This window comes from Primulina eburnea, chromosome 17, assembly GCF_022965805.1.
Source record: "Primulina eburnea isolate SZY01 chromosome 17, ASM2296580v1, whole genome shotgun sequence".
In the NCBI taxonomy this organism is placed as follows: Eukaryota; Viridiplantae; Streptophyta; class Magnoliopsida; order Lamiales; family Gesneriaceae; genus Primulina; species Primulina eburnea.
The window spans coordinates 1,650,571-1,791,930 of NC_133117.1; the positions used below are offsets into that span (position 1 = coordinate 1,650,571).

The window sequence follows — 141,360 nt, forward strand, 5'->3', positions numbered from 1 at the left end:
ACATTATGGATTATTACGCAACCAACCCTGGGCCAGTGGATCCCTCCGTTTTGTATGACCAAGATAAGCATGTCTCTGCCGCAGTTTGGGAGGGACAGGTGCTCATTATATCATAGTTTCTCTTCTCATCTTGCTCATACTCGTAACAATTTGCAACTTATAATATATTAATTTGATTTAACAGGAGCGAGGTGCACTTAGATGTCATGAACATACTTCAAAGCTTGGCCATTGGTCGCTAACTGAGAGACAAATTGAGTTGGTGAAGAAGACTGGTTTTGGCTATTTGAGATTGATTCCAGCTATTAGTCTTGATAATCCACTCATATCTGCACTAGTTGAGAGATGGAGGAAAGAAACCAACACTTTCCATATGACTGTTGGGGAAATGACTATAACACTGGAAGATGTTGCCTACTTGCTTGGCCTTCCAATTGACGGTGAACCTGTGATAGGTGTGACTTATACCTCATGTGATTCAGTGTGTGTGAAGTACCTTGGTAAAATACCCGATTCTGGTAACATGAGTGGTGGGATGGTGAAACTTAACTGGTTAAAAGAGACCTTCTGTGAATGTCCCGAAGATGCCTCCATCGAAGATATAGAGTATTATACGCGTGCTTACCTTCTTTACCTCGTTGGTAGTACAATTTTTTCCACTACAACTGGTAACAAAGTCCCTGTTATGTACCTCCCATTATTTGAAAATTTTGATGAAGCGGGGAAATTTGCATGGGGCGCGGCGGCACTTTCATTCTTGTATAGATCACTTGGAAATGCCTCCCTTAGATCCCAAAGCACTATTAGTGGTTGTTTGACGCTACTGCAGGTGTTTACCTTTTCTCATTCTTGTGTTTCCTTTTGTGTCAGTCTTTCTGTGTCCCTTTTACCACAGAAGTATGATTTTTCTTTTTTATACTTTTATTTTTGTAGTGCTGGAGTTACTATCACCTGAATGTCGGTCGACCTAAGCTTCATCATGACCCAATCCATGAATGCTTTCCTTTTGTTCTCAGATGGAAGGGGAAACATAGTGGGCCAACCTCAAATCGTGATGTTGCCTTTTACCGTAAAGCTTTAGATTCATTAAAGCCTTCAGATGTGAGTTTGATACTTGCTTGAAAGAAACTCTATATTTTGTTGTTTTTAGTGAAGTGGTTCTACTCTAATGTAGGTTGACTGGTGCCCTTATGCTAATATCAGCCACACTGTTATACCAAAGAACATTTTAAATCAACTCATCCTTGGACGTTCAAAGACGATGTTGATATGTTTTGACAAGGCAGAAAGGCACCTTCCAGATCGTTGCCTAGGACAGTTTGGCATGCGTCAAACAATCCCCGAACCAGTGCCACGATGGGAAAGGAAGACCCGTGGTGTCGATGGTGGCGTTGATCTCTCTGGAAAAATGGAATCGGAGCTTAGTGAGTGGGCAAATCGCTGCTTCCATATTGTAGAGGCTGAGGAAGATCTAGATGAGGGTGAATACATGATCTGGTACTTAAAAATCACACGCAGGGTGGTTGGAAGGTCTACGCCCATGTCATCTGAGTTTCACAGAATGGTAAGTGTTTATATTACGCTCTAGCCAATTGCCTCTACTGTCATGTTTGGCCCAGCAATTGAACAATGACACTTGTCTCATCATAAAGGCTCAAGTGTTTTAATTGAATCTTTTTTACCGGCTATAGGTTTTGATACAGTAGCAAACACTCAATCCTACAACCTGAAATATTAAAAATGTCTTGGATTTTTTCTATAATTTGAATGATTAAAAAATGTCTTGCTCCAAATCAATTGATCATATGTTTGATTCTTTTTATCGTTACTTTTTTGCCCGTCATTTCTTGAGCGATGAACAAATTTTCTGACTGCTCAGAATGTTGCTTTGAGAGAAATCGCTATTGTAGTCGACACCCTCTCAACACATGGGATGGATGATCAGCATATAGAATCGGTTTCAAGAATAAGGTTTCTTGTGCATGAATGTCTAAGGGATAATGCTGCAAGCTCAATTCAGTCTGTAGCCACCTCAGAGAATGATGTAGGGAAAATGGGTAGAGGAAAGGAAAGAGTTCGAAGAAGGGGTGTGAGTAAGCGCCCAAAGAAAGGTGACCCTGAGGAATATTTCGAAATCAGCGTAAATACTCGACACCCTTCCTATTATTCAGATATGGATGCCGACCAAGTACTAGCATATAATGTGAACGAGATCGATTCTCAACATCCCGAATTCCCATCTTATTCTGGTGATAATAGAGAACGGGAACACCATGCAACTGCAGATGCAATCGACGATGCTATCCTTGACGTTAAGCTTCAATCCGTTGAAACTAATGAGGATCTTTCCCATCAAAATGGTAATTCCGTGTTACAGCTTTGAGTGTTGACCGAGAATCATATTTTTTGGATAAAATTACCATGCATCGAGTTTTTTGAGTTGCTGGTATGATTATTCCTTTTTCCCAAATGCAGGCTGTTCAGAGTTCATCATGCCAGTGACCGGTGACTGTTCTTCCTGACTCACTTTACGAAATGGTTGGAGATGTAAATGTATATATATAGTCGGATGTACTCGAGACATGCGGATGATTCTCTTTACTAAAAATTTTGAGTTATTCAAGATTTAGGTTGTTTTTCAGAGATCTGACACTCTTTTCTGTTAGCAATTCAGGGAAATGAGCGTTCACCCTCCAAGATCAAGTGGAATATTGACGTTTATTCAAATGCTTGGTTTTATTTAATACATGCATGCACGTGTGTGTATTCAGAAACACGTGTTACAAATTGTGCTCAAAAAATGAAAGGATGCAAGTATCTTCTTACATCCCTAAAAAGAAGGGAACAAAACCCCAAAAATATTTTTACAAAAAAAATATAGAGAGGATCATTGGAAGGAGATGAATCTGCACGAACATAAAATAACACTACTGCTAGCTCATTAACAAATCAAATCCAATTACTATATTAAAATATTTTTATAAAATTGTTTTTTATAAAGAATTTTTTTTAAAAAAAAGAGAGCGAAAATATTCAACATTTGTGTACTAAATAATGGACTCGTTGATATATAAACACACGAACCCGAATCGTTGTGGTCATTTAAGGAAGTCGGTGAACTAGAGCCACAAGAACTATAGGAGATAAACAGGGATCAATACTAAGAAGCTTGGGGCACGTGAAGTTTCAATATTGATGCTTTTAAAGGTTTAATGTTGGATGAATAAATTAATGATTACACTTGCAAGAAACTAAGGTATCAGAGAATCTTTGATTGAAATTGACATACCGTGACAATACTGGAAACAAACTCAATCAGAAATATTTTCAAGTATAAAGACTTTTAAGCCTAGGCCATAGAGATTCAGGGCATCCTACCGGATATTAAGGACCGTTCATGAGATTGTGTGAATCTCACAACAAAAATTTAGCAAAGGGCTGATTTCTAATGTCTTCAAGTTGCCTCTTACCATTGAGTGATTGATTATATGAAACCTAGAGCAATCCAGCATTGACGAATGCTTTTCTTGGCATACCCCACTAAGGAAATGATAAATATGGAAAGAAATGTCGAACTAAAACTTCACCAGAGACGACTGAGTACCTGTTTTCTAAAATTGTGGAAAACGATGAAATATAACAACCAACAGACGCAGGAAGACAAGTATCCCAACCGGCATAGTGACCCTCAACTTTCCTCGAAGTTCTATTTAAACTTAAGAGCATAAATGAGCAACAGAAAATCAGCAAAATTGATGCTCAAATTAACATGTAGACACACTCAGCAGAAGAAAGAACAGCAAAACATGGTGATGTGGGGGGTACTTTAAAGCATGTGAAGATGTTACAACATGCCAAATAACCAACTGCCAGTAGACAAAGGGTGCTTCATCAGAAATAATCAGGCATCATGCATTGTTATGCAGTTTTCTTAAAGCCCGCCATCAAATCTCAACGCCAAAAGGAGGAAACTCTTGCTCGTTTAATTTGAAAAGCAATCACAGCGGGATCAAAGTATCAAAAATATAGCCTTGTCTATGACATCTAAACATTCCAAGCCATCATCACACATTCAAGAAAATGTAATTGTAATCAACAATCAGTTATTTATAATTCATATCATCAACAAGTAAAAAACTCTACAACATTATAACATATAATACCTACAGTAAGTTGGCTGGATCGAACCGGTTCATCTACAGATTGTTTTCCTCACCTCCTTGAAATCAACCAACATGAAAAGGCCCGACATCACCGGTCCGTAATGAGCCTGCGATTTCATCAGCAACAGTCAAGCAAGAAACCACCCAACCACTCAATGCAAGCCATATCATCCTTGCCAACCAAAGTGTCACTCTCCATGGAACTGCCATGACTTCAAAAATCAAAACTTCCCCACTTACTCCAAACCCTTGACTCCAATCCTATAATCAAAGAATCAGGCTCTAAAAAATCTTCCGATTCCACAGAAATCCACCACTCAATCGACACTCAAAACACGTCAAATGACAGCGGTTCCACTTGTTCTCGAGAAGTCAAAACAAGGCTTTATCGAAAATTATTGAACAAATTCAAGACAACAGCTTTACACTAATTTTAGCAATATAAATTACCCGCAACAGCAATTCTCTAAATCTGGCGATAGCCCATTTCAAGATTTGGTCTATCCGGCTCAAAACCTCTCCCCCCTGATTAAACGAAGCATAGTAGCAAACGTAAGCTTTGACCCGTTCGAAGAAAAAACAAACAGGTCCGAGAACACACGGGCTCGACGTCTCAACAAAATCTTCTGGTTTAAAATTGAGAAGTTCCAGATTATCAGGTGGCTTCACCAAGAAACGGACATCGTATGAGTCGTCGTTGGGGCCAGATTATTCTCGACACATCGACTTTCTTCATTATTTAATAATTTTAATCTTTTACTAAATGATCGAAAAATCAATCAATAATTATTTTCTAAATGTTCACTAACTCTTTCAAAAACCGAATAAGACTTAAACAAGTATGAGTAGGTCACTACGATTCCGAAATCTTTATATGTGACATCAGTCAACCTTATCGATATTCACAATAAAAAGTAATATTATTAACATAAAAAATAATATTTTTTCATGGATTACCTAAATAAGAGATATATCTAACAAAATATGATCGTGAGATCGTCACACACAAATATTTGTAAGATATTTTTATAATATTGTTTTTTAAATTTTTTAAATTTGTTTTCAGAATAAATATATTTATTATTACAAAATTAAGAAGATATTTCATTATAATTTTATTTTCTCATTTTTTTTAGTTATTTGTGATTTATTATCCGTTCGACCCATATATATTTATTTTAAAAACATCAAAAAAAATATCTCAGTTATTTTTTAAAAAAATTATACTGGAAAGAACGAATTTTTTTAAAAAAAATTCTAATACATATTTTACTAATTTTTTTTTTCTAAACACGTACTTTAAATTTTTTCACTTATAATACATTAAAAAAAAATATTTATCCAAACATAACACACAATTAACAAAAATCAATTAATCGATATATCTGTTTTTGTTGTACAAAGATTGGCCCACAAAAGTACACAATAATTTTACTTTATTTTTCGTAAGTCTCAAACTCGATACCTTATGTCCTTATCCTCTGTAGGAATAGGACAGAGGGTGTGTGCCACTATTGAGTAGACCAAGAAACACGTAGCACAATATCCGTCGAAAGAATCAAATATCAATTTATAAAATATAGTTATTTCATTTCTATTTATAATTTTCTCCCAAACATGCTGAATTAATTATTATTTTTTATTACAAACTTGTATACTTTCGATCTCGAGCACAATTTTTATGAAAATTTGCGTAAAATTGATTTTATTGAAGTCGAAAATAATAATGCTGAATAGACACGAGAAAATTTACTTGAAAATGTAAGGTTTTAGAATAGCCAAGTTTTATTTTGTTATGGTAGGATCAGTGTGGCTCATGATTTGTTCAATCAATTGCTTTGTAATTGAGACATTAAATAAGACAAAAAAAACTTGTGTAAAACGATCATTATGGGTCGTATTTTGTTAAACAGATATCTTATTTGGATCATGCATAAAAAAATATTATTTTTTATTGTGAATTGGTAGAGTTGACTCGTTGCACAGATAAAGATTCGTGAGACCGTCTCACAAGATACCTACTCACTAAACAAATAGCTGACATAATAAAGAGAAGGGCTGCAAAAAAATTATGAAAAGAGTTTCACATATTCTGCTGTGATTTCTCCTTCCCCTAAAACCCTTAACTTACCTGTTTTAGCTCGAAATTAGGGAACCAAGGTCCTGGCACTGTTTACATATATAGGTATAGTCGAATCCCTTCGCATACCGGCTCACGAAATATTCTCAAAACAAAGAGTATCTCGTCCACCCTTTTTGCCATAAAGCCAAAATATATTACATATTATGTGTTCTTACATTCCATAACAAAATTAATGAACAAACACCAGCATGTATTCAAGAATCTTTGCCTGCCACAAATTTTTACAATCTTGTGATTGTGATTCTTATACATCAAATCTTACAATTACAAACTAGATACCATTAACCAATACTGTGTCGTTACCTACGAACACCACACCAATAAATCAACTTTTCACTTCGTTGTCGCAGCTGATTAAATGTTAGCTTATAGCAGAACATGTACAAGGGTATGCAGATACAGCAGAAAATTTGTGTGACTCGTAGTTCCTTCCCTAGGTTGAAAACATGGAGTCTCTTTAATTCACGAATTCTATTTACGAAAAGCTCAATCCTGTCAAGTGATTCTCCCTGCAACAAGACCATGGGTGGAAAAAAAAGGTGTTTGTACCCTAAAGAAGAGAAGCTATACAAGTACTCGATGGGGGAGGGATGAGGCTATGACTCGAAAAACTAATTGAGTAAAGGTCTAACCACGTATCAATTAAACAGCTCGTTCATTCACTGCCAAAATCATCATAACTTAATGCCTCTGATATGGTCTCCAGCTTCTTAATCAACATAACAAAAATGTTGGCTATATTCTTCTTTTTCCCATCAGAAACGTCTGATCTGGTGGGGGAAAGGATCGCCTTGCTGGTCTTCCCTAAAACGAGGCTCCAGTAAGTTTGCATCAGTTCCAAGGAATGGCGATCTAGAATAACTCTCAAGTATATCTGAAGAAATTTGATAAAACTTGTGTCATAATATATCAAATTCCTAAAAAATTGAAGTGCCGCTGTCAAAATACACACGGTTACCATTCATCGATGTTTAGCAGACCGAGTTCTTTAATTTCATAAAATTCATAGAGTCGCGTACACGCGCACACACACACGCACATACACGGAGGAAGAAGAGCTAACCAGTACAATGAGAAAAATCAGCGGCCAAGTCTGAGAAGCTGAAGTTCTGAGCTATCTGTCCCAAGAAACTAAACGCGTTCATTTCTGGGTCCAACATATTCTCGTTCAACATAGGTGAACTGGACTCAGCACCAACAAAAGAAGGAACGGATCCTTCACCAATTGTCGCACCATGGTCAAGAAGATTGCTGTCAGCACCAAATATGCATGAAAAATTATCGGCATAGCCAGGTTCCAATTTAATCATTCCTCCATTCATTCCTTGCATCATTACAGTATCTGAGTTCTGAGCCAACAGTGAATTTGCTAGCACATCAATCCCTCCAGAATGACTCATCGTATCCACAGCAACTTGCATGCAAGGTTGCAGGGTCATCGCACCATTAATGTAAAGATTAGGTATCACTCCCATAGCTTGGTGCATGCTTTCAGGCTTTATAGAAAATCCCGTAGGCTGTGGGGCCTGGTAAGCTACATCGATGTGTATTGGCACCATGTAACAAACAAATTTTTGTCTCAAGTCAGTATAGTTGTATAATTGCAGACACAATTCAACAATTGGTGAAAATAATCTCTCTAATGCCTCATTACACATTAGATGGTAGGAAAAGTATAAGATAGCTTTATAAGAAAAAACAATGGATTCTTTAAATAATTTTAGTTAGTCATTTTTGCACGACAAAAACGTAGGCAAAACAGTTGTAAGCAGAGCTAATTGTGTGTAATCTGACTGAGCAAAGTTTTATTTTACCAGATGTAAGTGAACTAACCAAATCAATTCAGTTCAGTTAGATTGATAAATCAATCATGATTTTTCATAAGTTTGGTAAATCGGTTTTTGTTAATTTTTTGCTCTGAGATAAAAGACAAACAAACCAAACTTAGAAGGGGGTTATTATACATTTCGATTGGATTCATTCCGTTCTTTTGGCAATTTTTCAATTACATGAATTCGATCCGATCAGGGCCGGGTGACATTATCAAAGTTTTTCTTCTACAACAATAAAACCCATACATAAAGTACCATTATTTAAAAAGAAAAGGACACTACCATGATTTGATACAGGAAAAAAGAAAAAGAAAAAGCAAGCTTACATGGTTGAATATGACATCCATTTGTAAGAGGAATCGAAGGAGGCCCCATTGTACGTGATTGGTGCATTAGATCAACCTGTCTCGCAAGCAACTGATTGAACTGTAATATCTGGTCCTTCACCATCAATCTCAGATTATATGCCTTGAAAAATTCTTGATTTTCAGATTCAAGTTTTTGCCACACTGCAAGGTGGCCCAAATTTACTTTAGAACCACGATGGAACCCCTATGCTTATGAGTGTGACATACTGTTATGCAAAGGAAAACTCAATGTTATTTCGTAAATTTCAAACCAAATTCAACGAGATTTTGACCCTCTCACCAACATCTTTCAAGGAGATGCACAAACCACCACCACCACCCCCTCCCCTCCCAACAACCCCAGACATCTTTATTAATACAAAATACCCATATATCGAATAGAATATAATTGAAGAGTTTCTGTGTAACACGGTCACGGCTTCACGCCATGTCTTCAAAATGAATGGTTATATACATATAAACAAACAAGCAGAAATAACCAACCAGGGGAACAAAATTACCAAGTTCAGTGAATTCGGGCTCGATTTTTGCCCGGTGTAACAGGGTACTCGCAATTTCAGCCCGACTCATGTAAAGCTGAAGACACCTTTCTATGAGATTTTGAACCTGGCAAGACAAAGCATTAGATCAGGAAAATCAATGACAAAGACGTGCAAAAAAGAGGAAACTAAAGAAATGTCGTAACAAATGAATCACAATCAGAATTTCAAGAGAGAGAAATGACAATCTCATAAAATATTCACCTATACAGCTATATCCATAAAAATGGCACCCTTTTCCTTCAAAAGGATTCTTATCATAGCTCGTTATTTGCAGTTGTTGTTCACATTAATGCTAATGTTTTTAAATTAAAGCCGAGAACAAATATGCAGGGAAAAGGATTCTTATCATAGCTCGTTATTTGCAGTTGTTGTTCACATTAATGCCAATGTTTTAAATTAAAGCAAGAACAAATATGCACGGAGGACATGTCTAACCAACCATTCCATGATAAAGTAGGCTATTTACCATAGTACGAAATATAACAAGAAATACAATTAAATTACACATTAGTATAGAAACTTACAAGCTGTATGTTATGCAGCAAGACTCTTCTTATGTCTTCGTTAGACATTTTGCAAGTTCAAGAACAAGAGAATTAAATAGTACGTCAATATACCGTTCCACAACAGCTAAGCTACAAAACACCTTCCAACTTTCTTAGCATTCAAGGATGCATTTCATAAAGCCTGATTCATAGTTCATCAACACAAGATATTAGCATATTCACAAATAGTTCAACAAAACATAAAACTTAAAGAACTAGGGAAAGTACAAGGATTAATAGATTGTTGTTTGCGTGAAGAGGAAATAATTATTAACACATCTGATTAGCATCACACTGGATTTTGCTAACTTTAGAGTTTAGCCTAGCAATTAGCATGTTCTAAAAACTTTTATGGGTGCATAACAATGCTTAATCTTTCTCCATTTCCTTATTTTTTACTAATCATAAAGCCTAAAGATTCTTTGTCAAGCTCAACTTTTGAAGTAAATTTACAGTCTACTTGAAACTTTTATTATTACCCCTTCTCTCAGATCAGAGTTCTTGAAAGCACTAAGGTTCCCACAAAGCATGCTGTATCAACCTCTATGCTTCGCCTTCTGATCCTTTCATCACTTTTTCTTGTACATAGAACCTTTCTTTTTCTATGAACACATACTATTTCACACATAAACTTTGTTTTCTTCCATAAGTTACTCTCTTGTTAAACTCATTTTCCTTCAAGAACCACTGACATTTAACATAGTTTTGAACACCTGAAGCTTTCAGACAATTTCTCTCTCAAACAATCAATACTTACCACATATTAATTCACACATTTTCACATAACCTATATAACTACCAAGCAACAAGTAGCGCCACATCATAGTATCACTATACCCTCTTCCGGATAAGGGTCCGCCCTCTAAAATTCAAGTAACCGGGAGACACACACACACACACACAAAATTGAAAAGTAATACCATGAAAACCATATCCTAAAGCTTTAACCAAGTTAATAAAAGCCCTTCAAATTCTGCGACGACAATCCACTAAAGAGAATAAATCCAGAAAAACTAAAGGCTGAAAACAAAAAAGATCGCAGCTTTAGAACATAACAATTGCACACGAAGTGAGCAAAAACATAAAATTACAGTCTCAAACTACAAGGAAAACACTAACACATCTGAATTATTTAACCATTTTTACCTGAAATTTGTGGGGATTCTTCCCTTCTCGCCACAGCGCTTTGGCTGGGAAGAAAAAGTGATGTGCAATTGGGTACCGCTCAAAAGGGTCGTGATTCTGTGTGTTAACAATACTTTCGAAAACATTCGTCGTTACCAAATAAAAGTACAACTCGGATGCGACATAGTACAACACATTTGTGCACTTGAATATATTGACATTAAAAAAATTCCTCTGCGTTATCCATTAAGGAAAAGTACAAAATGTCAGATCCAATTTCTGTTTTCCAATCGAGGGTACTACTTTTAATTGCAAACATACAACCTAATTATGCAACGCGGAGTTTTTAAATAATTTTCCAGAGAAGTGGGCCCCATTGCCACCGCCGCAGGTTAAAAGCTTGCCACTGCATGAAAACCCGTACGTCTGTGGTTAGTCAAAAGTCAACACGTTTATGTAATTATACCATTATTATTTGGTAAAATTATTTTGGCCACGTAAGGACGCAGCTTCTTTTTTTTTCAATATCAAAAACGAAGTTTAGATGTCACGGATCCTAATATATGAGATGAGTCAATTCTATCCATATTCACAATAAAAAGTAATACTCTTAGCATAATAAATAATATTTTTTCATGAATGACCCAAATAAAAGATATGTCTCACAAATACGACCCGTGAGACCGTCTCACACAAATTTTTTCCTTTCTTTCATTATATGTTAAAAAAAGTTATTTTAGTAGGGATTTTTTTAATCTAAATTTATAGTTGATGATATAACTTCAAATCTTTTAAATTGTACAGCAGCTCAAGCATCACGTTTGAATTATTCTACTTAGCATGGATAATTATTGAATCCAACAATCTATCTCTCAATAATTGCATTCTTTGAAATGGAAATTGAACTAATAACCTTTTCTCTTATACTAATTGTAAGAGCGATTATTTTGCTACTTTAAAAAAAGTTTTAATTTGAATTAAATGTGTAACTCAAATCTTTTAAATCATACATGAGCTCAAATACCTATTTCTCCAGTTGCTAGTTAGTGGTGTCTATAAGGCTAGGGGGGACGTTTTTCCCGAAGGGAGAGCCCCAAACGCAACGTTTTGTAGCCTTGCCCACCAACTTATAATTAAATAAATTAATGCTAATATTCCTATTTATATTAGTTTAATATCTAAAAACATATATTATATTATATAATACAGATATACATATATATATATATATATATATATATATATATATATATATATATATATATATATATATCCCATTTTCAGAGTTTATTTATTTCATAGAGGTCTCCCATAAATCATAATCTTATATTATACAAATTATCATGGCGATCCCACTTGTATTCCAAGCCAATGCAATGAGCTCAAGGCTCCTTTTAGTTGCAATAGCCGTTGTCTTTGTGGCCACCCTCTTCGTGTATTTCGATAAAGTTAAGGTTTCGAGTACACGATCACGGGAGAACCAAAGGTTGTTGCTGGGGAAGACATTTGACCGGAAGAGGATGTTGGGCGGTGCCGTGTGGCCGGAGAGCGTTGGAGATGGGCGCCACGATGGGTTATCCGGTGCGAAAATCGTCTTGTGGTTGGTGGCCGGTTGATTCCGATGAAGCCTCGTCGGAGACGTGGGCGATTGTTGTATATTTTGTATGTTCAATCATTTCTAAATATTTGCTTTTCTTTGATATGTAATTTCAGAAGTTCTGAAATATAAATGGTTTGAATTTTCTATAATATTAATTTAATAAGTTAATTGAAATAGCAACGGTTTTTATTATTTTATATCAATTTTGTAAAATGGCTTTTTCAGATAGGTAACAATAAAAAAATATTGTGAAATTTGCGCTTTTTATGATGTATTTTGAATTTTTGCGATTTTAATCTTTTATATTTTTTAGATTTGGTCATATCTATTTTTTTTTTTGACAATTTTAATATTTTTCTGATGGATACAACCTTAACGTATGTCCATGTCTCATAAAAAAAAGACTAAAACTGTCAGCAATCGTAATACACATGACTAAATCTGAAATTCAGTAATATATATGACAGTAATCGCAAAAAAGCAAACATACAGAATCTTATATACAATTTTCTCAAAAAATTATTCGTAGATGCATTTATCAAAGGACAACAACGAATGGGTGTTCGTATTCAAATGAAGATATATTAAATTTGATGTATAAATTGTTAAAAATTATTGTAAAATTTGGCACTCTTAAATTTAAATAATAATTAAAAAAGAAAAAAAAATATTTAACATAAATTTATATATATTGTAACTGATTTGGCTGATTAATGGAATCCTACATAGATTAGTGATCCCTTCCATGATAAAGAAGTTTTATAACGAGCTGAAGAATTTAATGTTGCTTTAAGGACGAGAGAAATTACGCTTCTTTTTCACAAGAGTCGTGAGATTAATTAGGTCCGGTGCCAACTATTTTAAAATTTTAGTTGTTAACGATATCTACATAAGTCGATTTATAGTTCATCTGATGTTAAGATTCCGGATTTAAAATGAAGTTTCGTATTCGAGATTCGATAGTAATAAATCATCAATATAATTGTTTTTATAAAAAATAGAAACATTCATTGAATAATCATTTCAATTAAGAGTATAATTAATCAAATTCAATAGGGTCAAATAGTGTTCTTGATTTTGAGTAAACAATTATGAAATTAAGAGGAGTAAACCGTAAACAAACCGAATGAAGCGGTTCAAGAAGCATGCTGAAATTAGGGGTCGGCATAGTTTGATTAAAATCAAAATAACCGATCGGACCGAAAAAAATCGGTTTAAATGGTTCGGTTTTTTCGGTCGGTTAAGGTTTCAAAATTAAAGAAATTCAGTTTTTCAGCTCGGTTTACGGTTTTGATCCCAGAAAACCGGAATAACCGAACCGATCATATTATATTTAACATAGGATTTTTCGTATAATGACTAATAAATGACCTTAGTCATGTGAGAAGTCCAATATTGACAATTGAAAGTTCAAATTATTATTGAAGCTCATATTATTAAATGTATTGAGATTTGAAATGCAAAATCTATGTGCATTTTGGAGTCTGAGAATTGGAATTTAATGACTGTGTATTTTTTATTGAAGAGTTATTGTTTGAAATTATATTTCAAATTGTAATTGAAGCTTAGATTGTTAAGTAAGAAGTGTATTGTAATCATATATGTTCTACTAATATAATATCTTTGTTTTTTTTATATATGTTGCATCCATCAAGCGTCAAGTGATGTACAATTTTATTTTTTAACAAAATATTATATAACCGTTTATCACCGACCATATCATCGAACTGTATTACAAAAAAATCGGACCGGACCGTAATAAAATGGTTGGTTTTGGACCAGATATATTCAAAACCGAAAACCGAAAAACCAAACCATTATGGAGAAAAACCAGACCGAACCGACCGATGCCCACCCCTAACTGCAACGAAGTTACGATCGAGCTGTGTCGAGTGCACACGTGTACCGGTTCAACGGTTCCATTTTGCCTTCAAATTGGGCTTTAATTGCAGCCCAATTATTTAGTGAGCCTAAATGTAAGAAAGCCCAATGGTTACTGAGCAGGGTTAATGTTCTCTGTAGGCAAAAACTTGTGTGAGACGGTCTCACGGGTCGTATTTGTGAGACGGATCTCTTATTTGGGTCACCCATGAAAAAGTATTACTTTTTATGCTAATAGTATTACTTTTTATTGTGAATATGGGTAGGGTTGACCCGTCTCACAGATTATGATCCGCGAGACGGTCTCACATGAGACTCACTCTGTAACCCATCATTTGGGATATTATCGAAACAAATAGGAAAAATAGTCTTCGAATGTACATGTTTCAAAGTTCTCATTCTCTAAAAACTCATCAAAACTAGATCTTAATATAGTAATTTTGATTTTTTATGATTTGGTCATATTCTTCCGGAGTGCGAACGTGTCACCGTACACATCAACAATGTCTGATATTATTACATCGACAACATTTAACAACATGACATAAATTTTCGAGGTTAACTCATCCCAGACGTATCTACTATGTTCTAAAACAAAGTATTCAACCACTCGGATAATCTTTTCTAAGCTTTTATATCGAGATCTAACAAAATTTTAATTTGTAATGGCTTAATAATTAGAAATTCCAACAAAACGATTTCTTTCATTTCCCCCAATTGAATGCTTAGAACTACATAAAATATTCATTCACATTCAGTATGAACAAAAAGCAAACCAAGCTGAAGAAAACTTGAATGTTCCAGATTCTAATTACCATCTCTTGCATCATCAGTTATTATTATAAGCGACAATGTCCTAATTGAAAATACTTGAAAAGTTGACAACTATCGATCAATTATTCGAATTCGTTGACAAAACAATCAAATTTCCAACATATTCTGTTATCTATGCGCAAAATGTGAAATAAAAACTTTTTCTTTAACTTATAAGTAATTTTTTTTATAGCAGATCTCTTGTGAGACGGTCTCACGAATTTTTATCAGTGAGACGGGTCAACCCTATCGATATTCACGATAAAAAGTAATACTCATAACATAAAAAGTAATATTTTTTCATTGATGACACAAATAAGAGATCGGTCTCACAAGTACGACCTATGAGATTGTCTCACACAAATTTTTGTTTTTTAAAAAATAAATAATCCCATTTTTTTATATAATATGTGGAGTCCGTGTTTTTCCAGTAGACCCGACATGTGAGAGTAATACACTGATGCCAGGTAGCAAAAATATTTCCCAAAAACAAACAGGAGTATGTGAAAATATTTTAGGAAAACAAATTTTTGTATTTATCTTATTTGGAAATAAATGAAATTAAATTGGATAAAATTGTTTCAAACATTTCTTAAAATATCAGGTTTTAGGTTAAAATATATTATTGTCAAAGAGTATTTTTTTTACATTTTTGGAAATAAGAATAACTAAAAAGGTACTATCATATTGGAAAATGTGAAAATGGGAGAATACTTTTCTTCATGAAAAAACGGTAAGAAAAATAATAACGATTTCACGTGTTACAAATATTTGTCTTTTTGCGATTTTGATTCTCTATGTTACTGAGTTTCAATAATGTTACTTATGCTATCTTTGTAATTTTTATAATTTTAATCATTTTTTTAACGTGACACATATACGGATTCTACGTGACATCGTTGTGTACAGTATCACATCAATATTTTCCAATAAAAATGATTAAAATTTGTGGAACTAAGATTGAAATTAGACCAAAATCACATAGAAACTAACATATATAACCAAAATTACATTTATCTCAATTTTGTAAAAATAAAAATATAAAAAATAGCAACAATTAAATATGACAAAAACTTGTGTGAGACAGTTTCACGGGTCGTATTTTGTGAGGCAGATATCTTAAGGTTGAATCGTCTTACAGTAAAGATCGTGAGACCGTCTGTCTCACAAAGACCTACTCATCGAATATATATTCCCTCATCCGAAAATACTAAAAAAAACAATTAATCGTTTACGTGCGATGAAATCAGAAGTAATATTGTGACATATTGTTTAATTTATAGAAAAGAAAGCATGCTTGTGTTTCCACGTGCATTCTCGAGCAGATTTCTGAAAACCTAACTGCGGCTCGTGCAGGACATGCACATATCCTTCAACCTTTCAAATTAATTAACATCGCCATTAAGCATTTCGTGTGCCCTTCATCGGATTTCATTGGAAAATTAAAATAATATTACCGCCATTTTTAATTATGGAAATATTTCAAAAAAAATGACTGATCGATCGGTGAAGTGACTCGTTAATTAATGAGGGATTTCTATATTACTTATGTGTTAATCAAGATTAAGTCCCTTATTTATTTCTCCATGACAAATTAATAGGTGTAATAATATTTTTTTTTTAGGAACATAACATTTGGATTGATAGATAGATTTGAAATTTATGGATTTCGATTATATTTTTATTGTCAATTATAAAACGAAAGATGAAATCTTAAATTCATAATTTATATAGTTAGATATTAGTTAGAAAAAGTATAATGAATTCCAATTGCCTTCGTTATGGAGTGAATTTGAAATTCATCATAATTAATATGAAATAATATATAAACATTGAAGAATGAATTTGAAGTTTATGGTTTTGTTTTTTTAAAACTAAAACAATCGTTTGAATATATTCGAAATTCATATATTCGAACACAATCTTATGTAATATTAGATGCTTACTAGTAGCTAGCTAGGACCTAGTTTATATGGAAAGAGATTCTTAGTTCACAAGTAGTTTCCCATTGTAACGCGTATTTATTTTATTCGGTCCGATCAATTTATTCTTATTTTTAATTTGGTAAAAGAAAGTGACTTAAAAGGACAAAATGATGAATGGGTCTTATGTGAGACCGTTTCACGGATCATAATATGTGAGATGGATCAATCATACTCATATTCACAATAAAAGTAATACTCTTAGCATAAAAAGTAATACTTTTTCATTGGTGACTCAAATAAGAGACTCGTCTCACTAATACGACTCGTGAGATCCTCTCACATAAGTTTTTGCCTAAAATGATCTTCACATATGCTTGTCAAATAAAATTAAAAAAATATCATATTTTGACCTAATCCAAATTCAAACCCAGTTATTTTTACACAAAACAACACCTTACCGCTATATAATTGTCATGTTTGATTGAATATTTATGTAATTAAATACATAAATATTTTATCTAAGTCGAGTTTTTCACATTTAAATTGAGTTTACATAAAGTGAAGTTTGGGGTGTAGTTTTATGCTTGGGTCGAGTTTGGGGTGGAGTTTTTATTTTGATTAATTTATGTTTTTATTTTATGAGCAAAATAGTAAAATTAGGACGACTTTCTTTATTCGATTTAGAACGTCACACACTCCCTGTTCTCTCATTCACCCTATTTTATTCTCCTAATTATTTAATTCTTTTCCACATTTTCGGTACCTGGATTCTAAAAATCGAAGCATCTGGAAATCTATTGATTAATTTGAAATAACACATAATAAGTAATTATATAAGACCTTTTCAACATCCATAATAAGAAAAATATATCGATGATGTTAATATTGAAATTTGAACTTAATTCAACCTCAAAAGTTATCTCAAGTGATAAGATTAATTGTACAAGTTCACATATATAATTTTCTATGATTTAATTCAAGTGATGTGAGACATTTAACTAACTCTCTCACGTCCAGCAATGAAAATTTCGAGCATGAATCATACAAGATATTAATGGGTGACTCGTTATTGCAGTCCAACATCACGGTGAGTTTGGGCTATGAAACCATGTTCAAATTAAGACTTAAACCTAACTCAACACCAAAAACTAGCTCAAGATATGGTAATTGTCAAAGTCCATATATATTACTCTCGGTGACTTAATCCAATCGATGTGTGACATTTAACAGCAGAAAACATGAAATTTCAACAAATTTTTCAGATCAAACATGCATAACGTTGAATAATTTGAAATAAATGTATTTCAACAACATCGATCCATCTAAATACAACCTAAACTTAACCAGAGTTGAAGGAAATAGTTTATTAATTTACTAATACAGGAATAGTGATGTTTATTTTAGGTAGCCAATAGTATCGAGAGAAACCCAAAAAAAAGTATAAGATGCCATTTCCAATTTCTAACATATTTTAAAACGTTATTTGTAAACTACGGGCCAACTATTTTTAACTGGTTTCCCAATATGTAGCCACAAACTACTATATAAATAGACCTTGTGTCAACTACACGATATAATTCAAACTTCTCGTGAAAGATTTAAGTCACTAAAATGCTTGCCTTATCACCTCCGATTTCAAATTTTGGATGGTTTTGGGAAGATCCCAACACTTTTGAAAACCAAGAAAACTTGTGCATACAAAGACCAGATCAAATTTCGAGCTCTATTAATGCCGATCGTCTCCATTCCCCTTCTTCCAAGAATACTGTACATCCTAAGAACAACGATTTCTCACGTTTTCGTGACGGATTTATGGAAAAGGGAGACGCGGATGATGCGGACAAGAAGCTCAACCATAACGCATGCGAACGAGATCGTCGTAAAAAGATTAATTCTTTGTATTCTACTCTTAGATCGTTGCTTCCAGGCGAGGATCAACCAGTGAGTTTTTCCCCCTTTCTTTCCATTTCATGAGAATTCAAACTGTAATCTTTGTGATTTGATAATCTATTTTATCAAACTTCAGTTTTAGTGTATTATATTTGATTTCTTTACAATTTTGGTTAATTTTCTACGTGATGATGACATATGTAATGTTATATCATTTGTCAGCGGAAAATAAACAAAAAAATTGCAAAAATTTGAAAGACATGAAACAAAACAGGCCGAGGAGAGTGATGTGATTCAAAGAGAGAATTAAAGTTAATCTAATTAAAATTTTGAGCTGGTAAATAATTTTATAAGCTTTGAATACCATTTGTGGTTAATTATTTCGATATATGGTTTCTGTAGAAAAAATTAAGCATTCCTGCCACAGTTTCGGGAGTGTTGAAATACATTCCTGAGCTACAAAAACAATTGCAAAGACTCAGCGAGAAGAAGGAACAACTTCTGTCAAAGATTTCAATGAAACGAGATTCACTCAATATCGATTTTAGCACTAATGAGCGGAGAAAAGCGGTGCACACGGACGTGTTGTCGTCTCCATCTTCGTCGTCGGCAGTGTCCGCAAAAAGATTAAACGACGGAGAAATAGTTTTCCAGTTCTCGACGGCGAAAGGCGAAAAGGGTTCGTTGTCTAGAGCTATGTTGAATTTGGAGGAAGAAGGGTTTCTTGTGTTGAATGCATCTTGTTTCGAGTCTTCTGAAGGCAGAGTTTTCAACAACATGCATCTTCAGGTACCCCATGCACGTCGTAAATATTTAACAAAAAATAAGGGAAAATTTACCTTGTAAGAAATTCTTACAGTCGATTATCGATTTATTTTCTAAATTTGTCTCACTTTTCCTTTTCTAACAGGGGCGAGGAGGAAGCCTGGGAGCCGGCGAAGAACGATATTTGATCCAAAAAATGAGGTCGTTTAATGAGAAAATGGGAGGAGAAGAGAAATTAGTCAAGAGTTGACTAACATTAATGTTGGAGATATATAATAATGTTTTAAAATCATAAATTAAACCTATATTAATATGATACTTTTTAAATTTACTTGTCACGTATTGAATTTTAATAATTCAATTTGGACTTCAATATATATATATATATATATATATATAGGGATAAATTAATTTATCGACTTGAATTCGTCATGATATTCCAAGAATTTAGTGGTGATAAATTTAATTGGGACTTCAATATAATAGCTCATCTCACGAGACCAATTACTCACAAGTCAGAACTCAGACGTGTTCCATACATTTAAGTAAAAATAATACTTTTGAAATTTCAGGTAACTCAGAATTACTGATATTATGTAATAAATATATTTTAATTTCAAATATCATTATGATAATAATATATATAAAATATCGATATAATTTGACATACCAAAAAAATATAGGGATATGTCTTGTTGTCAAACTAACTTATTCAATATTGCATTCGATATTGATTAGGTGAAACTGTTATTAATAAAAATAAATAAATAATTATATTTAAAAAAATCATGAGTAAGTTTTTTGTGAGACGGTCTCACGAATCTTAATATGTAAGACGAGTCAACCCTACCGATATTCACAATAAAAAGTGATATTCTTACCATAAAAATTAATATTTTTTCATATATGACCCAAATAAAAGATTTGTCTCACAAAATACGACCCGTGACACCGTCTCACACAATTTTTTGCAAAAAAGCATATATTAGTTCGTGGATCAAATGGTAAAGAATGAATTAAAATATTTCAGAAATACACTTTTTGTAATTTATAATTAGATGAAAAATATTTGATTACTAACTATCAAAATTTTAAAAAATAAATACATTTTTTTTGCAAAAAGTAAAAACTCTCTTCATTTATTGTATAAATAAATTTTGATTAAAATTTTTAAAACAAGATAAAAATATTATACTAAAGATAATTTTGGGTGGAAAAATATCTTGTTTTTATTTTCATTAGACTTGTATGCGTCTATATATATATATATATATATATATATATATATATATATATATATATATTAGATTTTTTATTTTATATAATTTTTTTAATTTCACAAAAGTGAGAGTTTGTCAATAACATAGATTAGATTAGATTTTCATTTTACCTACCCACGTACGTACATCGCGTGTAGCAGTGTCTAATTGAACTTTCTTTGACCCATGAACACGAAATGTCCGAAATACCCTCACATCAGCTTTGTATTAGAGTGAGTCTCATGTGAGACCGTCTCACGGATCATAATCTGTGAGATAGGTCAACCCTACCCATATTCACAATAAAAAGTAATACTCTTAGCATAAAAAGTGATACTTTTTCATGAGTGACCCATATAAAAGATCCGTCTCACAAATAATATCCGTGAGATCGTCTCATACAAGTTTTTGCCTTTGCGTTGTATTAATGCCAAAATAAATAAAGTCGCGTCCGATTCATTATTCTACTACGTACAATTACACCTTCCACTCCTTCCCCATATATATATACGTACGTACCCGTTCCCTCTTCCTGAATTCCCACCCCCACCGCTGCGCCGCCGCCGTCCCCCGGGCCTCTACGAACCGATCATTTTTAAAATCAAAAGAATTCTCTGTATGTATTAATGTATGAAGACGAGGATGCGTAAAGTTGAAGAAAAGCTATCAATCCAGGTGAAAAGCACCGCCGGAACCTATCAACGTCGGGCTCCATTGATGAAGAGTTTTGTGTTCGTATACTTCAGAGCTAGAGGGACTGTTTTAATGGTGTTTCTCACAATGTCGCTCCTGTTCCTGCCGCTCGTTCTTCCTCCCCTTCCGCCGCCGCCGCTGTTGTTCCTCGTAATCCCGGTAGCCATCATGGCGGTGCTCGTATTCTTGGCCGTCACGCCGCCACAGCGCCCCAATGCTGCTTCCCTCTCTGTATGATTTCCGATGAATGACCACAGGTTCGTACGCAGAGTAAATTATACATAAAATTATTAAATGAAAAGCCAGTAAATTATTATTTTTGGTTACGAAATTTATTTTATTACAATAAATTGTTATTAATATTAACGATCGGAGTAATCAAGGAAAGTGTCTTATTATGTAAGCTACATTAATTGTTTTTTTTTAAATTTTTAAATGACATTATTACAAATTAATTAAATAAGTGTCTTATTGAATAATACAGAGTTAATGCATTTAAGACATCAATGTCCGTACAATTTTTCAAATGTGCATTGTATTTAGCATTTTAATTATATTCATTGTTCCAACTTTTCATTTATTTTCATTAAAGGATTAATTACAATATTGTTGGTTCAAATGACATTTAGATATATAGTCTTAAGTGTTTCATTAATTACATTAATATTTCTACCAGACTTATGTGATAATTTATGTCTAAGATTTACAGTATTTTGATATGACACATTTTACTTTAGTATAATTATATATTTTTGCAATTTATTATAAATAAAATATACTCTCTGTGTGTGTATATGTATAAATTTACGTTTGTGTAAATTCGCTGCGATTTTTTTATTATATAATCGCATCCCATATTTTTTCTATGTTGTTACACAAAAATTATTATGTGAAGAACTTACATATGAGAGATATATTTTATTTGAGTTGATGAAGAAATATTATTTTTTATATCAAAAATATTACTTTTTATAATAAATATAGACAAAATTGATTCGTCCCACGAATAAAGATACGTGATGAGGAGAGTAAGAGCTCAATTCCGAAGAAGGTCGGAGGGTATAAAACCAGAACCAAGTGTTTGAAATTTCGTATCTTGACCCAATTCTCCCGACAAAACGTAGGAATTAGTGCGTGCAGGAAAATGGACTTTTCTTTCTCCATTGACCTATCTTAAGCCCTGGTTTTATGACGTTGAGTTCGTTCTATTCTCTTAGCTCAGGCTCCTATCAAGCTTCGCTTCGCGCATGATAGCGGCATTCACAAGATATCTATTATATTATTATTATTATTATTAGATAAAACTTGAATGAATACACAATTAATATTCTTCATTATAAATAACTATAATTTGACCCAATCAAAATCTCAATGCATTTTCATATTTGTACAATCCTTTTGGTAGGGGTTAAAACCTATTTAGCACACGTCTATTTATTTAATAAATTGTTTTACTTGCTTATTTTTTAAAAAGAAAAATGTGTAATAGAATTTTGATACTTTTAAAAAGTCAGATCGGCATTTACACAATTTTTTAAACAAAATCTCACACATATAAATTATAATAAAGAAAAACATTTCATTATTTGGCAATATTGCTAAATAATAAATAATAAAATAAAAATATATATATATAAAATATATAGCCTAGCCGCTACCTTTCAACGGCGGTTTGCCGGCCGAATTCAAGAAATTTTGAAGGCGGCTGGGATGTGAATTAGCAGAATGTAACTTTGTTGACGTTGGCCTATAGGTCCAAGCAATTTTCCTTTCCTTCCTTTCGACGTTTTACCGAGCAGAAAGAGATGCGTGAGAAAATTATGCTACGTGAGATGTAATGTTCATGAGACGATCTCATGTATTTATATAATGAGTTGGATTGACTTGATTCCTACAAAATTATAGATATTTGACATAAAAAATAATATTTTTCATATATCATATCAAGTTAGATCTTTTGTCTCACAAAATTGTTTTGTGAAATGACTTCACAATAGTTTTTGCGCATATTTATTTATGTGGTAGTAATTTTGAGTTTTGAAAACTTAATTTGGAAAATACTAAAAATCATATTGATACATGCATGAACTCTTTATAAAAAAGTCAAAGTTGATATGTCCAACTAAAAAAATCAAATTTATCCTTAATTCAATTTATTGTTATTACAATCAATTTGATAAACAATTTTATTTTCAAGATACTTTAATTGATTTTTTTAAAAAAAATACTATAGATATTTAAACAAATTATATTATAATAAATAAATATTATACACTTTGTATTAAAATATTATAATCACTAATTAACATAAATATATCTCAATAGATAAATTATATATTTTATTATAATAAATAAATATTATACACTTTGTATTAAAATATTATAATTACTAATTAACATAAATATATCTCAATAGATAAATTATATTATTTATTATAATAATTTATACTGACAATATTTACGACTATATAATAAAATGTTATTACATTTCTCTATCAATATTGTCGTGATAAGCGGTCCCAAAGAAGGGGCTAGACCGGCTTCAATCCAGTCTGACGTATGTCCTTGTAGGTACAGTTTAGTACATAGGATACGATAAGTAAGAGATATACAGTATAAGGATAAATCAAAGATAAATATAATGATAATATAATATGTTAAATATTTGGTATGATTTTAACAAGAGTAATTAAATTTATATATTGACATGTAATGACAAATTAACCATATCACAAAAACTTATATTCCATTGTTGTCAAGATCTTGTAATTGCATATCTCAATTCTTAAATTTCCAAAATATGACAAAAGATATATATGGTCCTAAAGAATAATTTTCGTTTTTTTTGTCTTATTTTGGAAATTATTTAAACAATTTCTTTTCTTTTTCAAGGTGATCATCGGTCAAATTTGATTTTTGTCTTTTTCTTTATTTTTTTATAATCTTTTTCATATGCATTTAAATAAATGGGGGTAATTAAGTAATTTGTAGTATATTTTATCATTAAATTAAAACTATCACACATCTTACTAAGGATGTTTTATCATTCTAAAAATGTATTTATCAAGGGCCCATTATATTATCATGTGCTTTTTAAAAACGTACCAAATGTGGGATAAGGCTGATTATTTATCAATCTCACCCTTATCCCGTGTACCAAACAGTGCAGTAGGGTCTAATCCCATAATCATATATTTGATTTATAATGTTCTTTATATTTTAGCCCAAGTCCACTGAATTTTGTAAAGTCAATCCAATTCTCATATAATTTTTTTTCCCAAGGGAAGAACAAGATTTACCCAAAAAAATATGTTGTTTTATGTTTCTTTTAATTAATTATTATAACGTGTGTGCAATATTTTCTTAAATACTTTATTTATTCAATTTTTGTAATGAGATTAAATTATGAAAATGTTTTCATTTTGATTGTGTTTATTGTCATCAAAACCTCAAATATATATATTATCATCCATACCTATAACCTATGTATGGGTGGACGTTTGGTTTCGGGTACTCGATCCGACCAGGTCGAGTAAACGAGATTTAGTTTGGGTCACAATTGGAATGAGAGGAAGCATCTTCTTGCTTGCTTTGGAAGGTCAATAGTTTGGCTGTATTTTTTGGTTTGGCTGTACTTTTTGGTTCGAGAAGTCGAAAAATTATGGCTGTAATTTGGGTACCCGCATGTGTGATATCCGAATTACCAGATTTTTTCATGTAATTCAGATAGTCAAAAAAGTCTACTCGATTGATCGGGTACCCGATCCGATAAATCCGAAGTCGACCCGACACCCACCCCTAACTGTGTGATTCGATATCAATTTAATTAAATCTATATTTTTTATCTTATCACTTATGTATGTGTTCCGTCTGTTATTATGAAAATATTTGTTAATTAAATAAACACCGATCATAAAATATATATTTCTGTAAATAATTTTTTACTAAATCTTTATTAACTATAATAATAAAATAAATTCATATAGGAGTGAGTGATAGCAGTAGTAAAGCAAATGACCTTTCGACAAAACTTATATTTACATTGTTGGTTTTATAAAGATTTATAATTTTTTTAATATATAAAGATTTGTAATTATACAGTAATGTTGGATAATATTTAAGTATATCTATTTAATAAAGACCATGTATATTTGAGACGATTTAATAGATTTATATTTGTGACATGGATCAATCCGACAAACATTTACGGAGATAGTTAATATTTTTTTCGTTGGTAGGATAGCGTCGATGGTCGGTGACCGAAGATTTTGGTTAGGAAATAAATCTAGAAATCGAATTAGATAAGTTATAGTAAAGAGATGATTAGTCCAAGTATCGTTCACACATAGACTAATATTCAATTACTATATTTTTTTATCATTTAATTTAAGTTAAACAAAATAAATAAAAGGAGTATTATGAATTATTAATCTAAACTATTAAATAAAACAACTCCAATTAAAAATGACGGATTCAAATATCGAAGATGGATTCAACTTTAAATAAAAAACTAAGACATACAACGGTGCCGAACTCTACTATGTTTGTTAAAATTCAATTAATTATTTAATTCTTGACAATCACGGTGAAATTCCTCAATTTATTTATTAAATGATTCATCGATTTAATAAATCTATTTAAATCTAACAGTAAAATTATTTATAATGGAATTTAATCATATTTAAATGCATTAAATCTTTGTGAAATTTCAGTTTTAACCAAAAACATGCACTGAAGCAAAGTATTATTTATATTCAGTTTAACCTTGCATTGATTGATATATTTGTTGCTATATTTAACCAATTCTCTTCCGATTCGTGATTAATCAACAAACATGTAAATAAGTGATCAGACTATTAACAAGAAATATTAAACCAACATCAATCAATAATTAAAATCAAGAACAATAATATATTAAAAATAAACCAAATATCAAACAAATTATTGTTTGACCCTATTGTTGTTTTAGACTAAAAAAATTTATTCCATAAAATTAAAACAAAGCAAAAACATATTGTTTGAATTCATAAGAATAAAATATAAGAATTTCCCTTTTGAAGTTGTCTTCTTCCTTTCTCTCAAACTCTAATAGCTTCATTCTTCCTCCAAGTTTCTCTCTTCCTCTCTGCTGTTGTACGTTCTGTCCTTCTTCTTTTTCTCTATTCGATTATTGTACATAAAGTTATGATTCATGAGCTCACGTCTTGTCAATTCACAATTAGTTCATATAAGTATGACTTAAAGTTACATAGATAATGTCTCAAAAATTCGATACATAGCTAGTTTGTGCCAAAATCCTATAGCTACAACTACAACACATCTCAATCAATTATAGGTGTAATGCAATCTATTAATTGATAAAAACCAACCCCCCACGCTTTAAAGATCGACAATATCATCGACATCATGCTATGATAAAATAAAACAAGAAAATAAAAAATAGCAAAAACACTTCTCTGATTCTGTCGTAATTTTGAATAACCATTGAGATGATACTGCTAGAAATACTCAATTGATAATCATTTATCTTGACAGCTCCTTGAGGTGCAAATGAAATCATTGCAGAGAATTCAACACCTAAATTTATTGTCTATAGCTTGACTATGGAGAATCAATCATCAAAGAGCAGCTTCCGCCCATAGTAAGTATCATACAATATTGCATATGTGTCTTGATTATGCGTGTCCTCAAGCTTGGCATGATATTGAAATTGTAAGCATGTCGCTTCAACAACACTCAACATAAATTACTTATTAGGGAAAGAACATGAAGCTCGTAGATGATATAATATTCTAGAGTTTGCGTTGATGAAACTAAAGGATCAGCTGGTGGGATATATGTTAAGATCATATATGAATTCAAATCCTTCGCTTTGTGTTCATCTACGGTCTCACAGATCAATTTCGTGGGACGGATCTCTTATTTGAGTCATCCATGAAAAAGTATTACTTTTTATGCTAAGAAGTATTACTTTTTAGTGTGAATATCGATAAGGTTGACCCGTCTCACAGATAAAGATCCGTGAGACCATCTCACAAGAGAACTACTCTTGGGGCATAAATTATTCTCTTAATTATTCCAATTATTTTTTTAAAAAATCTGTATTAAAATTTCGGAGCCTACACTATTTGGCCAACTTTTAAGGATACTAATTACCTAGTACTATGCGGTATATAATTTAATATTTCACAATTTTTAATATAAAATACAGTTTTTATCTCTAAATGTAAATATTATTAGTCACATATCTATTTGGTATTAAAAAAAAATATGATTTCAGTCGACATATTTTCTTCCTTAATTTCCCTCCGGTGGTAGTTTCGGTTTTATTGTATTTGGAATTTATAATAAATGAGATAAATAAAATTTAAATATCTGAGAACTTAGTGAGCTAGTGAAGTTGGCATACATATTTATACCAATCAAATAGAAATATAACCGTGTAAGTTTCTATATGATATGACTGACATGCAGTAAAAATGACGTATCGTGATGCTATAATGTATCGAACATAATGCATTGATTATTCAGGATTCTAAAATGAATATCGTGAGCCAAAGAGGTGGTTCTTACCAACATTCAGCATAACACTTTTTCTCCACATATCCAAATAAAATTCGTACAATCGATCATTTACGATGGATATATAAACACCGTCGCTACATTAAGCGACGGTTTTTTTGAAGAACACCGTCGCTATATGAAGCGACAAGTTTTAAAAAAGCTGTCGCTATATTAATCGGCGGTTTTTTAAAAAAACCGCCATTTAAGAAGCGACGTTTTGTAACCACAAAATTCATTAAAAAAACTACTACGCAAAAATTAAAATTATATAGTAAATTTTCGGCAAAAAAAATTTAAAACCTGATTTGCGCGAAGATATGCAGCTCCACGTAACGCTGGAACATCGCACCGACGAGCAAATCTACGAAATAAATACAAAAAATTGTTAGTACAAAATAAAAAAATCGAAACTTCGAAAAAATTGATAGAGATTAACTACTACTAGAGATAGATGAAAAATGGTTCAAGAAACACCGTCGCTATATTGCGACGGTTTTTCATAAACCGTCGCTACTATTGCGACTGTTTGATAAACCCGTCGTTATTTTGTGCGACGGTCTTGTATTCCACCGTCGCTAATATAATAGCGACGGTTCAAAATGCATTGTCGCTTAATTTGATAAGCGACGGTTTTATTATCAACCTTTGCTATATAGCAACGATTCCACCAAAATCGTGTGTATTAAAAACGAGATCGGCGACGGTTTATACAACCCGTCGCTATACTAGCGACGGTTAAGCTATAACGGTCGCCGATTGAGATCGGTGACGGTATTTTCAGAAACCGTCGCAAATCAGATCGGCGACATTCTTTTCTTAAACCGTCGCTACTATAGCGACGGAGTTAGTTGAACCGTTGCTATATAGCGACGGGTTTTAATAAAACCGTCGCTTGATTCTAATATATACCTACCTTCGCGGACATTTTCTTAAACGATTTTTCATCTATCTCTGGTAGTAGTTAATCTCTATCAATTTTTTCGAAGTTTCGATTTTTTTATTTTGTACTAACAATTTTTCGTATTTATTTCGTAGATTTGCTCGTCTGTGCGATCTTCCAGCGTTACGTGGAGCTGCATATCTTCGCGCAAATCAGGTTTTAAATTTTTTTTGTACCGAAAATTTACTACATAATTTTAATTTTTGCGTAGTAGTTTTTTTAATGAATTTTATGGGTACAAACCGTCGCTTCTTAAACGGCGGTTTTTTAAAAAAACCGCCAATTACTTTTTTAAAACTGTCGCTTCATATAGCGACTTTGTTCTCCAAAAAAACCGTCGCTTAATGTAGCGACGTTTATATATACATCGTAAATGATCGATTGTACGAATTTTATTTGGATATGTGGAGAAAAGTGTTATATGAATGTTGGTAAGAACCACCTCTTTAGCTCACGATATTCATTTTAGAATCCGGAATAATCAATGCATTATGTTCGATACATTATAGCATCACGATACGCCATTTTTACTGCATGCATTCATATCATATGGAAACTTACATGGTTATATTTCTATTTGATTGTTATAAATATGTAAGCCAACTTCACTAGCTCATTAAGTTCTCAGATATTTAAATTTTATTTTATCTCATTTATTATAAATTCCAAATACAATAAAACTGAAACTACCACCGGAGGGAAATTAAGGAAGAAAATATGTCGACTGAAATCGTATTTTGTTTAATACCAAATATATATGTGACTAATAATATTTACATTTAGAGATAAAAACTGTATTTTGTATTAAAAAATGTGGAATATTAAATTATATATCGCATAGTACTAGGTAATTAGTATCCTTAAAAATTGGCCAAATTGTGTAGGCCCCAAAATTTTAATACAGATTTTTTTAAAAAATAATTGGAATAATTAAGAGAATAATTTATGCCTCAAGAGTAGGTCTCTTGTGAGACGGTCTCACAGATCTTTATTTGTGAGACGGGTCAACCCTTATCGATATTCACACTAAAAAGTAATACTCTTAGCTTAAAAAGTAATACTTTTTCATGGATGACTCAAATAAGAGATCCGTCCCACGAAATTAATCTGTGAGACCGTCTCACATAAATTTTTGTGTATAAATTATTTTTATCGTGTGTATTTTTTCCACCTAATTGGAAGTATAAGTTTCTAATATTCAAGTTACTCAACGAATAAATTTTAAAAATATATTTATTAATAAAAAATAAATATATTAAAAGGAAGAGACCATTCTTGTAGGTTGTAGCCCTTGCAATTCAGCGTGAAATACCTTTTTCTCCCAAAAAAGGCGGACAAGCAAGGGAAAAATCCTGCAAGGTCGATCATTCTACGGCTACATAAGGTGAGAGTAGTATTTTATTGGATTTCCTTGTGTAAATTGAGTTATGTTCAAGAAATCTACTTGCTATGAGGATATAGTAGAAAATTTACATTCTAAAAGAGATGCTGAAACATTTGTCGTTGTGATTACGATTTCATAATTTGGATTTAAGGGTTTTGTGTATTCCCTCATCCAGTTCAAGAGGCGAGGAGCGATGAGTTTTGTCCAGCTTTTGTTGGGATTCATGTAAACTGTGAGTAAAATAGAATTTGCTTGTTGGATTGATGGAAAAAAATGGCACTTATTTAGAGTTATATGCTAATTGTTAGGAATTCTCGATCTTTGGTGATCTGATTTGTGTATGACGTCTATCACAACCCATTTTAACCATGGAATAATAGGAAAATAACAAGATAACACTTACATGTTAGTGAATAAAGTTTCTTACTGGAAGAAAAAAGGTTTTGGATTTTGTTCGAAATATTGTGTTCATAACTATGGTTGAAGCAATGGATACTGTGGGGTCAGAAGGATGTGGTGATGTCAAATTGGATGTCGTGTCTTACAGATACTTGTGGAGTGTGGACATGCAATTGTAGTCTGTATATATGTTTTGTGCTTTTGTTTGAAACCTTTGTTTTGGCTTATGATGTTTAAGTGGGTTCTTAATGTTCATTAATGGATGTATAAAGAATTCTGCTGAGTGGACTTGGGATTACAAATGTATGTTAGTTTTATGCTGCAGAGATGCTTTTAAACTTGGAAAATTTCATGTCTTTTGAACCCAATTTACTCGACAAATCTAACATTTTCCATTATATACATGAGATTGGAATCTTAGGGTTGCTGCATTTGTTTGTTGAGTTTTATGCTATTACACCGTTGTTTTTAGTAATAATCGTTTACCTTTTTTCAGATTAAATGGAGCTGGGGTCATTCCAAGATAATTCACAAGCGACTTTTTCGTTGACTGATGAGGATCATACTCTAGCCAATACTCTGAGATTTAGTCTAAATCAAGAGTGAGTTCTACATATAATTGGGTCTATACACCGAAACTATAGTTACCCAAACATCAGATGTTAGCAAGAGCATAGGTGATATCATACTTTCCAGCAAAAATCATAGTACCCAATCCCTGTTGTTAATAACTGTTTTGTTCCGATTGTGTTTCTTCCAACTGTTGGTTCAATCGTCTTGCATGATTTTTCTCATTATAATCATATCTGTAAAAGTAGATGTTAAATGGTATAATGATATCTTGCAGCCCCAGAGTTTCATTTTGTGGTTACAGCATTCCACACCCTTCTGATGCTCGTGTAAACATTAGAGTTCAAACAACCGGTAATGTTACTGAACCATTTATTTGTAAGAAGAAACTGTCGATATCAATACAACAACTTTGAAAATTGCCTTAGCGCACCCCAACGTTTCACACTTGGTGTCCCTTCAAAGGTTAAATATTACTCGATTTCTACTTAAAAGCTGATCTTTGTGTTCTGGTTGTAGGTGATTCGGCGCGAGAGGTACTCAAAGATTCTTGCCAGGATCTGATGCTAATGTGCGGACATGTTAGAAGCACCTTTGATCAGGCTATTACGGAGTTCAAGAATAACAAAGATCTTAAATCCATGAAAATCGAGCAGTAATCTATCTATTTATACCTTATTTCTCATAGATGTAGTATCAATTTATCAACTTTGATTTCCAATATTCTGATTCTATGAATTTGAACTTGAGTGTGAACTCCCTATATTTCGAAAATGAGACTTATGCTATCCTCTTACTCCCTCCAACCATGTCTATACATCGATAATCGATAGCAGCCACCGAAATTTTATAATTGGCTTACAAGAACAGAGATTAAAGGTTTATTAAAGAATCAAGCCACCCAAGATTATCATAAACCTTCTACAACACTTACTAAAGCCCTTATGTTACATGGACTGATATTCACCATATTTTCCGCTCAATGGACTAAAAGTTTGCTACATATTATATGATATGGTAATTGGTGAAACTGTAGCCAATCCGATAAAGAATGCAGCATTGGATACGAAGTTTGAGTAGAACCGTCACAGCTGAAATGAATGATACATATTTCATATTTGTGTTATCGACTTTATATAAATTTATGTGAAAATGATTTTTTTTCCCTTCAAATTTTTGTTTTGATTAATTAAGTTTTCATATATATTAGTGTACATGTCCACGCACACGCGTGCATGTATCATATATTTTTTTAATTAATTTGATTTATATTTAAACAAAAGTAATAACGTAGTTATAAAAATTAATGACTAATGATACTCTCGTTTGAATTGATTATATATACAAAAAATTAATGACTGATGATACTCACGATACGTCATTTTTATTGCATGTCTGTCATATCATATGGAAACTTTTAAATTTTATTTTATCTCATTTATTATAAATTCCAAATACAATAAAACCGAAACTACCACCGGAGGGAAATTAAGGAAGAAAATATGTCGACTGAAATCGTATTTTGTTTAATACCAAATAGATATGTGACTAATAATATTTACATTTAGAGATAAAAACTGTATTTTGTATTAAAAAATGTGAAATATTAAATTATATACCGCATAGTACTAGGTAATCAGTATCCTTAAAAGTTGGTCAAATAGTGTAGGCCCCGAAATGTTGAAAACTCTTGACCACAGCTGTGTAGAGGACTAACATCCTATCATGTGGGCGTGAACACTCTCATACATCGAGGCCAACAAGAAGAGAATAAGAGTTGGTCTTGTCGGGACCATGTTGTTAGAGTAGGTGCTCAGCGAGCCAACTTGTGGCTTGAGCTTTATTGACTATTATATAAAAATAATATTTATTTTAATAATAATTTCACTGATCTATTTTTGACAGCTGTCAGTTTTGTGAACTCATTCACCAAAACTGACAGTTCCAATATCCTAACAAAATTAGCAGTTAAGTTAATTTCTACATCCTTCAGTACATGGATTAACATATAAACTCTTTTTTAGCAACTTTTTTGATCTCCATCAAACTATAGTCGCCAAATTCAACTCTTTGAACTTGATTATATCAACGAGAACACATAACCCAATACTTGTGTGACCCTCAATGGTTCATGGATACAGCTAGCCGTGGGTTCACAACTTCGTGCAATTCAGAATAACATTTATTCTTATTCGAGCCTATTCTAATTAGCCTCATTTTTTTTATCAACGCTCGTTGATAAAAAAAATGTCAAATCTCATGTCTGATTGCACCCATCAGACCATGGTAAGAGCGTTTAGTAGCATCGGCCCATGATCTCTAGGTATTAGAGATAATGCCTGCAAGAACCTTAAGTTATAAGTAATATACTGTACGGTCTTTTCAACTCATATATCATGATCAAATATGCTGCCATTGATATATCGAAAGCTGCATTTGAATTCGATAATGATATGATGTATCTTTGAGTAATAATAGTGACATTGTATGTACAACTAGGAAAACACATTTTCATAAAACACATTTCTTGCTCTTGCCAGAGACTCCTTGCACTATTAAATCATCAGATTATATATGATATCTTCACTTGTAGCAAAAGGTGAATACCCGACTATAATGTATTATCCTACATATTTCAAAACTACACCCAACTTCGCCACCTGATGACCCTCAATGGAGTCGGTAAACAGAACAAAGTTCACACTAGTACACAGAGCCTTTACGTTATGTCACGCCCCGAGACCGGGGTTGGTCAACACCGACGTTATTCAACAATCACAAAATTGCTAAAAAAACAAGCCTCGTAGTACAGTAGAAACCAAAACCAGTTTATATCATAAATACCAAAAAAATGGAATCGTATTTACAATAATAACTCTGAAAATGATAAAAATATGCGGAAGCATTTATAACTTGAATCAAAAACTCACAAGAACATATTCTTAATTAAAATCCTTCTTGCGTCCACTATCAGCCTCAAAACTGGTGTCCGATTCTTCTTTTTTCTATTTCTTCTTCTGATTTATCTAGGGAGGGTAGAGTAAGGTGGGTGAGTATTTTGAGAAATACTCAGCAAGTGGGGGCCGTATCGAGCACAATATATCAACATGCATAAAATTTCTAAAATCACATGACTTGCATAACATCATTCATATCACATGCATAACATTTACCAAGCACTAAGATTCATCTATTTTCTATGGTTTATTGATATCAGTCCCTAATTTTTACTCCTCTAAGGGGACGAGGCCGTATAGCGGTTATATCCCACACCACGTAAGGGTACGTCATGGTTGGGATTCCCACCCATATACAGTTGAATCCTCATAGTGCCCAAAACCATATGACAACCTTCACAAGAACGGAGTAGGAGAAGAAGGTGTACTCGACCGTATTTTCATAAAAACGAAAAAACATGCATAACAAGATTTAATATTTAAAGTAAGCCCACTTACCTTAGACCTGGAAGAAAACATGAAGAATTCAAAAAATCATAGAAGAATCGTTCAAGTGACACTTCGAAAATGCAGCAGCACATCGTCTGGAAAATCAGCCGTCTTAAAAATTTCGTTGCGCATTATTGAATGAGCATGGTTCTAGCAAGAGTTGGAATTTTAAAGATTAGGCACAAATATTATTTGATTTAGTGAGCAGCCATCATGGAATAAGTCATATTGTGATTTGCATTTTTCAGTTTTTGGTGGTGAAACAGGTTTCAAATCTGATAACAAAATATCATCGGTGTAAATTTGGCCCAAGAAGGCAATCCTAGAATATAGCCCCTTCAAACTCACTGTGGCAAGTTCTTTTACAGACGAATAACATCTGTGGCTGCTGTGTTTCCTATGCCTTACGTAGTTCAAACCAGGTTAAAAAATATACACAAAGAACAAATAAAAATGAAACAATATATGCATAAACAATGAAAAGATTTCACAAGATGGGATCGATTATCTTTCACGTGTCTTCAGCAAAAACTTTAAAAATATAATCACGAAAACGTCTTGAGTACTGTCTCGGATCAACGGCTGATATTGAGTTGGGGTCGTATTGGATGGACTTGTAAGCGTGCTCAAGTTTCTTGGTAATATCGTAATCTTGAAGAATGTCTATGATTCCAAAGAACATTATTACATCATAGTATTCTCCAGTTGGTTCTCCTACCAGCTGAACTTCACCGTCGTTCCTTCTTTCAGTTCTTTCCACTCTTGCAGGCATGTTAATTCCTAATTTTATGCTAGCCCACCTGGGAGAAAAATGTTTCTTTTAAGGTACCGGTATTTGAAACTAATAATGTGGTAATGAAAATGGAAAGCGTTGTCAAAATTTGTTACCGTTCAGGGTCTAGAAGCAACTGATCTACATCTGCTCTAGATAAACATGGAACTGATTCGGTTTCCGAACCTCCGTTATCTGCATCAGAGGAGAAATTTTGATTTCTTGGTTCTGAAACGTTAGATATCGAGGTCAATTGTGAATAATCAGGAGGGAAAAGAATATCGCCATGGAAATATCATAGACAAGTTTAGTAATTACCGACAGGTGTTCTTGCACCAGGAGGAGTATGATCAGCATTTGATGCTTCTATGAAATGAAGACCAACTAGGAGGCTATAGTCCATAATTCTCTCCTGTTCAAGAAACTCGCAGTCCTTGTCAGCTTGCCTGCAAGTGAAAAAATTCTTGAATAAACTGAAAATTATAGGTCTTGCTGTGTTCTTTTATGCTAAAAGTTGTAGTTAATGGCCACATTTTCATAGACACTTGTTTACCTTATCTTCTTCCAAAATAAGAAGAGCAAAGAGAAGGGCTCGTCTCGACCTTTTCTAACAAAAGCTAGATGACAACACAGAATTGGAACTGAAATGGCTTAAATAGGGGTTCTACCTTCGAAGTTCTTGGAACCATGTCTTTTGGAGACGGAAGATGAAGTTGAGATCAAGATCCTTGAGTGTTGTAGTTGCATCAATTTCTGATTCTGGTTTATCAGTCAATCTCCCAAAAGTCGAGCCTTTCAAGTCATATCTTCTATGGATCATATATTCGGAACAGAAGAGATTTCCCATGATGATGAACCGTACCTAAACCATAAATCATGTTAGATCTTTCAAGATATATTAAAAAGCCTAACGTGATGTTTTAAATCTTACCTTCTTCTGTGCAGGTCCATTCAACTTGACACAGTGCAGGCCAAAATATTTTGTGACTAAGGTGTTCTCAAATGCTCGAACATGATTGTAATACGCATTTAACATTCTCAGAAGAACCTGAAACATATGATATATGCATAAATAAGAACACAGTTTTTGTGCTGGATTGGATCATACTCCAGGAAACCAAATAGAAGTCTCACTTTTACTTCAGCCTTTTTCATCGTCTTGATCATGTAGCGATCATCATTTGTTAAGTAAAAGAAGCTCCCGCTTTTTCCCGGAGAGGAAAGTTCTCGTAGTGCATCGTCCCCACATATTGATAACATGTAATCTGCTGCATCCACCTTGAACAACATCCTCAAAGTCCTGCATGAGTTTAACATACTATGTTTAGAATCCAAATTTGCTAATCTTAACTTTAAATTGTGTATTTACCTGAACACTTTTGGGCAATAATCCTTCCATCGAAACTCGCAGGACTGGTGTGGGGGAGTAATCTTGGAACCTTCCGAAGGAAACTTTGTCCAATATTTTTCCTTCGGGTCAAAAGCAGACGGCTTCAAATCCAACGATGGAGGTGGACCAGGTCTTCCAACCGAATGCCTGCACATCACCATTGATAAAGAGAATCATTGTATATTTCAAGAAGAAATGTCGAGAACAATGACTATAAGCCGAGGCAGGTCTAACCGGGGCAAGTTATTTTCTGAATCAGCCCCTGGATATTGTTAATTACCTAATTCCTAGCTGCAGATTAAGCATAAGCTCATAATTCCTATGCCCTTTACTTATTGTCTCCCCTTGTCTCTTCACCACTTTTGGTATCCGGAGTGGACTGCCTCGAGTACTCGTACCCTCAACTGGTAAACCTGAGAAGGTGTCATCACTGTCATGTCCCGCCATTGCACCCCTGTCAAGAACACCGGCACTGCAATGATGAGGTGAGGCTCCATCCGACAAACGCATCCTACCCATATCCTTATCTACACCTGCATCTATTCTACCATCCACAGACATCCTTCTTGGCCTAACACTCGATTCCGCACCCTTAGCAGACCTCCAAACTGCGAGCTTCTTTTGCGATGGCCATATAGGGACCTTTTCTGCAGGACAAACCGTGCAATCCTTCAAATCATTAATGAAAACTTCTTGAGGATCCCATTCAAGATTTCCCACCACCACTGATCCCGAGGGATAGTAAGTCCCATTCTGTTCTTTTGCATCCTTGCTCCAATATCCTGTATAAAAACTTCCGTCTGGCCATCTAAACGTCCCGTTTCCTTTCGGAAATCCATCCTCCCAGTTCCCTTCGTACAAATTCTCATTGGTCCAATAAATTGTCCCCTTCCCACCGATCTTCCCATTTTTCCATTCTCCAACATAATAAGTCCCACTCTTCCATTGATATTTACCATTTCCTTCTTGCGCACCACGGCTCCATTCGCCTTCATAACTGTCACCATTAGCATAATCCTTCAAGCCAAAACCATGCTTCAGATTCATCACCCACGAACCCCTGTACATTCCCCCATTGGCCCCCGTGTACGTCCCTTCTCCATCCATAAAACCACTCTTGAAATTTCCTTCGTATGACGCGCCAGATGGCCAACTAAACGTGCCTTTTCCCATTGATTTTCCTCTAAACCATTCTCCCACATACATACATCCATCCGTCCACCAGTATTTCCCATTTCCATGAGGGAAATCATCGGCCCAATAGCCATTGTAATAGTCGCCATTCGGTAGAAATCTTTCTGCATGATACACTTCTCCACTTGCATGCCCTTCTTCTTCATCCTCATTTTCTTCCTCAATATTATCTACTGCATAAGACGTGCCGAATATCGTGTTGGCACGTTTCTTGGCTGCAGCCTGAGTTTTACGCACTGTCGCCTCCCACGCCTTCATGGCTAGGCTAATAATCTCTCAAAATGACAGAATATACTCATTAATTTGAATAAAACAAAACCAAGATATAAGTTTTATTGAAATATAATCTTCATCCTAGTTGAAGAATCTGTCATGCATACAAGCTAAGGACAGAAAAACTAAGATTGGCAAACAACAAATCTTTCATTCTCTTTCATTACATCTCCTTTCTTTTTCCTCCCTTTGTGGAGAGAAAATGGAAACAATGAGGCAAATAATCTAAGCCAAACAAAAAAGAAAAAAGAAAAAAATATTATCGACCTTACATATATATATATATATATATATATATATATATATATATATATATATATATATATATATATATACACACACACACATATGTCCCCTTTTCTTGCTACATTTGCATCAGTTTTTTTATGTAATGGTGTTTATTATTATTATTATTTTAAAAAAAAGACCCTTTGATCGTTGTTTTATTTGGACATTTGTCAAAATACTTAACTGATCAAATTGACACAAAATCTCACTGTACTATGTTTAGATATCGATTGTTCTCCGACAGCCAATAACATAAAATATTTCCAGATTATCTTAAGAATAAAACTTGTTCATCATACGTTAACATCGCTTAAGACATGAGGGCTACCTTGCATTTGGCGAGTTAATGGAATTTTGGGTCCAAAAAATAGCAATATATATATATATATATATATATATATATATAAATGAGTTGGTGATCTCCGTAACATTTTTAAAATTATATATATATATATATATATATATATATATATATATATATATATATATATATATATATATATATATATATATATATAATTTTAAAAATGTTACGGAGATCACCAACTCATTTCTTTTCCTTATTTTTCTTAAAAGAAGTTTCTATTGCAAGATATCCCAATTTGTGCTCATATATATTTATAATTATTTCTTTCAATGCAAATCTGTAAAATATTATAATTTGTATGTACTGTTGTTATATTCAACTTTATAATATTGTAGGCAACATTCAACAATATCAGAACCTAGCATATGTTGTATTTCATGCGTGAAATTTAAATTTAATGTCATTTGGATATATTGTAAAAATACATGTAAAAGGATATCCTTAAAATAATTTATCCTTATTCCCAATTTTTTCAATCTAGTTTTGTGTGCTAATTATATCGATAAATTTTTAGATTATGTCTCAATTTCATCAAATAATTAATTATATACAATGTGATTTCATTCTCTGTCCTCAAATTGAACGATCAACATATTTAATCCTTAATTTCACCTAAAAATCAAACGCTATTATTATTTTCGTTTTAGTTTCGAATCATTTCATCTGGGACTTGGAATTTATTTTTGTCTTTATATTTTTATTATGTCCGTGATTCACGGCTTTCTTTTCTTTTCTTTTTTCTATCTTTTTTTCTTGTAATTCATTTAAAATTCTATGAACATGTTTAGTTATAAACTGAAAAAAAATATGATTATCTTGAAAGGTTCGTATAATGCCTGTTTCATCAACATAAGTCAAAGCATATATTTGCAAAGATAAAAACTTTATTCTAGTCAGTTTTTTATTAGCAAAAGATATTTAAATTTTCGTTTTAGTTTCGAATCATTGTACTTACTTGTATATACCCACCCGACCAAGAAATGCAAATATAATATAAAACTTTTGTTAAGTACTAGGGGAAAAATATAGTAATTTAGGATTGAAAAAAAGTAGTGCCTAATTACTTAACAAACTACTTATCATATTTCTTGAAATGGTCAAACAAAAACTATCTTACAAAAATTATGACGTTGAGTCGCCTACTAACTACTAGAAGATGGATGGGGTTGGGAATAGTCCTTTGTCGTCCAATGGTGCCAAACATATATATATATATATATATATATATATATATATATATATATATATATATATATATATATATATATATATATATATATATATATATATATATATGTTGAAAAATATATTTAAAATGTGTGTATTGAATATTTGAATGTTGAATATTTGAATGTTGAAAATAAGAGTTGTAAATATTGAAAATTAGTGTGTTGATGTAGGTAATGATGTATTTTATTTTTGGATTATTTGTAAAGATTTCCTATAAATAGATCTCTCATTTGTGAAGAAAATCACAATTGAGTAGAGAGAAAAAAAATTATAAAGTGTGTAATTTGGTAAATTTTGAGAGTTTGAGATTTTTACTTTTTACCATAAATTTTTACTTTTTCACAACACGTTATCAGCACGAAGCTCTAAAAGTCCTACATACTTTTCCAAGCTCCAAACAGAAGAAAAAGGTAACAAAAATAATTATATTTATTTTACTGTTATTTATTGTGTATTTATTTAATATACAATATAATGTTATTATTAGAAATAATAAAAATAAATTTTTCATAAACTTGTTATAAATCCTGGGAGGATGTTAAGACGACATCCCACACTCCCGGTAAGGGATATCTCGGAGAATATCCTCCTCGTACGTTTTCTTTATTTTTACAAATACTTGTACTTGTTGTTTATAACGTTACTTTGTATTGCAATATTTATTAACTAATAAAATGCATCGTAATTTTTTTTAGTACCACCATGTCAAATTTAACAAAGCTCGAATTTGTTGCGTTCGACATCACGGCAAAGAATTATATGCCATGAACTCTCGATGTAGAAATGCATCTTGAGTCATTGAGTCTAAGCGAGACTATTAAAGAAAATGGCATGTGTACATCACAAGAAAAGGCAAGAGCCATGATATTTTTGCGTCGACATCTCGACGAGGGATTAAAATGTGAATATCTGACTGAAAAAAATCCCATGGCTTTGTGGAAAGGATTGAAAGAAAGATTTGAACATATAAGGGAAGTTATACTTCCGACCGCCCGTGATGAATGGAATATGTTAAGATTCCAAGATTTTAAGAAAGTCAGTGATTATAATTCAGCGATGTATCGAATAATCTCGCAGCTAAAATTTTGTGGACATGAGGTCACAGAATCTGAGATGCTTGAAAAAACATTTTCCACGTTTCATGCATCAAATATTACTCTACAGCAACAATATAGAGTACGTGGATTTGCGAGATATTCTGAACTCATCGCCTGTCTTCTTGTGGCGGAAAAGAACAACGAGCTATTAATGAGAAATCATCAGTCCCGACCCACTGGATCAACAGCATTTCCAGAAGTAAATGATGTAAGTAAAAATGAATTTAAACCTCGAAACCAAAATCAAATTCAAAGACAAGATTTTGGTCGAGGTCGAGGTCGTGGACGTGGACGTGGACGTGGAATTGGCCATGGTCGTGGTCGAGGCCGTGGTTTTGAAAACAATAGAGATAGTTATTTTTATAACTCATCTCAAAAGAGCGTCCCAAACCATCCACAGAAAAGGCATCATGAGAATACAAGTGTTAATGAGAATCACTCAAAAAGATATGAAAGTTCTTGTTACAGATGTGGTACTCCAGGACATTGGTCCAACCTTTGTAAACTTTATAAAGAATCATTAAAGGGGAAAGAAAAGGAGACCAACTTCACTGAACGCAGTGAGCGTTTGAGTGATTCAACTCATTTTGATGCTGGTGATTTTATGAATGATTTCTCTGGAAATGATCAACATGTTGGTGGGATAGAAATGAACAATTTTGATGCTGCAGATTTTCTCAATGATTTTTCTGAAAATGAACAATATAATGGTAGAATATAAATGTATAATAATTTATTTTTCATGTATTCATAGAATAATGTTTTATTGTATAATTATGATATGTGTTATATTTAAATATATATTGCCAGTAATTTATTTCATTGCATATTTTTTTGAAGTTCAAATATGGAAAATTCTATGAGCAAAGCTGAAGTTTGCATACCCGATAGTGGTACAACGCACACTATCCTCCGAGATAAAAGATATTTCTTGGAACTAAAACCAACAAAATCAACGGTGAATACAATATCAGGTCCTGTAGACTTGATTAAAGGATGTGGTAAAGCACAATTTTTGTTACCTAATGGTACAAAATTTTTGATCAATGATGCTTTATATTCACCACAATAAAAAAAAAATTTGTTGAGTTTTAATGATATATATTCCCATGGGTATGATACTCAAACAATGAATGAAGTGAATGAGAAATATATGTGTCTTATCACATAAAAATCAGGAAAGAAATATGTGATTGAAAAACTACCAATGCTCCCTAGTGGATTGCATTATACACATATAAGTCTCATTGAATCAAACATGGTAGTTGATAATTCTTCGATATTAACCAATTGGCATGATCGATTGGGACATCCTGGTTCAACAATGATGCGAAAAATTATAGAAAATACACATGGTCATCCACTGAAAGACCAGAAGATCTTTCAGAATAATAAGTTTCAATGTAAAGCATGTTCTCTTGGAAAACTTATTATAAGACCATCACCAGTCAAAATCCAAACTGAATCACCAATGTTTCTTGAACGTATTCAGGGTGATATTTGTGGACCAATCCATCCACCATGTGGACCATTCAGATACTTTATGGTATTGATTGATGCCTCCAGCAGATGGTCATATGTATGTTTATTGTCAACTCGAAATGTTGCATTTGCAAGATTACTTGCTCAAATAATAAAATTGAGGAATCAGTTTCCCGATTATACAATCAAGAAAATTAGACTTGATAATGCTGGTGAATTTACTTCCCAGACTCTCAATGATTATTGTATGTCTATGGGAATCATTGTTGAGCATCCTGTTGCTCATGTACATACACAGAATGGATTGGCTGAATCATTGATTAAACGTCTGCAAATGATTGCTAGACCAATGATTATGAAAACAAAGCTCCCTATTTCTATATGGGGACATGCAATTTTACATGCTGCTTCATTAATTCGCATCTGACCAAGTGCATATCATAAATACTCCCCATTACAGCTTGCATTTGGTAAAGAACCAGACATTTCTCATCTGAAAATTTTTAGATGTATGGTGTATGTGCCTATTGCACCACCACAACGAAAGAAAATGAGACCTCAAAGAAAGGTTGGAATTTATATCGGTTATGATAGTCCATCAATCATTCAATATCTTGAACCTCAGACAGGCGACGTGTTCACAACACGTTTTGCTGATTGTCATTTTAATGAGGAAATCTTCCCAACGTTAGGGGGAGAACAGAAACATACCAAAAAAGAAATTACATGGTACGTATCATCATTGTTACATCTGGATCCAAGAACAAAACAATGTGAAAAAAATGTACAACAAAATGTACACTTGCAAAGAATAGTAAATCAAATACCAGATGCATTTGCAGACACAAAAGGGGTAACTAAATCATATATACATACTGCAAATGCCCCTGCTCAAATTGAAAAATTCCAAAGAAACAAATAGAAGATACTCATGATGTCATTAAACGCCTGAAGCGTGGAAGGCCAGTCGGTTCCAAGGATAAAAATCCTCGAAAAAGAAAATTCATAGAGAAACACGATGATCACAAAATAAATAATGATGTTTATGAAGAAACACATGATGATCACAAAATAGAGAATGGTGTTCCTGAAGAAACACATGATGATGAAAATGTTCTGTCAGAACCACAAACTGACGAGAATCATGAAATCTCTATCAATTACATTAATACTGGAAAAATATGGAACCGAAAATATATAGATGAAATTGATGATATATTTTCTTATAATGTGGCAATCGACATCATAAATGATAACGAAGATCATGAACCAAAATCTTTTGGTGAATGTAAAAATCGACAGGATTGGATAAAATGGAAAGATGTCATCCAGGTTGAATTAGATTCGCTAAATAAACGTAATGTTTTGGACCTATAGTCCTTACACCTGAAGGTGTAAAACCTGTTGGATACAAATGGGTTTTTATTCGAAAGCGAAATGAGAAAAATGAAATAGTAAGATATAAAGCTCGACTTGTTGCACAAGGTTTTTCTCAAAGGCCTGGAATTGATTATGAAGAAACGTATTCTCCTGTGATGTATGCAATTATGTTTCGGTATTTGATTAGCTTGGCGGTATCTGAAAATTTAGAAATGCGTCTTATGGATGTTGTTACAGCTTACTTATATGGATCACTTGATAGTAATATATATATGAAAATCCCTGAAGGATTTAAGATGCCTGAAGCACAAAGTTCAAAACCCAGGGAATGTTATTCTGTGAAATTACAAAGATCATTATATGGGTTAAAGCAATCAGGTCGAATGTGATATAATCGACTAAGTGATCACTTGATGAAAAAGGGATATGTAAATAATTTAATATGTCCTTGTGTTTTCATTAAGAAAACAACATCCGGATGCGTAATTATTGTTGTATATGTTGATGATTTAAACATCATTGGAACGAATAAGGAAATTCAAGAAGTTGTGTCATACTTGAAGGAAGAATTTGAAATGAAGGATTTTGGAAAAACCAAGTATTGTCTTGGTTTACAAATTGAACAAAAAGAATGTGGAATGTTTGTTCACCAGACAAATTATACAGAAAAGATCCTTAAACATTTTAATATGGATAAAGCAAATCCTTTAAGTACTCCAATGGTTGTTAGATCATTAAACATAGAAAAGGATCCATTCCGTCCATGTGAAGATGATGAAGATATTCTTGGTCCAGAAGTACCATATCTAAGTGACATTGGTGCCCTTATGTACCTTACAAATTGTACAAGGCCTGATATATCTTTTGCCGTTAATCTGTTGGCAAGATTTAGCACATATCCAACAAAGAGACACTGGAACGGAATTAAACATATATTCCGTTATCTACGAGGAACGACAGACTTGGGACTTTTGTATTCAAAATATGCTAGTCCAAGTATAATTGGTTATGCTGATGCTGGATACTTATCTGATCCACACAAGGCACGTTCCCAAACTGGATATGTATTTACTAGTGGAGGCACTGCAATATCTTGGCGTTCACAGAAACAAACGCTTGTAACAACTTCATAAAATCATGCCGAGATTATTGCACTACATGAAGCAAGTCGTGAATGTGTGTGGTTAAAATCAATGACCCAACATAACCAAATCTCATGCGGATTATCATTCGACGAGAAGCCTGTGATACTATATGAAGATAATGCTGCATGTGTTGCTCAAATGAAAGAGGGATACATAAAAAGCGACAGAACTAAACATATTCCTCCTAAGTTCTTCGCATTCACCAAGGAGCTAGATAAGAATAAATGTATTGATGTTCGTCACATTCAATCAAGTGAAAACTCATCAGATCTCTTCACAAAGGCACTACCTACGACAATATTCAGAAAGCACATATATAATATTGGGATGCGCAATCTACGAAATTTGTGAAGAATTGTCCATGCCAACATCAGGTGGAGTTTACGTGACTGCACTCTTTTTCCCTTACTATGGTTTTTATCCCAATGGGTTTTTCCTAGTAAGGTTTTTAACGAGGCAGTATAAAAACACGTAATGAAGACTATCATTATGATCATCATCACAAGGGGGAGTGTTGAAAAATATATTTAAAATGTGTGTATTGAATATTTGAATGTTGAATATTTGAATGTTGAAAATAAGAGTTGTAAATATTGAAAATTAGTGTGTGATGATGTAGGTAATGATGTATTTTATTTTTGGATTATTTGTAAAGATTTCCTATAAATAGATCTCTCATTTGTGAAGAAAATCACAATTGAGTAGAGAGAAAAATATTATAAAGTGTGTAGTTTGGTAAATTTTGAGAGTTTGAGATTTTTACTTTTTACCATAAATTTTTACTTTTTACAACAATATATATATATATATATATATATATATATATATATATATATATGTTCTCATAATAATATGTCCATGTAGTCATGGACGTCGTATCACAAGATGTTCACGTGAATAATATCTTATGACGTCTATGATTACGTCAACATATAAAATGTTTAATTAATAGACATTATAAACAATATGCAAGAAATTACAATCTGATTATTAAGTCAAAGAAATTCAACAATACACTTCCTTAGAATGAAAAAAATTTGTAATTTTTAATAAAGTAGAGAAAAAAAATTCAAATAGGACCAAATATATTTGGGTGAATATCTATTTTTAAAAATAATAAAATTTGAACCGAAATAAGGGATTGTTTTCATTTATTATTATTTATACCTACTAAAATAACATTTTTAAAAAAAGTAAATAACACTTTTACTCATCACATGGACCCAAAATATCACAAAGTTTACACATTTTATTTATTTCAAATTTACTAAAATAATTTGCATATTAATATAATTTTTCACGTTATGAATTTGTATACTTTGAACAAATATTTGATTATTGTTGTCATTTATTATAGTAATTCAATTATATATTTCTAATTCCACATATATAATATAACTTTAATCATTTTAATTATTAATTTTTTGTAATTTTTGTTAATAATTATAATTAATATAAACAATTTTTTTTTACAAGTTCAGGCGCCAAAAATCGTAATTTACAGAGAGAGGATCAAAGCAAGAAGCGATAGGTATCAAATTAAACATTTGATAGCGATGAATTTCATGTCATCTTTTTGCTGTCATCTTCTCAGCAAAATCTTGTGATTTCTTCCATAAATGCCAGCCACCCATACGACACAACGTGGGATTTAAGGCGCAAAATCGGCATAAATCTCTCTTCCTTTCTCGCTCCATCTCTCACACAAACTCTTTCTGGCGAGTGGCGTGCATGTATGTACACAGGCAACGGTGTTAAATAGTCCAGCGGCGTCGTCTTCTTGAGGTGAAATATACCTCCCGTGTATTCCTTTCGCATCATATTTTTGTGGCACCGACATGGATAGTCCCATGAATGTGTCTGCTTAAAGGGTTCTGCGAGCTGATCCATTCTGCGCAGGAGGCTTGACGGGGAATCTTGTGATGGCGGAGAACAAGGATTCATTGGAGCTATTTTTGGAACATGGTGAGTATGATGGCGATGAAGGTGGAGTGGAGGCGCTGGAGGAGGAGGAGGGAAGTATAGAGGAAGGCGGAGAAGAATGTGAAGATGAGGGGGTTCTTGATAATGAAGGCGGCGGAGTATCCCGCTATTCTTCCCTCTATTCTCAGCAATGGCCTCAGAGTTACAGGTGATGATGAATTTAAACAAATACTTGTTTGATTTATAAACTAATTTATGGACTTACTATTTTCTGTTGGCTTTTTTTTTATAGCGAAAGATATGATTTAGTGGTTTTCTACTCACACAAAACCTTGAATTTTATCCATCAATCACATTCTTGGATTCTAGGTTGGGAATGTATGCTTCTGAGAAAAGTTTGGCGGGTAACATAGAGTATCCAGGGACGAGTTGATGCATTTTACAACTGAAAGTTACGTTTTTCAGAAATTACCAGTAAAATTTGAAACACGGTCTATTGCATCCCCTTGCCTAGGCCCTGACTGGGATAGAATATGAAATGTCTAAATATGTGCAAAGGGAAGCTTTAGCAGACAACTTACTGTAAAGGAAAATTTCACCTGTTTTCAAAGAGACTTGAACTAACTTGGAAATTTAATTCGGTACTCGATAAGCTTAAGTCATTCTTTGGTGTTATTTAAATGTTCAATGTGATTCATTCAAAAATTCTTTTAATATCAAATTGAAACCATGAACGATAGTTCTTGGAGATTCTGTGACACCTGCTCTTTTTTTGAGATTTATTGCAATAAGATTGGCAGTCACACTAGTTTTTGACAACCACCATTGATATTCATATACGCTCATCAAATTACTTTTAAAAACCCCGATATTGTGTCACGCTCTTGCAGTCCTTTCCATATGATGTCTCATATGCCCTGCTTTCAGTTTCAGCTCTTCTCCCCGTTTTCAAATGAGATTCAAAACAGAAACCATAAGGAAAGATTAAAAAAACAGAAGAATCACATCAAAATGAACTACGAATTTACCAAAGAAAGAAACAAGAAAGTCGAATGTACAGAACAAGTATTTGTTCACTTGTGGCAGTAAGGTTGAATTTCATCCACGCAAGATAATTCATTACCTTATTTTTGTCGCTATGTATTTTTAGCCAGCTTTGGTTGTATTTCATGCTTGTAAGATGTGCCTTGACATGTTACTAATTACAATGAAGAGTAATCATACTGGAGATAAGATTGAAAGATTGGTTAGACGGATGCTTTATCCTTTAATTGTATTTTTTTGGTGTATTGAGGAACTTAGTTTCTTATTAATTTTTTTTTAAAATCGGAGCTAAGATGATCTACAAAAACCGCTATGCATGTTTTGGTCCAGCATATTATTGATAAAATTGATGTAGATTTTTGCATCATCAAATTCATTTTTGCAGCCATATCCATCAATTATATCTTTCTTGCTAATTTTATATTATCAACTCTTTTAAAGTTTCTCTGTTTGTCCCAAATGTTGGCATTCATCATTCATGTTTGCTGGAACTTATTGACTGATGACAACTACTGTCGTGCAACAATCAAACTGTTATTTTCAGTTTCAATCTTTTGGTTTGGTGGATCAAATGCTTGAAGCTCAAAAAGTTATTTTCTGTTTTAGAAGGGCCACTGAATCTTACAGCTCATTAGTTTTTTTCTTCAGAGAAACAACTGACATATATTCAATAGCTGCATCACCAAACTTTGGGACACTTCGGCGTATATCTGGTGCTGGTAATGCAAGCATGGACATCAACAGTCAAAATATCTGGGACTCAAACATAAAGGCGTCCCTGCTTAGTGATTATAAGGGTCAAACTGAGGATCTTGTCACTGACTTGAGAACCCAATCTTCATTGTCCAACAATGCTTCGTTGTACAAGCAACTGACAGGAGAATTCCCTTCAAGGCATGGATGTAGCTTAGTTCAGACCATCTTCAACTGTAAGCTACGGGATCTACAAATCTGTAAATTTCTTACATTTTTGGTGAACCGAGTACCAATGTACAACTCTGCAAATAACATTTCTGATATATTTTGATGACAGTCCCCTATATATTTTTTTAATACTTCCCCAGTTCTGCTCTATGAAATGGATTCTCAATTTGACTACGCAGGATTTTCAGATAGGATCGTGAGTGTTCAAACTTATGGTATGAGAGTAGGGGTGTCAATCAACTGACTTGAGTCAAATACTACTCAAATTGATGTATGAAAGTTCGAGTTCAATTACTTTTGCTAGCTCGCAGCTCGAAAATTAGACTTTACTGAGCCAAAGTTTTGCTCAAATTAAGTTCAAATTTTATGCTCGATTCATTATTTTCAAACTTGATTATCCAACTCTATTAAGTAATACTCAAATAAATTGACTTGTGAGTTCATCTAATATTAAATACATTTATAAAATGTTATGAATCTATTGAAATTAGTGAGTGGCTCTCTAGCTATAAAAAATTATTTAATCTAAATTTTTGTTTGAATTTGATAATTGAAATACTCCAATACTATTATTATTATTTGATTTTATCCTTTCCTGATATGACACAGGTATTAATGTAATGGCTGGAGTTGGACTTCTTTCTACACCTTATACGGTGAAAGAATCTGGCTGGGCCAGTCTGCTGGTGCTTGTTCTCTTTGCATTGATCTGTTGTTATACTGCTACTCTAATGAAATACTGCTTTGAAAGTACAGAAGGAATTATGACATTTCCTGATATGGGAGCTGCTGCATTCGGGAAATATGGACGCATTTTTGTATCTGTAAGTTGTTATTACTGTTAGTTTATATTGATGTTTGTTGCAAGTAGACTACCTATGATCAAACTCTCCTCTAAGGAGGGAAGGGCATGAATCAAAAGATTGAAAATGTCAAATTATCTGATTGATGTACTACTTTTGTTATTTTATCTACAGTGACGGTACTTTATCTTTGTTTTTGTGCAGATCATATTGTACGCGGAGCTATATGTAAGCCAAGTGCTTTACGCCACTGTTTTTGGATTTTGGTGATTTGAAAAACTTGACTTGATTCTAACACTTCCTGTGAGTGCAGACATCTTGTGTGGAATTTATTATCCTTGAAGGGGATAATCTCACGAGACTATTTCCTGGAACATCTATGAATTTACTGGGCTTGCAGGTGGATTCCATGCATTTGTTTGGGATTCTCGCTGTTCTTGTTATCTTACCAACTGTTTGGTTGAAAGATCTTCGTTTAATTTCTTATCTTTCAGGTATCTTTGAGAATTCTACTTCTGCTTCATACTCTTATAATATTTACCAATGCATGGAACTTTGAGTAATCTTAAATCCTGGCAGCTGGTGGCGTCATTGCAACAGTTCTGGTGGTTCTTTGTTTATTTCTTGTTGGGACAGTGGATGGAGTTGGATTTCATCAAAGCAGTAAAGTGGTGAGCTGGAGTGGCATGCCTTTTGCCATTGGTGTCTATGGTTATTGCTACTCCGGACACTCAGTGTTTCCAAATATTTACCAATCAATGGCTGATAAAACCAAATTCACTAAAGCGATAGTAGTATGGTACTGAACAACTGATATTTAAAACCTTTATCATGTAGTAGTCGACTTTATCTGTTCTAGATCTCACGACTGTTGCGTTTGGTCGCCGTACAGTTTCATTCTATGCGTTATCATCTATGGTGGTGCTGCTACCATGGGATTTCTTATGTTTGGTGAAGACACAAAGTCACAGATTACATTGAATTTACCACCAAATTCAGTTGGTACTAAAATCGCATTATGGACAACGGTGAGTCCTGACGGATGATGAACACTATGTTTGAGCTTGTTGAAGTGCTCTGTTGACTTTGCTGATTCACTTCTTGTTTGTTTTTGTGCAGGTTGTCAGTCCACTCACCAAATATCCTTTCAAAAAATATCTGCTAAAATAATATATTGTGATGCTATATTTTATATTTTTGTGGAAATAGCTATTAATTCCTTAGCTGTAAATAAGTATTCCCTGTTGATGAACCCTCTGGCCAGAAGTCTGGAGGAGTTGCTACCTGCTAGCTTGTCCAATAGTTATTTGTGTTTTGTTCTTCTACGGACAGCTCTTGTCATATCTTCCCTAATTGTCGCATTTCTTATTCCCTTTTTCGGTAGGTGACTGTCATGATATGCATTTCAATTTTACCTTCTACTTTGACATTTTATGTGTGTCTTGTTGCTTCGAATGGTATACCAACCGATGAATTTTATTTCTTGTTCTTCTTTTGCAGGTACTATGATGTCTTTAATCGGTTCTCTTTTTAGTGTTCTTATGGTGAACATGCTACTTCTATCAATTTTATGGATACTAAGCATTTTTTCCTTTATTTGCATGACGAACTTCATATGGAGTTTATAAATATAGAATTCCTAACACGAAGGCGTCATGTGTCTTTGATCCAGGCAATAATAATGCCAGCTTTATGCTTCTTGAAAATCCAGGGGAAGAAAGCCACAAAAACTCAGGTTGTCTCCCTTAATTCCAAGAATCTTAGATACTCCTCATATTGTGTATTCTTTTAGTAGTACATGTTAAGGGTGGTGAAATATTTTCTTTCATTCAGAGTTGGATATTTACCTGAATCTCATGGACCTTTTGTCCATTAATCATTCTTGTTTGCCCTGATTTTCTCTCTCAGGTTGTGCTTAGTGCTGGTATTGCGGCTTTGGGAATTTTCAGTGCGATTTTGGGAACTTACACTTCACTGTCCGAACTTGCAGAGCAGTACTCATAAATTTTTGGAAGGTTTCAAGTTTTTCAGCAAGTTTATTTGGCCTTCAACCTTGTGAAACGCCATATTTAAACCTGTAAGACACAACTATGTCTTATTCCAGAAGTTGTCCAATCTTGAAAGTGTGAAACCTGAATTCTGGGTTTCATTTGTTTTGTTGATTGGTAATACGGGTTTTCAGCTTAATTTACCAACTTTCTTCTTCAATCCACGTCAAATTTAAATAATAATTATTTATTTATGGGTTAATGTTATATCTTGTATCCAAATAATTTATCTTTAAAAAAGTATCTAGATGATTATATTACAAAATATTTTTGAATATTTTTTTATTAAAACATCGAATTTAAAAATAAAATAAAAAAATTCTTATGAGACTGTCTCATATTCAATTTAATGAGATAAATCACTGAATCATTTTATTCAAAAGTATTAATTTTTATGTCAAAAATTTTATGTTTTACCATAGATGTGGACCGAGACAGTCGTTTCATAAACGATCTACTTAAACCAAAAATAATTTTTGAAATTTTTTTAGATTTCAGTTTTATGAGAAATCAGACATCAATTCACACTTGTATTGTAAATTATAAAAATCAGATGATTATGAACATTGGTCCCTTAGAATCTAGACCTTGACATGACTGTTGCATGAAATTATGAAATTGAAATTCCCCAATTGGTTGGAATTAGGTTTTACTATTGCGATTAAAGATTAAATCGACCTTTGTTAACAATAATAATAAGATTAAATCGACCTTTGAAATTCAGGCCCAATTTTTCAGCTATAAAAAACCAGAAGGCTTGGCCTACTTGAAAATATTTCCGTCAAACCATCCCCGCCGGAGCCACCAATCATTGTATCTGTCCACCGCCGTTGCTTGCCATTTTTGCTGAAGGCATATAAATTCGTACTAGATTGCATTCTGAATGAATAAAAAAGCGATCTTGGCATTTCAGTTACGCAGAACGCGTCACCAATTCTCCCGCAACTTCTCTTCCAACTCAACTCCAGCTCTAGAACTATCAACCTGCATTGCATGGCTTCAATCATGTGCACAGAATCAAGAACTTTGGCAAGGAAGAAAAATTCATGCACACATGTTCTATCGTGGCCATCTTGATTCTGCTATTTCTTCTACTAGCCTTATAAATATGTACGCTAAATGTAGTTCCATTGATGATGCTTTATCTGTTTTTTATGAGTCTACTCATGTTCATAACGTATTCGTTTATAATTCTATTATAGCTGGATTAACCATCAATGACATGCCAACTGACGCTTTTGACTTGTACTGTAAGATGCGACTGTTAGGTGTAGCTCCTGATAAGTTTACTTTCCCCTGTGTAATTAAGGCGTGTCCAGATTTTTTGGGTTTGAGAAATATTCATGGGTTGTTGTTTAAACATGGGCTGAAGTTCGACTTGTTTATAGGGAGTGCACTGGTGCATAGTTATTTGAAATTTGGATTGATTAACGAGGCAACTGAAGTGTTTGATAGATTGCCTGAGAGAGATGATGTTGTGCTTTGGAATGCTATGATTAATGGGTACGTGCATATTGGGGAGTTCGGTAAGGCCTTGATGATTTTTAGGAGGATGGCAGACATTCGGGTCAAAACTAACAAATTCACTATTACTGGCGTACTATCAGCTCTCGCATTGGCTGGAGAAGTTGATAATGGGAAGGTAATTCACGCATTTGGAATAAAAATGGGGTATAATTTGGATACTGCCGTTTCAAACGCGTTGATTGATATGTATGGAAAATGCAGGCAGCTTGCAGATGCATGGAAGGTTTTTGACAGCTGCATTGAGAAGGATATGTATTCATGGAACTCCATTATAAGTGTTTATGAACAATGCGGCGATCATGATGGAGCTTTGAGGCTTTTGAAGGGTATGTTAAGCTCTAGGTTTCAGCCCGATTTAGTGACTGTCACTGCTGTGCTTCCTGCTTGCTCAAATTTAGCAGCACTAACACATGGTAGAGATATTCATGGCTATATGACAATACATGGATTGATCAAGGTGGGTAGTACATATATTGAAAATGCAGTTATGGATATGTATGCAAAATGTGGGAGTATGAGAGAGGCACACTTGGTTTTTGACAAGATAAAAGTTAAGGATGTGGCATCATGGAACATTATGGTAATGGGATATGGCATGCATGGGTATGGAAATGAGGCATTGGATCTGTTTTACCGCATGTGTGAGTTTGGGTTGGAGCCAGATGAGATATCATTCATCGGAGTATTAGCAGCCTGCAGCCATGCTGGATTTGTGGGTCAAGGTCAAGAACTTCTCGCAGAAATGCTGCCTCGATATGGTGTTGCTCCAGCTATTGAGCATTATGCATGTGTGATTGACATGCTTGGTCGAGCTGGACAGCTTGAGGGGGCCTTTAAGTTGTTGTCGAATATGCCAATCAAACCTAATCAAGTGGTGTGGAGGACATTCTTGGGCGCATGCCGCCTCTATGGAAATGCTAACTTGGCTGAGATTGCCACCCAACAGGTTCTTGAGCTTGACCCAGAGCATTGTGGAAATTACATTTTGATGTCAAATATTTATGGAGAGACCGGAAGATATGAAGAGGTGGCAATCTTGAGAAAAACGATGAAGCAACAGGATGTGAAGAAGTCACCGGGTTGCAGCTGGATTGAACTTGGAAGTGGCTTGCATGTGTTTTTTACTGGTGATAGAACCCATCCTGAAGGATCTGTTGTTTATGAAGGATTAGATTTACTAACAGCATGTAGTGAGCAATGCTGCGTGCTGGACGCCATGGAAAGTTGTATTTAGAAGTTGGCAAGTGACTGGTGGTATTGAAGATAATAATTCCAGAAATTGTCACGCCTAATTGTTAAGCCTGTTGGTTATTAACTTGGATGCAAGGAGCACGCACACCAAGGCGAGTGTCATTGATTGAATTCATTGAACTGGCAGATTATTTACAAGTTAATGTAGCATATTCTTAATTATCACCAAGGCTAATTCAGTGATGTCAGGTGGCTTTTGTGAATTGACGGTTCGGTTCATCTCACTCGTAAAGTGAGAGATTGAACAACAAAATGCATATTGCTGGACTGGGTGTCGCGGAGAATTTTCCCTATCCGACCCGCTCCCCTTCACCATTTTGTATAGGTTAGATATAGTATCCATTGCTGGTCTATTCATTCATTCGTACCAGGTTACTGTGTAAAGATATACATGGCTGGCTTATTTGTTCTTTTTTAGTTGGAAGTAACTTTTTACTGAAAGCGTTGGAAATGCTCCATGTGTTGGAAGCACAGACAGTTAGTTTAAAGTTTGTCTTACCTTATGACAGATATTTAATTACAGGTAACTTGTTGTGGGTTGCTTCGATGCTACATGCCCCCACATGGTTTAGATGGACAAGATTCACACACATATGTGATTTTAAAAAAATTAGTGGACCTCATGTATGTGTGGCTAAATTTGGGCCCTTGATCTTATCATGGGGTAGTGCCCCCACATGTAAAATAGAATCAACCCTTGTTGTGGCCTGTTTATGAAAAGATCCATGCATCAATACCCAGGCTTAAGAAGTTCCGAATGACAATTTTTGTTGGGGGAACAAAGGGTGCCGACCAAGACGTGAAACGACACACAAGATAAAAAATCCAGAACTTGGCAAGGTTTAGGCAAGCTTTACGTAACAACTACTTATTCCCATTGATGGAATCACTAAAATTGCTGACAAAAATCTTGAGCATGATTCGTCGACTGAATTTCTAACCCTCCGCTGCTACATTTTGCCTTGCCTTTTTGCTCTAGAATTTCTCCTCATTCCCTGCAAAATATGGGCATTCATATTTTGCAAAGAAATAATTCTTCGTGACAACATACTTAAGTCTTTTACATTCCTTGTCACCCTCTCAAGTTTTTGCTTCTTGTGTTGTCTCATTTTATTCAATTAACTGTCAGTGATGCTATTGTAGAGAAATATTATTTAAAAGTCATTCATATTTCATGTATTCCTTTTTTTTTCTTCTTCTGGAAACTCTACTTCAATGCTGATGGTGATTTTCATTTTTTTAGCACAATTGGCAATTATATGGGGTTGAAAGCATGCCTCATGGTATAATTTGGTGTGCCATATTTTTGCAGAGTGAAGGCATGAAAAGTGGTGTGTGAGTCAAATGCATGTAAAATCACTTCCAATGAATGTTTGAATTTGTACACATATGACTTTAGTGTCTCTATGCGATCCACCGTTGCACCAACTAACTATTTATATGCACATTTTTATTCAATCTACCCCTTCTCTTTAGAGGTCAAGATACCCACCAGAGTGGAAAAACTTCATAAAAATCCAAACATTGTTGAATCTGTAATTTTTTTTTAATGAAATTATTTTCATTAAATTAGGTAAAAAGAATAGTACAAGTACAATACAACTACGCTGAGTATCTTCAGACTAAGACAAAGGCAAAGTTCTAACCGTCACAATACACACTACACATCATCTATGACATATATCGCATTCGAAATACAAAGATAAATTAAAATCTTGATTTTCTTAATAGTAGCCATTAATTTTGTTTTTGTCTCTAATTTTTTGTGATAAAAAGGTAATTCTACAAGCTGGAATGACGTGGCTAACGGCTCGAATCATGAAAGCTTCTTCTCAATGGAAAGTACACAACTGTCCTTCGAAAGAATCGACACAGCCTGCCAAATCGGGGAAGGGTATAACCGTCATTCAACGCATGTGGAGGAAATAAAGAAAAGAATGCAATTTGAAAATAATATTTTATTATGTATATATAACCGACCTCCCAAATTCGAAGCACCAAAAATTGACCGAGGACTCCAAAATTTCCCAAAAAACATGCTCCGATTCATTCGCTGCGCTCTCCCCCATTAACTCACGTTAATTTTTCTCCCCTTTTTCCTAAAAATAGGTTTTCGGAAAGCAATGAGGAAATTTTGGGTTCTTTTTTTGGAGAAATTAGACTAGATATTGAGGAGTAATGCGGGGTTCCTAATGCCCATCGTGATTTTTTTTTTATTCCTTTTTATCAATAAAGGGCGGATTTTGATTGTTGTATATATACAGGCAGAGGGGTAGATTCGAACTTCGTTCACGTTAATCGTTTCTTTGTTGATTCTCATTATTATTCTTATTGAATAAATGTCTGAATTGGTGGCTCGAACTGGTCGGCATCAGCAGCGTTACGAGGATGGTTACCGCCTCATTGCTGGGTATTTTTCCTTTCGCTCACCGTTTCGTGTGTATATATACATGCATGCATACTTTGACGTGTGTTCGTTTGCATGTGAGTTTCGCTTCAATTTTTTTCAGCTAGGGATTGGTTTTGGACGTTTCCTGGAAATTTTATTGATTCGATTTCAAAATTGGGTTTTTGTTTGATTAAGGAAATGTGTTGCTTTTGGGTTTTATATTTCGTTCCTTTGATTCTCGAGGTATTATTTGCTGCTGGGTTTTGTTTAGTTAGGAGAAAATGTTGATTAGATTGTCAAGGTTTTAACTTCATGCATGTGTATTCAATCCCATAGATGGTGAAATGCATGTGATATAGAACCTAGGATTCTATCCTCTTGTTTTGGCTGGTATTTGTTGTTGTTAATGCTTTAATTTTCTTTTTGTTAATCGTTCTTATGTTCACTCTCTGGACCATGTTGAGATGACTATAATCCCGTTCCTTAATTTAGATTTGTTTTGATAATTTTGCAATCACAATACCTTTTTGGTGGTAGAGAACATGGGAAGTTAGAGAAAAAGGATTCAGAGTTTCATTTTCATACGTGTCACCCGGAAATCAGCTCATCTCAAGTTTCGATTGGTATAATTAATAGGCCATTACGCTAAATCAACAGAAAAAGTTAATTTCTTCTCAACCTTAGAAATCTGCTAGGGTGAAAGAAGCTCTGTATGCACTTTCTTCAATGTGTATCAGTGTATGACCATTTTAAATTTTGATTTTTGAGAACTTGGTTTCTCTCTCTGACAAGCAAGATGAATCATAAAAAGATTGTGAATGTCCATGTTACACGATTGAAGTGTGCTTACATGCAGAATCAACTGTTGCAAATTGCTGGCTACCATTTTGATTGATTATCTTTTGTGGATGAATCCTAAGTTTGTAATTATTCCCACCTATGCTTGTACTTTCAATCAATTTGATAAAGGTGGATGATATTTGCATCGATATTCATGTGCTAGTGTGTCTTGTTTTGTGCATGAATATACTTAGGTGAACCTCCTTTGATATTTCCTGCACTTTGTCTTACCTGTACTGATGTTGTGAATATATTAATAATGGATATGAAGGCAAAAGAAATTTCAGAAGTTTCCCTTAATCATAGATTAAGACAATTCACATCATCGTGCATTATTTCAGTTCTTATAAGTAGTCTGCCCTGGTAACTTTGTTCATATGAATAAACATGCAGTATAGTTTCTCGTTTCTGACTGGTACATTCTTTCTCAGGTGTATTCCATTCAAATGTATTAATGTGGAAAACAATGGAGGTGATTCATCTGAGATGATAGTTGAAGTACTAATGATCAATTCTACTAGTGGACCTGGTCTTCTATTTCCCAAGGTGTGAGTTGTGGGCAAGCACATCTAAATAGTTAGAAGTGATGAAGCATTTTCATTTATTGTTGTCTTTTTATGTTTATGACATTCTTTTGTTGCTGACAAGTTTATCCTGGTCACATTTTTTTTTATCCTTTATTGATAGTATTCTAGAAAATGCTTTAGACAAGAAGATTGCAGGGAAAACGGACTTTTTTTACTTGTAACTGGGTGTATATACTGAGGGACAGTGAAAGCATCTTATGGATTTTTTTTTGACGATCTAAATTTAAGTTTCTTGTTTTGACTTTGCTTTGTTTGTTAAGTTGATAGTTATGCGACCTTTCCTTGGTGCAAGCCTTGAGTGCCTATCTGTATGGCTTTGACTGGTCATCTAATGAAATATGAAGCTGGTTTTGTTTTCCTTGAGTTCAGCCCAAATACCATTTTCTCCTGTCATTGCAGTATATTTATGTTCAGAGATAACTATTCATTGAACGCAATCATATTGGTTTGATATTAAGGATTAATTCTTGAAATCAAAATGGTTAAAAAACTACTATCGTGATTGTTGTGAATATTATACTGAGAATATTTTTGCTTATACCGCACATTTGTTTGATCTTGCTTAGGTGAAAATTTTTTGTGTATCCATACCAAGTATTCTATGAGATTATGTGATTTATATGTTGAATTAAATGATAATAATTTGTCGCTGGTCGGGAAAATCATTTAAATTGTTTTAACTGAGAATTTGTTGAATACAATTTTTTTTAAATATGTCTACATCCAAAAACTGGAAACCTGTGAATCAATTTGATTAAGATATTCTTCTTTAATTTTAACGTGTGCCTCTTAACTATGTGACATTAAATGAATAATAAATATGATAGTGGCAATGCTACCATCATTGTGCTTCTTCTGTTTTTCTTTACAGGGTGGATGGGAGAATGATGAAACAGTTGAGGAGGCAGCAGTTAGGGAAGCCGTAGAGGAGGCGGGAGTTCGAGGGGATTTAATGGTAACATATAATGTCAAGTTCTTTTCCCTCTTATGTTTGTTTATCATTTATGTTTCTGATCTAAGGACCTAAGGTTATATATGTATGATTATTGATAAAATTCGGTTTCTGTTCTACTAAAGCAATGCCTCAGTTTTGCTTATAAGGTGACATGTTTGTACGACAATGAAGTAACCCCACTTATATTAACATGATCAACACTTTAATTTTTGAGTTCGAGAGCACCACCCCTGTAGTTTCTTTGTTGGTGGATTCAGGTGTTAGTGCATAAAAAGCAAGCCTAGCACATTCTCAGGGAAGTAAAACAATTTTCAAAATTAAAGCCAATTAGCGCCTATTGTACTTATTTTATTGTTTTTCCCATTATTTTTTAGGCATAAAAGTTCTACGGTGTTGATAGGATTTCCTGGCCTAATAAAGCCTCAAACTTTTCCTAACATTCTTTTTTCAAGTATTTTTTTCTAGACATGAAGTTCTGGAATTGCTGTTAACTGTTTGCGTGTTTTGGATCTTGATTGTCTTATGACAATTAGATGCCTTATGACAAACTTCTTATAGTACATCTAAATTAGTTCAACCCACTTCGGCAAAGCCCACACTTGAGCTTAGACACTGACATCTGCTGTTATTTAGGCCTCTAATAACCATGAAGAGCTCTATGATCATGATGTACTTTTTATTATTTTCTTGTCCCCTTGTTCTGCAATGTGAATATCATGATGTTTCTTTAAAAAATCAGAGCTTAAAACTATGCGTTGTTTTATTTCAGCATTATCTGGGATGCTACAGCTTCAAGAGCAAAACGCTGCAGGATGAATACAGTCCAGAAGGTTTGTGTAGAGCTTCCATGTATGCTTTGTATGTGGAGGAGGAACTCGAATCCTGGCCAGAAAAAAGCCAGAGAGAAAGAAGTTGGCTAACCATTCCTGAAGCCATTGCATGCTGCAGACATGCTTGGATGCGAGAGGCTGTTGAAGAAGGTTTCTTGAAGTGGTTTGCCGATGGCATGGTTAGAACATTGCCAGAAAAAAGTAAAAAAAGAAATTCCTAATTTGACGATTATTCGAGCATTGAAGCCTCTACAAACTGGAAGTGACGTGCAAATATCTATGTTATTTTAGGTGTTCAGAATGCTTTGATAAACTTTTTTTGGTCGATGAATTAGTTGAGAATAGGGAGGATTAAATTACAAATTTGCCATACTTTACGGCAATGTTTATTCAACAATTTTACTAATTGATTGATACCTGATTATGGCAAAACCTTTTGGTTTGCTGGTTCGTGCCGATTTTGGAAAGGATGTCTGGAGACTTGTTTTGTCATAGACACTTCAAAAAATTATTTGATACATTATCACGTAACACACGGTACCCTTTTTTTTGGGTACTTGTAATGACTTAGGTTTGAGACGCCATTTAAAAAAAAAAAATTAATAGAAGCTTAAATAAAAATACTTCTTTATTTTCCATTGATGTCTATATTTTTCGTTATTTGAATATTTATAAAGAGAAAATTGGATTTTTTATCTTAAATTTTTGTTGTTATTTTGATTATTTATGTTGTTTCGGTCGGTTTAAATTTTTTTGTGAAAATTATAACTGTTTTGTGATGTGGTGCTGACAAGAAACCAACGAGACATTGATGTGTAATAACACATCAGTACTTTCAACAAACTTCATGAGATATATCTAAATAAAGCTTTTTCTCTGAGGTTGATACGCAAAACAAAATTGAGGAAGTTGGCCTAGAAACACCCATAAACACCACAAATGTATTCAAAAAAATGCATTTCATTCCGAGCTAAACGGAGACAAGATGATGAAAATTAAGTTACCAGAACCCCCGGAGCATAGCAATACTTGTAAGTGATCTTTAGTGCCTATCAGTGGATGATCATTTATAAAGAAAGGTCAAATTTGACTCATCTCTGTCATTGGTACAAGTTCTTACACGCACACATATATATACAGATACCAAGAACTGAAATGAAAAACCTGGATACGATTCTATGAACTAATGAAAATGCTAGATGATCAGAGAAGCAAAAAGGGAGTCCTAAAACCTTCCATTTTCTATGGTTGAGTGAAAATTTCTTAAGGTGGTGAAAAGCTACAAATGAGCGCACACGATTCAATTTCATATTTTTACATGATGTACAGAAGGTGTGAGAAACTAATGCTCATTTTTAACACGTGCCTTCAATATTCCAGGAAGGGAAGGCGAGGCAGGAGGAATGGCCGGAATGTTTGATGTTGAAGGATGAGGGATTTGAGGTTGGTAATTGGGCACATGGGAACTCTCCCCTCCATCGCTTGGTTTTTCGCAAAATTTCATTGCTTTGAGAATGTAATAATCATCATGTAGCTCAAAAGGAGTGCTGCAAAGAAATGAAAGAATCTTGTGTTAGGAACATTGGAATCATTGTTTCCTTAAACATGTTGATTCAATTCAACGCATGTACAGTGTGGGGCCACATAAAATTTGAAATTAATGCAATCCAAGCTTGTAAAAAACCCAGAAGAAAAATGCACTTAAATGGCTTGGGGGTACAAAATATGTCATAAAAATATATGTGCATCATCACGTCTTTTGTAGTCGCTCAAAACATTCTTTAAAAGTCAATGTGTGGCATGCAACAGAAACTTTCCTTCAGTTAATCACATACTCAGGGCAAATGCCTTGAAAAATTCCTTACCTATTAAAATCAAAATGCACCAACTGCATATCTTCAGATATTTCCACCTCCACTGTGGCATGAGGACGAGTCTATAATTTTTAAAAAGCAAATATAAGAATGATATCCAAAAGTGCATTTTAGCTCTATTTCAAACGATCATGAAAACAAACTCGATGAAGAATAAAAACCATAAGCATGGTTATACACAAGATATCACTATTATAGTTTATCTTCATGTAAGTGCAACCTGGTCAAAAGCTTCTCCGAATGTAGTATGCCATTTTACAACGTCCTTTATCAGAAATACAAAAGAAAATAATGAGGCAAAATCAATTTTGATGATGTTCTTTCCATGCACTGTTTGAATTTTCACTTCGCCTTATGTGAATGAATGTCAAGGTTGTTGATGGAAAGTCCCCATAAATGCTAAACATCCAAGGGCACTTCAATCATGATTAATTGATGAGGAAAAAAACCTTAATACATATATTGAATTATCAATACTATTTAACACCAAGAGAAAAGCCAAGAAAGAGCCAATCATGAATGTACCAATTTATTTTGAGCAAGAGCCAAAGGGATAGAATCCGAGCTTGAGCTGAAATGTTGTTCATGAGCTTTCAAGCTCAAAAATAATTTTTATATTTAAATAATGATACAATAAAATTAATATTTTTACTTTTATGTATGTGGTATTAATGTTATTAACATATACAATTTTATATATAGAGCTCATGAAAGAGTTCACGAGCTTGAACGCGAGCCAACCTCATGATTTGAGATGTAAACATATTTATGAACAGATTTCATAAACCTGATTTGAGAATGTGAGTTGGCTCACGAGCCGAACAAATTTATTTTGAGCTCAAAGAGCTTGAACTCAACCTTTTTTGGTCGATAATTTCAGGAGCTCAGACATGCATGTATAACAAACATCACAAAATTAAAGTTTCTTTTTGAAAAAGCATGTGCCAATGTTGACAGAAATAACAATCAACTCTACCTGAACCAAAATAAAAGGCAATGCCACTCCACCACTTGGAGTGTTTCCTGAGCTATATAGTTCTTCATTCCGCCGTATCAGGTTTTGAAGGCCGACATACTGCAGCAAAGAATTGGAATGGAGAAATTGAAAGAAGTGATACTATGGAAAAAATGAAATTAAGTTACACATCAAGAAACCACATTCAAATGAACCACAGTGAAGTAGTCGGTTACATAAGAAAGAAATCTTAAATCAAATTCTAATGAACCTCAGTGAAGCAGTTAGTGTACACAAGAAAGAAATATTACTTGTTCCTCGAGCTCTTCCAAATATGCTGCTTTCTTTTCAATTCGATTTCTAAGTCCAAGACTTTCAGTCTGCAGTCAATTTATTCCGTTGGGATGAATTAGCTAGCAGGCTAATGTAAATAAAAATTATTTCGCACAGTAAGGGTGAATCCAGAAAAAAAATGGCCCATCCATGTGATGAAATGGAAAAGGCAAAGAACATAGTAAAAAGAAGGAATGGAAATCTAACCTTAAGTTCTTTGATGTCATTCAGACTAGTCCGCGGTAGACCCTTCCATTGAATTTCCTTTTTGTCTTTAGAAATTATATCCATTGCCATTAGCACATTTAAAGCATCATATACCCTTCGACGTATGTTTTTCTCATCATATTGTTGCTGCCATACGGTCAAAATTTAAAGCCTGGACAACAGGTTTTGCAGCAAAACATGATATAAAACTAAATTTCCAAAACAGTAACAAACCTGATCTGGAGATGTTACACAATTGCTAGGATCTGCAAATTCAGCGACAAGTTCATCAGCGACCTGAGGAGACATTATTTGTCAGATTCAGATAGAAAAGGATAGAGACGTCATTACAGTGATTGAAATGGTTCAAGTTGCAGGATTAAACCACCATACGGCACCACAAATTGGAAAATGCCAAATAAATACAGAAGTAGACAAATAGCACATGACTCCAGACCTCTTAACATTTCCTCTAATATCAAACCATCATGACAATTAGGATATCATGAGCAATACCCAAATTGAATAAACCAGAGGCAGGATAGAGAAATTTTGCGATTAACTTTAACAAAAAGGGAAACAGAGGGAATTTACGTAAGCCATCTGACCTCATTATATGTAGTTCTCCCTTTGCTTTCAACTTTCTCGCACACTATCCACAACGAAAACAAAGATTAACCATTACTCAACCCAAATAAAGAGTCATAATGAAATAAAATTTTGATAACTGATAAGCCACAATAATAGCCACCACTTGATTTGTGTTTTTAGTTAAACTATTATCTCTTACAGTTAAAACTATTCCCTACTATAATTTCCTTCTTGGAAGTTGGAACCACGAAGTGGTGATAATGACATAAATTTTTTAAGATTTCTTAAGAGTGAAACACAACAAAACCCAAACTTACTTATTAGTTATTTTACACACCCTTAAGTCTACATGACCATGTCAGATTTTGTACTACGTACAGCAGAATAGCATTCAATGCTTTGCGATAAGCATAAACGGAAAACTGTTACCAGTTTAACGATGCAAGATAATTCACAAGGCAATTAGAGCCCATATAACACATGAATGAATTGGTTGTTCCTTCGTAATCAATTTAAAGAAAGTAAGCATATATATTAGAATTGATATCCCATTGGTTCTCTAGTTCTACATCATACAAAGTATCAATTTGAATAAGGTAAGTAAATTAACCATTCTAATCCCATAAAAGAGACATGCAGTATCTTGTTATAATTCTGTATTTAAAAAGTTCTTTCCAGCTTTTCCATCTCAACAATGTAGCAGAGGACAAACCATTGCCTCCACATAGAAGGTTTGATCTCCTATGATAAGTAGGAGGGAAGGTAATCATTAGTCTATTAAGTTACGCAACCAACTAAACATAATATTACCCATTGTATACTTTATATTTTGGCTCTGGCTAAGACCTCATGGATAGCTTGTTACACTTTGTGGTTGCCTAGTTACCTCTTGTTCTCATGTCTGCAAACCGCACGGAATCATTTAGTTGGTAATGTAATTGCCGCACATGGCCCACAAAAAATCTGCCAAAAAGCTACGCACCACTGCTACCACATTTGTAAGTTATGTTTAGATTGCTCAACACTGCAACTTGATCTTTTATTGTCAGTGGTCTAAATGGCGGCCGAGGCGGTCGCCTAGGCAGATGGCGCCTTCAGGCGCACCACCTTTCTCCTAGGCGGTAATGTAGGTGGTCGAGGTGAGATGGGGCGGGTTAGGTGGGCGGGTAAAAGGTCCATAAAAATATAAAAAATCATAGTTACTAATATATTATAATCTATGTCTTCAAAACATGATCCCGATCCAATCACCCACAAGTCCTACCTCCTCCACCTCAAATCGCTGCTGCCGCCAGGCCAGCCCACTAGGTTATTACTTTTAGTTTCTAATAAACATAATTTAATTTATGCATATATTGCATGATCATATAAAATTAAATATAAAAAAATTCAATCATCTAAGCGGCCAAGGTGGTACGTGGTCACTGAACGCCCCGCCACCGCCATTTACAACATTGTTTATTATTTAACAGCCTTATACTTCACAATTCTGATTAGGTGCGATGAACAAATTTTGTAAGCATGGGTAGAATGGGTTTCTGGAAGGCTACATGTTTACTGTTCAGGACCAACTAGCTTAAGAAGTCCAAGAATAATCTACCGCACAAGCTAATGATGGACAAATATTTGTAGGCCATCAACATGGTAACTTCTAGAGAATGTCAAGATTATAGCTAAAAGGAATTGATTGACTAGTTATGGGTACATCCTTGAGGATTTGCATAATAGTATCAAGCACATTCTAAATTCTTTCTATTACAGCTGAACAGTAACTCGCTCACACAAATTAAGGCTTGTTGACCAAACCACATGAATTCCTTAACTTGCTTTTATTACCCATTTGTTAATTATTTTATAGAGTAGCCCTCTAACTCAAAAAATGTGAACCATACCTGATGCCAGCCTAACAGAAACCCGACTAAGAAAATGTGCAACTGCCAAATAACGTATGAATTCTGATCATTAGTTCATCAATACTTTATTAACCAAATATAGTCGTGCCCAACAATAACAGACACTTTGAAAACAAAATTATTTTGTGACCAAAGTCGCCATAATTCTGTGTCATTCCCATGTGTGAAGAACGAGAGGATAAATTACTATGCACAAATTAAAGCTTATAAATTTCACAAAGATGTGGTTTCATGTTAAATTCTGCATTGGCTTCCCAAATTTGACCCATTCTTTGTCTTGTTTATTTAGTCTTAAAAAGCAGAAGGTACTATGTTAGTTATATACACCATCTCTTGAATGCAATCTCGCCGGACAACTATCTACAAAGAATAAACTTAGAAATGTTCATTCAAACATGCTGCGTAGGTAACAATTTCAGAAAGAATGAAACAGAATAAGAACATATGACAAACAAAAACCTTTCATGCTAAACTGGCGAAGCCCTCGACCACCCTTATCGCCGCCAACAGCACGCTGACCTCTCTTCTTCTTACCTTTGCTGTTTAAAAAAAGTATGATACAATTACAGTTGCAAAGGGAAAGAAGATTCTCACTGTCAGAGACGGCATTCACATTTGTAAACATTCCAAAAGTTCTTCTAGCTGTGAGTAGTGATCAGCATGGTTACACACAATTAATTCAACTTTTTCTGTGTTAGTCATGTGAACTATAGCTCAATCATTGGCACAAATAATGTTAAAAAAAACCTTTTTGTTCAATTTTTTTATGCAGTGGTATGAAATATAGTGATCCCACTAGTTTCCTAAATCTAGGATAATATGGTGTATAAACCCACAACCTATATTGTCCTTTTCCTAAACTCCTCGGATGCACGTGGTTTACAATGTTCATTGCATATCAACAAGGTCTTCTTCTCACTGCAACAATTCTGCAATGTTTAAACTCTTTGACTTTTTTATTTGAAACTATAAATCCACAAAACTAATCAGCAAGGTTCAAGTGATTATAAATCGCATTATACTAGCTTTAAAGGCCTCTGGCCTGCAGCTCAATGAAGTGAAATGAAAGGCTCAACGTCTCACCCAGATGTCCCCTGAGATCCAGCATCGTCTCCTTGGATATCAAGATTGTTCAACCGAAGGCAAGTGCTCTCACTGACTGGAGTTGCCACCGCAGACTCGCTTCGGCTCGAGGGAGAACCCACACTTCCGCTTGTCGTCCTAGATTGACCAGAAACAGTGGTTCCCCATGACCGTGTAGCTCCTCCACCAGCACCTAAAGAAGCAGTTGATAGGTTCCTATTCCCATCGGCTGGATTACTATTGTTGCTGCTGGTGCCACGATTCACCATTTCCCCAGATAATAAGCATGCAGAGATTCAAACTACAACGACCAGAATGATGACTCGAAATTTATGAAAATTGCCAGTAAATCTAGTGAAAATCAAAATCCTAGGAATCCAAGAAGATCTTGGTTTCGAGAAGAATAATCCACAAAGTAGATTATACAACAGAACCAGCAAAAACCTAGGAAATTTCAGCAGCACCGCACAGCAAAGAATCCAGAAATATAAGAAGCCGCCACAAAAAATCCTGTGCTTGAGGATTTAATCCGAAAACCCACAACGAGAAAAACAAAATAAATCCAAAGACAAACCCAGGTCAGCACCACACCAGACGGTAAAATTCTTTTAAGGGGCGGTCGAATTTACCCATATAAAACATCAAGAGACTAGGGTTCACGTCCACTGTCTTACAACTGTCAATTGTAACTGCTACAACCCAACAAAAAGGGTCAGTTTTCAATATTAGCTCAGTCACGCCCCAAACTCCTCTTTCCCCACAGTAATTTTTCAACGTACAACCACAAATCAAAAGCACCGAGTCTAAAATTTGTGAAACTTTTGGTTAGGTTTATGAATCAAATAGCGAAGAAGAAGTACGAGTATCTTGATCTATCGAAGAAAGTGGAGGAAGCGTGCGTTCACAGGCTCGTATGTGAGGAAAATAATGAGGGAGGGAAATCATTTTTCCTTTAATTAAATAAAGATATTAATAATTAATAAAACAACAAACGAAAAAAGGATTATTACTAATTAATTAAAATATAAATTGTCGGGTTGAATATCGTTTAATTTCAAGGTTCTAAGAGAAAAATTGCAATAAACTTTGGGTTTTTTTTATTTGTTGTCTTTTAAATAATTTCAACATTTGTGAGATAAGGCGTATGTTTGTTTTTTTAGTTTTTTTCAGTATGTGTTATAAAATCCTTAAAATATCGACTTATCACACATATCATCTCGTTTTCACCTCGAAAATATTTAGACACTCTGTTTTTCCGATCCAAGTTGTTGGAATTTTTCCCGTCTCGATCGATATTGAGAGAAATATCAGGCGTATAATCTTCGTCCGATAAAATTTTTTGTCATACCCGCATTTTCAGTATATTATAATAATAATATCTTTATTACATAATCATCATATTTTCTTCCATGACTCATAATTTAAGATTTTCTGGTCATAAATCCTCATTTAGTACACACTTAATATCAATTGAAATTTAGAATTTCATATTTATGAAGAATTACCACTCCTAAATTGTAGACTCTAATGTCATTATTATGAGAGGGGAGTTATTCCTTAATTTCTTGATTTCTAAATAAAACCGAGTTTATTTCATCCTATTTATGTGGACATTGCCTCCGTGATAGGATGGATGACCAAGATTTGTCTATGTATATATAAGACCCACTTTTTTTTTTGAAATTGTATGTGTGACAAGATCTTACCCGTTGAAATGAAGTGAATGTAGTACCCACATAAATAGAATCTCATCTACCATAAAATCGAGCTAATTCAGTTATTTGTGATGTAATACAAACTTACTAAATTTTTGTTCCTAACTTACTCATGACTTGGATTAACCAAGACACTTTATTGGATTTGCTAGATATTTTAGTTTTTGCTTCTACTGATTCGTGGCTTATTGAATCGTGGGCCATTTAAAACTCGTTGATTTTTACCTTAAAAGTTTGGCATGCTTTATCTATATTCAATATGTGTATGGAGAGTCTCTATTAATTATTTTTATAAAAAAAAACTTGAGATATCATATCTCTATCCGACGGGATCCCGAACATTCAAGAGAAAAATAGATTCCCAAAATTTATAGGGACTGTGATTGGTTACGACGGTCACGGGGCGGATCCATACTCGATTCCAACCCGAATTGAGGAATATATGTTTTTTTTAAAACAAAAAATCATTTAAACTTTAGTAAGATAATATCATTTATCTTATTTTCTTGTGTTGTACAAATTATTTTTTGCAAAAAATATCAAACTCAATTTATAGATATGGAATTGATTAACTAATGTATAATAAGCCCATCGAATCAGTTTTCAAATACAATAAAATGTTAGGAGTGGGTTTCATGGATCATAATCTGTGATACGAGTCAACCCTACCCATATTCACAATAAAAAATAATACTCTTAGCATAAAAAGTAATACTTTTTCATGAGTGACCCAAATAAGAGATTCATGTCACAAATACGATCCGTGAGACCGTCTCACACAAGTTTTTGCCAAATGTTATATCAGCTCACTTGAATGATGAACTGAAAAAATCGATTTTATGGATAAATATTACATATTCATCACACAAGTTTTTGCATATAAATTACTTACATATTACTTTTCATTTTATGGATAAATAAGTTGATGAATAATTTTAATTAAAGAAACCAAAAAGACTTTTATGAAATTGTCCCATTTGTTAATTTTATTAGATGAATATCTGATTCGGTCCAATTTATGAAAAACATAATTTTTATATTAAATATATATATAAATTGAGTTTACTCGTCTCAAATATATGTATCCGTGGACCGTTCACAAAATATCTCATAAATAAAAAAAAATTATATTCATGATCACTTAGTTCACACACACATGTGAACGACAATGATGATAAAAAATTATTCAAAGTTATATTATGAACAAACTAAAAGAAGAAGATGATGTAATTATTATTGAGAATGTTCAATTTTATTCTAAATGTTCATGACCACATAATTATATATTTTTTAATAAAATTATTAATGAATTTTAATCGAAATAGATATAAATAGAGATTAAATGTTCATGTCCACATAATTATGAAATTTTTTATAAAATTATTAAGGAAATTTTGATCAAAATGAATTTAAATAGAGATTACGATATTATCTTTCGAAAAAAAAATTTAATGAAAAATGTGATATATTATTTTGAGGGATTCAATGATACTCGACCGGACTAGCACATGTAAAGTTACAAGATGAATATTCAAACTCTACCAAATTCAATATCATCGAATCTTAGGTCAATATGTAATTGTGGTGAAAGTAGAGATATTTACATTTGAGGGCTAAAAATCATGAAAATCATAAGACGATCGAAGAAAGCAGAATATGAAAAAAAAATTTAAAGTTTGATTCGACTCGAATTATATATATTCGAGCTCAAGTTAAAGTTCAGATTGTACATTCAAATATACTGCGAGTTACTCGAAAAATAAAAGCTCAAAATATTTTTATTTAATATATAATTGTAATATATTAAAAAAATATTAAACCTCAACAAAATAATTTGACTTGAATTTGCTTGAAAAATAATTCGAACATGTTCAAATACAATTCAAATTCGATAATTTTAAAAACAAATCAAATATTTTTTCAAAGCCGCTTAAAAAACTTTTGGCTCAATTAATTTAGATTGTATTTAGGAAGATGAATTTGAAATTCATATATTTCAATTATTGTTTTATTGTTAATAATAGAAATGTAAGAAATAAATTTAAAATATCTAATTTTACTTTATTTTTTTCATCTATAAACAAATATTTGAAATTGTAATTATTTTCGGGCATTGATGCCGAGGTTTACAAGTTTGCACCTTTATCTTCGCCCGCTCTTCTATACCTCAGAACCAAGCACCATCGTTCTCCCGATACGGCATTTTTAAGAAGGAAGGAAAAAGGGCGAAGGGTTTTACGTTAATGGCTCTGCTACTGAGGCCAACCTTATCTGCGAAACGCATGGCCTTACGTTTCTTGTGTTCTTCTTTCATTCACACTCTTAACTTCGATGGTAAATGTAGTATCACTGTTTCTTCGAACCTTGCACGACCCTCTGTACTTCATATCAGCAGGTGAATCAATTTCCATTTCTTGAATATCATGTTGGGGTGTATCGATTTTTTGAGCTAGTTTCTTTTGCGGGTTTCCCTGGAAAATATTGGAGAAACGAAATACGTGTTGGGTTGTGCAGCGTGTGTGTGTGCCTGTTCATTATTTTTAGGTGCTGTACATAAATTTTACTTGATGTATAAGTGTTTAAGCACCCACTTGCTTAAGGCAGCGCTTTCAAGCGAAAGATGCTTATAATCTTCAAGGACTATGGGAATATCAAGTTTAAGTTTTACTAATATTTATCCTTGGAAACTTATGGGACAACGTCAGAGTACCAGGGTTCTGTATTTTAGTAGTCAATTTTATGAAAGTTTCAGAAATTTAACAGGATTAGCGGCTTTCCATCTACGCTGTAAGTTGTCCTCGTTTTGGTTTTCGTGAACTGGAATTAGAAACTGAATCGTAACCTAGTTTCAAGTAATTGCGTGGGGGTATGCATTTTTATAGAACACCAATGGTGTAGCCATGTCGAAATGTGCGATTTCGAGCATTAGGGTGTGGAAAAGTTTTCTTTTAACTTTTTCTTGATTCTAGCTCATGCGTTATTGTTTGTTATCTTTGTTTACGGCCTTGTTTGTTTCAGGGTGAGTGATAATTTAAGAGGTGTTTCGAGTAAGCATTTGCCATGGAATATAGTGTCTCCCAGAGCATTAATGTCATCAAGTATCAGCACTGAGGCTTTTCTTGAGAGTAAAGTTTCAAAAGAATATGGGTCAGAGCAGATTCAGGTGAATTACATAGATGAATATGTTTCCTCGCTGCGCTTTTTTTTTACCTGAGCGTGTCTATACAGAATCAGTGCTTCTGATTAAACTTTTCTGTCAAGGTATTAGAAGGGTTAGACCCCGTGAGGAAACGGCCTGGCATGTACATTGGAAGCACCGGCTTCCGTGGGCTGCATCATTTGGTTTATTTCTCTCTTTTTTCGTGCAATATACATTCTTGTGATGTGCTAAGCGGATGATTGCCGGAATTATGTCAGTAATTTGTTGATCTTACTTCTTTGTAAGGTTTATGAAATCTTGGATAATGCCATTGATGAGGCTCAAGCAGGATTTGCTTCAAAGGTTGATGTTGTTCTATTGGCGGACAATTCCGTGAGCATCACTGATAATGGGCGTGGGGTGAGTTGCCATGCTATTTTTGGAAATTGTAACTTTGTTGGGCTGTGTGAACTTATCTTTACCTCCTTACTCTTGTGCATTACAGATTCCAACCGACTTGCATCCAGCCACAAGGAAATCTTCTTTGGAGACAGTCTTGACGGTATTATCTAATCTCTTGTAATATCAGTTCTGAGTATCAGTTTCAGGTTAACTAATAACAGCTGATAATAGGATAAAAGAGTATAGGGTTTGGGTTGTACTCTTGTCCAAGTTTCAGAATTTCTTAATATTACAAGATTTATTCTTGTTTCACATGTGGAGGTGAATGAATCATCTGGACTTGACAATGTCAGTTTCTATAGTTCTTCTGTAAGATATTTCTTTGTGTATTTTGTAATCAATGGTACCAGCGAAGGAAGCAGGTTTTCGGTTTCCCCCCAATACTCCCATGTTCACATTGATTTATGAAGCGGATAGGAATGAATGCTATATTGAGTTATTTATACATGCTATTGTTTCAGGGGTCATGTTTTGCACCTTGCATGTTTGTTGTTTCATTGTTGAATTTAAATTGATGACAATGCTTATTGAAAACAAAAACAATGGGATAAATCTTTGCCATAGCTTGCAATTCAGTCATGCTTAAAAATAATCACTACAGGTTTTGCATGCTGGAGGCAAGTTTGGTGGTACAAGTAGTGGTTACAACGTTTCCGGCGGATTGCATGGTGTAGGTCTATCAGTCGTTAATGCATTGTCAGAGGTATTCATCTCGGATTCATCAGATCTCAACATTGTGGACATTTTTCTTCAGGCATATAATGGATCTGGTTGTCCATGCTATTTGGAATCTTTTACTTCTTTTCCAGTAATCTTGAAGTCTTTCTGACAGTCAAATTAACCTGAATTGTGTTACGTAGGTGATTAGTCTCCAGTTATCTGCCTTTTATTTTTGCTAAATAAGTGCACCAACATAATAGAATGAATGAGTTGGTTGAACTTGTTTGATGAAAAGATATATGAGAGGAAAAGGTGAAAGGACTAAAATATCACTGAGAAAAAAATCTAAAGTAGGAATGATGAGAAAATATTTACGGCGACCCATGTCGTTTATTCTCAAAATTTGTGAAGGATGGAACTTGTTCGCATCATGTGCAATTTCTTGAAAATTAATTGTGATCTCTATGAAATGATTCTCTTTTATATTGCACTACGTATAGTCTCATTGCCTGTACTTATATCATCATAATAAGATAGATGTTGCAGTGGTGTCAATACTCACCAGTATTGTCACTCTTCCGCATTTCCCAGTTTGAGATACTTGGTTTGTCATCAGAAGATTGATTTTGTTTCATGTTGGTTTTTAGTGATATTTTTCTTAATTTAATGCCAGACTATAAATCGACTAATGTATTTAGATGCTATTCAGCTACCCGTGTGATTTTGGCCTACCATGTAATCTCTCCTAACATAATTTCTTGAAAATTAATTGTAGTGTAGGGTTAGCCATTATCAGTGGTAATTTTTTAGTGCTAATGTTTTTGTTCTTTTGTAAATCATCTGAAACCTTTAGAAATTAAATGTTCCTCTGTAAGCAAAACATAGATCATGTATAGCTCAGCTTCAATAATCTCAAGTCTTCCATGTATTGTGTTTTTCAATAAGTAAAATTAAAGCTTCCAGAAAAGGGGAAAGAACTGAAGCAGTGAAGCTAGTTCTAACATTTTTTACATATTGAATGTGATTCATGCCACGTCATTCATATTCAGTGAAAGGTAGAAAGCAATCAGCTCAAAGATGAAGTGACCTTTGAACTGTGTCAAACTTCCATCTATTCAAAAAATAATCTTATCTTTTCATCTATGAATAAGACTATGCCAGCGGATATTCTTCAGTGTTGGAGACACCTAATAGAGGTCAGAGGATGATATTGGCCTTGAGTTTAGCCTAATTCGGTTCTCCTTTTCTGGCATTTACCTATGACAGAAACTGGAAGTTACAGTCTGGCGCGATGGAAAGGAGTACAAGCAGAAATATTCTCATGGAAGGCCTTTGACAAAATTAATCTCGCGTGAACTCCCTGCTGATTCAAAGGACCTCCAAGGGACGCGCATCCATTTTTGGCCGGACAAAGAAGGTCATTTTTCTTTCTTTGAGTCATTTCGTTTGGTGTGACTGATAACTCGTTGTTTATAAATGTTTTCCATCAATTGCATTTCAAATCCTTGTATAATTGACCTTCAACTGGTGTATTTTTCTATTCAGTATTCACAACCACAATTGAATTCGACCACAACACAATATCTGGAAGAATCAGGGAGCTTGCTTTTCTTAATCCTGAGGTAGAACGCTAGCATTGGTTGGTGGTCGTGCTTAATTTCTGTCATTGTTATTGAAATTTACAATCACCTGTTTCCTATGTATCCTTGTAGCCTTTAGTTGTAGAGCCCTCATGTAGCTTTTTATGGTTACCTTCTGTAGGTTGAGTCTGTGCTGTGTATTTGTGTATTCATGCCAGTCTAGTCTAAAAATATGAAATGAAGAGGACTTAATTTGTTTTTGTTGTTTTGAGGAATATTTTTAACTATTTCCTTTTAAACATTCGTTATACTTGTGGTTGCCATGCTAAATCAAACCCTTTGATAACTTCCATTTACTGAGAACATGGTGATCTAGCACAGGTCAATAGATAGCTGATTCTTTTTTGAACTGAAGGTTAAAATAACACTCGAGAAGGAGGATGCAGACCTCGATAAGAGACTGTATAGTGAGTACAGCTATGCTGGAGGATTAACTGAGTATGTAAAGTGGCTTAATGCTGATAAGGTATGATCGGTGTTTGTATAGCTCTTGTTTTCAATGGCGGCGGCTTAGCAATAGTAAAGTCTCTGAATGATACTTCTGTGATAGGTGATACCTTTTTCCCTAGTTGTCTATCAGTGAAGCCTGCATTTTTTCACAAAGAGAGACAAGAAAAGTTGCTAAATTGTTGTCTCTTTCTCAATTAATATGCTCTTAGCGAACCATTGTGTTTATTTCTGTTTCCTCCATGAAGATAATCAAATTTATTCTTAAATTTTTAAACTATGTCTTGCTGAAACACATTGATGAAATTATTTTGTAATACATGACCTGTATACTTTTGTTTAAAAAGGTAGATTTCAGCTGTGTTGGGGTTAGAGATTTGGTTGTTTTTTCAACTTTGTGTTGTTTTCACTTGTGTACATATTTAGTAGATTGTGAGTTGTGACTAATCCGCTGCCAAATAAGCTTGTGAACCACTAATTTCGTCACGGAATTTAAATTTCATGGTTGGGAAGAAAACTTTAAGGATTCATTGAGATAGAATAAGTATATCGGTAATGACTTCTTCCTAGGCATCATGACAAACCAACACCCCTGGAAACTACTTTGACCACTGGAGGTCGTTAATTATATGTTTTCTGAGGATTGTTAAATGTTAAAAGTCATTTTACTTTATCAACCTCCTTGCCTCTATAATTCCGCCGAATTATTTATTTCTGCAAAATGACCTGATCTTCTTTTATTCAGAGACCTCTTCATGATGTTGTGGGATTCAAGAAAGAAGCAGATGGAATCTCAATCAACGTGGCTCTTCAATGGTATAAGATCTTAATATTTCGCTTCCTATTTTGTTGCCTCATCTTATCCTTTGTTGGATGCACACATGCTACCTTGATGCAATATATGTTAGATGGTATAGATACTATAATATAACGAGAGTAACGTGAGATGCTCGTATCTTCCTGAAGCAGAAAGTTGTTGGATATCTTGATTTACGCAGGTGTTCAGATTCGTATTCAGACACAGTGTTAGGATATGCTAACAGCATAAGGAACGTGGATGGTGGTACTCACATTGATGGTGTGAAAGCTTCATTGACTAGAACACTCAATAACCTAGGGAAGAAGTCAAAACTCATCAAGGTATCATTGAATGTTTTTTTAAAAATTCTTTTATACTCCTATGTTCTTAATATTTTTCTGGTGAGCTCTCACTTTCCAGGACAAAGAGATTAATCTAAGTGGTGAGCACGTAAGAGAGGGACTGACTTGTGTGATCTCCATCAAAGTTCCAAATCCCGAATTCGAAGGACAAACTAAGGTACAAGTTATGTAGTGTATATAATTGTTTAAATATTTTTCTGGGAAGAAGAACCCTAAAGATGTTCCGAGTTCCTTGTTAAATGCGATATGCTAACAATTTCTTTGGCAATATCTCTTTGATTTTAAAAGACGAGATTAGGAAACCCAGAAGTGAGGAGAGTTGTTGATTATTCAATTCAAGAATATCTTACTGAGTACTTGGAGTTACATCCCGATGTCCTTGATGCGATTCTCTCAAAGTCCCTCAATGCTCTCAAGGTACATTGGGCATCAATTGTGATGTTTAATGCATTTATAAAGCTCCAAAATTTTGATTTTTCTTGCTTGAGTGATCTTCATTTTGTTCGTATCTGTTCTTTAAATGCTTCATATGATTCCTGTACATTTTTTATTTTATAGGCAGCTCAAGCAGCAAAGAGGGCAAGGGAATTGGTGAGGCAAAAAAGTGTGTTGAAATCATCGTCCCTTCCTGGAAAGCTTGCTGATTGTTCAGCTACTGATCCTGAAGAATCTGGTTTGATTACTTCTTCTTGTTATAAACTAATTCTTAACTTTGAAAAACAGATCGAAGAAGAAATTCATCTCTACATTCTGAATAGCATGCAAACACTTAAAGGTTACCTGTGGCAATACATGTTATATATCCTTTCAGTCTCTCTTCTCCTTGTTCCTCCTCTTCTCTTTAGAATACCCCTAAAGGGCATTTCTGATATTTCTTACTAATTTTCCATCCGAATATAATGTGTCAACAAATCTACTAATGTGAATATTCATCCAGTTCCTTAAATTGTCAGAAATATTCATTGTGGAGGGAGATTCAGCTGGTGGGAGTGCTAAACAAGGTCGTGATCGACGGTTTCAGGTTAAAATTTTGGATGAAATTAGTGCGCACATTCTTTCTATCCACGATGTTGTTTGTATCCTGCAAAAATGAAGAACCTAGAAATCTATATTAAGAAGTTCCAAACATAGCAGGTTTTCAGTCCACTTATTTTCTTTATTATCGATGTTTGGAATATGGAACTGATAATTGTCTAGCAAAAAACTTCAAATTGTGCCAACAGTTTCCCAAAACTAATAAATTCTTACTGTGATATGAAGAACCTGCTATATGTCAACATGTTACAGGCTGTGCTTCCTTTAAGGGGTAAAATTTTGAACATTGAACGAAAGGATGAAGCTGCCATGTACAAAAGTGAAGAGATTCAAAATCTTATTCTTGCCCTGGGACTTGGAGTTAAGGTGTCATTCTTTCATTCTCACTGTTGTGGCCAAATAGTTCCACTGAATATCTTTTACCTTTTGCCTTTTGGTTTTTGCTCAAGTGGGTGTTTTTGTTTACAGGGCGAAGAATTCAAGAAGGATTCCCTCCGTTACCACAAGATCATAATTTTAACAGATGCTGATGTTGATGGTGCTCACATTAGAACACTGTTGTTGACTTTCTTCTTTAGATACCAGGTATACTAAGTGGAACTCAAACCTATGAATGAGCTATCATTTTTCTTGATTATAGTTCATCATCAGTCACAAAAAAATTGACTATTATTAGACACCCTTCCAAAAACTCCCAGCATATGAGAACATTTGTGTCAGACATATATCTGACCCAGTGGGTTAATTTCAAAACCCATATCCAATTTATTTGATTAAATTGGTCTTACGTTGTTATTTTTATTTCAATGTTTTTGTTGCCTTACTCATGAGCAAGCAACATCTACACATATATTTAGGTTATTCACTGGTGTCTGGTTTATATACAAGGGATGCGGAAATATACCACTTTTTTTGGGTCATTTCCTAAGTGCCCGAATGTTGTGAAAAATGGTTGCAAAATTTGATTACAAAAATGAGCAATGTTTTGGGTTACATGCGGATAGCTGCCCATGTGGTATGCTATTGCACTCCTGAGAATATGAAAATAATGAACTTAGTCTCGATTTTTATTAATTTTGTGGGAAGTTTTGGGACACATGCGGATAGCTGCCCCTGTGGTAATGCTAATGCACTCCAGAGAACGAGAAAATAATGAACTTGTTCTTGATTTTTATAAATTTTATGGGGAAGTTTAGTTTACATGCCGAGTTTAACTGCTTGCAGAGAGCTTTATTTGACGAGGGTTGCATTTATGTTGGTGTTCCTCCTCTGTTTAAGGTATCTTTCAAGACATTTTCTCGTTAACTATGTTACTAATGATGTCAGTCGAGCTGGCCAAGTTTCAATCTTACTGATATCAGTTGGATTTCAATCTTCTTTGTTGCATGACTTGTTCAGGTCGAGAGGGGCAAACATGCATACTACTGTTATGATGATGCAGAACTTAAAGAACTTCAGCGTTCTTTTCCGGCAAATGCATCATATAACATACAGCGGTTCAAAGGTAAAAACTTTCCTTTTGGAAATTTTGTGTCAGCAAATGAATTTGTGATGGATGAGTATGACTAGTAAAATGCAGGGTTGGGAGAGATGATGCCTTTACAGCTTTGGGAAACGACATTGGATCCTGAAACTCGGCTTCTGAAGCAATTAAGAGTAGAGGACGCAGCAGAAGCCAACATTGTCTTCTCTTCTCTCATGGGAGCCCGAGTAAGTAAACAGTAACTTCGTTTCTTTTTCTGGTGTCCATTTTCTTCTTGTTTCCTTTTCAACGGTGTTCGATTCATTGTGTATTTATATGTTGATGCTGCAATTCGTGCCGCAAACATATCTGAAGATCTAATAGAAACAGGAAAGCTTGTCGACTAGCCACGAGTTCAAAAATAAGTGCAGAATCCTTAAAATGTATGCTTATCATGACTTTGTGCCTTGTTTCAGGTGGATACCAGAAAGGAACTTATTCAGAAATCTGCAAGCATTTTCAATCTTGATCAACTCGACATATGAACCTGTTTTATGAAAGCTTTTTATACTTCCTATTCGGCACGACTAAGACAATTCATGGGGGTTTGTTGCCGCATATGAGCTTAAGAAGCCAGACCTTTCACGAGTAGATAAAATGGGTGCTATATACAGAAGGAGATCTATTAAAGAAGTTCGTTTTTGGAAACTAATGCTCGTATCGAGAAGGTTGGTGTCCTAAAAACATGTAACATGGTTGCTCTTACTCGGATGCAATCAAAATTGTACCTGGAATATTTTTAAGCGTTAGTGATATATTTCTTCTTTTTTCACTCCGACTCTGTTTTGGCCATGAGAATGGCGACTTCAAAATTTAACTTTTAGCATTACAAATAATATCGGTATCATCGTAACATTGGTCAACACTATCACTCAAGAATTTGTACGAGTTGCACTATGATTCTGTACGATCCTCCTCCAATTCTAGATTTGCACATGCCGCTTATGGGTTTGCATTCTGGCCAGGCATCGAGTCTCAAGCACCTCAAGTGGTATGCTACTGCACTCTTTTGAATCCAAAACTTCTATTAGAGAAGGCTTGTGCCTGTGTGTCTCACTGGTTTGGGAGCTGAAGACCAGTTGTCTGATGTTTGTTCACATGGAAGACCTGCTTGAATCACTTGAACTGCGAAAATGAACAAGAAAATTGCAACTATGCTTTACGATGAAAACAAGGAAGGTGACATCAAGTGCAAATATAACCACCTTAATATTGTATATTCTTTGAGTATGTCTCATGTGAGACCGTCTCACGGATCCCAATCTGTGAGACTGGTCAACCCTGCTCATATTCACAATAAAAAATAATATTTTTTCATGGATTACCAAATAAAAATCTGTCTCACACAAATTTTTGTCATATTCTTTTGACTCACATTTCCATACGTCCGTTCCCAAATAGATGTCAAGTTTGGATATCCACAGGAGTTGTGATGATATACACAAATTCGGACAGTTCTAGTTTTTTTTTTCCTCGTCTTTTTCTTTCTTCGAACATGTGTTTCATCTATGCATGTCGTTAAATTTTTGATATTATGTCCATATTTGAATCGTTATAGCCATTAATTCAAATACAACTGAAATAAATTTCAAATAAATTGATTTGGAATTTTATTTTGGTTATAAATATAAATTCAAACTGTTACTTAAGAATTTGATTTGACTTTTAAGAATAATATTATTTAATATTTTGAAAATTTTATTATTAATTATTTGTTAAATTACCTTGGTTATTAATCATATTTATGTAAATACTCCTATACAATTCACCTATACAGAAGAAGAATATTATTTTTATTAAATATTTTTTTAAGAAATGGAAAAAATAAAAATAAAGTTCACCATAAGAAAATGGTGAAAAAGTAACCAAATGATGGAAGATTTTAAGAGGAAGAACTAATTTAAAGTTATTATTAAATATAAAATAGTTTTAAAATAATTTTTTCAAACTATATTGATAGTAAAGTATGTGGGTATGACATATATTTCTGGAAAGGTGATACTTTATAAAATTTGAAAAAAGATTAAAAATTTATGAATACGTAATACAAATTTAATATTAAAAACTATTTATCTTATTCAAATTCCAAAATTTATACATATTTAATATTAAAAATTATTTTTCTTTTTCAAATTTCATGAAATCCTTACAATATTTTTCATTTCCAAATCCCATCAAGCATATGTCCAGTCAGAAATTCCATGTTTCCAAAATACTTAAAAATGATATTTATAGTTGCTGTCATTACGAGTTAAAAAGAAGCATTTTTCTAGTTCAACTTCGTCAGTAAATTTATCATGTTCCTATAATGTAACTCTATAATTGAATTGAATACAATCATTATCTTTAATCATGAGAAAAATACGAAGCGAAACAGCAGATAACTTCCAATCCAAAAATTAACTACCACAAAAAGTCTACAAGCCAGTACAGACCCAAGAATCACAACCGTAAAATATGCTTATTCCAGCAACGCGGATAGCGTCGACTTTTGAACTGTGCTAGCTCGGTCCAACTGCATGGCCAATGCTTTGTTCGGGAAAACATTATCGGCCTTCATCCTCTCGCGGAACCCATAAGCTGGAGCCTTGGCTTTTGTGTAAGCCTGAAGAAGTGAATAATATTGTGTGAGCCCTGGCACATACCCAGCCCGTTTCATCTTTAGGAAGAGCTTCTCAGCATTGTGTACGTCACCTTTCTTTGCATACCCATCCATGATCGCGAAATAGGAAGTAAAGAGGGGCCTGCCCCTCTTCTGACTAACAACCTTTTCTAGTATAGAGTCTGCTTTCTCAACTTCTCCAGCTCCAACATAAAGCTTCACGAGAGCATCCCAAGCGAGCGGCCCAATGGTGCAACCAGTTTCTCCCATTCGCTTCACGAGTTCCTTCCCCTTTGCCAGCATCTTATGATTTGCATACACCCTTAGGAGAGCAGAAAAATGCTGTGAGGTGGGTCTCTTGGTTTTTTCCAACATTTTATCAAAAGCTGCTTCAGCATTATCGATTTTCTTGAGCTGTCCCCAAGCTTCAATGGCTGCCACACACTGATCAAAATTTGGATTGGATTCACAAACTTTCCAGATTCTCCCAACTTCGTCCTCCCTTCCAAGGGAAGCATAAATTGGGAGCAACCATCGAGAAACCCATGGATTTTCCTTTATAGCGTCTCCTTCAATTTCTTTCAATATCGTCTCAGCCTTACCTTTTAACCCTGCAGTGACATAGTGTCGTGCAATGGATGCCAAAAGTTGAGTACTAGCTTTCACACCTTCAGCTTTCATGGTCTGAACAACTTGTTCCATTCCAGAAATATCTCTAGACTGCCCTTTCACATCGATCAAAACCTGGTAAGTAAAATGGGATGGCTTGATGTTTTCTTTCTCCATTAACAGTAGAACATCAGCGATTTTCTTCTTATCAGTTTTCTTGTATAGAAGTAGCAACTGATTGCAAGAAAAGCAGGTAATAGGTAATCCTAAACTCTTCATTTTATTGAATAAATCCTCAGTTTTCTTCGTATTCAGCAGATAAACAGAGTTCGCCAGCAGAGTACGATAGACTAATTCACCTCGATAAGAGTCAGGAATCTGCTCAATGTATGTCTCTGCCTTTTGAAGACCGCATACTTTGGCAATTAGATCAACGCGAGAAGCATAATTACTCTCAATGAAATCAATATGCTTAGACGACTCCAGCCATTCTGACAGCTGCAGTGTAGGACAGCAAAAATGAGTGTCATGCTGAATCTTCTCTATTCCAATGAATGCAAATGCATATATGCATCTTTCACGCTTAAGGGTGTAAATCAATCGATCTAATGTTTAAGGTTGTTGAGATCAAAACAAAGAACCTCAAACTTCAGTTCCAGTACACAAGCTTAGCTTGGGTTCACAAAGTCTTTAATAAACATATTTGCAAACTCAGACCACCCAGAAGTTGAGCTCGTGCATACTTTCATGAGCTTTACATATAAAATTAATGATAATTTTCTTTTGTGATGATACATAGAGGTTGAGCTCGAAAATCCTAAGCTCGAGAAGAGTCAGAGCCAGCTATGGTCACCTCATATCCCTACTACAAATGAAGGACCCTTCTTCCCTTTAATATGGAATAATCTACTGTACAACACTATTAGAATGGTGCCACCAAATAATTGTTGCTATTGTTAGATAACAAGATTGCATATAAAGATAAATGTAATGAGTATGATCAAAGTGTAATGAAATATTATAAAAACCACCTGCAAGGCCCTGACAAACAGTCGCCGTTTCCGAAGTTCAATCATGCATAACGAGACATCTGCTTGGGTCACTTTGTTTCCTTCTTTAACCCATTTATCCAAAATCTCGCTTATCGATGAGGGAGTGGATAGGATGACTCTAGTCATTGCTGAAGTAGCTCTCTTTTTGGTAGATTTTGTTTCTCCAACGACAGTCTCACTACGTAAAACCTCCAACTCCTTTTGCAGGTCATCTGCATCTACCTCTTCTGATAGTTCCAACTCAGAGGTTGGCCCATCACTGTTCTCATCACCAGATACAGTTTCTTGAACCAGAACATGAGGAGTTTCGAGATCAGAAAAACCATCTTCCAAGTCATCATCATCCTCTCTACTACACTTTGGACCAGTTTGAGAAGAAAAAGTACGCATTTCTGTATACGACTTAAAAGTAGAAGTGTTGTAGAATCTTACAGTAGATAGAAACCCATCTAATAACTTTTCTTGAGGTTCAGCAAAACCAGAATAACAATTTTCCAAATGTCGAGTTGAGTTTTGTGATGTCACGCAGCAAATTTGAGAGACTCCATAACTTAATCCTCGATTTCTGTAGCAAGAACATATATATCAATAAGATGACCTCGAAAACAATATAACCCATTTTTACCATGCAAAAACTAACATCACAAAAGTTTCCTTAACTGTAACAAACACATAGACAAAATATATTCCACTGTTCTTAAATATTCACAACCACAGTTTCCAGAAGTTCACTAAACATTAAATCCCATCTTTGGGGCCCAACAACGTTTTCTTTAAGAACAAAACAGAGAAGTGGTTCAGATAAAGATGGTTCTTCATTTATATCACTGATTACAGTTATCCAAAGAACAATCCCTAATTGTCTCATTGGCAAAGACACAAACCCTTTGGAATTTACAAATGAGTAAAGTAAATTAAAATTCTGATATGAGTAATAACAAAAGGGTTAAAAGATAATCAACAAGCAACATCTATTTCAGGTTATTCCAAGAATTCCTCATTTCAAAAAGAAACTCTCAATATAAATTCATTTTTCAATTCAATCGTCTCTGTAGATTAACCATAACACGAACACCGGATTAGCCAAAACCATAATCCAAAGACCACAGATCAGAACACAGAATATGACGAATATAATACTGGTGGAAAAACCCCTTTTTTTGTTCAACTGCATTAGCTTAAGAGTATAGAACTTTATCAGATCAATTTGACACCTAATTACTTATTAAGCACTCCACACATAGTTTCTCAGAAAATTGATGAAATACTTGCATTATGGCATGCCACAACATGTCGATAATCTCCTGAGTAAAGAAAGCTAAGAGTTCTTGATTTTTTCCCACAATCACCAAAAGTAAGCTTCTGATATAATTACTCAAAAAGCAGCGCTTCCACAGTCAATGACAAAGAAAAGCTGAAAGCACGCACATACGTATCGCGAAATGTGGGGCTAATGATAATCAATCTCCAGCACATCATCGCCAGTATAGACATAAAAGGAACCCAGAACATTTATCCCAAAAAATAATTTAAAAAGTCTATTCTCTCCGACTTCTTTCACTCACTGACTGAAACACAGATTGCTGCAATGCTTGCAGCTCAAACGCAAAAAACAATTCCCGCACATAACTAGCATAAAGTGCAAGCATGGCAAGAAACAAAAATAAACAAAAATAAGTAGGTAGTTATGACTTTTTCCTTCACTCAAGATTTCAAGTTCCCACGAACAATGAAAGCACAGTACTGTAAAAAAATTAAAAATTTCTGCAATCCCACGCAACAGTGGCGCAGATAAAGAACAATTACTTGAGACAAATAGAAGCTCTGCGGAGTGTCCACATGCCGATTGTCGAATTACTTGATCGATCTCTCAATGTCAGTTCTAGAAATATGAAAGAGTGAGAAAGAACTAGCTAAGTTGAAATGAAGTGCAAGGCCAGAACCCACCGATAAGCCCTAGCTAAAGCCTTCGGGGGGCCGTTTTCCGAAATTACTGGGTACCAATTTCTAATTTCTATTTTCTCCCTTGATATGTTAATAATGTCAAAGTGGTCCCTATAGTTTGTAATATTCTAAAATGACCTAATGAAAATGAAATCACGAAAACTAAGTCCATTATATTAATATGCATTTCTTGGAATAATGGTGAGATCTCACCTAATATAAAGGAAAATCAGGCATTGTTATTACTTATTAAATATATATTAATTTAAAATTTTGGAATATTCTTTAAAAATATAATAAAATTTATTCATTAAATATAGAAAATTGTAAACAAAACTCGTGTGGTACAACGACATAAATATATCTCATTAGATAATAAATACAAACGTGAGTTTAAATTCACGTTAAAAAGAAAAATAGAAGGTTGATAATTAGTATCCACTCCAATTTTTATGAGGTAACATAAACTTTTATAAATAAGAAAATACGTGGAAATATATGTATTATTTAAAATCCTATAATATCACATGTTTGAAGGTTTTTTTTAAAAAAATAAATTATATGTTGAAGTTTTTAATAATATGTATTGATGAGAATTCATAGGATACAATGATATATTTATTTTGAAAAATTATCCAAAAAAATACAAAATTGTTGAAATAATATATTTTAATATGGAAAAAGTAATAGTTGAATATTTGAATGTTGAAAATAAGAGTTGTAAAGTTAGAAATTTGTGTGTGATGATGTAGGTAATGATGTATTTTATTTTTGGATTATATGTAATGAAACTCTATAAATAGATCTCTCATTTGTGAAGAAAATCACAATTGAGTAGAGAGAAAAATATTATAAAGTGTGTTGGTTGGTAAATTTTGAGTGTTTGAGATTTTTAATTTTTACCATAAATTTTTACTTTTTCACAACACGTTATCAGCACGAAGCTCTAAAAGTCCTACATATTATTCCAAGCTTCAAACAGAAGAAAAAGGTAACAAAAGTAATAATATTTATTTTACTGTTATTTATTTATTGTGTATTTATTTAATATACAATATAATGTTATTATTAGAAATAATAAAAATAAATTTTTCATAAACTTGTTATAAATCCTGGGAGGATGTTAAGACGACATCCCACACTCCCGGTAAGGGATACGACAAGTATAAAAGCCTATAAGGTTTTTAAACAAAATAAATTATGACACTCATTATAATATTATGATATGATATACATAATTATTTAAACATGTCTAATATTATATACATCATATTATTACCATAAAATTATACAAATACATACATTTATTTTTTGTACACCAACGGTCATAAACGGTAACAAACGACTAGTTTTTGCCCTATAAATATCATCTCACAAACACATTCAATCACTTCAACTTTCTCTTCTTCTCTAAAAATTATTCATCATCAAATTTTTCGAAGAAAAAAGAAGATGGCTTTTTCAAGGATATTTTTAATTATTTTGGTTATCATACTCACGAGTCTTATATTTATCGGAGAATATCCTCCTCGTGTGTTTTCTTTATTTTTACAAATACTTGTACTTGTTGTTTATCCGTTACTTTGTATTGCATTATTTATTAACTAATAAAATGCATCGTAATTTTTTTTAGTACCACCATGTCAAATTTAACAAAGCTCGAATTTATTGCGCTCGACATCACGGGAAAGAATTATATGCCATGGATTCTAGATGTAGAAATGCATCTTGAGTCATTGGGTCTAAGCGAGACCATTAAAGAAAATGGCATATGCACGTCACAAGAAAAGGCAAGAGCCATGATATTTTTGCGTCGACATCTCGACGATGGATTGAAATGTGAATATCTGACTGAAAAAAATCCCATGGCTTTGTGGAAGGGATTAAAAGAAAGATTTGAACATATAAGGGAAGTTATACTTCCGACCGCCCGGGATGAATGGAACACACTGAGATTCCAAGATTTTAAAAAAGTCAGTGATTACAATTCGGCGATGTATAGAATAATCTCGCAATTAAAATTTTGTGGACATGAGGTCACAGAATCTGAGATGCTTGAAAAAACATTTTCCACATTTCATGCATCAAATATTACTCTACAGTAACAATATAGAGTACGTGGATTTGCGAGATATTCTGAGCTCATCGCCTGTCTTCTTGTGGCGGAAAAGAACAATGAGCTATTAATGAGAAATCATCAGTCCCGACCCACTGGATCAACAGCATTTCCCGAAGTAAATGCTGTAAGTAAAAATGAATTTAAACCTCGGAACCAAAATCAAATTCATAGACAAGATTTTGGTCGAGGTCGAGGTTGAGGTCGAGGTCGTGGACGTGGACGTGGACGTGGAATTGGCCGTGGTCGTGGACGCGGTCGTGGTTTTGAAAATAATAGAGATAGTTATTTTTATAACTCATCTCAAAAGAGCGTCCCAAACCATCCACAGAAAAGGCATCATGAGAATACAAATGTTAACGAAAATCACTCAAAAAGATATGAAAGTTCTTGTTACAGATGTGGTACTCCAGGACATTGGTCCAAAGTTTGTCGAGCCCCTGAGCATCTTTGTAAACTTTATAAAGAATCAATAAAGGGGAAAGAAAAGGATACCAACTTCACTGAACGCAGTGACCGTTTGAGTGATTCAACTCATTTTGATGCTGGTGATTTTATGAATGATTTCTCTAGAAATGATCAACATGTTGGTGGGATAGAAATGAACAATTTTGATGCTACAGATTTTCTCAATGATTTCTCTGAAAATGAACAATTTAATGGTAGAATATAAATGTACAATAATTGATTTTTCATGTATTCATGTAATAATGTTTTATTGTATAATTATGATATGTGTTATATTTACATATGTATTTTCAGTAATTTTATTTCATTGCATATTTTTTTGAAGTTCAAATATGGATAATGCTATGAGCAAAGCTGAAGTTTGCATACCCGATAGTGGTACAACGCACACTATCCTCCGAGATAAAAGATATTTCTTGGAACTAAAACCAACAAAAACAACGGTGAATACAATATCAGGTCCTGTAGACTTGATTAAAGGATGTGGTAAAGCACAATTTTTGTTACCTAATGGTACAAAATTTTTTATCAATGATGCTTTATATTCACCACAATCGAAAAGAAATTTGTTGAGTTTTAATGATATATATTCCCATGGGTATGATACTCAAACAATGAATGAAGGGAATGAGAAATATATGTGTTTTATCACATATAAATCAGGAAAGAAATATGTGATTGAAAAACTATCAATGCTCCCTACTGGATTGCATTATACACATATAAGTCCCATTGAATCAAACATGGTAGTTAATAATTCTTCGATATTAACCAATTGGCATGATCGATTGGGACATCCTGGTTCAACAATGATGCGAAGAATTATAGAAAATACACATGGTCATCCACTGAAAGACCAGAAGATCTTTCAGAATAATAAGTTTCAATGTAAAGCATGTTCTCTTGGAAAACTTATTATAAGACCATCACCAGTCAAAATCCAAACTGAATCACCAATGTTTCTTGAACGTATTCAGGGTGATATTTGTGGACCAATCCATCCACCATGTGGACCATTCAGATACTTTATGGTATTGATTGATGCCTCCAGCAGATGGTCACATGTATGTTTATTGTCAACTCGAAATGTTGCATTTGCAAGATTACTTGCTCAAATAATAAAATTGAGGAATCAGTTTCCCGATTATACAATCAAGAAAATTAGACTTGATAATGCTGGTGAATTTACTTCCCAGACTTTCAATGATTATTGTATGTCTATGAGAATCATTGTTGAGCATCATGTTGCTCATGTACATACACAGAATGGATTGGCTGAATCATTGATTAAACGTCTGCAAATGATTGCTAGACCAATGATTATGAAAACAAAGCTCCCTATTTCTATATGGGGACATGCAATTTTACATGCTGCTTCATTAATTCGCATCAGACCAAGTGCATATCATAAATACTCCCCATTGCAGCTTGCATTTGGTAAAGAACCAGACATTTCTCATCTGAGAATTTTTGGATGTATGGTGTATGTGCCTATTGCACCACCACAACGAAAGAAAATGGGACCTCAAAGAAAAGTTGGAATTTATATCGGTTATGATAGTCCATCAATCATTCGATATCTTGAACCTCAGACAGGAGATGTGTTCACAGCACGTTTTGCTGATTGTCATTTTAATGAGGAAATCTTCCCAATGTTAGGGGGAGAACAAAAACATACCGAAAAAGAAATTACATGGTATGTATCATCATTGTTACATCTGGATCCAAGAACAAAACAATGTGAAAAAGATGTACAACAAATTGTACACTTGCAAAGAATAGCAAATCAAATACCAGATGCATTTGCAGACACAAAAGGGGTAACTAAATCATATATACATGCTGCAAATGCCCCTGCTCGAATTGAAATTCCAAAGAAACAAATGGAAGATACTCATGATGTCATTAAACGCCTGAAGCGTGGAAGGCCAGTCGGTTCCAAGGATAAAAATCCTCGAAAAAGAAAATTCATAGAGAAACACGATGATCACAAAATAAAGAATGATGTTTCTGAAGAAACACATGATGATCACAAAATAGAGAATGATGTTCCTGAAGAAACACATGATGATGCAAATGTTCTGTCAGAACCACAAACTGACGAGAATCATGAAATCTCTATCAATTACATTAATACTGGAAAAATATGGAACCGAAAAGATATAGTTGAAATTGATGATATATTTTCTTATAATGTGGCAATCGACATCATAAATGATAATGAAGATCATGAACCAAAATCTTTTGGTGAATGTAAAAATCGGCAGTACTGGATAAAATGGAAAGAAGCAATCCAGGTTGAATTGGATTCGCTAAATAAACGTAATGTTTTTGGACCTATAGTCCTTACACCTGAAGGTGTAAAACCTGTTGGATACAAATGGGTTTTTATTCGAAAGCGAAATGAGAAAAATGAAATAGTAAGATATAAAGCTCGACTTGTTGCACAAGGTTTTTCTCAAAGGCTTGGAATTGATTATGAAGAAACGTATTCTCCTGTGATGGATGCAATTACGTTTCGGTATTTGATTAGCTTGGCGGTATCTGAAAATTTAGAAATGCGTCTTATGGATGTTGTTACAGCTTACTTATATGGATCACTTGATAGTAATATATATATGAAAATCCCTGAAGGATTTAAGATGCCTGAAGCACAAAGTTCAAAACCCAGGGAATGTTATTCTGTGAAATTACAAAGATCATTATATGGGTTAAAGCAATCAGGTCAAATGTGGTATAATCGACTAAGTGATCACTTGATGAAAAAGGGATATGTAAATAATTCAATATGCCCTTGTGTTTTCATTAAGAAAACAACATCCAGATGCGTAATTATTGCTGTATATGTTGATGATTTAAACATCATTGGAACGAATAAGGAAATTCAAGAAGTTGTGTCATACTTGAAGGAAGAATTTGAAATGAAGGATCTTGGAAAAACCAAGTATTGTCTGGGTTTACAAATTGAACAAAAAGAATGTGGAATGTTTGTTCACCAGACAAATTATACAGAAAAGATCCTTAAACGTTTTAATATGGATAAAGCAAATCCTTTAAGTACTCCAATGGTTGTTAGATCATTAAACATAGAAAAGGATCCATTCCGTCCATGTGAAGATGATGAAGATATTCTTGGTTCAGAAGTACCATATCTAAGTGTCATCGGTGCCCTTATGTACCTTACAAATTGTACAAGGCCTGATATATCTTTTGCTGTGAATCTATTGGCAAGATTTAGCTCATATCCAACAAAGAGACACTGGAACGGAATTAAACATATATTCCGTTATCTACGAGGAACGACAGACTTGGGACTTTTGTATTCAAAAGATGCTAATCCAAGTATAATTGGTTATGCTGATGCTGGATACTTATCTGATCCACACAAGGTACGTTCCCAAACTGGATATGTATTTACTCGTGGAGGCACTGCAATATCTTGGCGTTCACAGAAACAAACGCTCGTAACAACTTCATCAAATCATGTCGAGATTATTGCACTACATGAAGCAAGTCGTGAATGTGTGTGGTTAAAATCAATGACCCAACATTAGGGGTGGGCATAAAACCCGAAAAACCGAAAAAACCGACCGAACCGAATAATTCGGTTTAAATGGTTCGGTTTTATCGGTTTTTCGGTCGGTTATGGTTTTAAAATATATAAAGTTCGGTTTTCGGTTTTAAGCCCCAAAAAAACCGAAAAACCGAACCGGCCATATTTTTGTTAAATATAAGGTTTTTATTTATAATGGGTCATATTATTGTTAAATATAAGTCTTTTTATATATAATGGGCCTATTAAGATTTAGGAACTTAGTATCATTAACCCTCAATTTTTCAATCCGATCGTTTTCTCTTATTTCTCACCACTCATCAGTCGACGTTCTCTTTTTTTCTGTATATATTTCTTTAATATTTCGTAAGATTATTTGTGTTCCATTCGAGCTAATTGACACCTTGTTATCATTCTTATTACTGAATATTCCGTTGGATTCAGGCATTTTCCATGTTTACATGGTTAATTAGTTATATATAGTTATTATATTCGTATGACATGTTTATACACAACACAGGTAATATATATATATATATATATATATATATATATATATATATATATATATATGTATGTATATATATATAAATGATCAAGTCTCACAAATTAAATATTTGAAAAATACTATGATTTAGATTTTAAAGACATAAAGTGACATATAATTTTATCTCTCAACAAATTTTAGCCAACCGTATATAACCGGCCGTAAAAACCGAACCGTATTACAAAAAAACCGAACCGAACCGTAATAAAATGGTTTGGTTTTGGACTAGAAATATTCAAAACCGAAAACCGAAAAACCGAACTGTTTTAGACTAAAACCGAACCAAACCGACCGTTGCCCACCCCTACCCAACATATCCAAATTTCATGCGGATTATCATTCGATGAGAAGCCTGTGATACTATATGAAGATAATGCTGCATGTGTTGCTCAAATGAAAGAAGGATACATAAAAAGCGACAGAACTAAACATATTCCTCCTAAGTTCTTCGCATTCACCAAGGAGCTTGAGAAGAATAAATGTATTGATGTTCGTCACATTCAATCAAGTGAAAACTCATCAGATCTCTTCACAAAGGCACTTCCTACGTCAATATTCAGAAAGCACATATATAATATTGGGATGCGCAATCTACGAAATTTGTGAAGAATTGTTCATGTCAACATCAGGGAGAGTTTACGTGACTGCACTCTTTTTCCCTTACTATGGTTTTTATCCCAATGGGTTTTTCCAAGTAAGGTTTTTAACGAGGCAGTACAAAACACGTAATGAAGACATCATCGTATCATGATCATCATCACAAGGGGGAGTGTTGAAATAATATATTTTAATATGGAAAAAGTAATAGTTGAATATTTGAATGTTGAAAATAAGAGTTGTAAAGTTAGAAATTTGTGTGTGATGATGTAGGTAATGATGTATTTTATTTTTGGATTATATGTAATGAAACTCTATAAATGGATCTCTCATTTGTGAAGAAAATCATAATTGAGTAGAGAGAAAAATATTATAAAATGTGTTGATTGGTAAATTTTGAGTATTTGAGATTTTTACTTTTTACCATAAATTTTTATTTTTTCACAACAAAAATCAATTTTGCTCGAGAAGAATCATTATTGGCCAGCCCGAACTCGTAAACGGGTCGACCCGAATTGATTTTCCAATCATCGATAGATTACAGACGACTAGGAGACGAGAAGTTGGGGGAGGACGATACGAAGGGGAAGAATTGGAGAAAGGGGCTGAACAAAGATCGGCAAGCATATAGGTAATAATTAGCACGATTGCATAATTTTTTGTAGGTATATTAGACAAAATTGGAGAGGGTCGACTTTTGGCTGAAAATGAACGGCGGACCATCGGGTTTCAGTATGTTTCCCCTCCTCGTTTGTTTTTTTGAGCATTTTTTATTCGATTCTTCATAGTTGGTATGATTTATTTTTATTTTTTTTGAAGACAATGCGCCACTGACAAGGACGACGGTGATAGCTACTGTTCTTTTCACAATTATTTTTGGGATCCAAGGTCGTCACAGAAACCTCGCATTGTCTTACCAGGTTTCGATTCGTTTATGGCTTTAGGGTTTTTCCCCCTTTTTAAAGTGCATTCTAAGGTTATCAGCTTAGGTGGGTTTTTTATTTTGAATTTTTTTATGGGTTTACTTGTTGACCTTGTCCATTTTTTGGTATTTTATCCTTACGATTGAACGGCATCTGATTATTGTAGATTATGTACTGCAAAATTTTTATGATATTTTCTTTACTTCTTAGTCATGCTGGAGTCTGGACTGCAGATTTTGGAATTCAGACCCCTCTGATGTTTCGCTGTTATGCACCAAGTAATAATCGGTTTAACTTGGGTCATGTATAATGTCGCTCCAGCTGCCAAAATCACTTTGATATTTCCCTTTTTGAGGCTCATGCTCAGATCTGCACTTTTTAGTTACAGGATTGTACTTATTTAATAAAAGAGAATAGTCTCTAAATATTGTTGCCATGAGGTGTCACTGTTGATTTTTTCTCGTGCAAATTTTTCATAGAACTGATCCGGCTCGTGGAATACCTGTGCACATCCATTCGTGATGCACCTTAAATAAGCGCATCTCAAATCTTCATTTGCTTATTTGTGATATCAAATATTTTGGTGTATGTCTGGTCACGGATACATTCCTAGAGGCCGAAATATTTACCGTGTTAGGGCATTAGAAGCAAGTTGCATTGTTGTGTTCTTGTTACATAATTTCTAGTTATTAATCAGTTTGTCGCTATGCCTGCATATTTTTTGTTGACTTTATTTTTTCCCTCCTGGGGCAGGATATTTTTAAGAAACTTCAAATATGGAAGCTGATAGTTTCGGTTTTTGGCTTCTCATCCACGCCGGAGCTAGTTTTTGGAATTTCTCTGCTGTATTACTTCCGCGTGTTTGAGAGGCAGATAGGATCTAATAAATATTCTGTAAGTTTTTGTTCAAGGTCAAGTTCTATGTAGGAGATATTATTGGTTTATTGAGCTCTCAAGTATCTTAAACAACTTGCAGTCTTGCTGTAAATGTGATTCATTTTACAAATCTTTTAATATGTTATGCTGGAGCAATTTTTTGGCCATTAATTGGTCCATATATTCCAGATTCTACAAATATAATCTTACCAGGGCTAATAATTTATGCATATTAGCGATATTTGGTGCATGGTGTTCATAGATTTTAATATATAAGTGTAATTTCATATACAATATATGCTTTTGTAAAGTGTACTTTTGTTGGGTAGTTTCTGTTTAAATTTGTGTTTGAATTTTTATTTATTTTTTCCTAGTAAAAGTCAAAAAAAAGGAAGGGAAACTTTGGGAAAGAAAATTTGATGTGCTTTAATGACCAAAGTTAGTTATTTATGATTTTATTACCTAATAATATAATATACATATATATAATTATTTTTTAGTAATCTTAAATATTATGAATTGATATGGTATGTTATTAGTTGGAGGAAAGCAATATTTTAGAAAATTGAAGAAAACCAAATCAAAATATCAAAGACAACTATTTGTAAGGGTTATTACAAAGAACAAAGAAAACATGCCAAGAGACCTAGGTAGTTATTTTGTATCATCCTTCCTTAATAATATAGTTATTAATATTGTAAAGATATGAATGATATATCTAAATGTCAAATTAGATAGTTGATCCTTGCTTACTTGTGACTTATGATGATGCATTCAGCTTTCATAGGTTGACTATGTTCAAGCGCAATAGTGATATATTCTCGATGGCCAAGTGTATGTGGGTGAATGATTACTGTTTTCAGTATACACCTTTTAAAATTTTGCCTTGTTAGACTTGGAAGCTTGGTTTTAGCAAAGTGACCTGAACTTCAAATTTTTACCAATAGCCATGGTGTTTACTGTTGTTGGCAAATTCAGATTGGCCACTTTCCATGTCATGTATAGGACTAATGATCAATAATATTGTGGCATTTATGCTTGAAAATTTGTCACTTATCTCTAATATATCGATAGACAGCTTTTATCATTATATTAATAGTTGTCGGCATAGCAGCTGTCATCTTTTCATGAAGATGTTAACTTTTCTCTGTCCATCTTGTCACACAGGTCTTTGTGTTGTTTTCTACTATAGTGTCTTTAGTTCTTGAAGTCATTGCACAATGGCTACTCAAAGGTATGCTGCGGTTCCCTAAAAAATTGGCTCCTTTTTCTCTTTCATTTGGAATATTCAGGGTTTTCCTTTTGTTTATTTCTTTGGCATTATTACATACTCGATTATTTGATTAGCTGGTACTTTACTTCTATTACATAAGTTGTGCATTCAGTATTTCTAAAATTGTTTTTTGTGGTGTCCGTTTTTCTGTCTAGAGAATGTTTTTTGTATGGTTCTGCAATTTATTTTTAATTTAATGAAATGACGGTTTATATGAATTATGTTTCTTTTTTCTTCAGTCTTATTCTAATCCATCGGCTGCTTTTTTTTTCATGGCAGATCCTTCCTTGAATATACTCACGTCAGGACCATATGGCCTTATTTTTTCTTCATTTGTACCTTTCTATTTCGACATTCCAGTGTCAACTCGATTTCGCGTGTTTAGTCTCAACTTTTCTGACAAGACTTTTATATATTTGGCTGGTCTTCAGGTAATTAAACAAATTGTGGATATGGCCTTTGTTTTTGATTTGTTTATTATTATTTTTTGTTTCTTGAGTTGAGGTACTGGTATATTCATTTTATTTTGTTGCCTTTTTCTTTATACTTACTATTTATGCTAAATTTGCTATCTTGCAGCTCCTCTTGTCATCGTGGAAAAGATCTATGCTACCAGGGATCTGTGGTATTCTAGCAGGTTCCTTGTACCGTTCAAATGTGTTCCATACACGTAGAATGAAGGTAGTGCCTAATTTATGCTTTCATTTTATGGCCACTTCAGCTTACATTTTCTTCAAAAATTATTGGCATCCTTGTTCCGTGAAGAACATGTTAAACGGGCTTTCAAAATTTGTAGCATGGTGAAACATAACTATTGACTGGTGTAATATGTTGTTAATGGTGGTTGATTTGAATTTCAGATATGGTTGACAAAATAATATGTAGGTAAGGTCCATTCAAGGTTGATGATTTTAATGAGATGTCTAAGATTGTTCTGTGACTGGTTTTCATTTGCTTAAGATGCATGGCCTTTTCAACTTTACACCTTAACAGGTATTCAAGTTTTTTCATATCTGGTACTATTATGCAACTTGATTTACATTTTAATAATTTTAATAGTTTAATCTATTTCATGGATTCTTTTTATAAACTGTCTGGCAAGTTAAATGTTCAAACATCTCATACCTGACTAGTTCACTGAGAGTAATGCACTGTACTTGCAATTTCTGGGGCTGAATAAATAGGGAACTTAGGCCTCTATATATAATTATTCTCTTTTGTTGTCCTGTGAAATACTTTTAGGCCTTGGCATCAAGTTAGCAAGTCTATACCGAAAGTTCATGTACCAGATGAATCTATGCCTGATTAGCTTCTGCAATTTCCATTTTCAGTTACCAGATTTTGTTGCTTACTTCTTTTCGAGACTCTCTTGGCCATCTATTGGAAACACATCGCCCACGGTATCACCTAGGAACATTCTGGGAAGTGCACCATCGTCCGCTTCTCGCCAGATGCAGGCAAGTATTTTACGATATAAATTTGGATGAATTTCCCTACGTTACACTCTTTACATTGTTTGTCTTGTGCTGAAGACGTTTAACATCAAGCTATAGATGGAAGGATTTGATTTGGATGGAGGAACTTATTAGACAAAAGTATTTGAAACTTGAAACTAAAAAGATGAAGGAACTTATTAGACAGAAGTATTTAAAAAGACGTTAATATAATGGGCGCATTTGAATTTTATTACATTTCTTCATGTAAGAGGTAAAATTTAGAGAGTATGAATTCAAAACTACCCCATATAATAAGCATTCAAACAATTGTGAATTTGAAATGTATAGCTTTGAAGTTATTGATGTCAAATAACTAAGTACAAAAGCAACCTAAATGTCTCAAGTTAACTTTTATCAAGTGCAACACAGTCGCTTTTGTATATATATAAAAAAGAGTCAATTATGAATTCATAGATCTCTTGTTTCTTGTGCATGCGAGTGTATAACCCTGTATAAATGGCTATTCCATGTGGCACACAAAGAATCTAATTCTATTGCGGCTGTTCATACCGTGTTGAGCAACCTTTTTGTTTCTTTGGCTTCAGGGAAATTATCCAGCTCCTGCTCCCGCGTCATCCATGTTGGAACCACCCGAGGACTCCATTGTTACACTGGTTTCAATGGGATTCGAAAGGAACTCAGCAAGGCAAGCTCTAATACGTGCTAGGAACGATGTTAATGCAGCAACCAACATCCTTCTCGACCCACACACAAGTTGAGCAGCCAAGTAGTTTTGACATTAGAAAACTGAAGTCGGTTCAACGTAAAAGATGGATATCCTCTAAACTCGGCTTTGAATTGAGAGGCTCTTTCCAAAGTGTGATCATCTTTCTTGAGAAACTGTCGAGACCCAGCAATTATTTTTTCTCCGTCAGGGTTCGCTGTGGTCTTTTGTTTAGACGATTAAGCATATACTTCTAATGTAGAAACCCGAGGTTGTGTACAGATGCTTGTGATACGCGTTTGTTTAGGTGTTATCGATTCGACTCTGTCCACCAGGCACTTCCAGAGAATGCATGAAAGCATCCATTCAGTCATTTTCCCCTGATTTCTGTCCACCAGAAAACTTCATACTGATTCCTGTCAACGAGATAGAACTTTATTGTCGAGTGACTTGTACGGTTATGACTCCTTGAGTTTTAAAGTAAATAAATCACAACAGCGATGTATAACTTATCATCTTCATGTAAGAAACATAAAATAGTTGTGGCATGTAAATAACAGGTTGGAAAATTTATCACATGTTTTCACACACACCCAAGTAGCTAGTGTAAACCGTCAATATCATTCAAATGTCTGAAAAATTCTGTTACATGTTTTCTGTATAAAAATGATTTTGAGTAGATGAAACTCTCCATTTTAAAAACCTTTTCGCAGGTAATGTGTTATCAAGTGCAAAAGTATAACGGTAAATAACCATTTGCAGCTTTCAGCTATTTCATGGCCTTAAAAAAACGCATTTTGTGATCTTGTCTCATCTGTACAATCCTCAACTCGATGGCAGCAATATTGGAAGAGACAAAATACAAAGAACAGCTTCGATGTAACATAAGAGTGACTATCATAAAAAACTAGCAGCAGAGCTTCTATCGCCAAAACTACAAATTCGCTGCGAAAGACTGCAGCTTCAACAGGTCATCACTTGATCGAGAAGACAAATCTTTCTGAGGCATTTAAGTCATAAGGAGAATAGCCTGCTATCCAAAAAGGACGGTGACTGTATTTTAAACCTTCTGAAATGTACGAGAAGAAACTCCGTGTAGAAGTCTAACGAATCCCAAGAAGCTGAGCTTCCCGTCTGTGTGCCTTATCCAATCCTGCAGAACTACATGAATAGGAACAGATGGACTGAGTCCAAGTTCCTATAAAATACCAGATTAGTGGTTATAAAATTTAGAGAGCAGGCGAAAGAGACACGATAATGAGGATCCTGAACATGTTTTAGCCAATCTAGTATGCCAAGAAAATCTCAAGTCTCTCAAAATCCACACCTTGAGGCTTGAAGGGTAATAAATGATTTTTTTTCACTTTAGTTATTGATACATGCATGTCGTACCCTTCACAATTTCAATAGCGATACAATCCTACTCCGGCTTCATAAGAAATTATAACCTTAAGCACCAGGGTACTTGCATTCTAAGAGCTAGTTTTTGTATTTGGAATCTTCTCTAGCGTTTAGGGCCTAATAAAGAGGATGGAGAGACATACCGTGGGAAGCTCCTCTATCATAATAGGCCGGTTTCCATCTTTCTCAAAGAATTCATAACCATTACGTGCATTTTGCTCCCAGGTGTTCATTCCTTCCAACTGATGAACACTTATTGCAGCAGCACAGAATTCTTCGAAATCCAACTTTCTATATCGAAGAGAACTCACCTACACAACACATGACAAAACTATACTGGTAAGTTATGAATCAAATACTAAAAGAATGTAAAAAAAGAAAGATTTCTAAAACTTTTACCAGGTTTACATAGTCGATGACCCGTGAATCCTTCATTGCATCAGTTGAATACTTTGTTATAGCCTGCAGAGTAATGGATTACATTGCCGAAGAAATAAATTAAAACTAAAAGTTAAAAAAAGAGAGCGAGAATGCTGACAGTTTTGAAACACGTTATGGAGATCAGTCCACTTTTGTTTGGCCCTAATAAAGTGAACTGCTCTCGTAGATAGGCTAACTGTTGTATACTCAAAGTTCTTGCAAGAGCCTGCCAAATGGTGAATCAGATAGTATGAAGAGTATGATGAAAACAAGGGGAGATAATTATCTGAAGACAAATAAAAGAACATTCATAGATTATAATTCTTTTTGGCAACTTCGGCATCAGGGTAGCGAAGGAAGAATCTATATCAAGAGATCCTAAATCAAGAACTGCAGATATCTATGAATTGGGGAAGTTAGTGACTGATAAAGATTTAGTATCAAGGAATATAGCGACTGTCCGGACATGAACGCATGTGACTGATGTAGGCTTAGATGAGAAAACTAATAAAGAGCAAGAACAAGTGACAAAATAAAATCGGATCCATGACCATTTACGATGAACTATAAAAAAAACATTGTGGCATTTCATGGTTCGACGAGAAAAATGCCTTTTAGCGAGCAGAGTGACAGAAGAGACCATCATCCATAGCTGAGATAGGCATCTAGCAAGTACGAAATAACCTTTAGTGAGTTGAGTTGACTTCAGTGTTCTCCTTTACATGATTTGCTTAGTTTGGTTTGGTCTTAACTTTCATTATGTATACAGATTATTAGTTCCTCTTGTTGTAATTCATCACAAGGGAAAGGGAAAAAAGTGATCAGGTAAATGTGTGATATAATGCAATGCAATAGACCAGGTTAAATTCTTCTTCTAGTATCATTCAGTACTTGACAGCTAAGATATGCATACCCTTAAAGCCGCCTTTCTCAGAGAAGATGAGCATATGTAAGCTTTTACAAGCTTATATATTATCATATCCAAAGTGATCTTCACATCTTGATGACCAACCAGCCACGGATGACCTAGGCACAACAATAGTATTAGACTATTAGAGTATTCTACAACTTTCATTGATGAACTCGATGAAAAGGTAAGTTAGAGATATCTATATCATTACATTATTAGATGCAAAATTTTGGTGATCGTGCTGGGCTACAAACCATAAGTTTCATGATCAACCTTATCCAACTACTTACCAAGAGCCTGAGCAGCGGTTAGTCTTTTACGGTAATCTTTGTTCAATAATCCCTTCACAAAATCTACGGCATCGGAAGACAATGAAGGCCATGGAGCTTCATCAAAACTCGGATCAGCCTTTAGAACAGCTCGGAAGATTCCAGATTCTGTTCTCGACCAGAATGGCCTGCTTCCACAGAGAAGAATATAAGCAATGACACCAATACTCCACATATCAGCCTCCGTTCCATACGATCTATGCAAAACTTCAGGTGCCACATAGTAAGCACTTCCAACAATATCATTCAGCCTTTCATCTGCCAAATAATATACACTCACTCACACTGACTTCTATCATAATAAAAGAGGAGACGGAGAGTAAACAAAACCAGACTGAACCTGGCTTTACATAGTCAGAGAGTCCAAAGTCTATGGCCTTCAAAGGGGAATGCTCATCTTTCGAAGTGAAGAGAAAATTCTAGAGCAGCAAGAGATATCAAGGTCATTAGAAAGAAGCCATTTGGCAGTTAACATTTCGATAAGACAGATCATGCTTTGAAAAAATTATGAAAAAGCATTAATTGTACTTGATGAATTCTAGAGAAGGCTATAAAATTTATTAGTATGATCAACGAGTAAATTCAATGGAAAAATGCATGCTTGACAACAGTTTACCAGACTATCAAGATCATTGTCAAAAAAAGAATGAATCTCCCGAGTACTCAAAGGGAGTGGAACAAAACAGTACAATGGCAGATATCTGTAGCATACCTCAGGCTTTAGATCACGGTGAACTACACCTTGAAGATGGCAATATGCAACCACACTTAAAATCTGCACCAACACACTTTTGGCATCGTCTTCTGAGTACTTGCCACCCCTGCTTCAAACAAATGGATCATGACTTGTGAGACTTCAAAGCAAAATAGCCCATAGTGCGGATAGAATAAGAAATTATAAGCATACCTAGAAAGTATGTGATCCAGCAACTCTCCTCCTTTGCACAACCTGAAAATGGAATAAAAGAGTTTTACAGGTGAGAAACATGATCTCTAAATATATTGTTTTGTGTAACATGTTAGATCACTCCATGGATATCCGGATTGCATTATTCAAGCCTCTATTCTTATTTAAGAGTTCCCCCCCACTTGATTCCTTGGATTTCATGATCAGATTTTGTCATATCTTTAGCTGCTAAGGTTGCAAAATTCTATGGTTCAAACTTACTCCATCACGACATAGACATTTTCTTCATCCTCATAAGCATCATAGAATTGCACAAGGTTTTTATGTCCTGTTAGCGCACGTAGTATCTTGATTTCTCTTCTGGCATCCTCTATGGCAATGGCTGTCGCCATCTGCACCAAAATATTATCATATTTCATAATAATAATAGCATGACTAACTTTGCATTTATTGAGCAACAATAAACCAAAAGTGCAGTCAGAACTAAAAATCGTGATATAAGCTTAAAGAAATCAGCAATGTAGCCAATAAACCACAAGATTCCCGTGTAAAATAGTAGATATACCAGCCAAACAATCTAGTAGGGTTAAAATTAGACAAAAACTCAACTTGAAAATTTATAACAATCACAAACTATTAAAACCATTTCTGGCATTCAAATGAAGACCAATCTCATCAACAGCCAGAAACCTAAGCCATAAAATAACTATAAGCTACATACTCGCCCAATGAGATGCTTCAGACACTTCACAATTGATTGTAAGATTCATAATATCTCAATCACACACTGAAGATACAGAAAGCAAGGATATGGTTCACAATAAGCACATTTTTCATATTAAACACAAAAACTAAAACTAAAACTAACAGAGAGATTAAACAAGATCAGTGACAGATGCAATTCACAATAAGAACATTTTTCACTTAAACAACAAAGTACTGTCGACTAAGCAAAACCAATTGCATGATATAAGCTAATAAACAACTGGACCTTCGATTTAGGGATAACTTTAACAGCCACTTCCAGTCCTTTCAAGCTACCCTTCTTTCCCTTAGCTGAACAAGTGTACCCAAAGTGTCCCCTCCCCACTTCTTCACCAAGGTCAAAGTGGCTGGTGAAATTCTTAGAGAACCCAAAATTTTTATCCAACCCAATAATCTCGCACTCACTTCCTTCAGGTATAGTAGCTTCATTCGGCTTTATGGAGCCATGCCTTCGAGCCAGCAAAGCTTTAATGTGCTTAGCTGGCGATGGTGGTGGAAATGGGCGCTTAAGAAAGCGCAGAGGAGTTGAAAGGACACTACCGGAATTAGCAGGGGAATCCTTGTAGGTGCTACGAAATGGACTTGGGCTGTAAAACGGGAACTTGGGTGTCTTCCCAGTAGAGGAATTGAGTACAAGATCATTGTTTTCACCCGAATTTATTGGATTTTCAGACAGATTTTGCGGGGTTTCAATGGGTTTTCCGTGACAGAGTCCCATGAAATCAAGAACCGAACAGCGAAAGGATTCAAGAAAGTAAATATAATAAAGCCAAAAGGAAGTTCGATAATCTTACAACTTGCGATCACAACATACAGTAAAATTTCAATTTCAAACCATTGATCGAAGAGGAGAATTCCAACAAGGTAGGAGGTCGTCGACAGTTGATCCACTATACTAAAACTTTTACAACTTAGGATAACAGTTCAACAAAGACAGTATCTTTAGGCCTTCTCAGCAGAGCCCAGAAGGTGGAACAAGCGAATTTGCAATGATCAATGCAAGATTAACTGATTACAGCTGCATAAATGGGAAGAAAAACATAAGCTATTGGAACCCGAAAAAGCAAGAAACAAGAACAAGAACGGGACCGAGAAAAAGAGCACAAAAGCTAGGAAAGATTCTTAGCAGAGGCTACAAGAAAAGAGAATTGCAGGGGTAAAAGAGAAAGAAACGCCACCACCTTTCTTGTTCTGCTTTTAGTCTTTTACATTCTCCTTTTTTTTCAAAATTTTAATTTTTTTCCCATTTTATGAACAAATTCAATACTTTATTTTCGTTGAATTTGATTTGGATGACTTGTGGAGAAACACAAACGCTCATGTTTTGTTCGAGGCCGTATTATTAAGCATTAACTGACAATAATGGTGGCGGGGTCAGTTTTTTTGGATACTTCCAGCCTGTTCTTTGTTGAGAGAGAGGGAGGGAGACTAGTTTCTTGAATTAACAATTTGTGTGCCATTTGAGCTTTGACCACCTTTCTTGGGGTTTTGAACTTTGAGTCATTCCTTTGGTAATCCTAAAGAAAATTAATATGGATTTATCAGAATCAGTGTTTTAAAAAAGCACGCTTAAACTTGAAGTTCGACAAAAATACCTCGTTTCGAAGAAAAGCAAAAAAGTGGTCAATATGTAGTTTGACCGAATTAAGTATAATTAAGGTGTTTAATTAAACGTGTTTAAGTACAATTAATCGCGTCTGTTTATTTTTACATCTTTTTATTTTGAAAGTATGTCTTTTTTATTTTAAAATAATAAATTAGGTTTATAATTTAGATGCTTATTTTTTAATTTTAATTATGATTAAGCGTGTCTGACAATTTTGAGATTTTTACGTTTTTATAAATATGAGAATTAATGTATGAAACTTAAATTTATCATATTTATGTATTATTTTATCAATTTATTGGTTTGAGATAATTACAATTACACTAAAAATAAAAAATATTTTCACGCTTAAGGTCATGGTAATCTCGCTTAAACTTGAAAAGCTTGGAGCTCGACATCCACGCTTTTTAGAACCTTGATCAGAATACATAGGATGTACTCATGTATAAGTTTCATACAAAGTTTATTTGACATTCATGCATTTCATGATAAACTTTTTTCACATGTTGCATAGATTAAATTTAATCAAGAAATCTATAAGATCGAATCATCTATATGTCGGATTTTTCTTTGTCACACCCAGATAATTTTTCAACTTATGATATGAAATTTTATGTTTAATATAAAAAAACAAAAGACTCAAATTTCATGTATGGATTGTAATGAAAATATTATGAAATTTTTTAAAAACCAAAATATTATCATTTGGTTATTGATTGACATTAACAATTTACGTGCTTGTAAATCATAATCATAAGTTGGAACTATGCAAAAGAGGGGGGATGGGAAAAAGAGCTTTGACTATGCATTTCAATGACAAGAATAAATTAAATTTATTAACTACAAAGACAAAAACTTGTGTGAGATAGTCTCACGGGTCGTATTTTGTCAGACGAATATCTTATTTGGATCATCCATGAATTTTTTTTACTTATTATGCTAAGAGTATTACTTTTTATTGTGAACATCGGTAGAGTTGACACGTCTCACAGATAAAGATTCGTGAGAGAATCTCACAAGAGACCTACTCAAATCAAATACAAAATGTGTAAACCAGACTTTTTATTTGAAGATTGGTGCTTTAAAAATTCATTGTGTTGATCATAAATTTATATTAATAAAATATCATTAAATAATTAAGAATAATTTATAGAAAATGCAATCGAATTTGAGTAATTGCCATAAGTGAGCTTTCAAGGTCGAATGACCTTAGAATTTAAATAACACTTAAGAGAGTATTTACAATCTTTGAAAAAAATGATTTTTCAATTTTTATTTTAAAAACATTTTTTTTTTTGGTGTTTTTAATCCTTAATTTAATTCAAATCGAGAAGCTGGTCTCATTCTTATTCCGATTCTTCGAAATTGATTTTTGTAAATAATTTGAAATATTTCTAAACACTTTTATCCTCGATATTTTTTTACAATCCAAATTTACTATTTACATTTTGACAATACACTATGAAACTATATTTCTAGCAACAATATTTTTTATGTTTTATTAAAAAATTAATATTATAATAACTTAGTTACTAAACATTCTATCTTAAAATTTTATCAACCTTTTACTTTCATTTTTAAATAATACACACTTTTGATTTTGAGTAGGTCTCTTGTGAGACGGTCACACGAATCTTTATCTGTGATACGGGTCAACCTTACTGATATTCACAATAAAAAGTAGTACTCTTAGCATAAAAAGTAATATTTTTTCATGGATGACTCAAATAAGAGATATGTCTCACAAAATACGACCCGTATGACCGTCTCACACAAGTTTTTGTCTTTGATTTTTTTTCTTATTCTTCACGATCTATAAATTAATATTCAAATATCTGAAATAAATTGTAAAGCCATCAAATGATATTTGACTCGGATTCAAATCTTACGAATTCATGAAAAATATAGGTATTTTGAAACATTTTAAAAAAAAAGATAAATCAATATGTTGACTTATAATATCGAAACTGAAAAATTGGAATGGACTTTATTCGACTTTGTTACTTTTAATAAAGCAAATTTAAATTCTCGTTATATGTAGCCTTTGATCGAATATTCACAAGAAAAGTGTGATATATAAAACCTTAAAATCACAATATTTTTTTAATGAAATATAAAATACATCTCCTTCAAAATATATACCGTTCAATTATATTAGAAATTCACTATTATGTAATAATTTTTTTTAAAAAAATTCGGAACCTTTCGATGAAATTCATCGAATCGAAGGATTTGAGAGGATTTGATTTCAAATTCACGTCTCACAATTGTATTCATTTGGTTCAAAATATAATGAATGATTTGAAATATCTGATGTTACTTAAGTACATTTTTTTGACAAAAACTCGTGTGAGACGGTCTCACGGATCGTATTCGTGAGACAGATCTCTTATTTGAGTCATTCATGAAAAAGTATTACTTTTTATGCTAAGAGTATTACTTTTTATTGTGAATATGAGTAGGGTTGATCCGTCTCACAGATTAAGATCCGTGAGACTGTCTCACATTAGACTCACTCCATTTTTTTTGCTTTAATTTCAAATTAATTTTTCAACCTGATCATATAAAATCCATAGATTTCATATGTTGAGCGACTCTTGTTGTTCACCCCAAGAGCGTCCTTGAGATGTTCACGCAAACATATAGTAAAAATTTAAATATGAAATGAAACTCCATAAGATGTTCGCGACAAAATCATAACATTAAATATAAATTAATTTAATATAATTATATTTCATATACAAATCTATTATATATAATATATTTTATACAAAAATTTAATTTACGTTGCAGATACCGTGTGCATTTACGTACTACCATATTTTACTAACGAAAGTCGTTGAAATAATGATGGTAATATTTGAATAAATTGATCTATTTTTTTCCCACACAAATTTATCCAAAAATATATTTTAGTTCTTAGCTAATTAAATATATATATATATATATATATATATATATATATATATATATATTTATACACTCACGCACTTCATCCAGCTATAAATTAATTTTATAAAATAATAAATTATTAGTCTATTGATTACTTAATATCTTTTAGATTAGTGGAGCTTATTTCACTATCATGGAGATCAGAGGCGGTGTAAGTATAAATTGATACGACGTGCCATCACACTTCATAATATTAACAATAAATAAGTTTCAACTACCACGACTTCTACTTTAGTAGTCAAGTTACTCTAATTTATTTATACCAAAAATTTGTGTGAGACAATTTTACGAGTCGTATTTTATAAGATGATCTCACAAAGTCGTATTTTGTGAGATGAATATCTTATTTAGGTCATTCATTAAAAAATATTACTTTTTATGGTAAGAGTATTACTTTTTATCGTGAATATCGATATGATTGATCAGTCTCATAGATAAAGATTTGTAAGACTGTCTTACAAGAGACCTACTTTTTATTTATTTTTTAGATTTAGGTTAAAATATTTTAATAAATAAATAAAATTTTAATTTTAGTTTTTTAAGTTGATATTTTTTGCATTTTAGTCATGTGATTAGCTAAAATTTTGTTTTCATCCACTAATTTTAAATTTTTTATTATCACCAGAAACAGCTAAATCCATCTAATATTATTTATTTTGATATCGATGGTCTCCTACATGGCTGACATGTGGATATAATAAAATTTATGTTGCATGCATTAAAATTCATCTAACCAAATATAATGAGTAAAATAAGGTAAAAGGTAACTCAATATTTCAAAATAAGAAGAAAAAACTTATCATTTTTATTTTATTTATGTATGCAATATATTATTTTCATCACATGATCTACGTTGGAGAGTATTGATGTCAAATAAATAATATTTGATTGATTTAGTGATTTCGGATAAAAAAAAATTCAAGTTGACGCATGAAAATCAAACTAAAATCCAAAACAGACAAAATTTTTACGGAAAAAAATCGTAAAACAAATACAATGCTTCACATTAGAGTACAAATAGAGAAGAAAAGGCACGATAAAAAGAACCAACATGGGTGGGAGAGACAATCGATCATTTACATAATTTCCATTAAAACTTATTTTTAAAAAAATCAGATCTACGGCCTTCGTTCAAAATCCACACGAGCGACCACAACCACTTTATTTTCTTATTACCATCAATTATTAGTAGAATCGTGCAACATATACGATGAATATATGCTAATATTATAAATCAAATCAAAACAAATTAAAATACTCGAGAGATTTATGTGGTTGGTGTTGTGCATACATCCATGAAAGCATCAGAAAAATTTCGTGATTTGATGATGTGTGCATCCGTAATCGTTATTTTTCGATGCACATTGAGTAAACCTCTGAATAATACGACAAACTTGTCAGAGAAAGTGTTGTAGGAATAATTGAACTCATGACTATTGATCAAACGATCGTCTATTTCATCAGATCATACATCGTTGAGAGCGGAAAATTTTCATTATTAAATGAATTGAAGTTACATAATCTTTATTCATACGACCCTAGATTAGGTATATAGAAATATTTAAGACAAAAATATTCTCACACCACTCAAACCTTCGGACCCCCAACTAATCAGCGTTTCACCGCCACACTCTCCAACAAATATATATAATTCTATAATATAACGGGGAGCCCAATATTTATTTTTTTATTATTATTATTTATTTTGTCATTAATTATGATGAGTGGGACTCATGTGAGACCGTCTCACGGATCTCAATATGTGAGACGGGTCAATCATACGGATATTCACAATAAAAAATAGTACTTTTAGCATAAAAAATAATACTTTTTCATGGATAACCCCAATAAGAGATCCGTCTCACAAATACGACCCGTGAGACCGTCTCACACAAGTTTTTGCCAATTATGATTGTGCCTAAATATCTTAAAATTCATTTAATCTTAACGTGATAGGCATATTACTATGAGTTCTTGACGGACCTTGATGTTTTAACAAATGAGTGAGAGATATACGACATATTTTGATCGTTCTCTCCATAAAAACAAATGTAAAATTTTATATTTTAATAATTTACTCCTCAACCCGTCTTTATATATATATATATATATATATATATATATATATATATATATATATATATATATATATATATATATATATATATATATATATATATAATGAAATGGCAGTCATACAGTTTCATAAATGGCATTAAAATGATATTAATAAGGAGAGGACTGTCATTTAAACCCCCACAACTACAAACTAATTTGCTTGGGGGTTTTTTATTAACACATTATTATCATACACAATATATTTTTTTTATGAAAAACCTTATGTTTCGAATAATAATTTTCGAAGTTCAGTTCGTTCGCATTATGGTTTAAAAGCTCGCTATTTTTTTTAATTATAATTATAAAATACGAGTTTATAAAATCAATTTTGCTCAAATTTTAGATTAATTAAAAAAATTTGAACCAGATTTGGGTTCATGTGTTAAAATACAAAGGGAAAGTTAAAAGTAGGTTTATGTTCATACATGCTATGAACTTTAGTCTCTCTTTACGTATCTATCTCGATATGTAATTATATTTTAAAATCAATAAAAACAGAAGAAAAATATAGTTTTACTTTCACATATTCGTTTACGAAGAAGACAAATATAGAATATCAAAATCGCAAAGAGACAGATACACCAAACAAAGTACACAATGGAGCTGTGTTGTCAAGACATAGCATGGTTACTGCCAACAACTATATTTGTATCAAAAGTCCAAATACCAATAAATATCGCAAAGCTCAAATATTAAATCACTACAAAATTCACTCGATTCTTCAAAAGCTTTATTCCATTTTTCGCCTTTTATATTTTATTTTTATAAATTTTTTTTATTGACAATGGAGCTTTGTAATAATAGACAAAGAAAATTTTATTCTCAGATACCCTCTATCCTCCATATCTTCTTATCTTTTTTTCCAAAGAATAAAGATGATTTAAAAAGAGATATAAAAGGTTGTCTGGATATATTCTCGGACAAATGATTTGATTCGCACACATGTATATATGTAAAATACACGTATTTACATATAATAATTATTCGTACATATGAAATGTTGCATTCATGTAATGCCTTTTTTATTGTGAGGTTTGGGGCAATCATCCTATCACACATATTTTTTTCCATAATAAGTTGAGGCAAAAACTTGTATGAGACGGTCTCACGCGTCGTATTTTATGAGACGGATCTCTTATTTGGATTATCAATGAAAAAATATTACTTTTTATGCTAAGAGTATTACTTTTTATTGTGAATATCGATAGAGTTGACCCGTCTCACAGATAAAGATTCGTCAGACCGTCTCACAATAGACCTACTCATAAATTGACAGAGGTTTGTCAAACCCGACAATGATGACATTTAAAAGAAAGATAATAACGATGACGACGACAACAACAATAATAATAATATATGGGACTTCAATAAAATGCTAAATAAACTTATTATATTTAATAATAACATTTAACAAACTATTTGAAAAATGAGTAATTGATGATTACAAAATAAAAAGAATTAGGTTAAATGATGAAATCAGTCACATAAGTTCAATTTAATTGAATTTTTACATTTATTTAATTTAACTTTTACATGATGCTTAATAAAACGAGTTCAGTTTAATTTAATTTCTGTAGTTAATTTAACTAGTAAAATCATGTTAAAAACATTCTAAATTTTATCATGATTAAATTTTTTTTTTGAATAATCAGTAATGATGTAATTCAAATTTTTTCCGTACGACGACTCGTACATCACATTTCAAGTACCCTTCCAAAAAGAATAATCGTTGATTCTAAACTATCGTCCTTCTAATAATTACACAAAATTACCATTAAAAATACCTAAAACATGATATATTAAATGTTAAAACAATTTTCATAATTATTGGTTTTCATGAATGATGCAATGTTTGATGAAGAGCTGCATCTGTTCTGAATCGAATTTTCATTTCTATATATATGACATCATTAGATCAAGAAGAACAATTTTGGTTTGTTGGATTTTGATTTAATTTAGTCATCTACAGAACATCTCCATTGTATCATAAGAGAAATTTTTCATATCCACGTGACTAAAGAGAGGGAGAAAACATGTCTTAAAAAAAGTGTTGCAAACGTTCCTTGGAGTTCATTCACAAATTATTTATATTCGAAATAAATTTCTCAACATTAACTACAAAAGAACAAATCAAAAACTTGTGTGAGACGGTCTCACGGGTCGTATTCGTGAGACGGATCTCTTATTTGGGCTATCCATAAAAAATTATTATTTTTTATGCTAAGAGTATTAGTTTTTTTATAAATATGAGTAGGGTTGATCCGTCTCACAGATTAAGATCCGTGATACGGTCTCACATGAGACCCACTCAAAGAACAAATGTTTGACGCTATATAAAAAAATTATAGCGAGTGATATCTCAAACTTGACGACTTAAAGTCTCACATGAGATCCACTCAAAGAACAAATGTTTAATGCTATATAAAAAAATTATAGCGAGTGATATCTCAAACTTGACGACTTAAACATCAATCCATGTTCCAACCACCCATCCAATAAAGACAATGATGATTCAATATTCGGAACACATAAATTTTACTTTTACTTTTACCATCATTATGTGATTTTTAGGTGGCCTCCATAAACATAATGGACATGGAGAATCCTCTAGCTTGGTTAATGGTGGGGGACTGCAAAAACGGACCACCATTAATTTAGGGTTTTATGGCCATTGAAAATCTTGCCCCTTAATTTATGCAACTTAATTGAGGGTCTCGGGTTAGTGTAATGATTCGGCATTATTGATCATAAATAATTTGTACCACCGGTTCTCGAGTTTTTGAATGTTTTCGGGAAAATAACATATTGATCTGATAGTGCTGACATGACATCGACACGGCATTGTTTGCGTGCAAATATCTTATCAACATTCTCGCTGAAAAAATAATTAATATCATCAAAAAAATATGGACAACAACTTAATTTATAACATAGATGACCAAAATCGTCATATATATATATTGAAATTTTTAATTTTCTAATATTTTTTCAGATATATATTAGCTATTTCAATATTTGTACTCAGATATATTATTATTATTATTATTATTATTATTATTATTATTATTATTTCTTTGAGAGAGTTGATATTTACACTTCATTTGTATTCTATTTATGAATAAATTTGACATATATTTTATATTGAAGTGGAGTGTATATAATACAAAATAGTTTTAAATATAAGTCACCTATAATCTGCTACATTTTTAACTTTCCCGGCACTAGGCAGTCGTCAACTCCACGTACATTAACCAGAATAATGGAAGTCTAATTTGAGGGAGGGAATTGTGGATCTATTTTCCTGGAGAGACCGATAAAATATTCCGAATAGTGGCATTTTGATACCACCAGGAGCAGGTAGGTCAAATCAAATATATAATTATTAGAATAATTGTTGTGTTGTTTCTCTCTCGACGATGAAGCTTATCCCCCGTCGTCTTAGTCTAATCACTTTTCTTTGTATACATATGGTTTGCGTCATTCTCATACATGTGATATTAAATATTAAATGGACCAAGTTTTAGGATGGGCCGGCCCAAATCAGTGTAATTTTGAATTTGTTTAAAATACTATTTAGTGCAATGTAATTGGTTAATTACATGCATGAACACTTCTTTTTCGTTAATAAAATAACATTAATATTTTAATTCCGAAAAAATTAAATTGTTTTGTGATCTTTGATCTTTAATATTAAACATCATTTATATCAAAATAATTTTAAAATATAAATATATTAGATTCATGACATACATAATATTCACATATTATGTTACACACATACGTGTGCATCAACAGGTAGTACGTATAAGCGGAATCAATTTTTTTGAAAAACTTGTGCATTGAATGATACTTTGGCCACTATGTTTATTCAAAAAGATTTGAATTACACTTTCAATATGATTTTGTTGAAGTAATTAGCCGCTAATCCTACGATTTGGTACAAATCCCATATTTTATTTTGATGATAGTTAATAGTATATTGATGTAATTATCTTGCAACGATTATCCATGTTAGAACAACAATTAGAACTTCGTGTTTTGACTGTTATACGATTTAATATATCCTGATCATCATCGATATAATAATAATAAAATATCATTTTAAAATATTATATATATTTATCTAGCATTAAAATATTATATTTTAAAATAAAATAACAATGAGAGCTTAGCCCGGATTGCAACACCCGACAATTCCTTGAATGCGTGCCGCCAATTGTCGGCTGCGTGAGCTTGTTGCCCGACCACAGCTCCGGTCGGTCTCCTAACCCTCACTTTATGTCAATTCGGGAGCCATTTTTTTAATTTCAATTGGTTATAAAATTCGACTAAACAAATCGATTGTATGAAAATGATATAATTTAAATAATCAAATTAATCGAATATCTTTTTTTTTTATTTACGTGAATCTTAAAATTTATGTATGATTTGAGAAAATTGTGAAACTAAAGTTCAATGCGTGCGATTAAAATATATATGCTTTTTTTAGCCAAAATTCTGATTTGTTTCGAGATGGATATTGCCTAAGATTTGGTTTTTTTCAAATTGTATTGAACTATATTTTTTTTTACTATATAGTGTAATTAATTAAATTGAGCATGTTAATAGCATATTAATTAAATTAAAATACATAAAAGTAGGGGAAAAAATATCGTAAAATAATAATCATGCACACTTGGTAATGCGTGCAAAAAAATGAATTTCAACCACCAAAAACTACGTACATATATATTCTCAATGTTAACACGACATCAATAACTATAAAATTTAAAGCTAGGAAGTCATTTAAATTTCTTACGTTATATGAAATAAATTTTTTATCAATTAAGAGAGAAAATGTTCACAAAATATTGAATGCCAAATTTGTTTTGGTCCTATTTATAAAGTTCAAACTATTTGCATGTTGTTTTCTAGATTAATTTATCTTTAATTTTTAAAATGGAGTAATTTGCAGAAATTTCTAGTAGTAAATCGGCATGATTTCACAAAACTATTTTTTCTAATTGTATATTAAAGCCCTTAACAAAACGAACATCAAATTTTTTTAAAAAAATGAAGAAGGGGTTTGTTACATTAATATTATGGGAAATTGCATTTTTTGTTCTCTATTTTTATCCCTTTACGATTTTTTACGTTGTCAAATTATAGTTTTAATATGTTATATTTATGTTTGGTAATTTTAGTCATCTTTTCAATATGACACTAATATATCTCTGATATGTATAATGTCACAGCAACGCTAATAATAAAAAATAACTGAAATTTCAAAAAAACAAAAGCCAATCGACTAAGATTGAAATTTGAAAACATAGAAAATCAAAATAACAAAGAAAACATTAACACGCATGACCAAAAATGTAATTTTTCTTCAATATTCTGTTCAGAAAAAGCTTTTATAAAAAAAAAAATTAGACAGTTTCGTCATATGTGTTTGCTTATATGCAATTTTGATTATCTGTATTACCAAATTTTACTTTTAATCATGTAGTAGTTACATATCTTTTCAATTATCTAAAATTTAGATATTCAATTATCTAAAATTTAGATAAACCTTGATGGTGATGACAAATTCAAACACACCAAAAACTCATTCATGAAAATGAATCAAACCTTCTCCTCCTCTTCAAATTTCCTCCATCGTCACGATTAGCCGAACTCAAAACCAATCTTTCCAGCTCATCTCTCAGAAACAAACAAGATTCATCCATCGAATTCTTCTCCCCTTTCAAAATTATCACATTTTTTATTCTCCCTCCTAAAGTCACCATTTCAGCCCTCAAAGGGATCAGATTCATCGACTTAATTATGCAGATCAATTCGGGTATGAGATCAACGCGATCTTCGCAGCAAAGGGATGCTCTAACTACCGATTTTCCATGGAAATTGTCGTCGTGTGTGACTGCGACTTCATCTGATTCAGAAGGCATTGTTTGATCAAACTGCATGATTTGTGAGGTTTGATGGTTTAGTTCTTTCACGCGTTGAACTACGTGAGCTAGCAGTGAAGCTTTGTCTGTCTGCAACGGTCAGAAAATTAAATATGAATCTCGCAAAAATATGATTTTTGTAAAGTTAGACTACTTTTTTCCAAAAGAATGAATGATCATGAGCTTTCATCTTTAATTTGTGATAAAAAAAAATTTCAAAAGTTTAATTTCTTTTTATGTTTAGAAACTTTCAGAAATGTTTTCTGTTCGAACCCCAAAAAAAATCATGACAAATTTTATTAATTGAAAATAATTTTAAGTACTCTCCAAAGGGTTCAAGGACAACAATTTCTTGATTCAAATGATCATATACTGTGAACTAAGGCAATAAATCCATTAACTAACCAAAATCCGCATCTCATTTATAAAAATCATCCAAAATAAATCTTGTCAAGATCGAAACTTGCAAGCATAAAAACAAAACCCGTCACATTTTTTTAAGAAAAAACTTGATAAAAACTTTTCAAAACTTGAAATGATAATTTGGACTTACTTTAGAACTACAAGGAAGAATATCTCTCAGCCTATCAAGATGAGAATTAATCCTCTTCCTACGTTTCCTCTCAGCTTCTCTGTGATTCTCAGCAGCAGCCAGGCCTCGGGCCTGATCAGGTCTGTCCACAAGTTCCGGCACTTCCGATGAGCAACAAAGGCTCTGCGTCGCCGGAAAACAGTAACTCAAACCATTTTCAGACAAGAACCGATGAAGGGCTGAGATCTCCTGCGAGTTTCTCTGCTGCATGATGAAAGTTTTTGGGGATTAACCGATTATTAATTAGGGTTTGGTGGTGGAAGTTTTCCACGACTCATGCTCGTTTTAGTATTTTTTTTCCCGACTGTTTGCTTCGCTTTTTAAATTTTATTATTTAACGTAATCATTTGTGTCGGGCATGCGTTGCGGTGCAACTTTTTTAATAGCTTTATCTTGATATTATCTATAATATATCGATTATTGACATTCCGAGTTTAAATATCCGAACAAAATTATTTTTTATCTTCTAATTTACATATTTTTTTTATTTTTAATCTCGTTATTAGTTAATTTATAGTCTTAGACTGTGTTTACTTGTTGTAATAAGCATTTATACGAATAATTTTATCAATCCCATGTTTTTATTTTAGTAAAGAGGGTTTTTTTTCTAAACAAAATTATGATGTGTGTACTTAGAATGATTCATTCAAAAAATGTATCTTGTGTAGATATGGATAAAATAGCTACGCTTACAAGAAAACTTTAAACAAATATATATAATGCTAATCGCATGAATTATATATTATTATCGCTATAATCTCATGTATTGTGTGAAATTAGATATTAGAAAACCCAGTCAAATCACTCAACAAGATATATAGTTTTGATTTCTCATTATGGATGATCAAAATTTGAAACACACTACAAGAAATATGACCTATCATGATGCACCGTACGTTGAACGTCGTCTTATAGTACCATTTGACGATGCATAATGTGCTCATCGTTGCTCAAATAGTGAATCATGTGCGTTCATGTTCTCAGCTTTATTTTGGGTTATTTGACGATTAGACAAAGCTAATGCGTCACGAAATATAAGCATTCGACGACATAAAGCATCGCTAATACGTAGCGAGAAATTTTCCTTCCAACGTTTTGGGTCCTTTGGTAACATGAGAGCAATTTGAGAACGAATATGTAATATGAGGAGGCACTTGAAGCAACTCGATGGGTTGCAAAATAAAGATGCACCAAAGAGAAAGCCATACAAGGGAGTAAACCAAGATGATTGATTTTCTTTGTGATTAATTTGGAAATAAGAAACAAATGGTTAGTAAATAATTAGATTAGTTGATAAATATTTATTATTAGTTTCACTAATATTATTTTTTATTTTTATAGGAAAAATCCGAGAAGAATACAAATAATCGATTTTGTAGACAACTTGAAGGCGCTCATGGATCGAAGATTTTGGTTCAACATTATCACGCTGATGTAAGTTTTATTATAAAATGATATTTATTTTTACATTTTATATAATAATAAATGTTTTATTTTTTTAAGGCCCATCATGTGACGGGAGAGTTTCCGAGCGTGATCGACACCTTTGAGCAATTGTTTCACGAAGGAAGAAAATGGAAGAACGATTGGACTGCACAAAAATATGTAAGTATCTTTTACTATTTTTTTTTGGGAGTCATGAATACTGATTATTTTGTTTGTGACATACCAATGTTTCCTTCTCGATGTATATCTGTCTTAGTTTTTTTATGTTCATTGGTGTATATATTTTCTGGGTTTTGTTATTGTGATTTTGAGTGTCATTCCTTCGAATAATTTATTTATTTTATGCTTTTGGATTTTTTTGGCATGGTCAAGCTTCTTTGCTTGGATCACAAAGAATAATGGATTGAAACTGGTTGTAAATAATTTCTGATTTTGGTGAATATTGGATTTTGGACTTCAAAAGGCTTTATTGTTTAGTTTTAGAGCATATTTTCTTTTTGGCAAAAAACTTGTATATGACGTTCTCACGGGTCGTATTTTATGAGACGTATATCTTATTTGGGTCATCCATGAAAAATTATTATTTTTTAAGCTAAGAATATTACTTTTTATTGTAAATATCGGTAGGATTTACCCGTCTCACAGATAAAGATTCGTGAGACCATCTCACAAGAGACCTACTCTTTCTTTTTTCTATTATATTTTTAATAACCATGATTTTTTTAAATACTAATAATTTATTTTATTTTAAGACTGAAATGGTAGAAGTTTGATCGACTTAGCCAAAGATTGAAGTGTTTGTCTATACTATTGATAATGTGCATCAGCCTAAAGATGTTAATATCATGATGCAAGTCTTAGGCTCATCATCTCGCTACGTCAAGGGTTTAGGTCCATTATCTAAACTATTTATAGTGGGTGATCCTAGGGCCACAAACATCAGGTCAAAGCATAATGATGATAGTGAAAAAATTATGGCTCTACAAAAAATGATCGTTGATTAAAAACAGACTATAGGTGAACAACAACAACAAAATTGACGCATTTTTGCAACACTTGCAACATTTCATTTCTGGTTTCTCTTTCCAGCCTCTACTGAAGGGCTCTTGAATTGATCTCCTCCATCACTTCCCTCGCCTCCAGCAACGACTATATAGTTTTTTTTATATATATATTTTGCAACATTATCTAATTATAGTTTGAGTACCTTTATTTTTGGATATCATTTGATTAGTTTGTTTATTTTTTTAAAAAATATTTGATTATTGAATAATAAATTGCACATCTAGTAAATTTTGTTATATATAATTATTTTTTTTGACATTCATATTTAATGGGAAAAATATTTTTATGACACATTTTGGCAATACTTTTATAGTGTCGACAAATGAGGATGGATAAAAAATAGAAAAATTGGTAACGCTAAGGGATTCACCAAATGTCTAATATCTTTGGTGACGAGGTTTTTGCGTCGCAAAATAATTACAATAATATAGAAAAATCAAATCGAAAAATACATTTACCGACGCATGGAAGGCGTCGCCACATGATAATACTTTTTGGCGACATGTAGGATCAGTGTCGCGAAATGCGTTCACTGTTAGTCGCGTTTTACTTTCCACGTCGCCAAAGGCCGATTGAAAAATGCCTACAAATAATTTACGACGCAACTCGACGACGAGTTTTGGCGTCGCCCAATATTCGGCGGCGTGTTTCACTTACATTTTGCTACGTTGGTCAACGTCGCCAGATGTAAAATTTCTTGTAGAAGTCATGTTATAGTTGATATGCATATAATATACCCACAAAACAAATTTTTGAGTTCAAAATCAACAACAATATTTATCAGAAAGCTAATATGCCTTCACAAAAAAATAAATCATTATCATAGCTTTTTTTTCAATTAAATAACATGTGGTTGTGTTTAATATAAGAATTTGCATTGACTGTACCATAATTTCTTCTATTTTTAAATCATATTAATAATTTTTTATTCTCAAAGAAGAAGATGGAGAGTATATGCATGCAAGAATTGGGAGTTGGGATGAGAGAACGCAAACATACAGTGCCCTGCAACTTTTATTTTGGGCACCCTCTTTATTTTAAAATCATTAACTTAATTTTATATAACCATTATTTATATTTAAACAAATGAAAAAAATAAAAAATAAAATGCTTCAGCTCGAAAACTAAGTCGTGATGTTTTATCAGTGCTATCAATGAAAGGATATATTTTTATTAATTTTAGTAATTCAAAAAATAAATTTATCAGTGCTAAGTGAATTAATAAATAAGAAGAAATAAAAAATAAATTACTATTGACTAAATAAGAATAATATAACTATCATGATTTTTACTCTATTACAATTCGTTTTTTTTAATATTATTGAATATAATGTGTATGAATAAAGAGTCAAATTATTCATAAACAAATAATTCACAAGCTTTAAATTTTCTTGTAAAGCAGATAAATGAGAACCAAAACAAAATAAACAATTAATTCATTCATTCATTCGTTCAGTCAACTATTTAAATTTAAATTCAGTTTAAATCAGACTAACGATTTGTCCCAAAAAATGAACAAAATCATTTAATGAAATGTACGTATCCTAAAGTCATAACCGCGTAAATTAATAAGTTGTCGTCGCTATTCATTGATGTTTGCTGATTAAATTTTGATATGTATTGATCAAACTCTAGAACTTACGTCATAACCTAAAATCAAGCTATCTTAGAGATGTCAATATAGAGTGAGTCTCATATGAGATCGTATCACGGATCTTAATCTGTGAGACGGGTCGACCCTACCCATATTCACAATAAAAAATAATACTTTTAGCATAAAAAATAATACTTTTTCATGAATGACCCAAACAAGAGATACGTCTCACAAATACGACCCGTGAAACCGTCTCACACAAGTTTTTGCCGTCAATATAAATATTGACAGGACGAGCCGACCCACAACCTATTGTGGGTTAAGATGTTGTCAATTCAATCAACCTATTTGATACCACTTTCAGAAGCCACTGTGTGGTGGGGCTGGACAGGCTCGTTTGTCATTTGAGCAGGGTAAAAAATTATCAATCCAAATCCAACCTTCTATTTGGCGATATGATTATAATATAGCATTCAGAAACTGATATATGAAGGTAAAAATTCATGATGGAATAACTCGATCGACAGAATTTGATAAATTATGTATCAAATTATAAGTTTTGTCAGTTCAAATTCAGATTAAAACAAAACTTCAGGTTCTAATTGTTGATATAAATAAAATAAATTATATAATTTAATATCAGTGTTTTAAAAAGCGCGCTTAAGCTTGAAATTCGACAGAAATGCTCGCTTCGGATAAAAGCGGTCAAACTGTAGTTTGATCGAATTAAACATAATTAAGGTGTTTAATTAATCGTGCTTATTTTTTAATTTTTTTATTTTGAAGGTATATCTTTTTATTTTAAAAAAATAAATTAGGTTTATAATTTAGATGTTTATTTTTTATTTTAAGTATGATTAAGCGTGTCTGACAATGATTTGATAAATATTTAGCAATTTTTAATGTAGTCTAGTTGCAAAAAAAAATAATGATTGTAATTTTGTGATTTTTATAAATATGAGAATTAATGTATCAGACTTAAATTTATCATATTTATCTATTTATTAGTTTGAGATAATTACAAGTATATTAAAGATAAAAAAACGTTTTTTCACTCTTAAATTTATGCTAATCTCGCTTAATCTTGAAAATCTTGGAGCTCGGCTTTAAAATGCTTCCCGTTTTTCAGAACATTGACTAATATACATGTTTTTTAGCCACTAGTTTGGTAGGAGTTGAGCGGCTGTTAATATAAAAAAATAAATTATATAGTTAGTTCGGGTAAGTTGGGCGGCGGAAAATAAAATAAATTTTATAGTTAGTTTGGGTAAGTTCGGCGGCGGAAAACAAATCTTGGGTCAGTTGTTTCGTTTTGAAACGAACCAATAAATTCTTGAAACAATAGTGGCGAATCTGCTAATCCTCACTAATCGCCATCCACGAGAATCGTCCATGATGGAGAGTGGAATCCACGGGTCTCACGCGATGGAGCCGTGGCTCCAGCTTGAAAACAAAGTAGTGATGGTGACCGGAGCGTCATCTGGGCTTGGCTGGGACTTCTGCTTAGACTTAGCCAAAGCTGGCTGCAAAATCTTGGCTGCTGCTCGTCGAATTGATCGGCTGCAGTCACTCTGCGACGAGATTAACAAGATGGCCAGTTCGAATGAATATGGACCAGCTGCAGTGGCTATTGAACTTGACGTCGGCGCTAATGGGTCCGTTATCGAGGCTTCGGTCCAAAAGGCTTGGGATGCGTTTGGAAGAATCGACGCTTTGATCAACAATGCTGGTGTTAGAGGTAAAGTACAGTTGTGTCGTTTGAGGAAATTTGAATGGTTTAAATTTATTTTTTAGGTGTTTTATTGGGTGGTTTTCGTGGCTTCCGAGTTTGGTTCATCTAGTCCAATCTTGTTTCCTTGCTGTTTCTTGTTTCTTTTTTATATGTGATATTAATGGAGTTTTGAGCAGATATTTTCATAAACAGTGTTGCATTTCCCACTTTGGTTTCCCAAGAAATTAATAGGAAACTTGAGCGCTCACGAATCTAGAAGGTTACACGTAGAAAACTTGCTTTCACGTGGGAAACATGACGGCTGTAAAGTTGCGATTTTCGGTTTGAGTTCTCTTCCTGAGTTACATGCTTTTGACATTACTGCTCTCTTTGTGAGTCTACGCAGTGGAAGAGGTTACCTGGGAAAGGACTGCCGTCGGAAGAGTATCGATAGATGGCCTTTATGGACATTAATGCTGGGTTAACTTGCACTCACCTGATATTGATAGATGAATAAAAGCCACTTATAATAGGACACCATGACAGTCAGCATCACAAAGGGCATGCATTGCTGTGATCACATTTTGGCTCCGCAACCTGAGGAGTAGCTAATAAGTGTTAGGTAGTTTTTTCAGATGCTGGTGAACTGTTTTTGCCAGCATCCATGGTTGTCACTATATCAACAATTGATCTAGCCATGTGGCAAGACCTTAAACCATCGATGCTAGTGAAAGTGTAAATAGTTTGGAAAGCATATGTTGGATTATGTTTGATTAAATTGTGATTTGAGCATGTAATCTTTTAGAGTGCTTGCTTCACTTCAATAAATCACTTGTCTCACTTTGCCACTTGTTCTAGGCTATGTGATACTTGTGAGCCTCATTGCATTTGGCTTTTCCAGACTGGTCAAGACCTACAAAAAGTCAACGACACGAATTTTATTATATGCGTGTCGTATTCGCGTCCAATACTTCAGAGAAAGAAAACATAGGAGTATCCGTGCTACATAGGTATTAAGTGAAAATTGAAGTAGTTTATGGTGAATATCCAAATGTATTTAGCTTACTGCTGCTGTTCTTGATTTCATCATCACCATTATCAGTGATTAGCGAACAATCGCACATGAATCAAAGAATTTTGATATGCTTCAAGTTACTATATTTTGTGGCGAAACAATATTTAATTTGAAGGGATAAAGTTTTCCCTTAAATATTAATCCGATATTAATAACTATAACCCTTTGCAATTTTTTTTGTAATATTTCTGTCATTATTTGTTAAGCTAAATACTCACACTTTGATGCGGCATGAGCAGCGTGGAACAAAGAATTATCCCTGGCTGCTGTAAATGACAGTTTCGTCTTCTCTTGATAGCCATTAGTATTTACTCATCCACTGGAATCTTGCTCATGTATATTAAATTTTAGTTTTTAATAGAATCTTGTGTTTCGGTGATGGATTGTTGAATGTCTTGCTCTGACTTTTTCTTACAGGCAGTGTGCACAGTCCATTAAATTTGTCAGAAGATGAATGGGACAATACCATCAAAACAAATCTAACAGGAACTTGGCTGGTTTCAAAGTATGTTTGTATATTGATGCGTAATGCTAATAAGGGTGGATCAGTCATCAATATCAGTTCGATTGCTGGTCTTAATCGTGGCATTGATACCTGGATGCCTTGCTTATGCGTCTTCAAAAACTGCCGTTAACGCTTTGACAAATGTTAGTTTTTTTCCTATGACGTGTCCTAACTGCAAAATAGAAGTCTTAAAATTGCTGGTGATTAATCTATGTTTTTTGTGCATTTAACTCAAGTGTATTGTGGTTGCATACCGAGGAAATTGTGTAGGCTAAATGCAATTTTGAAGAATTTTTGGTTTGAGGGTGTGATAGGCATATCTCACATTATTTTATAAGTGAGAATGGATGAGAATTAGTTGCTAGCAAATCCATTAAGAGATGCTTGCTTGTGCAGTTTCGTGGGATTAAAGTATATGTAAAGGATTCAGGATAAACACCTAGAGCAAACTGTTATATGGACAAAGTTCTATATGTGTGAGAACAACTTATTGAATAATTTTGATCATGAAATCATTGCTTGAACCCATAAGACGCACCTCTGCTAGAATTCCGATGCTGGTGGATCAGTAAGTTAAGATGTGATTGAGAATGCAAGAGTGATCCTAATATCGATGACCTACATTATTTTGTGGGAGTAGTTCAAAACGATCTATAAGCCTGCCCAATGTATTTCTGTTACTTCTCTTGATTAATGATCTTCATAAAGCAAATGTGGTGCAACGAAGATGCTAACCAATCACATACTCTGATTTACAATATCACAGTCATTGGTATGTTCGTTCGAAATTTCATTAGATGCTACCTTCTGATGTTCAGTTCATTGAACTATCTTGGGTTTTCTGGTTCAAGATTTTTACTGAAGTCGCTATCTTCTGTTTCAACTACTCGATATACCAAATATTTGTGTTTCCATTTGAACAATGAAAATTTTATGCACAGGTGATGGCGATGGAGTTTGGGGAGTACAAAATTAGAGTAAACTCCATAGCTCCGGGACTTTTCAGATCTGAGATAACCGAAAGTTTGATGCAGAAAGAATGGCTCAGAACTTTTGCGAAAAAAGTCATCCCATTAAAAACTCATGGCACGACGGATCCAGCATTGACATCTCTCGTGCGATACTTGATCCATGATTCGTCTGAGTACGTGACGGGCAATGCTTTTATTGTGGAAGCAGGAGCTACCTTGCCTGGTGTGCCTATCTTTTCTTCTCTTTAGATGCTAATGCTGTGATTTGTTTGTCATTCAGAGATAGAGCAGGATCAAAATTAAATAAATGAATTGGTGGATGCAAGCATAGGAGAAGTCCTCATGAATTTGTGCTTCTTTTAATGAAAATGATAAATCTATATGTTTTCCTTTTTCCAATTCTCATTTAAAAACTTGGATGGAGATATTTTATAAAACTCTCTTGGGAACACATTAGTCTACTAAAATTTCATGATAAAGATTATAATTGAAACAGAAGGGCCGGGGATGGTCAAACCACGGCCCCTTGAACAATTGAAAGCAAAACCCGGCCTAGCGGTGTGAAAAATACTAAAATATTTGGTAAATGAAAGTTATTTTTTGGAAGTCGAAAATATCGGTATAGTATGTCAATGATACCGAAATTGTCAGCGTGATATTTGTATAAAAATTTCGGTATATCGAAATAGCGAAACAATATTTATAAATTTAAAAATATAATATTTTTAAAAAATGAAATTAAAAATAAAATAAGAAAAGTAAGGATAAATACTCAAATGGATCAATTTTTAAAACTAATGGTATTCTCAAAAATAAAAAATAAAAATTCAAAGATAAAAACTCAAAGCACTCGTTTTCATTTTAGGTATTTTGGATATGAAACATGTAATAAAGATATTATCTGGCATTTCACTATACCTCGAATACTCAATATAATTGGTATGCTACTTGTGTCACGTTGAAATTTTAATACGATGTCGTTACAAGTTTTGTAATACAAAAAATTTTGGTATAATATATGGTACGAGCGAAAAAAAATTACATGATATATGTAACCACCCATATCTCGGCCTCTCTTATTACAAAATTTTTAATTTTTATTTAACTAAATACCATTAATCGTATTTTTAACTAAAATATTTAAATGAGCGAATGGATTTTCGGCTAATATTCTATCCCCATAATTTTTTTTTTAAAAAAAATCCTCTCATTTTTCCATTGCCCCAAATATATATTTCATTTTATATATTTATAATTATCTGTTGTGATTTTACTAACATACTTTATCAACTATTTTAAAAAAAATTTACTATCAATTTTTGAATTAATTAAATATGAATAAAAAAAAATTAGAATCGATTTATTTTTCCCATTATTTTCATTATTTAATAATAATAATAAGATTAGCTTCCCGAAAGATCTGCTGCGCATAGCAAGTTTCGAACTCCATCTAGGTTTTTAAGGGAAACAATCTGTTGTCCAGGTTGTTCAATTTTTCTACTGCAAGTCCCTCTCTCTGCAGATTTTGTCCATATTTGTTCAATTGTGCGAGACGATTACTATTTTTTTTGTTATTATCGGAAAACATGAGTTTCCCAACTTTAGTAACATGAATTAATTCTACGATCCATTGCCTTTTTTTGGCAGTTTACCGATGTTATTACGTAAGTCTGGTGACAAAATATCTCGGTGGAGGAGGAAAAAATTTTCCTTTATTTCCTCGGGTGATGAAATGGGACAACAATTTTTCAATAATGGGGGAAACGGCTGCGTTGTTTGGGGAAGTATGAAGTAAGTTTGAGCTGCCATGAATAAGGTTTTTTTTATCTGGTTTGAACTTGTAACTCCAATTCTGGGGTCGCATGCATTACTTATAAGTTTGCCTGCCGACTATGATGAAGTGAAGTTTTGAATTGCATCAAATGCAATAATAGAAATTTGAAATTTTAAGAGGATGAATGAGCTAGATTGTCTTTTGATAGGCGCTTGTTTTAAGTTGAGCCTTACGAGCTTACATTTTGTGCGCAAATCTTGGCATTGTCATGATCGGTAATTTTCATTCATACAAAAGAAATACATTCTAAAATTTGATGAAAACTGTTTATAGTTACGGAGCACAATGGTGGATGTAGTGCATCTCTGTTATAATCAGCTGCAAATTGACACAGGGTTTCATACCATTTCTTAGCTGCTTTGATGTTGCAGATGTATTCCTTTGTGATATTTGTTCTGATTAGCCAATTAATGTCGTCTTTTGTGGAATTTTTTTCCGTCATACCGACAACAAATTATCAATTGTTACAACTCACAACTTGGTCCTGCTTTTATTTTACTGTTATCTTTTGATAATTATTTAATCCCGTCCTTTTTGCCACTTACATGTTGTGAGTCCACTGTCTAGTCCCCCTTCTCTAATAAAAACATTAGAAGTATTTTATCTGTAGCGAGGATAAATTGAAGGGACCATATTTGTTTGAATCTGAAACTAAGAGATCGTCCTTCAACTCTTTCTTCAATCGATCAACTGAAGTAGTCAGATGTAGCGCCCCACACATGCGAAGTGTTCATTTCAGCTCCAGTTGTCATTCCTCGGATGTAAAACACAAGGTACCATACTACCATTCCTTTCATGAAAGCTTGTTTAAGCAGGAATTAGTGGAGAATATTATCTTACAATTAAAAATGAATGAGGTTTCACGTTCCTTTGATAAGTGAAGGCTTTGAACCTGGAAATTTAATTCTAGTACTTCTAGTTACTTTCTCAGCTTTTTAGTCAGTGAAGCACAAAATGGACAAGCACACCTTTTTTCTCATTTGCTTCTCTTTTTGGAAAGATGCTTTACATTCTTCCTCATTTAACGAAGCCTTAAATTGTGAGAACCCCGCTAATTTTGTTTTACTAACTGAGGTTGGAGGGTGTTTGTTAAGTTTTTAGTTTCTCTCCAATTTGCTAACACCCTTTGTTCTGAAATACTTGCAGCTGTTGAGTTCTATTCCTGAATTTGTGAAGATAGTGGAGGTTGGTCCTAGAGACGGACTTCAAAATGAGAAGGAAGTCGTACCAACTGCAATAAAGGTTGAATTGATAAAGATGTTAGTTTCTTCAGGATTGCCTGTTGTTGAGGCCACTAGTTTTGTCTCACCAAAGTGGGTACCTCAGGTGTGTTATTCCTATCCACCTCAGAGGATAACTAGCATGTCAACACGTTTATTTTGACTATAACTTGTTGGGAGGGGGGGGTTTGTTTTCATGTGGATTGAGCTCCTCTCCCTTGGTTGTTAAATGTTAGTGCCACTGCACCACGTTCGGTGTTGGTAGCTTGCATTCTCCTTGGAGATGTCCCTTTAATGTGGTTTTCTTAAAGTCGCTTTTGCCATAACCTATTTTGAGATTTTACTTCACTCACACTTTGTTGTCAACCAATTTTTGTTTCTCCTAATTTCATGTTTCACTTTTCTCTAGCGCTCAGTATTTGATATGGTTGGGAAGAAAACAAGGGGACCATCATCAGTATCAGTTTCAGATGAACACTGATAGTGTGATAACAATTAACTTGATGTGGCTGCTTGTTTGTTTGTCTTCATGAACTTAATGCATGTCATTAAATAATTACAGCAGTAGCATACTATGTCCTGCTGAAACATATAGTTTCTGGAATGTGAACTTTTTGAGAGACTTCAATCAATCTCTGATTTGTTTTACAGTTTTACTACTGTTTGATTGCAAAGAAAAAACATTCTGTTGTGGTTTGCAACCTAAAGTTCATGAATAAATTGCTCAATCCTTTTCTTTTAGTTGCAACCCTACGGGGGTTGTGCTGCTGATAAACAAATGAGCATAGTGTTTGTATTTCCTGTCGAGAAATTATATTAACAAGGCATGGCTTGATTGACTTCGTTTGATGCGGAATACCTATGTATATGTGAGGCTATATTAGTTATTTAATCTCAAATCATGGTTCTTGAAGCATTTTGTTTTTAAAATTTAACTAGTCAATGTGGTAAAATTAAATTTCAGCTAGCAGATGCCAAGGATGTATTGTCGGCCATACAGGGCATTGGGCATTGTAGATTTCCTGTTTTGACACCAAATCTCAAAGTACGTTGCCTTTTCTGTTAAGACATTAGCATGCAACGTGCACTCTTGTGTGCCTTCTATTTGTAATCTTCCATCTATTTTCTCAGGGTTTTGAGGCTGCTATAACAGCTGGAGCTAAAGAAGTGGCTGTCTTTGCTTCAGCTTCCGAGTCGTTTTCCAAGTCAAATATAAACTGCAGCATTGAAGATAGTCTTGCTCGATATCGCGATGTTACCCTTGCTGCTAAGAACCACTCACTTCCCGTTCGCGGGTATGCTCCAGAATTTCTTATTCTCTCTGCTGTCCCATAACTTCTGGAATTACGTTTACTGTTTGTCAGAATTCTTGCTATAAAGTTTATCAATTTATTTTTTGTAATGGGGTGGTGTGACATGGGTAATGTGCTTGTGTTGATGTTTTCAGATGTTTGTACTTGGAAAAGGACTGTTTGTAGGGCATGTGCCTAATTTAAGAAGTTATTGATGTAATAGAGTGGAATGTTCATACATTGTCTCCTCTGTTGAAGATACTGTGTGTCATTTGAAAGCTATTAGTTGATTCTGGATATTTGAAACTCAGTAATACGCGAACTAAAAATTTTGATTGATGAACTGTGTGTGGGCATTTGCAGCTGCTTACAGATGTCTGTTTAACAATCGTATGAAAATTCGTCGCTGTAAGTTTTGATATTTGGGCATTTTGGGTATCATATATGGACGAATTTGAACTTCTGCAGCCATTTTCAGCTCATTAATACGTTTTGTTGTAACTTGCTATTAATCTTTAAAATTATTGGAACAAGCAGGTTTCATTCGCTATATTTAATGAATTGATCTTTTTTGTCAGATATATATCATGTGTTGTGGGTTGTCCAGTGGAAGGAGCAGTACCTCCATCCAAGGTAGCATATGTTGCACGAGAACTTGTTAATATGGGTTGTGCTGAAATTTCCCTTGGTGATACAATTGGTGTGGGTACTCCTGGTAATACTAAATTTGCTTTTCTGATACTTCTGTTACTACAGTATATACCTTTTCTTTTAAACAATCAACTTCTTCCCGGGCCATATATGACCAATAAAATAACACAACATTTAAAAATACTATCTTGTAATATACTTTTCTGGATTGTCTCGACCCTCCTAGTTTCATTATCGAAATTAAAACTCAGTCACCCACATTTCATGCACCTTTATCCACGATGAAACCAGGTTAATGTACTCACTGAAAGTGAAGTAGCAGTTCAATTAGCTTTCATCCTGTATTTTGTGTCAATACTCAAATCCCAAGATACGAGTATAGAATCCGGTTAAAAAATAGTTACATTTGGTATGCCCACAAAAGTATATCTTTTCTTAATGGTTATGGTATATATGCTTTTTAACACCTCTTCTTATCCTATCTTCAGGTACTGTAATTCCAATGCTTGAAGCTGTTCTTGAGGTTGTTCCTGTGGAGAAGCTTGCTGTGCACTTTCATGACACCTATGGGCAAGCTCTGTCAAACATTCTCCTGTCCCTCCAAGTAAGTTTTTCTGTTTCCCATTGTTCATACACTTTCCTACCCATATGATGCAGACACAAATCTGGATACTTTAGGAATCAACTATGCTACCCTCGAGCAAGTTGGCCATGACGGATCACGTGTTTGTGTGTTCTTACGTGTTCGGGTAGAGGCTCAATTTGTAACCAACAAATAGTTTTACAAATTCATTTTACATCTGATTCAATTTTCTTCGTAACTGGACATCTGTAAAATTAAAATTACAAGAACATTCTGTGAAACTTGACTTAACATGCGAACCCAAAGAGCTTTTAGTGATATCAATGGTATCCTTTCCATTCGTTTTTTGTCATTCTTACTCCCCTTGAACTATACAATATCAACTAAACCTCATAGGTACCTTCATGATTAGTCAAATCTCGATCACACTCTGAGACAAATCAAAAGGTTGACAGTGTTTTTAAGCCTGCAATTTCTCTTTCTCTTTAAGAAGAATGCAATCCTGACAATGAGGTTTATAGTTTTGTATCACATCAGCCGTTTAACATTTTGGCATTCCCAACAGCTGGGTATTAGTATTGTGGATTCCTCTGTATCGGGCCTCGGTGGTTGTCCGTATGCCAAAGGTGCTACTGGGAACGTAGCTACTGAGGATGTTGTTTATATGTTGAATGGGCTCGGAGTGACGACGAACGTGGATCTCAGGAAAGTTATATTGGCCGGAGATTTCATCTGTAAACATTTGGGTAGGTGTCCTGGTTCCAAGGCTGCGGTTGCATTGAGTAGAATCTTTGCTAATACCTCTAGGCTGTGACTTATTTTTTAGAACACATAATGTTTTATGTAGCATATTTTACATGAGATTGAAATTTAAACACTAATTTGGATACATTTGTATGGATTTTTACAGCATTCATCGTAGACTTAGACACATCTTTACTGCTGCTGAATGCACCATTCTCCACAATAATTGATATAATCTTCAATGAGCTCTCCTATTATACATGCATTGCGTGTCACTAAATTGAAGAACATTAATATGTTTATAAATATCAAATTTTAGTATTATTATTAAATAATGCAAAAAAGATTATAATTAAAATATATTCTTTTATGCCATTTTTAAATGAAGTAATATTTTAGTTTAAGAATATAATTATTTTATCCTGAAAAAATGAATATAATTATGTTAAAATATCAAATTTTAGTGTATTGAGTTTAAGCTTGAGTGGAGCTTTCGGTTCGGTGAATCTCCTCGCTAGGATATATATATATAGAAATTGGAATGAATTTTTCCCAAAATGCTACATGTGGGGCACTGTCTTCACATAGTTTGGATGGACAAGATTCACACACATATATGATTTTAAAAAAATTAGTGGATCTCATGTATGTATGGCTAAATTTGGGCCATAGTAATATTCATACATGTAGGATGGAATCAACCGACGTAAATTGAATTGTCCGATGTAATTAAAAAAATTGGAAAACTAAAAGTTCAATTATAAAAAATAAGAATTGCCCTAGAAGGTCAATTTGGTCAATTAACCAAATCCCTAAGCACTCTTCTTAAAACCCTCCCAAAGCCCTAGCTCTATATGCTTTTTGTTTCTCGGGAAAAATGGCGAAGCGCTTGTTGCCGCTCCTGAACCGTGTTTTGGTAGAGAAGATCGTCCCTCAATCAAAAACCAGCTCCGGAATTCTCCTCCCCGAGAGAACCTCCAAGGTCTCACCCTTCCTTCGAAATGTGAAAGATCGCTGTTTTTTTTTCTGAAAATGTTGAATAAGATTAAAATGATGGTTCTATCCAGCAAATTAAATGTGGATCAAATTTCTCTAGTTACTACTTTGAGTTTTTGGATTGGAATATGCCACTGGAAGCACGACTTCGGTTTGGTTATTAGATTTATGACATGGGTATCAATTACTCTGTTGAACATTTGTTTCATTCTTGCATTGTCTTGCTTTATACTGGACCGGACTGTTGTGGATTTTCCTAGAAGATTGTGCTAGTGATTTAATTCGGAAGATTGGTTTGTCTTTCAATTTTGTATATGATTTCATCGTAAATGGAATGGGTCTTGTGTGATTGACTTTGCTGAGGTTATTAAAAATTTGGAGTCTTTTTTCCCCATTTGACACGCACACATAGTAGGTGGGCTCTAAGCCATTAAAAACCAACTAGATTAGCGTCTAGCGTATTTATTGACCACAATTATTTCGAGTCTGGTTTAATGTTGAGCAGGATGAATTTGGGTGAATAATTATTGTGGAAAAAAGTAAAACGTCAAAAGGCATCCAGATAGAGAATCTATGGCTTTCTCTTCGTAGTTTGGCTATTAAATGTCAGTAATCAATCGTGTTTTGAATCTCAAACATTATGGATTTTTTGTTGCTAGCCATCTTAGATTCCAGTTTATATTTGAGATGAATTACATGAACTTGAGGCAAATTTGTTTCCATTTTTCATCTTGAAGTATTGAAATTTTGTTGTGTGATAATTTTATCAGTTGAATTCTGGAAAAGTAGTAGCTGTTGGTCCTGGATACCGTAACAAGGAAGGAAAGCTCATTCCTGTTAATTTGAACGAAGGAGATACTGTTCTGCTTCCCGAGTATGGGGGCACAGAGGTTAAGCTTGGTGAAAAAGAGTAAGTCATGTGCTATGTATTGTTTCCTGTTTCGATAAATTATTCTCTCTTTTTTTTCTAGTAACTTTTGTGACCTGAAAATGAATAGTTAATGTTTGTTTCTATCAATTTATAAGACTAATTGAACATTTAGGTAACCATGAATTCTATCAACTCTCTTAACACTATTGTGCTGTTAAAAATTTGACACCAAGTTCAAAAGCAACACTGCAACGTTTGTGGATAAAAAAACATTGGACATTGCATATATTCTATGGTAGGATGTGATCTTACCAGCAGCCAATTAATCTACGATGTTTGTGGTCCTCCAATTTGCTAATTTTCCTGTGTGCTAATCAAATCAAAATATCAGCCTGTCACCCCTCTACATGGCATGTAAGTTTTTCAATTAATTATTATACGTGAACTAAAATTCTTCGGCTATAAAAATTTCAGAGGAATTTATTTGGTTCTGTATTTGGCTTCTGTAAAGCTTTTAAATTTGCTTGATTAAATTTGACACTAATGCCCGTCGTGCATTCTTGATAATGCTTCAGGTACCATCTGTATCGTGACGATGATATTCTTGGAACGTTGCATGACTAATCTTATCAGCATCCAGAGTTGTACCCTTTTTGAGCTATTGTGTGACTTTGTAACCTGACATTATTAGATTGAGAATATCGGCAGATTCTTATTGTTATGAAAAGTTCAATAATCAACTTACTGGAGCTTTAATTTGTTGATTTCTTCTTGAAGTCAATGTTGTATTCTTATCTTCTTTATGCATATAAATGACTTGCTCTATGTAGGCAGCTGCATTTTATAGGGAATCAATCAAAGCTTCTGGTTCCGAGCGCATCACACGTATCGAGCACAACCATCGAATCGATCACCATTGTGTTCCTAAACTACAAGTTTATTGAAAATGAACAAAAATGCATGTTTCGGATGTATGTACATATTTCCATTCAGAGTTTTTCCTCCTTTCATGCTCACGACTCACGATCTACGAGTTTATCATTATAAACAAGAAAATGAATCAAATCCCCAAAGTCGGGAATCATAACACGAGGCTTTCCGTTGAAGACCATTTTCAGGTTCTCGTCGCAAATCACATATCTCTTGTCTGCAGGATCTTGAAGCTTGTTCTTTTCGATGTAATCCCATACATCTGAGGATGATTTTTTGTGAAAAATCCCGCAATTGGCTCCAAGAACCTTTCCTCTCTTTGCAGTTGATCGGTTCACGCCTATATTTTATATATTAAATATACATCTTGGAACATGTAAATTAAGATAAAAGTAGAAGAGTAGAAAACGACTCACCATCTACGAGTTTATCATTATAAACAAGAAAATGAATCAAATCCCCAAAGTCGGGAATCATAATACGAGGCGCTCTGTCGAAGACCATTTTCAGGTTCTCGTCGCAAATCACATATCTCTTGTCTGCAGGATCTCGAAGCTTGTTCTTTTCGATGTAATCCCATACATCTGAGGATGATTTATTGTGAAAAATCCCGCAATTGGCTCCAAGAACCTTTTCTTTCTTTGCAGTTGATTGGTTCACGCCTATATTTTATATATATATTAAATATACATCTTGAGAAATATATATAAGCTTTGGAACATGTAAATTAAGATAAAAGTAGCAGAGTAGAAAGATGCATACCCTTTTGTTTTTTGCCTACTGATGCTTTTGCGGCTGAGCTGTCCACGCCTATAGATACATACATACATATATATACATACTATACATATATATATATATATATATATACATATTGAGAAATATAAGCTTTGGAACGTACATGTGAATTAAGATATATTCATATAGAAGCGTAGAGAGATACATACCCTTTTGTTTATTGTCTATTGATGATGACAAAAACTGCAGGCCTACACTGGTAATGGCGGATTTTACAGTCTTTAAATCTTTCTTTTTCGAATAAACGTGGATTTGACATGGAACATTCACTCCATGCAGCTCTGCTGGTGCTATTTCTGGCACGAAACCTGCGTGTGTGTTTGTGTGTGTGTGTATATAGACACGAAAGAAATTAAAATCTTTATATTGAACATGAATTTGTCTTTTCAAACCTATATATATATATATCATGCATCGTGATCAATATATATGCATAAATGTGTGCGCACACAGAGAGACTCAAGAACCAATTTATCTGTACATTCGGGATTAACGAATTGCGTTGTATTAATTACCGTGAATCCTGATCAACTCACGGTCTAGCAAGTTACGGAGGACGCAAGGATCTTTGTGTTCGAGATAGCCCACAAGTTCATTGGTACTGTCGACTCGAATGGCTTCTTCATCGCAAACATTTGAAGGATCGCGAGCCAATGAAATGGTGTCATTGCCTCCGATAGTGGGCTTGTAATGTGGAAGCACGAAAATCTCTCCCATCAGAGAACCTACAAGCTCATCGCTCGCACTCTTTGGAGGGGCCATTTTCTCTAGATTTCTTGGTTTTCTTGACTCTGATTTCGATCAGGGTTTCTTCCGGGGATTATGAGCAGAAAGTTTCTGAATTTCTTCAAAGTGAATGGTTTTATTTTAAAATGTAGAAAGCCGGGTAATTGATGGTCTGTGTGTGTATATATATATGTGTGTGTCTGTGTGTGTATTACTGATATTTAAAATAATAAAAAAAATCAATATTATATTAATAAATATTATATTAATAAATAAATATGTCAAAATTGATTTGGTAATTTGCATATTTTTCAATTTTGTCACATTTTGTTTTAGATTACTAATTTGTATTTTTTTTATTATAATATATATTGTCGGAATACTAACGTTGCGTCAGAAATTGTTGACGTGACGACATATATTAATTCATGTATTTGAGAGGTCAACATAATATTCCGGTGATAAGACTATAATTGGCAGAGATAAAAGAACAAGTAGTTGATTAATATCGTGAATAGAACGATAACAAAATAAAAAATAAATCCAAAATTATATTCCGTAAATGAGATCAAGCAGCACCATCTGTATTTATTCTGATAGATTGGTACTTGTAGAATTCGAGATTTTAAAAACGAATTTTCAGCTCACTATATTTTGCAAAATACTTGTATTGAGGTACATCAGATCAAGAAACCAATTCCTCTTTAATCCGTGATTTTTGCAAGAACGTGCTGAACCTTACATGAATGATCTTGCTGCATCGTCGCGAATTTATCATGTACAAGAAGTTGGATTTTAACTAGGCTTCGGTTCAGATGAATTAGAGGTCGCTTAGACGAAACTCCGAAAACATGCCAAATATGGTTGGTTTGCTCCGAACCATGCAAGTGCACTAGTGGTGGAGGTTCGTGATCATTTCTGGAAGAGTTTGGTGCAGATGAAACATCAGCACATGAGGCTGGCGAGTGCAACAGGTTGAGAAAAAATAGACCCGTCTGCACGAGTGTAATCTAGTTGATCCCTAATTTCTTCTGCATCAGCTGCTCAAGAACAGGAAATTTTCACAAATGCAGAGTAATTAGGCTGTTAGCTAATTCAATCCTATATAACCAGTGTCCTGCTGTAAGATTTTTTTCGTTTTAAGATTCATTTTCCAATCACCATGGCTCATTTTCCAATCATTATGGATTCGACATAGCCCGATTTGTCCACGATTAAGCCACAGGATCATGCCTCATGTTACATGCAGCGCATACTTCAAACTTAAAATATATTAAGATCAACTTTTCATGGTTTAGCTTGCTTTTGATGATGGGTTGGGCAACTTGATCATAACTGTAGCTTTGTGACTACAATTAAAAATAACCACCTTTTCGCGTGGTTTATCGAAAATTTTGAACTTAATTTCCCCCTCGCTCATTCAGTTTCTGCCGTTTCATGAAATTTTTCTTCTCAGTATTCATGTCAAATGTGAAAACTTTTCAGAAGACATCGTCTGATAAAGATCAAGATTTTGGGGCTCTAACAAGTATGAGTTTTCCTATACTAAAAGCAGAAAAGAAAAACATTTCTTGCATACACAAAATCCAACACTTTATTTTCCAAAATGTTTTTCATTGATCAAAGCAAACACGACTCGACTCATTGTGAGAATCAATCAGTCACAACAGAGTGAAACAGTAACAGAGGTGTAAAAACAAGTTGTTCTTGGTCAAACAAAGAGTTCCTCAACCTTTCTGAGCCAAACCCTTTGTTGTTTTGTGACAGATCCACTCAAAAATGACCCAAATGTTCTCTCTCTTTTCCATTTTTTCATCCCACATAATTTAAAAAAAAAAAAAAAAAAGACTTGTGTTTGGGCGTCTTGGTCATTCCTCATCCAGCCACAGCCACAAGCTCTTAATTCCCACGAAAATATATACATTTACAACTACAGACCAAAAGACAATTGCACGTATCAGTTGATGGAATTGTTTTGGAGAAACAAGGTTGCGCAAGGTGTGTGCCTGGACTTGTCCAGAATAGACCACATCACTTGAACATCCTCGTACGCGCAAGCCATCACTTCTCCCTCCAAATCCATTATAGCATTCTCTTGTCCCTCTGCCATTATATATACATACATACAGATTTGTAAATGATCAATGAGTTCTGAGTGCTCATAGAATTTCGAGATAAAAATGGACCAAGAGATGTTTTGTTCAAGAAAATCAAAAGGGCAGCCATTAAAACATATAAAATAATCCGGAAACTCACGAACTCCCACAGCCACACATTCTATTTGTACTTTTTCTAAACTTAACATAAATATCTCTGTATTCATCAGACAAAATTCAGTCCACTCAACTCCAATAATCAACATATTCAAGCCATAATTATCGTATAAGCTATATCTCTATCTTTTTTAAATAAAAAAAATAACCATTCTTTTTCAATCATCACTGCTACACATAACTTCACTGCACATTAATACTACATCAACGTTCTCAAAATTCCGAACAAAATCTCAAAGAGATATGCTATCAAAATCTTCTGTCAAAACTTTCGCCACTCTTTTAAACGAAAATGAAATTCAAACCCAACCCATAATCTTTCCTGAATCAATACACATTCTTCCTTAAAAAAAAACTTGATAAATTTGATATCAGATATGGAACAGCACATTTGTGAAGTTTAGGTACCTTGTGGGGTGGACTTGGTGGTGATTCTGTTTGGGTTTTGATGGTTGAAGAAAGTGCAAGCTTTTCTGAAGGGAGATGTAATCGTACGGACCCAAGAACCCATCTCATTTAACGTTACATCTATCTATCCATTTTTGTCCTTCTTTTCTTTTATATATGCACATGTAGATTGTAGATGGATCAGAACAATAATTGCACGTTTACCCATTTTGCATTTTGCCTCCTTACACTCTGACCAAATTGTAGATTTAATCCATTCGATTTGCTCCTTCTCTAAATCAATATTTCTTGATTCTTTATTTAGTCTTCTAAAAGCGAGATAAAATATTAATTTTTTTTCCAAATGAATTGTTATTGTTAAGAAAAGTGAGATCATAAACTTCATATTCATCCTTCCATATTTATGTAGTATTTGAGTAAGTCTCTTGTGAGACGGACTCACGAATCTTTATCTGTGAGACGAGTCAACCATATCGATATTCACAATAAAAGGTAATATTTTTTTATGGATGACCCAAATAAGAGATTCGATCCACGAAATTGATCTGTTATACCGTCTCCCAAGAGTTTTTGTGTTTCATATTAATTATGATGTATTTCAAGTTCATCCAATTTTGGTATCATTTGAAATACATTCTATTTTATAGTAATAATGTGTAAACAAATAAGATATATATTCAATATTTAATCTATTCTTTCATTGTAAACAATAAAAATATAATTGAGATTTATTGATTTCAAATCATTCTCGCCGAACACAACCTTAACTCGTACATTTTACAAAGTATAAAATTTATGAATTTGATTTTAATTATTTTATATAATTTACATTATTGTATATTATTGGCCGGAGAAAAATTAAAATTGTGAAATTTTTGAAACTTTGCTCTTGACTATATTATTTATCTTTGTGATTTGTCTTCTATATAGTTAGGAATAAACATTTATTTTATGTTTTAATTATTATTTAGAATTGCAATTGTGATGTGATATAACTAAAATGTAGTGAAAGGGGTAAAATAGAGTAATAAAAAAATACGAGAGGTTTAGTGTGAGTATTAATATAGTTCGAGGTTGTAAATGAAATAAACACAAAGATTTTGAAAAGGGGGAACAATTTATTAATTATTTAATTGATTTGAAAATAAAATAAGAGGAGGGAGAGGCTGCCTCGAAAGTAGGCAAGATCCGAGAGATAAGCTACTTGTAATGGGCACATGGTGCATACGGATCATTACATGTGATGTGAAGTCCACACTCTCTTCACTTCTCGTCTTTGACAAATATCGCAGAGTCATTGTTATGAGTTCGATTTTATTTATATTTTTTTTAGCGAAAGTATATTAACCCATTGGTAGCGATTATGTATATTGGCGTTCGTGTTCTGTTGATTCTCAATCGACAAGAACTCCAGATATTTGTTTTTTTTTTTATATATAATTTATGTTGTTTATGTTGATATGAAATATTTTGTTTTAGTATTTCATCTGTCCTTTTTTATTTATTTATTCAAAAAGTCATTTTTCTGATCCACGTCGATGTGGTGTCGAAGAGGCACACCCAGCGTGATATTCATGTAAAAAATACTAAAATTTGAAAAACTATAACATAAGTAGGGGTGAGCATTCAGTCGGTTCGGTTACCGATCGAATCGAATTATCCATAATCGAACCGAAATATTTATTCATAATCGAATCAACCGAATTAATTTTCATAATCGATGAAAATCGAACTGAATTAAAATTGGTTAATTCGGTAGACCGATTAGCTTTAAAAAAAATGATTTAAATTTAATTATATATGTAATTTTTCTTGAACACTACAGTCTCCACAAACGCATAAAAACATAAAACCACACACATAACAAATGTATAAGTTTTGTTTGAATACAATTAATAAATGTTTTTTTATATAAAATAACATAACATGGGTGAGCGGCGTCTCGACCGGTTACGAGAAATGGGTGGGGGCGGATGAAATCAAGAGTGGATAATAGAGAAGTGAGAACGAAAAAAAATCAAGGCGTTTAGAATTAGATTATAATTAGGATTGACTTTAAAATTATAAATTTAAAGATATATAAAATTGATAAATAATAAAAAGTTATTAAATAATATTATTTATTATATCGATTAACTCGGTTAACCGATTTCAAAATTTTGAAAATCGTAACCGAATCGAATTAATTGATATACATATATAACCGAATTTTTTTAATTTGAAAATCGAATTTCTGAAATAACCGAACTAAATTTTCGAATTGACTCGATTCGATCTAGTTAATTCGATTTAATCAAAATCTTATTCACTCCTAAACATAAGAGGTTAAGATTGAAAGTAAAACGCATAGAACCAAAATCCTAAATAAACAATTATAAAAACAAATTATAATTTTGGTGTGTACTTAATGTACTACGTATCGATGTGACTTGTCATTTCGTTGAACTTGAAAATTTTAAAAATATTTATGTACTACACCTAGGACCATAAATTATTATTAATTTTAAATAAAAGAATTTAAATTTAATTCTTTTATTTGTCTTGTTGCTTTGTTGGGCTTGAGTGTATGATGGATCAATAATTGGGCCTTAAGTTGTCCTTTGGGCCGTTGGTACTATTATATGAGTTCAGGACATTTTCAAGTAACAAAATAACGTCCACACACAAGTTTTGACACAGTTTCTATTTGTTAATTTAATTTAATTTATTTTTATCTATTCATGGTCAGACGAATCAACTCTGTCAATATTTACAATAATTAACAAAATGACATAAAAAGTAATATTTTTTTCTTAAGTAATCTAAATAGAATTCACATGTCATAAACTTGACTCGTGAGACCGTTTAAAAGAGTTTTTGCGTTTTAAGACCAATGTAATTTAAATAGTCACTTCCCTCTAAAACTCCAAATAATAGACCATCAACTATAACTAACTACTAGAGGTGTTTGTTTGTTGTTAGAATTGTGTCTCGAACTCAAAACCTCGTCCATATATGGTTAAATTATTGTTCGTTTACTTTTTTCCATCCCTAATTAATATATTTTTCACCAATTTCAAATTATATTTTTAATAATAGTTCCAAAAGCTAAAATTGGTTTGTATATTTTTCTAAAACTTCAAAGTTATCAAATCTTCATTTACTACTATATTAAGTCTTTACCTGGATGGCATGATGGAACATGTTCCCATTACTTCAAATATTTTATACCAAACTACATGTTAATATTTTATATATATATATATATATATATATATATATATATATATATATTTGAAAAAGTAAATGTGACATTCATTTATTATATACTATATATATAGAAAACTATAGCATTAATTAATTAAATATATAAAGCAAATATATGAAATATAAATAAAATTGCTGGTGGGGGCTGCTTTGAATTGGAAACCCTACTCCCATGTGATGTGTTGAACGCCAAAAAGGATAATCATGGAGGTCTTTTTACCTCGTGAAATTTATTCACTCTGCTCGATTTTGTTTGTTTGTTTGTTTTTAAGACGTTCGTATCACGATCGGGTTAAAAATGATAAATAAAACATTAACAAATAAACTTAATAACATTAAAATAAATTTTGGTTATTTGGTCATGTCTCATCAATTTATTTTTTGTATAAAAAGCTGGTTTTTTAATCATCTTTCTTCGGCATCAGCGCCACGTCAAGTCTACAGAAAAAAA

The 141,360-nt window shown here is 33.4% G+C and overlaps 17 protein-coding genes and 1 pseudogene across 29 annotated transcripts; 10 read left to right on the forward strand and 8 right to left on the reverse strand.

The window, feature by feature from the left end:
- Window positions 1-4,071: 4,071 nt before the first annotated feature.
- LOC140818140 (uncharacterized) lies at window positions 4,072-4,884 on the reverse strand. Its single transcript, XM_073177998.1, has 2 exons — window positions 4,614-4,884; window positions 4,072-4,424 (listed from the first exon to the last, which is right to left on the reverse strand). Exon 2 carries the CDS (start codon window positions 4,371-4,373, stop codon window positions 4,227-4,229), a length of 147 nt encoding a protein of 48 aa, XP_073034099.1. The 5' UTR covers window positions 4,374-4,424; window positions 4,614-4,884; the 3' UTR covers window positions 4,072-4,226.
- A 1,533-nt stretch (window positions 4,885-6,417) lies between these two features.
- LOC140818282 (uncharacterized) lies at window positions 6,418-10,910 on the reverse strand. The gene is made up of 5 exons (XM_073178206.1): window positions 10,740-10,910; window positions 9,007-9,112; window positions 8,465-8,647; window positions 7,370-7,840; window positions 6,418-7,180 (listed from the first exon to the last, which is right to left on the reverse strand). The coding sequence occupies exons 2-5, from the start codon at window positions 9,074-9,076 to the stop codon at window positions 7,062-7,064; spliced, it is 843 nt and encodes a 280-aa protein (XP_073034307.1). The 5' UTR covers window positions 9,077-9,112; window positions 10,740-10,910; the 3' UTR covers window positions 6,418-7,061.
- A 7,629-nt stretch (window positions 10,911-18,539) lies between these two features.
- On the forward strand, window positions 18,540-19,852 carry LOC140818632 (transcription factor bHLH101-like). The gene is made up of 3 exons (XM_073178662.1): window positions 18,540-18,878; window positions 19,230-19,616; window positions 19,738-19,852. The coding sequence occupies exons 1-3, from the start codon at window positions 18,549-18,551 to the stop codon at window positions 19,840-19,842; spliced, it is 822 nt and encodes a 273-aa protein (XP_073034763.1). The 5' UTR covers window positions 18,540-18,548; the 3' UTR covers window positions 19,843-19,852.
- A 9,195-nt stretch (window positions 19,853-29,047) lies between these two features.
- LOC140818592 (uncharacterized) lies at window positions 29,048-32,189 on the forward strand. 4 transcript variants are annotated; one of them, XM_073178604.1, is made up of 5 exons: window positions 29,054-29,204; window positions 30,330-30,407; window positions 31,328-31,433; window positions 31,679-31,755; window positions 31,921-32,189. In XM_073178604.1, exons 3-5 carry the CDS (start codon window positions 31,333-31,335, stop codon window positions 32,058-32,060), a joined length of 318 nt encoding a protein of 105 aa, XP_073034705.1. In that variant the 5' UTR covers window positions 29,054-29,204; window positions 30,330-30,407; window positions 31,328-31,332; the 3' UTR covers window positions 32,061-32,189. The 4 variants fall into 4 exon arrangements, with proteins under 4 accessions (XP_073034704.1, XP_073034705.1, XP_073034703.1 ...); XM_073178602.1 differs by having other exon boundaries at window positions 29,056-29,204; window positions 30,330-30,432; XM_073178603.1 differs by lacking the exon at window positions 30,330-30,407 and having other exon boundaries at window positions 29,048-29,204.
- Window positions 32,190-35,127: 2,938 nt separating this feature from the next.
- On the reverse strand, window positions 35,128-38,622 carry LOC140818828 (phosphatidylinositol 4-phosphate 5-kinase 6-like). Of its 2 annotated transcripts, none has more exons than XM_073178885.1 (8): window positions 37,290-38,622; window positions 36,989-37,156; window positions 36,754-36,919; window positions 36,551-36,667; window positions 36,288-36,481; window positions 35,938-36,065; window positions 35,736-35,814; window positions 35,128-35,647 (listed from the first exon to the last, which is right to left on the reverse strand). In XM_073178885.1, the coding sequence occupies exons 1-8, from the start codon at window positions 38,459-38,461 to the stop codon at window positions 35,359-35,361; spliced, it is 2,313 nt and encodes a 770-aa protein (XP_073034986.1). In that variant the 5' UTR covers window positions 38,462-38,622; the 3' UTR covers window positions 35,128-35,358. The 2 variants fall into 2 exon arrangements, with proteins under 2 accessions (XP_073034986.1, XP_073034985.1); XM_073178884.1 differs by having other exon boundaries at window positions 35,736-35,847.
- An 8,398-nt stretch (window positions 38,623-47,020) lies between these two features.
- On the forward strand, window positions 47,021-52,348 carry LOC140818360 (amino acid transporter AVT1A). 2 transcript variants are annotated; one of them, XM_073178292.1, is made up of 13 exons: window positions 47,021-47,250; window positions 47,336-47,596; window positions 49,081-49,361; window positions 49,966-50,180; window positions 50,364-50,387; window positions 50,473-50,653; window positions 50,739-50,958; window positions 51,052-51,187; window positions 51,279-51,296; window positions 51,392-51,539; window positions 51,660-51,703; window positions 51,832-51,894; window positions 52,068-52,348. In XM_073178292.1, the coding sequence occupies exons 2-13, from the start codon at window positions 47,388-47,390 to the stop codon at window positions 52,161-52,163; spliced, it is 1,635 nt and encodes a 544-aa protein (XP_073034393.1). In that variant the 5' UTR covers window positions 47,021-47,250; window positions 47,336-47,387; the 3' UTR covers window positions 52,164-52,348. The 2 variants fall into 2 exon arrangements, with proteins under 2 accessions (XP_073034393.1, XP_073034392.1); XM_073178291.1 differs by having other exon boundaries at window positions 47,021-47,596.
- A 436-nt stretch (window positions 52,349-52,784) lies between these two features.
- On the forward strand, window positions 52,785-55,529 carry LOC140818582 (pentatricopeptide repeat-containing protein At3g14730). 3 transcript variants are annotated; one of them, XM_073178584.1, is made up of 3 exons: window positions 52,786-55,077; window positions 55,175-55,310; window positions 55,404-55,513. In XM_073178584.1, exon 1 carries the CDS (start codon window positions 53,091-53,093, stop codon window positions 54,966-54,968), a length of 1,878 nt encoding a protein of 625 aa, XP_073034685.1. In that variant the 5' UTR covers window positions 52,786-53,090; the 3' UTR covers window positions 54,969-55,077; window positions 55,175-55,310; window positions 55,404-55,513. The 3 variants fall into 3 exon arrangements, with proteins under 3 accessions (XP_073034684.1, XP_073034685.1, XP_073034687.1); XM_073178586.1 differs by having other exon boundaries at window positions 53,182-53,317; window positions 53,410-55,310; XM_073178583.1 differs by having other exon boundaries at window positions 52,785-55,310; window positions 55,509-55,529.
- Window positions 55,530-56,777: 1,248 nt separating this feature from the next.
- LOC140818843 (nudix hydrolase 16, mitochondrial-like) lies at window positions 56,778-61,005 on the forward strand. The gene is made up of 4 exons (XM_073178904.1): window positions 56,778-57,395; window positions 58,646-58,760; window positions 59,673-59,756; window positions 60,526-61,005. Exons 1-4 carry the CDS (start codon window positions 57,325-57,327, stop codon window positions 60,805-60,807), a joined length of 552 nt encoding a protein of 183 aa, XP_073035005.1. The 5' UTR covers window positions 56,778-57,324; the 3' UTR covers window positions 60,808-61,005.
- A 624-nt stretch (window positions 61,006-61,629) lies between these two features.
- LOC140817789 (transcription factor-like protein DPB) lies at window positions 61,630-68,477 on the reverse strand. Its single transcript, XM_073177574.1, has 9 exons — window positions 67,543-68,477; window positions 66,919-66,998; window positions 64,564-64,607; window positions 64,190-64,252; window positions 63,956-64,102; window positions 63,727-63,795; window positions 63,437-63,535; window positions 62,452-62,522; window positions 61,630-62,133 (listed from the first exon to the last, which is right to left on the reverse strand). Exons 1-9 carry the CDS (start codon window positions 67,809-67,811, stop codon window positions 61,929-61,931), a joined length of 1,047 nt encoding a protein of 348 aa, XP_073033675.1. The 5' UTR covers window positions 67,812-68,477; the 3' UTR covers window positions 61,630-61,928.
- Window positions 68,478-71,364: 2,887 nt separating this feature from the next.
- LOC140818052 (DNA gyrase subunit B, chloroplastic/mitochondrial-like) lies at window positions 71,365-80,095 on the forward strand. Of its 2 annotated transcripts, none has more exons than XM_073177868.1 (21): window positions 71,365-71,652; window positions 72,282-72,420; window positions 72,519-72,599; window positions 72,703-72,816; window positions 72,902-72,958; window positions 73,460-73,561; window positions 74,785-74,935; window positions 75,064-75,140; window positions 75,514-75,624; window positions 76,351-76,421; window positions 76,604-76,745; window positions 76,825-76,923; window positions 77,055-77,183; window positions 77,325-77,439; window positions 77,720-77,787; window positions 78,054-78,167; window positions 78,270-78,386; window positions 79,026-79,079; window positions 79,200-79,305; window positions 79,381-79,511; window positions 79,740-80,095. In XM_073177868.1, exons 1-21 carry the CDS (start codon window positions 71,501-71,503, stop codon window positions 79,806-79,808), a joined length of 2,199 nt encoding a protein of 732 aa, XP_073033969.1. In that variant the 5' UTR covers window positions 71,365-71,500; the 3' UTR covers window positions 79,809-80,095. The 2 variants fall into 2 exon arrangements, with proteins under 2 accessions (XP_073033969.1, XP_073033968.1); XM_073177867.1 differs by having other exon boundaries at window positions 71,366-71,652; window positions 72,276-72,420.
- A 1,550-nt stretch (window positions 80,096-81,645) lies between these two features.
- Window positions 81,646-85,563, reverse strand: LOC140818133 (pentatricopeptide repeat-containing protein At1g80270, mitochondrial-like). Its single transcript, XM_073177992.1, has 3 exons — window positions 85,393-85,563; window positions 83,566-84,151; window positions 81,646-83,032 (listed from the first exon to the last, which is right to left on the reverse strand). The coding sequence occupies exons 1-3, from the start codon at window positions 85,425-85,427 to the stop codon at window positions 81,785-81,787; spliced, it is 1,869 nt and encodes a 622-aa protein (XP_073034093.1). The 5' UTR covers window positions 85,428-85,563; the 3' UTR covers window positions 81,646-81,784.
- Window positions 85,564-93,276: 7,713 nt separating this feature from the next.
- On the forward strand, window positions 93,277-98,621 carry LOC140818112 (rhomboid-like protein 20). Its single transcript, XM_073177966.1, has 8 exons — window positions 93,277-93,543; window positions 93,631-93,731; window positions 94,488-94,628; window positions 95,778-95,844; window positions 96,163-96,314; window positions 96,463-96,564; window positions 97,215-97,340; window positions 97,925-98,621. The coding sequence occupies exons 1-8, from the start codon at window positions 93,519-93,521 to the stop codon at window positions 98,096-98,098; spliced, it is 888 nt and encodes a 295-aa protein (XP_073034067.1). The 5' UTR covers window positions 93,277-93,518; the 3' UTR covers window positions 98,099-98,621.
- A 350-nt stretch (window positions 98,622-98,971) lies between these two features.
- Window positions 98,972-104,079, reverse strand: LOC140818111 (CDPK-related kinase 1-like). 2 transcript variants are annotated; one of them, XM_073177964.1, is made up of 12 exons: window positions 103,957-104,079; window positions 103,002-103,793; window positions 102,272-102,402; window positions 102,011-102,052; window positions 101,816-101,924; window positions 101,444-101,522; window positions 101,065-101,361; window positions 100,778-100,890; window positions 99,983-100,090; window positions 99,844-99,906; window positions 99,588-99,755; window positions 98,972-99,241 (listed from the first exon to the last, which is right to left on the reverse strand). In XM_073177964.1, the coding sequence occupies exons 2-12, from the start codon at window positions 103,491-103,493 to the stop codon at window positions 99,104-99,106; spliced, it is 1,740 nt and encodes a 579-aa protein (XP_073034065.1). In that variant the 5' UTR covers window positions 103,494-103,793; window positions 103,957-104,079; the 3' UTR covers window positions 98,972-99,103. The 2 variants fall into 2 exon arrangements, with proteins under 2 accessions (XP_073034065.1, XP_073034066.1); XM_073177965.1 differs by lacking the exon at window positions 103,002-103,793.
- A 10,945-nt stretch (window positions 104,080-115,024) lies between these two features.
- LOC140818256 (transcription factor bHLH106) lies at window positions 115,025-116,304 on the reverse strand. Its single transcript, XM_073178164.1, has 2 exons — window positions 115,932-116,304; window positions 115,025-115,468 (listed from the first exon to the last, which is right to left on the reverse strand). Exons 1-2 carry the CDS (start codon window positions 116,178-116,180, stop codon window positions 115,043-115,045), a joined length of 675 nt encoding a protein of 224 aa, XP_073034265.1. The 5' UTR covers window positions 116,181-116,304; the 3' UTR covers window positions 115,025-115,042.
- Window positions 116,305-121,337: 5,033 nt separating this feature from the next.
- LOC140818541 (uncharacterized) lies at window positions 121,338-124,731 on the forward strand (annotated as a pseudogene).
- A 1,002-nt stretch (window positions 124,732-125,733) lies between these two features.
- LOC140818079 (hydroxymethylglutaryl-CoA lyase, mitochondrial-like) lies at window positions 125,734-130,867 on the forward strand. 4 transcript variants are annotated; one of them, XM_073177911.1, is made up of 9 exons: window positions 125,734-125,820; window positions 125,985-126,128; window positions 126,782-126,944; window positions 127,318-127,497; window positions 128,356-128,436; window positions 128,523-128,686; window positions 129,262-129,398; window positions 129,823-129,938; window positions 130,483-130,867. In XM_073177911.1, exons 2-9 carry the CDS (start codon window positions 125,992-125,994, stop codon window positions 130,729-130,731), a joined length of 1,227 nt encoding a protein of 408 aa, XP_073034012.1. In that variant the 5' UTR covers window positions 125,734-125,820; window positions 125,985-125,991; the 3' UTR covers window positions 130,732-130,867. The 4 variants fall into 4 exon arrangements, with proteins under 4 accessions (XP_073034012.1, XP_073034014.1, XP_073034011.1 ...); XM_073177913.1 differs by having other exon boundaries at window positions 125,774-126,128; window positions 126,765-126,944; XM_073177910.1 differs by having other exon boundaries at window positions 125,774-126,128.
- A 588-nt stretch (window positions 130,868-131,455) lies between these two features.
- LOC140818244 (10 kDa chaperonin, mitochondrial-like) lies at window positions 131,456-133,320 on the forward strand. The gene is made up of 3 exons (XM_073178148.1): window positions 131,456-131,643; window positions 132,428-132,567; window positions 133,104-133,320. The coding sequence occupies exons 1-3, from the start codon at window positions 131,539-131,541 to the stop codon at window positions 133,150-133,152; spliced, it is 294 nt and encodes a 97-aa protein (XP_073034249.1). The 5' UTR covers window positions 131,456-131,538; the 3' UTR covers window positions 133,153-133,320.
- Window positions 133,321-136,819: 3,499 nt separating this feature from the next.
- On the reverse strand, window positions 136,820-137,845 carry LOC140818699 (uncharacterized). The gene is made up of 2 exons (XM_073178745.1): window positions 137,664-137,845; window positions 136,820-137,085 (listed from the first exon to the last, which is right to left on the reverse strand). Exons 1-2 carry the CDS (start codon window positions 137,764-137,766, stop codon window positions 136,940-136,942), a joined length of 249 nt encoding a protein of 82 aa, XP_073034846.1. The 5' UTR covers window positions 137,767-137,845; the 3' UTR covers window positions 136,820-136,939.
- Window positions 137,846-141,360: the final 3,515 nt, after the last annotated feature.

Bases quoted from the DNA above. Each gene is read 5' to 3' on its own strand.
- LOC140818140 (XM_073177998.1), bottom strand. From the start codon at position 4,373: ATGGCAGTTCCATGGAGAGTGACACTTTGGTTGGCAAGGATGATATGG.
- LOC140818282 (XM_073178206.1), bottom strand. From the start codon at position 9,076: ATGAGTCGGGCTGAAATTGCGAGTACCCTGTTACACCGGGCAAAAATC. The intron at 8,648-9,006 runs GTAATTTTGTTC...GCCACCTTGCAG, and splicing joins GCCCGAATTCACTGAACTTG to TGTGGCAAAAACTTGAATCT. The intron at 7,181-7,369 runs GTTAGCTCTTCT...AAATTTCTTCAG, and splicing joins TGATTTTTCTCATTGTACTG to ATATACTTGAGAGTTATTCT.
- LOC140818632 (XM_073178662.1), top strand. From the start codon at position 18,549: ATGCTTGCCTTATCACCTCCGATTTCAAATTTTGGATGGTTTTGGGAA. The intron at 18,879-19,229 runs GTGAGTTTTTCC...TGGTTTCTGTAG, and splicing joins TTCCAGGCGAGGATCAACCA to AAAAAATTAAGCATTCCTGC. The intron at 19,617-19,737 runs GTACCCCATGCA...CTTTTCTAACAG, and splicing joins TCAACAACATGCATCTTCAG to GGGCGAGGAGGAAGCCTGGG.
- LOC140818592 (XM_073178603.1), top strand. From the start codon at position 31,333: ATGGAGCTGGGGTCATTCCAAGATAATTCACAAGCGACTTTTTCGTTG. The intron at 31,434-31,678 runs GTGAGTTCTACA...GATATCTTGCAG, and splicing joins AGATTTAGTCTAAATCAAGA to CCCCAGAGTTTCATTTTGTG. The intron at 31,756-31,920 runs GTAATGTTACTG...TTCTGGTTGTAG, and splicing joins CATTAGAGTTCAAACAACCG to GTGATTCGGCGCGAGAGGTA.
- LOC140818828 (XM_073178884.1), bottom strand. From the start codon at position 38,461: ATGAAGGCGTGGGAGGCGACAGTGCGTAAAACTCAGGCTGCAGCCAAG. The intron at 37,157-37,289 runs GTAATTAACAAT...GGTGATGTGCAG, and splicing joins AATCTGCAGCTAGGAATTAG to GCATTCGGTTGGAAGACCTG. The intron at 35,648-35,735 runs GTAACAAATTTT...TTTTTCTCCCAG, and splicing joins TTGCTTCTAGACCCTGAACG to GTGGGCTAGCATAAAATTAG.
- LOC140818360 (XM_073178291.1), top strand. From the start codon at position 47,388: ATGGCGGAGAACAAGGATTCATTGGAGCTATTTTTGGAACATGGTGAG. The intron at 47,597-49,080 runs GTGATGATGAAT...TTTTTTCTTCAG, and splicing joins CAATGGCCTCAGAGTTACAG to AGAAACAACTGACATATATT. The intron at 51,540-51,659 runs GTAGGTGACTGT...CTTCTTTTGCAG, and splicing joins ATTTCTTATTCCCTTTTTCG to GTACTATGATGTCTTTAATC.
- LOC140818582 (XM_073178583.1), top strand. From the start codon at position 53,091: ATGAATAAAAAAGCGATCTTGGCATTTCAGTTACGCAGAACGCGTCAC.
- LOC140818843 (XM_073178904.1), top strand. From the start codon at position 57,325: ATGTCTGAATTGGTGGCTCGAACTGGTCGGCATCAGCAGCGTTACGAG. The intron at 58,761-59,672 runs GTGTGAGTTGTG...TTTTCTTTACAG, and splicing joins CTGGTCTTCTATTTCCCAAG to GGTGGATGGGAGAATGATGA. The intron at 59,757-60,525 runs GTAACATATAAT...GTTTTATTTCAG, and splicing joins GAGTTCGAGGGGATTTAATG to CATTATCTGGGATGCTACAG.
- LOC140817789 (XM_073177574.1), bottom strand. From the start codon at position 67,811: ATGGTGAATCGTGGCACCAGCAGCAACAATAGTAATCCAGCCGATGGG. The intron at 64,608-66,918 runs GTTTTTGTTTGT...CGTTGTGGATAG, and splicing joins TCGCCAGTTTAGCATGAAAG to TGTGCGAGAAAGTTGAAAGC. The intron at 63,536-63,726 runs GTAATATTTCTT...TCTTTGCTGCAG, and splicing joins TGGAAGAGCTCGAGGAACAA to TATGTCGGCCTTCAAAACCT.
- LOC140818052 (XM_073177867.1), top strand. From the start codon at position 71,501: ATGGCTCTGCTACTGAGGCCAACCTTATCTGCGAAACGCATGGCCTTA. The intron at 71,653-72,275 runs GTGAATCAATTT...TGTTTGTTTCAG, and splicing joins TCTGTACTTCATATCAGCAG to GGTGAGTGATAATTTAAGAG. The intron at 72,959-73,459 runs GTATTATCTAAT...TAATCACTACAG, and splicing joins CTTTGGAGACAGTCTTGACG to GTTTTGCATGCTGGAGGCAA.
- LOC140818133 (XM_073177992.1), bottom strand. From the start codon at position 85,427: ATGTGGACACTCCGCAGAGCTTCTATTTGTCTCAA. The intron at 84,152-85,392 runs GTAATTGTTCTT...TTCTTGCTACAG, and splicing joins AGAGCTTCTATTTGTCTCAA to AAATCGAGGATTAAGTTATG. The intron at 83,033-83,565 runs GTGGTTTTTATA...CCTACACTGCAG, and splicing joins TGTTTGTCAGGGCCTTGCAG to CTGTCAGAATGGCTGGAGTC.
- LOC140818112 (XM_073177966.1), top strand. From the start codon at position 93,519: ATGAACGGCGGACCATCGGGTTTCA. The intron at 93,544-93,630 runs GTATGTTTCCCC...TTTTTTTTGAAG, and splicing joins CGGCGGACCATCGGGTTTCA to ACAATGCGCCACTGACAAGG. The intron at 97,341-97,924 runs GCAAGTATTTTA...CTTTGGCTTCAG, and splicing joins CCGCTTCTCGCCAGATGCAG to GGAAATTATCCAGCTCCTGC.
- LOC140818111 (XM_073177964.1), bottom strand. From the start codon at position 103,493: ATGGGACTCTGTCACGGAAAACCCATTGAAACCCCGCAAAATCTGTCT. The intron at 102,403-103,001 runs GTCCAGTTGTTT...ATTTTGGTGCAG, and splicing joins AAGTTATCCCTAAATCGAAG to ATGGCGACAGCCATTGCCAT. The intron at 99,242-99,587 runs GTATGTCTCTCC...GGTATTTTATAG, and splicing joins TGATAGAGGAGCTTCCCACG to GAACTTGGACTCAGTCCATC.
- LOC140818256 (XM_073178164.1), bottom strand. From the start codon at position 116,180: ATGCAGCAGAGAAACTCGCAGGAGATCTCAGCCCTTCATCGGTTCTTG. The intron at 115,469-115,931 runs GTAAGTCCAAAT...TGACCGTTGCAG, and splicing joins TTCTTCCTTGTAGTTCTAAA to ACAGACAAAGCTTCACTGCT.
- LOC140818079 (XM_073177911.1), top strand. From the start codon at position 125,992: ATGTTATTACGTAAGTCTGGTGACAAAATATCTCGGTGGAGGAGGAAA. The intron at 126,129-126,781 runs GTAAGTTTGAGC...TTTTATCTGTAG, and splicing joins GTTGTTTGGGGAAGTATGAA to CGAGGATAAATTGAAGGGAC. The intron at 129,399-129,822 runs GTAATACTAAAT...TCCTATCTTCAG, and splicing joins AATTGGTGTGGGTACTCCTG to GTACTGTAATTCCAATGCTT.
- LOC140818244 (XM_073178148.1), top strand. From the start codon at position 131,539: ATGGCGAAGCGCTTGTTGCCGCTCCTGAACCGTGTTTTGGTAGAGAAG. The intron at 131,644-132,427 runs GTCTCACCCTTC...TAATTTTATCAG, and splicing joins TCCCCGAGAGAACCTCCAAG to TTGAATTCTGGAAAAGTAGT. The intron at 132,568-133,103 runs GTAAGTCATGTG...ATAATGCTTCAG, and splicing joins GTTAAGCTTGGTGAAAAAGA to GTACCATCTGTATCGTGACG.
- LOC140818699 (XM_073178745.1), bottom strand. From the start codon at position 137,766: ATGGGTTCTTGGGTCCGTACGATTACATCTCCCTTCAGAAAAGCTTGC. The intron at 137,086-137,663 runs GTACCTAAACTT...ATATAATGGCAG, and splicing joins CACCAAGTCCACCCCACAAG to AGGGACAAGAGAATGCTATA.